The sequence below is a fragment of the Chelonoidis abingdonii genome, chromosome 24 (assembly GCF_003597395.2).
Source record: "Chelonoidis abingdonii isolate Lonesome George chromosome 24, CheloAbing_2.0, whole genome shotgun sequence".
NCBI classification, from domain to species: Eukaryota; Metazoa; Chordata; order Testudines; family Testudinidae; genus Chelonoidis; species Chelonoidis abingdonii.
Genome location: NC_133792.1, coordinates 11,316,600 through 11,460,778, shown reverse-complemented (window position 1 = coordinate 11,460,778; position 144,179 = coordinate 11,316,600). Strand labels below are relative to the sequence as shown.

Sequence of the window (144,179 nt, the reverse complement as noted above, 5' to 3'; positions counted from 1 at the left end):
CTGAGAAGAGAATAAAACCCACTAGAGGAAGATAGAGACTCATTAAAAAGAGTTATAACAAATCAGTTATCAGGCGTTTAAAGAATAAACCTGTTAGAATAAACCTGTTAAATAAATCTGCAGCAAAGCTAATTAGGTCAGTGTAATACCAGCACAATGGCTTCCCTTTCTTCAGTGAATACTTAATGATGGCATAAGCCTATTAAAAAATACACTGAGTATACAATAAGCCAGGTATTTAAAAGAGCATGTCGGTTAGTTCATTCTCCGAATTTGATCTAGCTTAAAATTGCTACAATTTAGTGAAGAATGTCCTCTTGATACAAAATATCTATGGAAAAAATCAAACTAATCTGTCATGCCATTTATGAAAAATGAAACCAAGGATGCACCTCCCAGCTATTATTTATGTAGGGCATATAAAGTGTGATATTTCCCCCCTGCTCCAGAACCAAACTCCAGATTAACCATCTAAATCTATACTCAGAACTTTAATGACTGATAATTCTTTTCTTTGCTTCTGCACCAATGGTCCAGCAATACTGACACACAGATGAACATGATTTGCTGAGGAAGAGTCAACCTGGATTTTATAAAGGGAAATTATGCCTCACCAAGCCATTAAAATTCTTTGAGGAGGTCAACATACATGTGGACATGGGTGGTCCAGTGGATATAGTGTATTTGGACTTTCAGAAAGCCTGTGACAAGGTCCCTCGCCAAAGGCTCTTAAGCAAAGTAAGCTGACATAGGATAAGAGGGAAGGTGCTCCCATGGATCAGTAAATGGTTAGGAGGCAGAAAACAAAGGAGTCAATTTTCAGAATGGAGAGGTAAATAGCGATGTCTCCCAGGGGTCTGTACTGGGATCTGTGCTGTTCAACATATTCAGAAGTGATCTGGAAAAAAGGGGTAAAACAATGAGGTGGGAAAATTTGCAGATGATAGAAAATTACTCAAGATAGTTAAGTCCAAAGCAAACTGTACAGAGTTACAAAGGGATCTCACAAAACTGGGGTAACTGGGTAACAAAATAGCAGATGAAATTCGATGTTGAGAAATGCAAAGTAATGCACATTGGAATACATAATCCCAACTATACATAAAACATGATGGAGGTTTAAACTAGCTGTTACCACTCAGGAAAGATCTTGGAATCATTGTGGGTAGTTCTCTGAAAACTTCTTCTCAATATACAGTGACAGTCAAAAAAGCTAACAAGGTTAGGAACCATTTGGAAAGTGATTGATAATAAAACAGAAAATATCACAATGTCACTATATAAATCCATGGTATGCCCACATCTTGAACACAGTGTGCAGTTATGGTCTCCCCATCTCAAAAAGGATATATTATAATTGGAAAAGGTATGGAGAAGGGCAACAAAAATGATTAAGGGTATGGAGCAGCTGCCGTATGAAGAGAGAATAAAAAAAAAAGACTGGGACTTTTCAGCTTGGAAAAGAGACGACTAAGGGGGGATATGACAGAGGTCTATAAAACCATGACTGATATGGAGAAAGTAAATAAGGAAGTCTTATTTACTCCTTTACATAACACAAGAACAATGGGTCACCCAATGAAACTAATAGACAGCAGGTTTAAAACAAACGAAAAGCAGTACTCCTTCATATAGTGCAAGTCAACCTGTGGAACTCATTGCCAGGGGATGTTGTGAAGGCCAAAAGTATAATGGTGTTCAAGAAAGAATTAGATAAGTTCATTGAGGATAGGTCCATCAATGGCTATTAGCCAAGATGATCAGCAGTGCAACCCAATGCTCTGAGAGTCTCTGTCTTCTGATTGCGAGAAGCTGAGTGTGTATGACAGGGGATGGATCACTCGATGACTGAATGTTCTGTTCATTCCCTTTGAAGCATTTGGCATTGGTCTGTCTCAGAATACAGGACATTGGGCTAGATGGACCATTGGTCTGACCCAGTATGGCTGTTCTTATGTTCTTAAGTTAGGAAATAATTATAATAATTGCTTTGCCCCAGTATAGTGTCTTTTGTTAGAGCATGTGTAAAGAAGGGCGGTTTTGAGATTATGACACTGCACTGAAACTGAGTTCTGTTCCTGGCTCTGACACAGACTTCCTGTGTGACCTTGGGCAAGTCATTTAATCTCTCTGTAACTTAGTTCTTCACCTGTAACATGAAGATAATAATACTCCTTTCTGCCTTTGTCTACTGAGATTTCAAGCTAGGACAGGCACTGTTTCTTACCACAGTATACAGAGCACCTAGAACAGCAGGGTCTTGGTCTCAACTGGGTGTTTAGTTGCTACTGTTATGTAAGTAACAATAATAGCAACAGTATCCCTGAGCAGCAGGTCAGTATTATTACTTTTATTAAAATGGAAACAGAGTGACCTGCCTGGGATCACATGGCAATCCAGAGCAAAGCCAAGACTAGAATTCAGATCTCCTGGCTCTCTGCTCTGTACTCTGGCTACTAGAGCACACTGCCGCCAGAGCTGTGCTGGCTTATTCTCCTCCAGAAATGCAGCAAAAGTTAAATGCTAGGCACCTGGGGAAAAGGATCTGAAATGGCAGGGAAGAGGAAGAAATGTTTCTTTTCCCATTTCCGGAGCAGATGTTGCCGGCCAAAGAAAAGGGGGAAAACAAGAATTGAAAACTACATAAAGAAGCATTTGACAGCAGCAACCTTTTAAAGTTGCCTCCAGTGTATGTGTACATAGCTACTGCCAAGCTCTGTCAGTTCCAAAGATTGAACGCAAGGTGTGAGTCTGGCACAGAAGCAAGAGAATATTGAAAATGACAGTGTTCTGTGAGATAGCTATGGCTTGGCTTGGAAGCCTCTACGGAGAACAGGCCCAAGCTGCCTTGGCAGCAAAGAGATGCAAGGATAGGAGGAGGGGGGATAGGAAATGAAGTCTGACAGAGCCCTGGAAATGAAAGTATTGTCCAGGGTCCCACCCACCTATCACAGAACTGAGCAGCTGAGCAAGGGAAAATGGCAGCCCTGGGTAGCAGGAGAGAAGGAAACAGGTAGGCAATGTTAAATCGCTATTATCGTCTGCATTACTACAACACCTGGGTGAGCCAGCTAAGCGCAAGGCCTCATTGCCATCGGAGCTGTGCAAGCACACTGTGTGAGACAGTTTGTGGCACTCTGGGGGTTCACCCGGACCAGTAAGGGGATCTGTCACTGCCTGCCCAGTAACCCTGGGTGTGTCTCTGCTGTGCAAATTTGGCTGAAAGCCCTGCCACCAGCAGCCTGCTCACAGCACAGTGGCCTCACCCTGGCTTCCACTTGCCTGGTTACTCCTTGCAGGGGGACACCTACAACCCTTCCAGTCCAGAATCTCCCCAAACCCGTCTCCCCTGCAGCGTTCAGTCCCCCTTGCTAGATACTGAGAAAAGTGATTCTATGTGCTGCTCCACAGAAAGAGAGTGCCACCCAGCCTGCTAGCTGTACCTGAGGACTTCCCCCTTCAGTTTAACACACAGCACTGAGGTGGCTTTGTAATTAATCAAGGATGAGATTATTAACAAAGCACAGAGGTGGAAGTGATAACGAGTGAGAAGGGAAGACACAGGCTTGGTATTAAGTGAAACAAAACAAAACAAGCTTCCCAGTGACTAAAACTGAACTTCAGCAAGTTACAATCTTTGTCTAAGCAGTTTTCTCACCTACAGTCAGTGACAGCTGCTCTTGGTTTTCAGGCCAAGAGGATCCACTTTTCATAAACCCAAAGGGCTCTGCTCCCCATTTGTCCCCTAAGTGCTGAATGCTGAAATAGCTTTCTGCTTCTACTTATATTTCCCAAAGTCTGTTGTCTCTGTTTCAAGACCCAAGAAGCCTTCCTGGGGATGAAGGCTCTGGTCCCCATGGTGATCATTAAACTGTCTTCCCCCTACTTCTTTAGCGTGATGGCTTTGTTTACCTTATATGCAGATGTACTTTTCATTGTCCTCTGAGGTATCACCTGTCTCATTTATGTTGGAGACACAGAAAAAACAGCAGGACAACATTCCTTTATTGGGGACAGACTTGGCTTAGACACTGCTTGCAATACCTCTTTTCAGACCATATATCCAGCACACATCCGTAATTCTTTATGCCCCACCCGTACATATATTATGCAATAATATTAATGACCAGCAAATTACTAGTTTCCATACGGTACCTTACATGACACCTTTTAGATATAGATTATGACAACAGAGGGTTGGGACACTGAGAATGTCAGGTATTATGTGTTATGGCTAATGTGAATCTCTGGGTCATACAGGTCCTTGACGCAATAGGTTTTCAATCAAAACAGATGAGACAGAATTACGACCCCTTTTGGGGGAACTAAGGCATAGAGCGATTAAGTGACTTTCCCAAGGTCACACAGGAATTCTGTGGAGGAGCTAGTTACTGACCCTAGATCTCCCGAGTGCCAGTCCACACCAGGTCACCTCTCCTCTCTAAGCATGAAGACATTTAAATCATAAGAGATAGTTGTAAAAATATTTGCTGATTATTATTTTTTCTGATTGAAGAAAAGGGACAGTTTTGAATGAAAAGTACCACCATTTTTTCCCTGTTTACCATCAGCTATAGAACTGGCCAGGAAAGTTTTCCAATGAAAAACACAATAGTTTTATCTAACAAATATTCTTTTTTTTTTTTAAATGGCCATCTCTAAATCATATCGAACTTGAAAATAACAATAAATAGCCCTCTTATAATACTTTCAATCCCAGGGTCTCAAAGTGCTTTGAAAACTTAAATCAAGGCTCACAGCAGCCTTGAAAGATAGATAAGTATTATAACCTCAATTTTTAGAAAGGGGCAAACTGAGGCATTGGGTCACCGTCAGCATTCCATCCATACTGAGCGAAAAACTTAAACTTGTGAGAGGCAGCATGACCAGTGGCTGGTACAATGGCTGGGGACTCAGAGGTCCTGCGTACTATTCCCAGTTTTGCCACTGACCTTGGGAAAGTCGTTTGATCTTCCCATGCCTCTGTTTCCCCTCCTACTCTTTACACTGTAAGATCTTTGGGACATATGTGGTCTATGTAGCTGTACAGCACCTAGCACAATGGAACCAGGGTCTCTAGAAACTACTGAAATAGAAATAATAATACTGTGCTTAGGTCCTGCTGACTTCAAGTGCTTTTCAGAATAGGGGCCAGGGAGACTAACTGAATGGTCCAAGGTGATATAGTGAATCAGTGGCAGAACCAGAACAGAGAAATTCTGACTCATCTTCTCCTGCTTTAGCCACTACTATCTAAAACAATATGTTTGTATATTCATAAATCTCTAGACAAAGACCTTTCAACACAATTCCTAAAAATTGATGGCATTTTTTTTTTAAAATATTAGATGAAAATCGCTATCGTATGAGTGGAGTCGAGGAGCCCAGGGCATGTGGCTACTGTTCACTAACAATAATCTGTCTTCTCAGGGTGCTGGTATACGTTAGATATTGACCTTGTGACTCACAAGATACCTGAGGCAAAGTGAGGCTATCTCAGAGGAACAGGAAGCTCTGAAATGTGTCATTCCTTAGTTGTATTCATTTCTCCCCCAGATAAATAGGGAAAGTGTTATTTTTCCGCCCCCATCTCTTTCTCTTTTCGACCCTTCCTCAGTGTATTGGTTTGTGGGAGGGTAACGGTGTTGGTTGGTTCTTGCCTGAGCTGTTGTCATTCAAAAATTGCACAGACCACAACTCTGGTTTTGTAAAATCTTCAGAGTTAATTGAGTCCCGGTGTGAGACACTAAACTGACATCCCTGGACACTTGGATCCTCTATCCCTATGAAATGAAATTCACCCCCGTGAAGTGGACCAGCAGAAGATCTAAGGACCACTTCAATGCTTGTGCTGCCCCTATGCACAGAGGTGAATTGCACCACTGAGTGCAGCGCAGGCATCAGGACCTCCCCAACACACACAAACGAATCCACCAATGTACGTTGACCTGGTGATTCCATCTTACTGGGACTGGGAATGAAAAACCCAGCAAGGATGTTTGGTTTTGGGACTTTGACACCCAGCCACTAGAATTCCAGCAACTGACTGACATAGGTCAAAAAGACAGCCACCAAAAGGCCCACTGCCGACCACAAGTCACCTGTGACCTGGCTCAGAATGAACCTAGAAATAAGACACCATGAGTCAATGATAATCCACTCTCCCTGCAAATGACTTAAGGGAGATCTAACTCTCACTGATTTCAGTGAGATATGGATCAGGCTCTTAATTGCTCTCTGCCTCAGTTCCCTTTGTGTAAGGTGGGGGAAATAATACTTCCTTTCTTCTACTCTTTGTCTTGTCTAGCTAACCTGAACACACTTTGGGTTAGGCACCGTTTCTTACTCTGTGTATGTACAGTGCCTTGCACAATGGGGGCCCAGTCATGGTTATATTCTCTATGTGCAACTGCAATAATGAATAACAAGATTAATCACAATTTAAAGGGGCCTTTTAACATCTCCTCAGCTCACAAAACAAAGGAGACACTGTGGGCCAGATCCTGAACTGATGTAAACCAATGTAACTCCTGTGATGTCAATTCAGCTACACCAATTTACACCCGTTGAGGATCCAGCCTAGCATAATTAGATTAGATGGCTCCCACTTTAAATTGTGTGAAGCTGCACGTTAAGTGGAATGAAAGTTCACTGAAATGCGTCAAAACAACAGGGTTTTCACTCCACTTTATTGTAAACGTGGTGTCACTACAACTGAGTTCGTAACTGGGTTTCCCAATATACCTACATGGTACAAGATGCACGAGTATCCAGCAAAGCCTTTCTGAGGGCCGTCAGATCAGTTTAAGTTTGAGACAGAAAAAGCAGTTCAGAAAAAAATGTTATGATCCTTCCTTCGATCCACCACCCAGAGTCCACCCATTCCTAGAACTGAACTGGCTCCAATCCCCATTTTTTTTAAGGCTCTGTGTTTTTCAGATGGCTTTATTTCTTTTTCACACACCTTTGAACTTCTGGTTTCCAGCCAGGATCAGCAGTAGAAATGCTAGAAATCTGATAAAAAAGCCTTTTCTCAAAAGGTTTATATCCCAGTTCTGCAAATCCAAGAGGGTCAAGTAGCTCAGCTGTAGCAGATAAAATGTGAGCGCCTACTCAAACTGAAGTTGAGTTTTGAATATCTGGAGCTTCACCCATCACTAGTGTGACTATTGTGACAAAGTTCCTCCTCTACCTTGGTGGGGCCTGCACTTATTGGCAGATTTGCTCGCCTCATAGATTCACCCTGTGGGTCGGGAAACAGTCCAGAGAGCTTCCCGTCTGGTAGAAGCCACAGTCCAAGTCAATTCCTCCTGTGTTTGTTCAGGAGTTGGGAGGTTTGGGGAGAACCCAGACCCACCCTCTACTCCGGATTCCAGCCCAGGGCCCTGTGGACTGCAGCTGTCTAGAGTGCCTCCTGGTACAGTTGTGTGACAGCTACAACTCCCTGGGCTACTTCCCCCTGGCCTACTTCCAACATCTTCTTTGTCCTCAGCACCGGACCTTCCTCCTGATGTCTGATAACACGTGTACTCCTCAGTCCTCCAGCAGTATGCCTACTCACTCTCAGCTTCTTGCACACCTCCTGCTCCCAATTCCTCATACACACTTCTTCTCCTCCAGCTCTCCCTTGGCCTGACTGGAGTGAGCCTTTTTATAGCAACAGAGGAGCCTTAATTAGAGTCAGGTGCTTAACAACCTCACCTGACTCTTAGCAGGTTAATTGGAGTCAGGTGTTCTCATTAACCTGGAGCAGTCCCTGCTCTGGTCACTCAGGAAACAGAAAACTGCTTATCCAGTGGCCAGTATATTTCCCTTCCACTACTCTGCTGTTCCCAGCTGGCCTGGGTCTATCATACTATCTAGAAAGGAATCCATTCTCAATATCATAAGGATATTAAATTTAGGAATAGTGCAAGGCTGAATGAAGCCCAGTGCAAGAGTTCAGCATCACCCATCTGGATTTGCAAATGGCAATGAACTCAAATGCATTTATAAGCAATGGTTTATGATCAACAAATAAATACGGCTAGTCCTAAAGAGACGGACATCCCTGCAATGAACACATCATGCCGTCTAACTAAGATCAACACTTAGTGCAGTACTGTTTGCAGAGGAGAAACAGGAAAAAAATATTTCACAAGAGACCGAGAGAGTACCAGAATATCAACACAGCACTCACAAAGCACATTTAATCCATTTTTAGTCTGTAATAAATAATGAGAGCTGCAAAACTTTGACAACAATACATTCTGCATCCTCAAAGAGGGAGACACAAGAGGATATATAGAAAAAAAACGATTTCATGATAGCAACTAGTAGAACTCAGGGATAGGTCTGATTTTATTCAATAACTCATGGGACTCTGAAGTGAGCTTTTGCTGTAGAATCTCAAATACAAATAAAGTATCTATAGTTTATTGTGGGCATATGTGGCTCCTTTCAAGTTTTAAAAGGGAACTTATAGTACACAATGGAATCCCATCTGCCAATCTTCCTTCGTCAGCTGTTTTGTGAACAATCTGGAGGCTTTTTCTGCTGCATGGATCATCGCTGTTTCATACTGTGTCCTTATAAACTTCTAATGCAAAGAACATGGTATATTTTATTCCACTATTTTTCTTTTGCTCGCTGCCTGTGAACAACAAAACTCTTACATTGTGTGTATTGTGCATTCATATGCCCATTGTGCTCCTGTCGATTAACTGGTTTCCATTTTCTCCATGGGGAGAGAGAGATGTGCCTTCAATAGGTTTTCTCTACCACAGAAGCAATAGATCTACTAGCTATTCACTTGCCCTCTGGTATGCCCTGTTGTGCATATTTTAATATTATTCCTAAAAGCAGGCTAGGAGCACATCCAAATACAACTCTGCATACACTGACACCAAAAGGGAAGATTGGACAGACAAACATTTCGGGACCTCAGAAATAAGGTCTGTGGTGGAAAATTCTGGGCCTAATGGAGCTAGGCTGCTTTACCCAGGATGGGAATCTGGCCCTCGTTCATTGCACAGAGAAGGCAAGAAGCTGAAATATCCAAGACTAAAGAGAAGAGACCGTTGAAAAGAAGTTGTTACTGGAGTAAAATAATTTTGCTTTTAAAAACCACATTCAGAAACCTTCTCTTTGACACATAAGAACAGACACATAGCTAAATATGTTGTAACCTGCTTATGTTTCCAAAGCAGCAGATTAAAGCAGTGGACTATGCACGGTGTGTCCATTCAGATGGGCAAAGCTCATTGCTCACAACACAGCTGCAAGAGAACATGTTGAATACCCAATGCACCAAGTAATCCTCTTGTGATTCAGACACATTGGAGGATTTTTTGCGGGGATGGGGTGGGGTTTGGTCAACATTTTGGGGAAGGCTGTTTGTGGCGGGGAAAGACTGGGCAAATCCTACTGCTTCTCTGTGTTTGCCTGTGCATGGCTCTTATGTTATCCTTAGAGTATCACAGGTAACTAGCATTTCATGCAGCATTGGCATTCTGAGTTAATTTATTCTGCCCCTTTGGAAGAGGGATGGTAACTTGTAGAGAATGCTGGTGTGATGCAAGGCCGCCCAGAGGATTCAGGGTAACTGAGGTCTTCTGCGGCCAGGGGACCCTGCCGCTGAATTGCCGCTGAAGACCCGGCACTTTGGGGGTGGGTCCCAGGGCAGAAGGATACCTTCCCGCTGCTGAATTGCCACTGAAGACCCGGAGGGGAAGAAGCTCCGGGGGCCATGGCCCCACGAGAGTTTTCCAGAACCCCCAGAGCGAGTGAAGGACCCTGCTCCAGGGATCCCGAAAAACCCTTGTGGGGGCCCCTGTGGGGCCCGGGGCAAATTGCCCCACTTGCCCCCCCAAGCTGGGCGGCCCTGGTGTGATGGGTGGAGGTGTAGACTCATCTGAGTTCTGTGAGACCTTTGAATGTTTGGGATTTGGATCCTGGAAGGCCATCCCAGCTCACTTCACTGTTTTCCATCAGCTTTTTCACCCTTTCAGGCCAACAGGGCCAGAGAATACTGAGTAGGAGTTTCCCAGCAGGTGCCTCCTAGGCCAAAGGCTATTACAGTCCACAGATGGGTAATACCCCCTTTCATACCTGCATTGTCTGAAACAGCAACTCCCAAATGATTATTGGTGGTGGGCAGATGCGCTTCATGCCCTCTCTTAATTTAAAACAACTGAGTATGAAACAGAAGGAGCCACCTTAGATTGCAAGTAGATCCCAACAGGAAAAATCAAAGAACATAGCATCATCAGGTGTTTTAACTTATTTTTTAAACAATTGCTTTGTAGACATGCAGCTTGTTTAGGGTCCTGGCCCTGAGGCTCTTAGTTTCTGTGAGTAGTCGCTCACCTCTACCAGTTGTCCCATTGAAACAAGTGGGGCTAATTTCATGAGTGGTGCCACTCCCTGTGGCAGAAGCAGGGGATGGCTAGAGAACATTTGTCTTGCAGTGAAACAATCATTGGGAAAAGTAAAACTCTGGTGCATGGGCACAGTGTAAATGTGATAAGCTAAGCCTCAAACCTACCAGGCCAGCCTGGAGTTTAACCAAACAGCTTTTAATTCTGCTGAGGGAAGATTTGCAGAAGATTTAGCTTAAGACAATGCATTGTAGCCTTGGGAGGTAGAGGGTGGGTGAGTGAAGGCTTATAGGACAGCCTGTCCTTGCAGGCTGTGGGAGGGCCCGGGGTGGATAACAGCACCACTGCTTTAGGGGAGGGATAGCTCAATGGTTTGGGCATTAGCCCCTGCTAAACCCAGGGTTGTGAGCTCAATCCTTGAGGGGTCCATTTAGGAAACTGGGGTAAAAAGATGTCTGGGGACTGGTCCTGCTTTGAGCAGGGGGTTGGACTAGATACCTCCTAAGGTCCCTTCCAACCCTGATATTCTATGATTCCCCATGTCCCTAGCAGAGGCATCTGATTGTTGCTCTAGCTGCCAGGGCAAGATGAGCTATTCACTGGGTCTGAACCTCGCCAGGGACAGGAATTATTAATGGCTATTTACAGCCTGGGCAGCCTTCGCTGCTCAGTCCATGTGTATGCGGTGCCCTCCCTTGGAACCAGAGCGCCCTGACCTCACGGCTGACCCCCTCTTTTCTTTTCTTTTTTTTTTTGCGGGATAGGGTGGGGAAGAAGGGGATAAATCGCACAACTGCAGCTGCCTCTTGCTGTCCAGAGACCCAGAAAGGGAGAGCTAGGAAGGTAGAGTTCTCCCTCCACTCTCAGCTCCAACTTTTGGACCTTAGCCCATATTGGGAGATGGGCCATGAAAGCAGACGAGCCTGAAGACATCAGGTTTGCAGCTCGGGCTGCCGGCTGCCTCCTGATGCTGCTGGGTGCTTCAGACCTTTTCCTAGCACAGCAAAGCTCCATCCTCAGCAGGCTGCTAGTGCCTCCCGCTGCCCGGGGAGGCAGGGCAGAGCTGGAGAAGCATCAGCCGCCGAGGCTGGCTGGGTCACCGAACGCAAGCGGGAGCTTTCAGGCCGGGGGAGCCGGGTTCAGACGGATGCTGGCGGCGGAGGAGGACCACCGGCTGCGGAACGGACCACGGTACCCAGCGGGGCCGATCAGCGGCCTCTCTCCAGCCGGGCTCTGGACGCCGGAGGCCTGAGCAAGGGGGACGTGCTCCCTGCGGAACTCTCCTGGGTGCTGAACGGGGTCCCCGGGTCTCCGCAGAGATGCAAAGTGCCCCGAGGAGCCAGGGGACGGGCCGGGGCTCCTCGCCTCCAGCAGGGGATATGGGACGTGCTAGCCACCCGGCCGAGTCACTGCTCCCAGCCCTGCCGATGTGGGATACAGCCCTGCCGCCCCCCCTGCCCTCTGCTGCCTTCCCGTCACCCAAAGGAGGAGAACGCAGTGAGCATCGAGCGGCCTGCAATCGCTGCAGGGATTCGAGATACACACACACACACACTTTTCGGGGGGCATTGCCCTGCATCCCCCCATACACACACATTCACACGCACCCCGCAGTGCTCTGGGGGCATTGCCCTGCACCCCCCCCCATACACACACACACACCCCACAGAGCTCTGGGGGCATTGCCTTGCACCCTCCGCATACACACACCCTCCCCCGCAGTGCTCTGGGGGCATTGCCCTGCACCCCCCCATACACACACACACATACACAGAACTCGCAGTGCTCTGGGGGCATTGCCCTGCAACCCCGCCCCCCCCCGGCCCATTCAGTCTGTGCTCAGGACCAGGCTGCACTCTCCCTGCCCCAAAGGAGTTTGCAAGGACTTTAAATGTGAATCGAATCAAATCAACAGCGCAGTGAGCGCCCGCAATCCCCAGCTCCTCTGCTCTGCGCGCCAGCTCCTTCCTGAAGCATAAGCTAGCAATAAAATAAAATAAAATAAAAAGCAATGACCAGGGAGGGGAACTTTCGTTAGAAATCCCCCCCCTTCCCTCCCTCGTGCCTCCCCACCCCAAATTCAACGCAAGCGAACCCGCCGGTCCCACCTACGGCTGGCCTGCGAGCGATCCCCTGCCCACCCAAACCACTGCCCCAGGCTCCAGTCTGATCGCCTTTTACAACGTCCCGGGCTCTGTCCTGCCCCTGCTCCTCCAGCCAGCCCTCCCCTCGCGCCCCTCTCCTCAGCCCCGCCCCCCATTAGTTACAAACGCTTTTTTTAGATAAAATTCCGGGTTTAGGCTCCTCCCTGTTTCTTTCCCCCATTCATTTTATCCAGGCAGCTCCAAGCCCCGCCCCTGCCGGAAGCCCCGCCTCCCGCTTCTCTACCTACAGCCCTTTCCCTGTTTCATTTCCAGGCCCCCTCTCCATTATCCCGCTTGCTTTCGGCTGCTCCTTCCCGATGGTACAGGACTGATCGGCAGAAGAGAGGGGAGGCGAAGGAGAAAAAAGGAGGAAGAACAGACAAAAAAAAAAGAAAAACAAAGGAAAGAGAGTAGAAGGAGAGAGAAGGATTTGCTCTGCCCCTTAATGCTGCGATCTGATCCAGGGCAAGGATTTTCTGTCTGAGATGAAAAGTACTGCTAGAGCCCAAGTATTCCCACGCCTTGATGCATCAGGCACAGCACCCAGTATGCCAGCTTGGCACAGAGCGAGCCCACGCACTTCCCGCGAGCCCCCAAATTAAACCCCAACCCGGGCGATTCACTCTCGCGCCAAAGAGGAACCAGTAACCTCAGGTAAGGGAGGGTTTCGTTTCCAATCGGCCATCGAATCCTCAGCATCTTGCCTGGTGCCCAGCTTTTGAACTGCGTTTCATGCCTTCGTCGTGATCCCTTCTTACTGTAATGTCATTTTCTAGGGGTGTTCCTATTGAATCCTCCCCCCACCCCCCCGGATCAATTCGTTGAAAACACACACACACACACACACACACACACTTTGCCTGGCAGTCTCTTTCCCCTTCTCCCTCCCCCTTGGGTTTGCATGAAGTTAATATGCTGTTTCAATGCAGAAGTCCTGTAACCTAATTAGCTTCTGGTGCGTGTGTGTGTGTATGTGTGTGTGTGTGTAAGTAACACGTTTGTGGCTGTCCGGACATTTTCACGCATAGGGGATGGGAGTTGCTTCATGCAATGGGATCACGTAGCTAGGACAAGGTACGTTTTTAAAATGTACGGGAGGAAGGATGCAGCCTTCTGCTAGAGCAGGAGGTGGGAGTGAAAATCTACCGCTCTGTCTGGATTGCAGAATATTGATACATCCCGGGAAAACGTCCCCAAAGAGATGGTGTCATCTCCACTTAATCCACTGCTCTATTTGTACAAGTGACATGCAAACCCCGTAGAAGGGAGACGTCTGCAGCTCTAAATCCCACACCAGGTTGATTGCTTCTACCCCGAATGGGAATTGGACGAAACTGAAATATAGCAAGGAAGGAAGGGGAGTTGGGTGGGGGTGGGACATCTTTATGTGCGCGGGGAGAGGACCATAGATCTGGGGGGCGGGAGGGTGTACCCCCCCTTCTCTCCCCAGGGCTGGGTTTTTTTTTATGTATTGATGAGCCGCTCAGTTGTGAAGGCTGCTTGCAATGCCGCCTGGTAAAGGAGCATAAGTTTGCTTTTCCCAGTCCATAGGGGATTTGGGGAGGTCAAGCGAGAGAGCACTTCCACACCATTGCATCATCATCGCCGACAGGTCCAGCACAGATTCCATTTTTTGGAGGAACCAGGAGAAGTCTGGGGGTGTGGGAGGTGTCCCTCGATAAAATACTGGGGAGGGGGGAAGAGGTGCAGGAGCCCTGGAGAGGGGAAAACAAACTGCAGACAAAATGCTCACTAGCTTCATGGATGAATGTAGACTTGGGATTAGCATCTGGAGTCGATGCTCTGGATAGGACAGTAAGATTGCTCGTGTTAGCCTGGCTTTCCGTCTGGGTTTATAATAATAATTCATTAATGGGAGTTAAGCTGCTTTCGGGAGAGTTGCAGAGAAGTGTATGTTGTGTGTATGTGTGTGGGGAGGGCTGGCAGGTGGAGAGAAGATAATCAAGGTTTTGGCACAGGAAAGGTGCAGTTGTTTTGGTTTAAATATGTATCCTAGTTTCTAGTGATTCTCTCTCTCTCACCCCCCACCACACCTCACGAAACTTGGTCTCTTTCCCTCCCCCCTTCTTGTACACAAGCCACACACCATCTTGGACGCACACAACTCCCCACCCCATGCACATGCACACAATCTTGGTCTCTCTCTCTCTCTCTCTCTCACACACACACAATTTTGGACTAACAATTTCCCACCCCCATTCTTGGTCTGCCGCACCCATCTACCCACACACCACTGTCACTGCATTGTCATTCTCACTGTTAGTGCAAATCAAATCTCCAGGCAGGTTTGGTTTCCCCGCCCACCCCTACTCCTCTTTGCACATCTTTAGGTAAGCAGCTCACTTGGAAAGCACAGTGTTCTGCTTTGGATTATCTTCCAGGCATTGATTTGGGGGTTGTCTGCTTCCACAGCCCATTGCCACTCAGCAGAAAATGCTTTGCACAATTTGTTGTGTTTTACTGCTCTTTGCAGCCCCAGGACTCAGTGATTACTTCACCCCAGCAAAGGCAGACAGGGTTCCCAGGAGAGGGAACTATCCTGCACCCTACAGACTTTGAGCTAGAGACTGTCGGGATCGCTTGCAGAAATCACACCTGCCCTGTTAGTTGTGTATATCGCTCTGTGGGGGACAGGGGGGACGGGGGGGAAGAGAGTATCTCTGTGTTTGTCCACAGGACACACATAGTTTTCCAAGGTCCCACTTTACTCTAGTTCTACCTATTGGGGTCAGAGCAAAACCCTCCTGTCCTTGCAGCACAATCCCTCACCAACAGTCCTTTGCTTTGCTGCCCCCACGGTTCAGGGATGAACACACTGGTATGGTGCTTGAGGGGAAGATGATGTCACTGGTTTAAGATGCACTAATCACCACCACCTCTCCTCCCTCCTCTCTCTTCGAAGGGCCTAGTTAGGAGATTGTGTAATCTCCCTAAGGGCAGGAATCTAATGAGGCCAGCTGACTGTCCTGGTAAAACTTCTGATTTCAGGGACACATTGAGAGGGTACTGCTACTTCTAAAAGCTGGTTCCAAGAGGGATTGTGGAAGGTTTATCCATGGTCTCCCCTCCTGCCTTCCTCCCCCACCATATTTAATACCTTGGAAGTGTGTATAGGGCTAAATAGAACAGAGATGGCATTCTGCTTCTGGTTAGTGTTAGGTGGAACTGAGCATGACCGTTGAGGGTTATTACTGAGATGGTCTTTATAACACAAATCTTGTTGTCCTCACTCAGTCGAAACTCCCATTTCCCTCCCCAAAAACATGGCTTGAGGAAGCTCTGAAGAATTTGGTTCAGAGAAAAAACTGTGCGTGTTGTTGTGTCTCTCTGCCATACTGAGACATCAGTTTGAATTTCCAGATATGACCCAGACATGTACACTCATATAGTCACACATGATTCAAAGGCATGAAAAAAATCAGATTTGGAGTTGCGAAAGTCAAAACTTTTAGATTTATGTCAAATATCAGCAAATAAATGTAAAAAGAAACCCAGAAGGGACAAAGGTAAATAAATAAATAACCCAACAAGTAAACAAATGTAAGTCCCTAGATGAGAAATTAGAGCAGCTGAACAATGTTCGGGGGTAGAGGGGAGGCATGCAGCTACATACGTGTGTAATATCTAATGTCCTTTGTGTGTGTTTGTGTGTAGGTGAGAAACAAATGCATATACAATTTAAAACCTTTCTGGTAACACTGACATTTGCTAGCTCAGAGTCCCTGCACTAGTATCTTCATTTACACAGGGAATCAGTGTCACAGGATCGAATTGTGACTCCCAGAAGGGGGCGCTCTGACTCCATTTCAGTTGTGGGAATGCTTTGCAAAGCAGGAGATCAGCTGGCTCCACAGCAGCTAGGTTCCCAGTCAGGTTGGACATACAGTGTTTGCCTAGAGTAGGTTTGGTGGGATGTATGCAGACCTGCATGCACTGCCCTTCTCGGTATTGTTTTCAGTCCTCACACAGTTGCAGCCAGTAGCTCATAATAATAGCAGGTAATAATAAATAATGACATATACACTGTCTTTAGTCTGCAAGGATCCCAGGTGCACAAACAGGCTGTGGGCCAAACCCTTTGTTGGTGTAAATCAGCAGCCCTCAGCTGAAATCAATGGGGTTATGAGGAGGATCCGGCCCTGTGCATAAAGGAATCCCTTACCCAGTGCTGAAATGCAGCCACTTCTGGGATGGAGGCCAACAGCTAATCTGGGCCAGAAACACTACAGCTTTTAAGAGGGAGAGTGAAAAAAAAATAGCTTCTCACATTGAAAGGGCAGAGATGAAGTTAGGGGCATGGAATATAATCACCCATAGTTGGGAATGGCCAGGCTTGCTTAACAGCTCTTCTCTTGCAAAATAGGGGTGGGATCTTAATTAGATTAAGCAGTAAGGACCTTGTGTCAGATCATCCCAGACCATGCAGAGGCTCCTGGGCATTCAGAAGTTGAGCTGGTTTTCTCTTTGGAGGGGGGAAGATCATGGTATGAAGGTCCTGTCTGGGAGTGGTTCATGGGGCATAATCTGGTCCATTGGTTTTGTTTATCATCTGAAAGATGGCTTCTCCCATGAGCACCATATCTATGCTCTGATTGGTTCAGAGTTGACTCAGAGAAAAGGGCCCTTCCTACTGAGTTACACTTGCCACTTCCTGCAGTATCCTGAGTTTTCTGTGGAGGTTTCCGATATGGCTATTTATGGGCCCAGCATTGCTTTGTTTATGAGATCTGAGAAGAATGCAGCTCTGTCTGGGACGCCTGCAGGTTGTAACTTTGGTGGTTGGGACCCTTGAGTTCCCCTGCTGAGACTGAATCTAGGTTATGTTTTGCCCTTGTGTGCGGGGTTAGAGTGAGTTAATCTGATTACTTCAGTTTGGCATATGAGAGAGAGAAATAGTCGTTGACATCATCTTTAGACATGACAATCTGGGCTCTTCCTTTTAATCCGGGAAGAGAGTCAATGTAATTAGAAAAAAGAATGAATGAAGGGCCTGATTCACTGCGCACTGAAGTCAGGGGAAGGACTCCCATTGACTTCAGCGGGCAGTGGATCAGAGCCTAAGAGAGGACGGAATCATCTGTGGCATGTTTCTGTGAACAGTGGCTGGGGCTACAGACTGAGGTCTCCTTGCAACTTGTGTGGAGGGGTTTTAATACAACCTATCTACCCTTTGCACCTTCCCTTTGCAACAAACAGCTTTTTGTGTGCTGATGACGCAAGCGATGGAGCAGAAATCTCCTGAAGCACAGCCAAAGGAGGGAAGGGTCCTTCTTTATTTGTTCAAATGGAGCACATACCGTAGGGAGAACTTAGTGTTGTCTATCAAGTATAGTGGGCAGGCGATGAGGCTTAGATGTGGAACAGTGTTATTGAGGGGTCTGAACAATGCTGAGTGATGATGCCAGATCAGTGTCCACAGCACAACCGTGCTGAATGGGTGATGTTGACTAGAGCATTGCTCCAGTCTGATAGCATGCAAAATGGAGCCCTGGCAGGTGTTGATTCTAAGGCCCCTGTTGACAGGGTTGGTTCCATTGACTTCAAAGAAACAACTCATTTAAGAGCTGCTGGATGTGACCCTGTGACAGTAATGGGAGCAGCAGTTGGTGCTGCCTTCAGGGCCCCGTCCAGAGCAGCTCTGACTGCTGGTCTCCAGACAGTGACTGGTTAGATGGGGTTCATGCTGTGTGCTCTTGTTCAGACGTGTGTCATTGTTGCACACTGTTTATACTGGTGAGATAAATACTTTACAGAGTATGGAAGCCCAGACATTAAGAGGACTTCCGACTGCTAGACAAACGCTAGGCACTGTTGTCTGGACAGGCTCCAGTGTTGGGCACTGGTTACTGAGGCACTAACGCTAATAGTGACCCTCATGTATTGATGCAGTACCTTTCATCTCAGAGGGTCGCAGAATGCTCTGCAAATCACATCACCCATCCCTGGATTATTGTGAAGCCAACCTGGGGTGAAACTTAGCGGCTGTTTAGAAGCTACCCAACAGTCCAAGGGCAGAAATAAAAGAGGCTTCTGTGCCTAAATGAAACTCTAGAAATACACGAGAGCAATTTCATCTAGCTCTTTTTGTTTAAAAGGGAAGCATAATATCGGAACAGAGAAAGAATTCATGACGTTGTTCTTACTCACATGCTGACCTGCACTCTCCAGCTGGGATGCTTAGTCTCTAGCAATCATGCTTTGCAGAGAGCCTGGCACGTCATGCAGCTCACATAAAAACAGCAGATCTTATCAGCACTCTGCCAACTCCGCTTTGAAATCAGGCGGAGTGAGAGCAGCACTGGCCATTCGGTAACAACATCTGATGCTGTTCCTGAGAGCTTGTGACATGTTTGGTGTGGCTCAGAGGATAGAGTGTCACCTTTTGCATGCTGTTTCACCTGAACTAGTACAAGCGGAAGCCTTGTAGGTCTGACAAGTATTAGTATTGGTTGCACTTTTATAACTCGGCCCAGTACCGCGAAGAGTTGTAGCATAGAGAATATACTGTAAGGGGCTAGAATCTCATCTCAGCTGGTGCCAATGGAACCACTGGACAGGGCCAGCCTTAAGAGCAGGCCATTAGGATGGCCACTCAGGAAATCCCTAGTTTTGTTTGGAGTGAGGGTTATGCCTGACAGGTCAGTTCTATTTATTTATTGCATCTTTTGGTTGGGTGGGGGTGGGGCACTGAAAACTCTTTTTGCTCCCTGGATGATAAAACCTCTAGTGCTGGCCCAGCCAGGGGAGCGCTGCCAGCTTACATCAGCTGACGATCTGTCCCTTAGGGTTCTCTTTGGACTGAATATCACTCTGCCCCCTCGTTCTGGAGTGTGCAATTCTGTAGGACCTTAATAATTCTGGCTGCAGTTAAGTGTAAGCCCAAGTGATGTCACTGAGATGTCTATGGACCCCCGCTGGGACCGGGGTGAGGTTGATAGACATATCACTGACAGCAGGTACTGACATCCGCAGCCATTTGTCCCTGCACATGGTGGGTGCTAACCATGGTGAGGAGGCTGGGTTTTAAAAGCCTTGCCCTTAAATGTGCTGTCATTACAAGTGCAGCCCGTGTGCTTCAATCACGCTTGCGGAGGGACAGAAGAACAAACCAAGGTAGCTCGTAGAATAGTTCAGAGTCAGGGCTAGAAAGGAGTAAGGAATGGAAACTAGTCAAAGAAGTAGGCAAAGAGATGAATTGCGATGCAGGTTGAGTCTTGAGACTGCAGGGCAGGTATGGACACTGGGAGAAGCAGGTGTGAAGGATGCCACCATCGGACAGTTGCGATTTGCAGTGGGAAGGCTGTGAATGCAGGAATTGCAACATCATTATCAACACATGACTTCTCTTTAGAGCATGTAACCACGGTGAGAAAGTAAGGGAAACATCAGAAGCAAGCGAGATCCTTATGTGGAATGTAGAAGGAGGTGCTGAAGTTGTGTAGAAATTCCATTGATTCTTTGCATCAGTCTGTACTGTGAAAGACTTGTAAATATCGAGAGGGGGCACTTTTTTGCTGGCAATTGTTTGGTAACACCAGCAGAAGCTGAAGTTTACATGAAGAACCCTGAGGCAATGAAGGGCAGTAGCTTGCAACAATTGCATAGTGGTCATGGTAAAATTGCAAAAAGAAATAAAATATGAAATCACGGCAATGCTGCCGAGTGTGTATAATGTATCCTTCAGAGCACAGCTGTTCCTGGAGCTGCTGGCATGGATTCATATCCTGCCTCAGATTTGCTTAAACAAATATATATATATCCTGTTGGCTTCACTGTTTCTGAGCACAGAAACCGTGATAACATGTGGCCCTGAGTGTGCATCTTGCTAAAGACAGCCTTGGAAATTACAGAGTGATGAGTTACACCCACGTTCCAGGCAAACCGACTGAGGATATTTTTAAAGGAGAAAATAACCCAGCACTTGGATAAGTCATAAGGGTTTGGGTCTAACTAGCACCTCTTGTTAGAGAGTAAATGAGGCCTTTCAACCCATTTAGAAAATTGTGACAATGTTCATAAAATAGTGGATAAAAAGGGACCTGGTGATTATAATTTATCTGATTTCCTCTCAGTCTCACATGTCTTTTGAAAAGGTCCCTCTTTAGAGAAGTTAATCCCTCCTGTGAATTAAAAGGTAGCCAAGTACTATGAATTAAGAAGTCATCATGAAGACCTACTGCTCAGAGGGATGGAAGTTAATAATAGGGAAACCCATTGGTCGATATTGGATCAGCATTGCTTACTACTTTTGTTTGTGGTTTGGAGGAGGATGTGAGTAGCAAGTGGGTGATCATGGAAAAGGCTCGTTAAAAGCAAGGACATTACGGGGCAATTTAAGAAGAATCTGATCAAACCAAAGGATTAATATGACATTTTACTTGGAGGAATATAAAGTTAATGGACTTTGGGGAAAATAACCTTAACTTGCAGGATCCTCTGAGGAAAAAATATTTATGTCCTAGCTTAAAGAGAGCCCCTTAAATTAAGGCACTGAAATTGCATAGACTCTGATTCGGCAAAGTACTTATGCATCTGCTTGAATCTGTTCCCGTGCATCAAAGCTCACCTTAGGGATTTATTTAAATCCCACTGGCTTGAATAGGTGCTTCAGTGCTTTCCTGAACGGGGACCCCAGGGCTCACTAAAGGTGCAGTCCTGCAGACAGATCCACGCAGGCAGACCCCTCACACCTATGCAGAGCCCAACAGACTTCACAAAGAGCTGACTACAGGGTCAAGGCCCAAAGACAGTCCCCATGCCCTAGCGTACTAGGTTCAGTGTGAACCCTGTGTAATGATAATAAATAATATATGGAGATATACCGATCTCATAGAACTGGAAGGGACTCCAAAAGGTCATGGAGTCTAGCCCCCTGCCTTCACTAGCAGGATCAAGTACTGATTTTGCCCCAGATCCCTAAGTGGCCCCCTCAAGGCTTGAACTCACAACCCCTGGGTTTAGCAGGCTAATGCTCAAACCACTGGAGTTTAGTATCTTTCGTTGTTCCAAAATCCAGGTCAAGAAGGGTGACAGGAAATTCCCCATGGCATTGTAAAGACCTACATATCCTCACTGGATAGAATCAATGGAGATGGATGGCAGCTTATAGAAGGATACTTGAGGCATTAAAAGGAAGGGTAGAAAATTACAGAAAATACATTATAGCTGAATGATACTAATGCATTTTCAAACTGCTTTACAAATATTAACCAATTTAAAAGGAGAGGGGCTGAAAAGAATGGGTTATTTAGTCTGGAAGAAGAATGGTATTGAGGTACATGATATACAGTTATTTGAAGGATACAGTAGAAAGCAATCAGAAATATTTGTACTCTGTGATGCGACAAGAATTAGGGGATATATATCAAAGAGCACAACATTTAAAACAAATGAGAAGGAAATATATTTTTTCAGTGAATAGTCAAGCTAAATATTGCTCTGCTGCAGGGGGTCATTGTGCGTGGCTGGATTTGAAATGTAAAGATTGGGTTGTGGCAATTTGCAACTCTGCTATCGAAGAGAATGAGAATCAAATCTCATGTTTCAGAGCATGAACTGATCATCTTCTGGGGTTAGGAAGGAATTTCTCTCTCTGCACAGAGCCCTCCACAGCTGGTAAGGGACTTGATATTGCACCCACTGAAGTCAAAGGGAGATTAGGAATTGACATCTCTGAGTAAAGGGTCATCCTCTGGGCATTATAGGAAGGTTTCAGTCACTGAAACAGGCAGGATACCAGGCCACATGGACCAGCAGTCTGATCTGATGTGACCACTCCCATGTTACTATGTGAGACTCGCTCATTGACTTCAGTAGAGATTGGAGCAGGTCCAAAAATGGGAGCTCCTAAGTAGCTGTAATGAGCCTGAGCTGCAAATCTCAAATCCACGGTATCATTATTATTATTATTTTTATCATGATAAGGGCCACAAGTGCGGGCACAGCACATACACATGCTGCTGGACACGGTACATACACATAGAAACATACAGCCCCTGCCATGATGAGGTTACAATCTAAGCAGACAAGACAGGCAATTAATGGGGGAAAGGATCTGCCACCACCCCTCTTTTACAAACGAGGGACGGAAATGAGAGAGAGCTCAAGGGCTCAGTCAAACTCCCTTTAAAGTTCACTAAAAATCTTTCCACTGACTTGAATGGGCGTTGGATCTGGCTGCATGGGACAGGTTTTCTAAAGAGTGTTCAGCACGTTGGGGTGTCAATGTCGGAATGACACAGTTCTTGAAAGTATGTCCCTGAGATCTCTAAAACAGTGAGCTCTGTGTGACTTGTCCAAGGTCACAGAGGCTGTCAGTGGCAGAGCCAGATCTCCAGACTCTCAGGGTAGAGTCTTAAAAAGACTCTCCTTCCTCTCCTCAGAGCTGAAATTCAGGGGATTCTTTGGATCTGGGATTTCGGATTGGGCCCACCACTACTTACAGATGCCTCTATATATAGCGATTCTGCCTTTGTCATCGCAACTCTTTTAAGGCAAGTGCGGATGATTACACTGCAAAGGTGGCACCACACATCAGGTGTATAAAAAAGATACATAGACATGCAATCAGCTGTAGAGACAGCAACAGCAGTGAGGGAGCCAGGGAAGAAGGCAGGGTAACTTTTCAGAGCAGGTGGAAAGGATGAAAGGGAAGCAGCTTCAAAGAATGCGTGGCTCTAGATGGAATAATCAGCCGACAGGAGACATGCGATCTGGGGGATCTGACAGGTAGAACACAGAGTTCATTGGCAAGCCAGGTGTAAATGCTGAGATAAGCTGCCCTTTAGGGGTGAATGACAACTCAGCTTATAGGATAGGAAATAAGGGGGAGATGCGATGGGCAGGTGCAAAATCCATGATAAGGTATTATGTAGGTTTGAATGATTAGTGTGTTTATAGAGACTTGCATGGAAAGGGGAGGGTAGAGGGGAGGTGCGAACAGGGAAAGCTTTCCTCATGCAAAATTAATAGGAGAGATTCAGGCAAGAAAGTAATCATTGGGTAGATTGGCCTCTACCTGCATTCCAGGAAGCTTGTTTGCAGATGATGGAGGCTGAGGGTGGAAGGAAGTGAGGATTTACAGACTGGGATGGCAAGAATGGGAATCTGTGCAATTCTGCATTGTTGTTTTTCTTGAAGGATTGGTACAAATGTAGTAACTGCAGACTGAGGGGCCGATCCAGATTTCAATCACATGGATGGTAAAGCGGGAATAACTCCATAGGCTTCAGTGACATTATTGGGGACTCACCCCCATACAAATGAAATCAGAAGTTTGCCCCTTGTCTCGTTGACTGAGATGTTTAAAGGCTGACGACGTCTTAGAGGAAAGCATAATTTCTTCGTCGGATACCACTCTAGTGAGCCTAACTGAAGTATAGGAAGGGGGCAAGGGAGGGATTCATTCCTCACCCTGGCTGCTGATCAGCTAAAGCCCTGAAGCATGAGGCTTGATGACCCTTAAACATGTAGGTGAGGGATCGTTGCTGTGAAATGACTCTCATCTTGGTCATGACTGGAGACCAAACCCTGGCACTCCAGAACTAAGAGCTCCTGCTGCTGCTAAAAGATTAAGGCCCAGGTCCTTAAATATATTTAGATGCCTAACTCTCCTCGCTGGGAATCATAGCAGGCTCATGCGCTTTGTGGATCATGCACAGTGGAGAAGGCTGAGCCCACTGAATCGTGGGTAACATCTGTAAATGCTCTTCTTACCCATATGCTAGTCTTATCCATAGGAGTCCAGCCCTTCGTTTGGAATACTGTTTAACCCAGCGATGTCTGATTGCTGAAAGCAGGAAGGCACTGACCCTCTTTGCTTCATATCAAACCCACTCAGCCATCCCAGGTTCCGGTTTTTTACTTGAATCCCAATATTCTTGGCCTCTTGTGCCATTGAGGAGAGGGCAGGACAAAAGAGGGGAAGAAAGAGACAGACTCCAATGGAAACATCCGGTGGAAAAGGACACAGAGACGGGAGCAGAACAGGAAAGGAATTTGGAAGGAAAAAGAAGGAGCAGAGATAGGAAACAAGGGGCAAATTCTAATGACAAACGCCTTCGAATTTGAATTCCAGCTCACTTTTATCATGGTTTTCCTATCCCTCAGAGAAGGCACTGGCACAGGTAGATTTTTTTTTTCAAATTGACTCACTCTTGTATAATAAATGTAGGTTTAAATTACAGGGGAGAATAGGTTCAGGAACTCAACAGCTCAACAGATTCACAGAGCTTCAGTCTCCCTGCAATTCCCCATGCCTGGCAATGAGTTTTTACAGGCTGTTATTAGTAATTATTATTATTATTATTATTTATTATCTGTTTTATCATAGTGCCTAGCAACCCCACCTAAGATGGGGGCACCAGAATGCTAGGACCTGTACAAACAGACAGTGAGAGACAGTCCCTGCCCAGAATTGCTTACACCCTAAATAGACAAGACAGACAACAGCTAGGAGAGGGAACAGAAACATGACAGAGAGGAAGTGATTTGACCAAGGTCACACAGCAGGTCAGTGGCAGAGTCAGGTAAAGCGTACTTGTTTTTTCTGATTCCCAGGCTAGTGCCCTCTCCACTGAACCACAGGTTAATTATATGCACTTTCTATCATCCTTCACTTCTCCCTTTCCTGCACTTTCTCTCCATTCATCCGTATCACTGTCTGTCCCCCTCCTCGCTCCTTTTCATCCTGTTTTCCACTCCCGCTTTCCTCTCGTCACTCTCTCCTCCTTTAGATGCTCATTAATGCTCTAGCATGTGTTAATAATGAGCCTTAGCCAGCACCATCTAAGATGCATCAAGGAACAGGCTGTGGTGGGTAGAGTGGGAGAGAGGGATGGGTTGGGGGAGGAAAAGGAAACTGATTTGTGGGTGGCTCTGAACTTATTTCAGTGTCTGGCCCTGGATTCCAGCTGAGGCTCTGTGGTAAGATACAGGACCCCGTCATATACGCAGAAGCTGCTACAGCACAGCACCCTGCATCACAATGGAAGCAGCTGAATCCAAATGGAATAAGAAAGGAGCAGATTTTGGACTTTGACTGTGGCTGGAAAACTGGGGGGATTTATCTCCTCGGGGCAGCCAGCTGACAAAGGGGAAGTAAAGGTTCAAATGAAGCATGAGGGAATGCAAGACATTTTTTTTTTTTATGAGATGGGAAAGCAGAGCCTATATTATCTATGCAGTGAAAAGATCTAGAATTTGGCTACAATGTGTGTCTGGGATTTTAGTCATCTGTGTGGGTTTCTGCATGGGGACTTCTTCCAATCCTAGAATAAAATCAGATGTGAGTGTGAATATTCAGTCAGACACAGGGGTTACGGTGCTCTCTGCTCACTGGGTTTTGCATGCTGGCAGGGATTAGACTACCATCTGGTTTGCACAATGTACATCAAAGGATTAGTACCTGAATCCAAGACACTGCTCTAATTCCTGCTGACTTTCTGAAGTTCTGCAAAATTACTCTTTTGTTATTATTTGGCTAATAGATTGATGTCGACAAAATGACATGAATGTTGGGATGAGGCACATCTATGGGACAGACAAGCAAAAGAGCTGGTGGATTAAGATATCTTCGTTGTTGTTAGCGACCTGTAGAAGTGAGCTGTAAAAATATCCGATGTGATGTAGGAAGTCTGGAGGCAAGCAGCTGCTTTAGTGCTTAGAGTGCTGGGAAAAAGGTGTTGCCTAGACTGTCATTTCAGTTGCCCTAATAAGGAAAGATGAAGCTGGTAGGTGTATGTCAGGAGGAGGCTGCACACCTACGTGATGAGCTGCCTGTGACAGAGCAGATACAATTTTTAGATAATGTTTTCATCTCTTAGCTCATAGAGTCACCTTTGGAATACTCTGTAAATGGCCTTGTAATGTGATAGACAAGTTTTGGCCTTGTCTATGGATATAACTGCTCCAAAGCACCCCTCTTTTCTTGGGGTAGCCTCACAAGACACCTTTATGTACAAATGAGAGAAGGTGATGGCAGAATACGGGTTCTGAATTTGATTCACCCCATCATGAGAGAATTTTCTTTTAATGTTATGCCAGAGCTGTAACTGGAAAGGAAGAAAGTTTTCTCCTCTCCTGCAGTCCCCATCATGTCTCCGCCAGCACGGCTGTCCTGGCTGGTAGACAGTCTAGCCAATGTGGAAATCTCTCCCTCTGTGGAGGAATTTTCTAGCTACTTTGACCACACTTGGACTTTGCCCATTGACTTCAGAGGAGCAGATTTTGGCTGGGGTCAGGCAGCTGAAGAAGCAAATGTGATGTCTTCTCTGGGTCAGTTTCAAGTTGACTCACTCAGTGAGACACCAGAAGTATCAGGGACGTGCCAAGGTGTGATTTCCACCTCTACCCAGTGGTGCTGGTAACATCTAGCAGAGGTCTATTTTGTGCATTATTGGTGGAGGATGTCAGCAGGACAAAGTGCCCGTTTAACCCACTGGTCAGTGTATTATGTGTTCTCTTTGGTGCCCAATCCACAGAGGATACGAGTCTGTTAGAACCCCCTTTGTTAGTTGTAGGGCTTATATGCTATTGAGATCCCTGGTTCAATGCCCTGGTGTGTCAACCAAAAGGTTGTCCCTCACGCCAGCATTTCGCAAGCCAATGCTCCAGGATCCATTTTTAGATTCTGATAGTTTAGCAAATTACTCTCGAATGTTCTGCGGAGGCAGTAGCCTTTGCATTATCAAGATTCCTAGGCCTTCCCTGACCTCCTTTTCGATCTGGGCATGGTACAGAGAATCCACCAGCCTTCTTGGTCAATGATAAAAGAATCAGCATAGATACTTGACCTTTCCCCATCGCCAGGAGGAAATCATTGGTAGTCTTTTTATATTCTCTGTGGATCGGGCACAGAAGGGAATACATGAAACACTGGGCTGGAAGGCAGCTTTTCATTCCTCTGTCAATGCATGAGATCAGCACCTCAGTAAATAATGAATGTTATCAGCTGAAGTCTATTTTCCCCAACAACTTGTTTTCATTCTTGAATAACTAAATATATATGTATAGTTAAATGGATTTTACTCAAATTTGCCCAGATTATTCCCCCTTAGGCCTGAGACTAAACATGCAAAACTCCAGCCGAAAAGGAGAATTTTTCAGAAAGTTACAAACATGGGGAAACGTCGGCCTACAATGGAAGTCTCAATATAACCTTAACAGTGGTAGGGTTTATTATCGGCAAAAGGCTGTAATCCATAATGCCAGGCCATCTGGAGCAGTGGAAGACCAAATGGGGAGGGATAAGGGAGAGAATCTGCATGCCAAGGTGGAGTTTAAGCATATGTGTGGGGTAATTTATTTTGGAAATAGATATGATTGGCCAGAAGGCCCTGCCTCTCTAAGAGCCAAACATACACAGAGGCTGCAACCCAAAAGTAACCAAAATGTTAAAGGGTGTATGTCATCCATTGTAAAGGGTAAGCAAGTGCCTCAGGTTTTCCCTGGTTTTCCCAGCCAATCCATCCTTCCTGGGTAGCAAAGCAAAGGTGCAGATGTCTGTTCTGGGTGCCATGGAAACCTAGGTTTGCCAGGTGTCCGAGTGAGTGACGGTGGGGAGAGCGAGAGACGAGGGGAGGAAGAGGGGAGGAGTGAGCACAAGTGGGGCCTCGGAGGAGGGGTGGGGCAAGGGTATTTGGTTTTGAGCTAGTAGAAAGTTGGCAACCCTATCTAAACACCTCCTTGCCAAAGACTAGGATGCTATGAGCCTCAAGGTAAGAGGCAGCCCTTACAACCTCTTTGGTCCTCCTGGTACTGTATGATGTGCCGTGGGGAGGAGGAGTGTGGCCATGGAAACCTCCTTTGCTCTGCATAGTCAAGCCCCTCCACGTCTCAAGACCAATGCCTCGCTTGCCTTTCCCACCCCAGAGATCTCTTTGCCTGATCACGGCTGTCTCCTGTGTGCTGTGGGAAGAAGGGATGCTCTGTGTCCTCTCTCCCCTCTAGTGTATCCACGCAGTGCCATGCACAATTTAGCCCTTCATGTTGCATTCGTGCCATTTCTTTGTATCCATTGTGCTATACACTTTCATTTAAAATGGAGTCCCTGTTCATACACAATTCAAGCCCTGCACACAGATGCTGGCAGCCCGATAGCACATAAATATCAGTCCCGAGACCCCGGTGCCCTCAATCTGTTATCGAATCACAGTGAACACACAGAAACTCTTGGAGATATTTTCCTCCATGAAGACAAAGAATCAATACAGTTTCCTTGTTACCACCTCTGCTCTCAGCTGTTGCTCTCTTTCACTTATGCCTCTCTGCTGCACTTGTTTTCAGCCCCATACTTCCCTCCACCCTACACAGACAGGGTGGTCTAAATTCACATGTATCTGCACTGCAGGCAAACAATTATGACACAGAGATTAAACAAAGCCATCATTTGTGATAAAGACACTGGGTAAAAGTTTTAAAAGAAACTAAGTCCTATTGAAAGTCAATGGGATTTAGGATCCTAAATCACATAGGTTTCTGACAATGTTACTCATACATTTTAACATGCCATGTGAAAATGAATATGAATACTGAATTTTCAAGCATACTTCGCGCTAGACAAAGGATACTGAGGATATGGTACCTGCCCAAGGAGCTTATGATTAGGATGGATTCGAAAATGGAATTTCCTTTCTGCAAGAAATTCTGCCATTTAACCAAAAAAGCATTCCAAGTTAGGACAATAGTTCTACATTTCCCACAGAACAAAAATTCTGAAAATGAAAATTCTTGATTTGGGACTACAGAAATGTTTCATTTAGATAATGTCAAAACACTATAATAGTATAAAATCATGTACAAATATAATGTAATATCAATATTTTAATATGATATGAAAGTCCAAATGAAATATTTTGACATTATCAAAACAAAAAGAAAGACTCAATATTTTTTTTGTTTGATATTTTTTCCTCAGAGAAAATTTCACTGAAATTGACACATTTCAATTTTGAGGACAATGCATTTTCAAACAGAAAAACTCTCACTAATTTTTTTTTACCAGCTTTATTTACAGTCTATCTAAATAGACAAGCAACACAGCACAGACAATAAAATCCCAGAGCAGAGCAGTTTCAAGGCCTGGTCCTTGTGCTGTGTCAGGGTTGGGTGCAGCCTCAGCGCTGAGTCCATATTTCAGGAGTCAGCTGCACAGTGATCTCCCACCTCTGGGCAGCCAATGGCCGGTGCTCCTCACTGCCGTGCTGGAGCCTCCACATTTATTTGACAAATAAAATTTGCAGAACTTTAAACTATTGTGCATAGATTTGGGGGCGGGGGGGGGTTTGCAGAATTTTAACTTTTTTTTGGTGCAGAATGCCCTCTGGAGTAGAAAAGTAGCAGATACATATTTTTCTAGTAATGAAATAATCCTCTGCTGGTCCTGGGTTAATTCAAACTTTTGATTTAATTTAGAATGAAGTTTAATACAATATTCCACTGTATTCTTGCAGTTAAATCTATACCAAGCCCACTGACTTTAATAACCTTAATGCCAGACTCTATAGCACTGGAAGCAGTAATTTAGGCAGTACAGACTTGTGGCTAGAGCAGGAACCCGGCATTCAAGATTCCTGGGCTTCTATTCCATAATCTGCCACTGGATTTGTGTTACTTTGGGCAAATGATTGCGGACAACTTTTTCAAACCTGCGTGCCTAAGGCAAGGCCCTTGTGTCAGTAGGTAGACACTAAATAAGTGGCCTGAATTTCAGAGGTTCTGAAAATTTGGAGCTCCCAGCGAAGCCAATGTTGTGGACCCTGATTCACCCTCATCAGCCTTTACTCCCTCCAGTGGGATTATTCCCATGAGTAAGGGTTCACCAATGAAAAAGGGCTCCACATTGCATCCCGCTGTGTTTCTGTTTCTTCATCTGTAAAATGGGAATAACTGATATATATACACACACATATTATACTTGTTTGGCTTCTATCGCTGTGCTATCTAGCACCTCACAATCTTTAATGCATTTATCCTCCCAGCAGTCTGGGAAGTAGATCAGACTGTTATCCCCATTTGACGCAAAGGGAATTGAGGCACAGAGAGGCTGTGTGACTTAGGCAAGGTCACACTGGAAATCTGTGGCAGAGCACGGAACTGAATCCAACTCTCCGGAGGCCTAGTATGGTTCCCTGTTTACTACATCACCCATCCTACACACCTACTTATCCACCTGTTGTGATGCTTGATGTACAAGACATCCTGACTCTTGCAAGCATCATATTCAACACTGATCAGTTACCAAGGGGAACATTAAACACGTGCCAATGACCCTCACTAGCCCAGTCTCCATGATCTGAAATACTTCTGTGTTCTTTCTGCAAAGGGCTCAGTCGAAGACCGGCTAAAGCTTCCTCAGCTTGTTTCCAGTACCCTGACAGGAATGTTGCATGCAGGGAAAATGCAGTGGCTGGCAGAGCCCATGAGTCTAAATTCATATGAAGACTTTATAGCCAGTGCAAATTATTCAGTCATTCCATATAATAGCACAGGCGGATCAGCCCTGGGCCAGAATTCACATCAGCCAACAGTCCAGACTCCTTTTCCCCACCCCTCCACATCTATCTCTGTGTTCATTTGCATTTTCCAGTGTGTATAGTGACAGAACCTGATGTCCTTAGGAAGTGCTGAGTTAAACGGGGCTTTTGATCCCAGCAGCCCAGCCTGTCATTATCCAAGCAGCAGGAGCTCTACCTGGAGAAGTGATGGGCTGTGGATTTCAACCCTTTGTGCTCCTTGACCCACAGCTGAGAAGAGAAGAAAGATCCTGGTGATTGCTTAGCTAGGTAGCCCACCTGGAAGGTGGAGTTGAGTGCTGGGAGATCAGGAAGCTCTTGTATTTAAAGGGATCATCGATTTATTCCAAATCCTTGGGACGCTAATATTAGTGGTGTCATGGTAGTGTCCCCAACCGCTCTGGAGCAGGGTCCATGTCTTTGAGTCCGTGCAGTAGTGAATACTAGGACAATAGAAATGTCACTATGAATATCAGGCTAAAGACAATGTTTGCAGTTTTCATATTGTTCATTTTGGAGCAGAGAGTCAATTCTCACTGTTGGGTGCAATGCCAGGTCTGTTTTCCCTCTTCCCACACCACTCCCCATCCACCTGAGTGGTTGCAATGGAATGGTGTGCAAAAAGACAGAGTATTTTTCTTCTGAGAATATCTGGATCAAGCATGATAGTGGGAGCCAAAACCTCTTGAGCTCTAATCTGGGGTGTAACATAGTTTCTGTGTGACCTTGGGCAAATCACTTAAACACACTCTGTGCCTCAGTTTCCCCAGTTGATAGTGAAATAATGATATAGTTTTAGCTAGCTCATGGTATATGGCTAATAGAGTTGGGCGGGAACCAGATTTTCCATGTGGTGGAAAATTCCAGAATTTTTTTTTTCCATTTGAAAATGGAACTAAAGAAAAAAATCCTAAAAAACAAAACAAACAAAAAAACCTGCTGAAATTTCCACCGAAAGAAAATTCTGTAAAAAAAAACACATTTTGAATTACTCATAACATTTTGTTTCAGTAAAACTGAAATGTTTCATTCTGATTTTGACTTTTGAAGATGTTTATATTACATAATATAAAATTTAAATCTTTGAAACCAAAAGTCATTTTGAAACAGCAAATTGAAACTGTTAGGTCTGGCATACAATACCCTAGGAGTGGAGATACTTGGGTTTATTCATGCAGATCTTGATTTGAACCAGAAGCATGGCCTTGCATTCGCAATTGCTATAAAAGCAATGAATGCCAAATGTACAGAAAAAGATACTGGCCAATTACCTTCTCTTGGGGCGTAGGCACGTCACAATGGATTTCTCCTATGAGGCTCCAGCTATGCTTTACACTCTAGCATATTTATACCTTTTTCACATTAGAGCAACCATCCAATCAATTATTAAGCATTGGGTCTTGCATAAGTTCAGTTTACATAACTTTTGCTGTCCAAGCTATTTTCATGTTAACTCACTTCGCACCAGGACCTTCCTTGCTTTCAATATGGTGACTTTTTGTCAGCACCTTTTGTGTATTTATTGTACCGATTAACTTTCTATTATCGATGCCATTTAACACAGCACAAATCATCACCTTCATCCCATATAACTGATTAATTTAGCAAGCAATGCTTATGCTAAGCAAAGAATAGGTTGAAAGCAGTTAGGTTAGCATAAATATTACCCTGGTCTGTCCAGACTCATTCACTATACATGACCTGCACTTCCGATGTTTCCAACAAAACATTCCTTTCTTTCTTTCTTTCTACTGGAATTTTGTCAAAATTTACACGTTTCTGTGAAACATTTTTGCTTTTGACAAATTGGCATTTTGTCATGAAAAAAAAAGTTTAATCAGAAAATGTCCACTCAGCAGCAGTAATGAGGCTAAGTGAATTTTGGAACAGCAGCATGAAGGAAAGATAATGTAATGGACAGAGCACTGGACTGGGACTCAAGTGACCTGGTTCAATTCCTGGCTCAGTCACTGGATCCCTGTGTGACCTTGGACAAGTTACTATGGGGATGTCTACACTAGATATGCCGCTGCAACTGCGCCACTGTACAATTGTAGTGTAGAAACTACAGTGATGGAAGGGGTTCTTCTGTCACTGCAGTAAATTCATCCCCTTGAGAGGCAGTAGCTAAACTGACTGAAAAATTCTTCCATCAACCTAGTGGTATCTATACTGGGGCTTAGATGTGTATCTCTTTGGGGTGTGAATTTGTCACCCTTGAGTGACATAGGTTGATCTAAGGGTATGTCTACACTACCCGCCGGATCGGTGGGCAGCAATCGATCCAGCAGGGACCGATTTATCACATCTAATCTAGACGCAATAAATCGACCCCCAAGTGCTTTCCCGTTGACTCCTGTCCTCCACCGCCGCGAGAGGCACAGGCAGAGTCGATGGGGGAGCAGCAGCAGTTGACTCCCCGAGGTGAAGACACCACAGTAAGTCGATCTAAGTAAGTCGACTTCAGCTACATTATTCATGTAGCTGAAGTTGTGTAACTTAGATTGATCCTCTCCCCTGCTGTGTTGACCAGGGCTAAGTTTTATGTATAGACCAAGCCTTGCTCTCTCTGTGTCTCAGTTCCCCATCTGTAAAATGGGTAGAGAACTACTTCTCTACCTCATAGGGATGTTGTGAGGATAAAATCCATTAATGTTTGTGAGACAGATACTCTGGTGATATGCGGGCACATAAGTGCCTAGATGGATGCTAAAAAATCCTATGTAAATACTAGCTCTTATTATTTTGGTGTAACCTAACTTATCATGAAACTATGGAGGACAGGACTAGATAATATTTGGATAATATTTTAGATAATAATTTCACATTATTAATAATAATTTCAGGTTCAGGACAATGTTTGACTGAAAACCACCTAGGCCATACTTTTGTGAGGCTCAGAAAAGTCTGGTTAACTTAGTGTTATTATTATCTATTTTCATTTTGTCCCTGCCACTTCACTCCTGGCTCTTTCTGGCACCAGAAACAGAAGAGCCAAAATACTGGATGCAAGGTTGTTGTCAGAGTGTTTCCAACCCAGATGGAAGCAGGAAGTACCGCCGGTCTTGCAGGAAGTCTACTCCCATGTGGTTGCCAGCGTTGCAGAGCTAACTGGCTAAGTAGTGCAACTGCTGGGACTTATCTGAATGGAACAGCTGAGACCTTTGAGGTTCACCTCTTGCTACCTGGAACAGATATGTGTGCTTGGTGTTAATCCCCATTTCCAGAATATAAGTAATTGGTGTCTCCTGGGCTATCACATTTGTAACTATGGTGCACATTCAGAAATTCATGGCAACAGCTGGGCTGCAGCTTCCATCCTTTTACTGAAGAACCTAAGTGTTATGAACACCTGGGGAATGGAGGTTGTTCGCAACTCTGAACAAAACGCTATGGTTGTTCTTTCCAAAGTTTACAACTGAACATGGACTTCATGGAGCTTCGAAACTTACTATGCAGAAGAAAAATGCTGCTTTCCCTGTTTTACGAGTTTACATTTAACACAGTGCTGTACTGTATTTGCTTTTTTTTTTGGTGTTTCTGGTGCTGCCTGTTGTGTACTTCTGGTTCCAAACGAGGTGTGTGGTTAACTTATCAGTTCATAACTCTGGAGTTCGTAACTCGGAGGTTCTACTGTACTCCAAATACACTGATCTCCTATCATTTGAGATATAGGGACATCGGACACTTACCTAGGCTGTAGGATAAAGAGTTGAGCAACTCCAGTTGCATCTATTTGAGGGCAGTGGCATATACCAACCATATACTGAGGGTGTGATCCTGCAAGGTGTGGCATAAAGTTAAGCATGGGCTTAACCTGTTTGCTGAATCGGGGTCAGAGTGTTTAACCCCTTTCAGGATGTAGTCCTAATGTCTCCCATGACTGTCTCCTTTGCTAATTTATCAGCATCTTGTGGCAAGTTGTGAAGTTGCTGCAGCACGGAAGTATTTCAGATACAAATAGCATTTGTTATTCCCTTCCCTCTGGTAAAGTGCAGCAGGCAAAACACCTCACTCAGCCTGTCAAGAACCAAATGTGGGACACAAGGAAAAATAATTGGTGCTTGAAGCTAAAAGAGATACAGGACTCATTTCTTTACTGCAAACAATGTGTGCTGTAATTTCTCTTTCTTGAGGCTGCATTTCTGATGGCAATAGTCTATAACAAGGAGCATGAGGGAACACTGGGTATGTGTGAAGGATCTCTCTAATTTATCAAATATAAGGGATAAATTGGAGGTGAAGAGGTTAGAACAAGGGCCTTGGTGGTATTCCAAAGAGGGTGTTTAGAGCTGGTAATTGGGAGTCAGGATCTCTGGATTCCTGTTTCCCCTCTTCAACTGTCATCTTTGGCAAGTCAGTATCCCTCTGCAAAATAGAGATAATAATAGTTTTGTTCTCTGTAAAATCAATCACCCGTATCTATCTCACATGGTATCTGAATACCTTACAACCATTATCTTCAGAGTGGTCAAGCACACACCTGTTTTTTCACTATTTTTATTTCTGAAACAAACGCGGATCATGGTGGTTAGGTACCTCACTGAGACATTGAGAGCTTCCATTTATGTTTGCAATGTAATTGCAACTCCTTGGATCAAAGGTGCTGTCTTATGGCAGCAGAAGTACAGAATATAATGAGCAAACATGCAGTTATCGGTCATGATGAAATTAAATGTAAATTCAAACATTAAATGGTAACTTCCATTTAACACAATGAATTGGCCTCTTTTTGCTACAAAACCTCAGAGTTCTAAAAGAAAGAGAATTACAAGGTGGGGACAAATTTTAAACATTCAGGCCTAAATTCTCATCTACACGAAGACCACTTTACGTCACTCTGGCAGTGCAAAGGGACCGTAATTTGGGTGTAAATTTACACCAACTTAAAGGCAAGTTTACATTAGCAAAATGGTGTGAGGGAACTTTACTGTAACTGAGAAGTGGGCCCTCAACATGCTGTCCATACCGTGTTGACAGTTCATCTTAACTCTGATCAGTATCTCACTCACCTTCCATTCAGATTCTTTAAGGAACATTATTGTGGCACACTGTGCATGTTCACATTGGTTATATGAATTTATAAGGGTCTGGTACCAGGCCGCTGTGCCAGGATGTTCTCGACTGAATACGTCTGCCATATGATAAACAGGGATCACCGGTTCTTTGTTTTAAGTATTATTGTGCCAGTTATTATTAAGTATTTCTATTACAGCAGTGCCTAGAGAGCCCGACTGACTGCAGGGCTGTATTTTGTTAAGTGAAGTAGAAACATACAGCAAGAGATAGGTTCTGCCCCAAAGAGATTACAGTCTAAAAAGGCCAGGCAGATAAACCACAAGGCCATCACCATCCTTCATTCTAAGGCATTATTATTGCGCCAGGTGTTATTTTTGGATAGATTTGGACCCAAGGGCTATAAATCTGGGGATGTCCTTCCCCTTTTCTGACCCCCACCCAATCTCTGCAAAGTTTCTGGGATGGTTCCAGGATTGGGGCAGCTCCAGAATGCCGTATTACACATTAATTTGAGACTTGAGGTTGTTAGCAGTTAGATTTAATAGACCTCGCAATATTGTCTTAAACACAAAATAATCCCACTTAGTAGATTTTTATGGCTTCCGCGGGGACCAGCCCTGTAGTGCGTATTAATGTTTAATGCCAAGCAACATCTTTTCAGCAGCTATGGGGAGAAAAGACACTAATAAAAAATTTAACTTGATTGTGATATAATTGTCTAGACTGGTGGTGAAAGTCATGTTATTTCTTCTTCCTTTACCCGACTTCTGCTCCTTGCTCTGAACACTTTTTCTTCCAGCGTACATCCAGAACCCAGCTTTGCCCACATCTTCCTACTGTCTGGGAGGGATCTGGTCCCCATGTTGATTAAGGTCTGGCAAGTAATGACTGTTTGGATGAAGATCTGTATGCAGGGTTAGGAATCACGTGAGCTCTTTTCATCATTACCCCAAGCCCAACTTCAACAAACATGGTGGAGGGCAGATAATCATTCTCTGTGTGTTCCTGTCTTTGGTCTCGGGTGAACAGAGACAATCAAAATACTGTGCAATGCCACATCGGAGAGAGTAGATGGCTGACGTGACTAAGGAATATTACAGTCATTCCACCTAGCATTCCACAATGGACATGGACACGGGATTGGAGGTCAAGTATCACTCCACACTTTAATACAAAAATCCCATCCTCCCAGCATGGTAGGAATTCAGTAGAAAGAAGAGGGCTTAAAGAACTGATCCAAGGAGGCTGACAAATGAGGTAGTTACTGGAGGATTCAATAACCAAACAACAGGCATAGTTAGGTCTGTGTGTGCAGTACAGCTGAACATTAGTGGAGATGGATTCTGATGCTTATCTAATGGAGAAGGAGGGTGAACTTATAACTTTTCATTGTGCGGTGGAAGCATATCATTTGTGCTCAGAATCTGAGAAACAGAGATGTGGCCTGAACAGATGACTAGAAGCTAAGCACTCCGTCCTGAGTTCTAATCCTGTCTCTGAATCCAGGATCAGAAGATACCCAAGAACATATGAGTTCTCCTCATCCACTCTCAGACATTAACTCCCGCTATGGCACCGGGCAAATCATTCATCCGTCTTTAGTCTTACTATTAATTACTATTGGGTGCAGAGCCCAAAGCAGCCCGTCAGGGTCAGGGCCCGTTGTGCCTGGTGCTGTAGAAACATCTCAGAAGCCATAAACCCTGCCTCAAAGCACTTACAAATAGTTAAGCGAAAGAAGGAGGCGATTATGTTTGAAAACAAAACAAAACAATATTTTGCCATTTTTATTGAAATTTTGAAAAAAAATTAATTTGAAATGGAAAAATTTGACATTGAAATTTTCAGCCAGCTCTGTTTACATTCTGGGAAGAGACAGGACAGGAAGAAGGAAGACAGGAGAGAGGAAGAAAGGGGAACCCAGGTTACAAGGATAACCTCCTGAGCTATGGTACCAAGCGGTACAGAGTACGTCCTGTTGGGGCTGTGTTATTATTTCCATCTTTATTTTAATCACTTCCTACATTCTGTTTATTAATTTGTCTCATTTTTGCCTATTTATTTTAACCTCTGCCTATTTCTGTTTTTTTTTTTCCTGTTACACATCTGCCTGTAGCGTTTCAGTGATATTTTATTGAAACCCCTTTTTTCATTTTTATATACGTTGGTATAGCTGCCTACCCAAAGACTGTACCCAACTGCTTTCGGTAGCTCTGTTTCTTCTCCCTACCCCCCCTCTGTTTCTCTGTCTGCCTTGATTTCCCCATGCTTCCCTACCTGACAGGAGCATCCTGAGCTGTCTGGAAAGTATTTGAAAGATTGCACATGTTGAGGACAGCCATGCTATTCGTAGAATCATAGACTATCAGGGCTGGAAGGGACCTCAGGAGGTATCTAGTCCAATCCCCTGCTCAAAGCAGGCCAACCTCAACTAAATCATCCCATGATATTGAGCAGCAGCATGGTCTAGTGGCCATGAGACTTGAGTTCTGGCCCTAGTGGTGCCATTGACTGTCTGTGTGACCACTAGTCACTTCACCTCTCGCTCTATGCCTATGTCTCCTCTTTCACCCTTTGATTGGCTCTTTGATGTAGTTTGCCAGCTCTGGCACATGGACTGTCTGTTGCTATTGGTTTGTGCAAAGTCTCACACTATCTATTTCGGGACAGCTATGGAGCACATCTCTGTAGTTTTGGAGCAAAGCATGCTCAACATCTTTGTGAGGCAGGGAAGATTTAGCCCCATTCTGCAGACGAGGAATTGGGGGCACAAAGTGGTTAAAGTGACTTGTCTAAGGTCACACAATGAGACAGGAGAGGCAGAGGCAGGAATTGATTGCAGTTCTCCAGCCTAGAGACTTAACCTTCCTCCTCACTAGGCCCTCTCGGCACTACCACAAGACAATTAATAGTAATATTCCCCCACAGTAACTGGAGGAGGTTCAAACCTGTCCAGTGGAGAAAGCTAACAGAGACTGTTCTAGGGTGACACTCATTGCCTCTCTTATGTTTAATGCTTTCATTTTTCATGTGGCGTAACTTTAGCTGGTGGGGAATTGTTCAACAGAACATTTTAAATAGGCTACATGGAGTGTTTAGCTTTCTACAGTGCCGCGGAGCTCGCTTGCAGCAGCACAAACATATGCTGTACACACGTGCAGACTCCCACATGCTCCCGTCACACACTCACGGCCACCAACGCCCAGTCACACGCTGGATTTTGCTGCACCCGCGCAAACACATACACATTCACAATCACATGCTGTAGCCTCATGCCACTCTCACACATGCCTTCCCGATAACATAAATCCATATTCACACAAACACTAGCACTTTAGATCTCTCTCTCTCTCTCTTTCTCACACACACACACACACACACACACACACTCTCTCTGGATCTCTCTCTCCCTCTCTCACATACACACACATGCACACAGGTACTTTGTATCTCTCTCTCACACACACACACAAACACCAGCAGTTTGGATCTCTCTCTCTCTCACACACATACACACACACACAGACAGAGGCACTTTGTATCTCTCTCTCTCTCTCTTTCACACACACACATACACACACACACACACAGGCACTTTGGATCTCTCTCTCCCTCTCTCACATACACACACACACACAGGTACTTTGTATCTCTCTCTCTCGCACACACACAAACACCAGCAGTTTGGATCTCTCTCTCTCTCTCTCTCTCTTACACACACACACACACTCTGGGAGTTGTACCTGTGCACAGCACACGTCACACTCATATACAGCGCCGCTCACACATATCCCTCTTCCAACAAAACCTTATTTAGAAAAGAAGACTTTGTCAGTGATGAATAGATAATTGATACAATCTGGGACCCTGTTGTGCCTTCCTGCCTTGTATCTTTGTCACGAAACAGAAGGATAAGGACCATTCCTGCTGTGTTCCTAAAAGCCCCATTCACTGTCCACTAACGTAAAGCCAAGCATCACCCAGTAGGGGGCATAGTGCCAACGTTGTGAGTGGGGAGGCAGCAAGAGCTAATGGTGAGAGCACTGGGATGGGAGTTGCAAGTTCCGCCGCTGACCTGCTGTGTCTTGCCTAGACTTCTTGCTCTTCAGGGCAGAGCTGTCCCTTACGACATGCACGTGCACTGCCTAGCGCAATGAGGCCTTCACCTTAGTTGAAGCCTCTGTGCGCTACTTTAATAGAAATAACAAAATAATAGTTAATTTGCCCCCACTCCTCAAAGGCCTAGTCTGTCAAGCCAGCTGCCTGGTGTGATCTTTATCTTTCAAAGTTCTGCAGGATTGTTTTTTGTTGTTGTCTCTGAAAACAGGATACTGATTTTATTTGATTTCTCTTTTTTTGGCATGACTTTAAAGTAAGAGCTCAGGTTGCATGGAGTATGGATTACAGATCATCGGAGATAGATGAAAGCAGAAGACACATTTATCTGGCACTGCATTAAAGGGATGATAAACATATAATTGAAGCCCGGGATGCAGCCACCTTGTGCATCTGGCCTCCTCTCCCCACTGCAGCATTGCAGAGAACTTCCCTGAGAGAAGTAACTGGGGGAACAGGGTGAGGTGCATTTGGATCCTGACCTAGCTGTTTCACAGGGCAATGCATGCTCTGAGAGAAGGGATAAACGCCCCACAGAAGTACCTATCAAACAGTGAAATACAGTTAGATACCCAGAACCTCAATACAAGAAGACCGAAGGCATTTAAAACCTGGTTTAAAGTTTGTTTTCATGTGCCACGTATCTGAAATAATTAACAGCAACAAAAACCATTTCTATGATTACATGTGTAACCATTTTTCTTTCTTCTCTCTCTTTTTTCTTCTATTTCTTTCCTTCCTTTCTCTCTTTCTTTCCTCTTCCCCTCCCTTCCTCTCTTCCTCCACAGGACTCCATAGAATGGAGCAAGAATGAGAGGAAAAAGGCAGACAGAAAAGCATGAACTGGAGGTTTGTTGAGTTCCTCTACTTCCTGTTTATATGGGACCATATAATAGTACAGCCCTCCCACCAGGAACCAGCTGTTACCAACCAACATGTCTCCAAGGAATTTGATTGGCTTATTTCAGACAGGGGGCCTTTCCACCACTCGCGGAGCTACTTATCCTTTGTGGAAAGACATCGTCAAGGATTTACAACCAGATATAAAATATACAGGTATGTCGGTTTCTTACAGAGCTCATAGCTTTGCAGGCAGTGGGAACTCTGAGGGGTCACTCTTTCAGTCACAGTAGATGCTGGTCATTGGTTGAGACCCGCCAATGCCCACATTCAGTCTGGGAGTGCTTCTGGACTATCTGCTGCCTTTCGTTAATAATGACATCTGCTTCAAAGACTCAGATACAGTAGATGTAAAGTTCTGAAGTAAGCAATGAAGGTGTGTGGATACCCAGGTGATTACCACAACATAAAAACAATATAGAGAGACAGACAGAAGCTCAGGGGAGAACCTGTTCAATGTGCATGTGAATGTGTCATATATGGGCAAAGATTAAATACATGGACGCGCAAACGAGCACATCAAAATGCATCCAGCACTGTGCACACAAACTTGAATGCAACTCTATATGCACACCCAGCCATCTGCTTACTATGCATGCATTCACAAGCTGACATATCAATCTATATAATCACAGAAATGTCGGGGCAGGAGGGATCACGCAAGGTCATCTAGTCCACCTCCCCATGCTAGGTTTAAGTATATCTCTTACAGACACATACCAACATTCCAGTTTTCACTTAACTGATATTTACCTCTAGAAATACTACCCACCCCAAGAACTCCAAAAAACAAGTGAGCCCCGCCCCCAAAATCATGAGATTGGCTTAAAAATCAGAAGACTTTTTTTTTTAACAAAAATAATAAGTGTTGGGTTCTTTGCATTTGTCTTCTGCTTTCTAAGCCTTTAGGCTTCATTCACTTCGTGTTTTCAGCCTTGTCTCTGCAAAAAACTTATTTGTATTAATGGAAGCTGAGATTCTCATGCAATCTCTTGTTTACAGAAGCTGAGGAAACAACCCCCTAAATATTATGATAATTGTGTGGGAGATGGTAGGGCTCCTATACACACGTGCATATCTACACATGTGAATGGGCCCTGGAATACAATTGCATAAGGCGCCAAAGAACACGCCGATATGAACAAATAGGTAGGAATGTAACACGGACGTAAAGATAGCTCATTGCACTCACACTCGGTAAAAACAAAAAAGATGGAGTGCGCACACACACTAGGAGGCACTATTCCAGAAGCATCTGCCGATGTAGAATAACCCCACAATATACTGGCTGAGACGCTGCACTGCGCCTCCAGCAGGTACAACCCAGACAAGCATAGCCCACCGACACTGTTCTACCTTCCCCATTCAGAACTTCTCGGGGGAAAGAAGCATTCTCCTGCTGCTCCAGTTTTTGCTGTCCCATTTCCCCTACGGGCTCCACATCTTGTTGTGGCAGAGAACACATGTCTGTTGTAGGGACTCCATTTCTGCTCTTGGGACAACTTCAGCACCCCCAAGTGTATCAGGGGCTTCAAGGAGAGTGGTACAGGGCTGCTTATGACTCTTGTATGCAGGGTCTGCTCCAGGAGAACTCTCCCTGGCCAGCTAAGGGGCTTTTATGGCCCCGGAGGCCACCCCACTGGTATAAAGGGGCCATGGTGGGAAGGAGAATGCCTCCCACTGTATGCCTAATACGTGCTCAAACACACCCAAGTCTGTCTATACATATGCACGAGCATAAATCAGTGAACGCTCACCGTAAAATACACATAGACAGGTACGGGTGAAATGCGCCATGCATTCCAACATTATTTTGTGGAGTTAAATAATGGCATTACATGGGGGTGTGGGGTTAACAGCGGAATGAGGGAGGTATTAAGAGGCACCCAAGGAAGTTTGTGTTTTCAAATTAGATAGGAAATGAGATGGAAATTCATTGAGGGGTCACGAGAGAGAAGCCCTTGGCAGATGGCAGAGATTGCAGAGGAGAAGGATCTCGTACCTAGCGCAGTGAGATAGTGTGTCTGGGTTGATGAGAAGTGGCAGGGTTGAGAGTAGCCAGAGAATCTCTGTGACAGACCTCAACAAATCCATAAAGAATCAAGGAAGCTGAGAGCAGTTTCAAACCAGACCCTAAAAGACATAGGGGAAACAGTAATGGACCTGTTTGTCTGTGATGTTTCTAAGGTATCTGCCACTGTAGTATCCCAAAGGATGAGAGGTGAGGAGTACATTCTGCAGCTGCTGGAATCGAGAGAGCTGGGATGATGTCATGATTCACAAGACATAGAAAACGTGAGGTGGGTCAGAGAGTTCACAGCTAGGGGATAATGCCATGGTTATGGGCAATGGAGGTAGTTGGATGGTGTGAGGCAAGAAAGGACGTGGCAGAGTTGGAGTCGTGGCTACGTCTTCTCCCCTTGCCCAACTATCAGACACAAATCACACCAAGGACAAGTTCTTCCGAACGAGCAATAAGAGTAAATCACTATAGAGCATGCAGGACGCTGAGCTGGTTTAGGTTAGGAGCCTATAAAGAAGCTGAGCTCTTTTGAAAATCCAGGCATCTGTGTCAAAACTGGAGTTGCTGGGAGCAGCTCCATTTTGAAAATCTGCTCCCCTCGGCCTTGATCCTGCTCCCACTCAAGTCACTGGGGAAAAAAACCCAAAACCAAAATCAATCTGCCATTGATTTGAATGGAGCAGAATCAAGCCTTTATTTAGATGTTCAACTAGGTACTGAGGACTTTTTAAAAATCTGGTTCCAATTGTGGGTGCCGAGCACTAGAAAATCGGGCCCATATTTCTAAATTCTCAGCAGGTGTAAATCAGTGTGATCCTTTTAAATTCAATGGCGCTCCAGCAGTTTATAGCAGCTGAAGATCTGGCTCATAGCCCTCAAACCATCCAGAACATAGTGTGTTGTTAGCATCGGGGTGGGGAAATCTCATTTTGTGGGCTCCATAATCTACTGCCCGGGTCTGCAAAGCAAGCTGGAGTTCGCCGAGTATCGGATTCTGGTTTAAAGACAAGTTTCCTCCTCAAGGGTGATTCTCAATAACTCTTTTTATTCACCTAGCTAAAGGGAAGCCAGTGCTCTGCATTAAGGATAGCGAAGCCGCCCTGAGAATCTGGGGTGGAACATGGGAGTGTCCTGTATGTGGAGTGTTTTCATTGGAATCTTCCCCCTCTGTGCTTTGTTTCACAGATTCTTTGTGTTTGTTGCTCAGGATCTCTGCACCTTTTATACCCTGGGTCTTGCCATATGCTTTGCCCTCTCTTCCCCTTTTCCCACTGCAGCTCCAAAGCCCGGTGTTGCTAGAATTCGAATCAGCCATTCCGATCCGCGAATTTCGAGTGGGTTCGAAATTAGGCAAAAAAGAGCTCACCCGTCCCTAATTGGAACACTGTCGCTTGTTTAGTGGTGATTTCCCCAGAGTGTCTTGCTGTGAGGAAACATGGACACAGCACATTAGAACCGTGTCATTTACATTGAAAACCCTCAGAGACAAAGCCACTGCCAATGTTACGCAGCAACGTCAAGCAAAACACAGGATTTTCTAGCATCTGCAGCCAGCCTTACAAAAACCAGCCCCTCGTTCGTCCCTGTCCTGCCACAGCTGAAGCTCAAACATTTACTAGTAGGCCAGTTGGCAAAGGCATCCAATGCAAAAGGACCTTTTCCCTTCTGCAGAGTTCCTACGGAATTGAACAGCCACTGATATTCTTTCCATTGAATGTTTAAAGCAGCCTCTAGAATTCTACCTTGGCAACATAATTCTCTGTTACATTCTGTAGGTAGATAGAGTGGATGTCTCTCTTTATTATACTCGACAGGATTTTAGGGTAATTTCCTTAGAACCCTGAAATGATTGTACCCCTCAGTTTAGATCTGTATCTCACATTTGCTCTTGAGAGGTAGAGAGAAGATATGGAGAGCTGTTTTGCATTAAGTGTTGGGTCATGGGCGGTATAGATAGAGCCAAGAGATGAAGAATGAGCATTATTCAGAATCAACCCCGCGATAATGAGGCGGGTTCACGGTGCGGTTGAGAATGGAAAATGTTGCACTGATGACTGTCCTATGAACTGTGATTATGTGTATGGGATGGTGGTGCTGGTTTGTGGGCTGTCTGCGTAGTCATATAGGTGGAAGGGCACACAGTACTGGAAGCACAGTTTAATAGCTAAAGCTCAGGAGTAACAAAAAATTTGAGTTCTGTTTGTGGTTCTGCCACAGATTCACTTTGTGACCTTGGGCAAGTCAGTTCACTGCTCTATGCCTCAGTTTCCACACCTGTAGAATGGAAATAACAATACTTGCCTACTTCCCAGAGACATTCCAAGGCTTAATTCATTAATGTCTGTAAAATGTTCTGAGATCTTTGGATGTCCAGTGCTATAGAAAAACAAAGAATAATTCTTTTACTGAGTGGCTAATAAACAATTGGCTTGATAAGGAGGGCGGAGTGGGGCATAATTGGGAGAGGAAAAGTAGAAATTCCAAATGCATTTATTTATTTCAGTTCCTAAAGAAAAAAGAAAAAAAAAAGTATCCATTCCAACCTCTAGACACTTTATCGTCTCTTAAAATCACACATATCACTGTACAATAAACACTGGCAAATTAAATGGATGACAATACAAAGCTATTTTGTTACATAAGCTAGTTACAAAGAGGGCATCAAGTACGTAGAAGAAGAAATGCAGGATTAGTTGTGGGTTACAGTGAACAGATTAATTGGAGATGGTCAGGAGGATGAAAGCCAAAAACAAAACAAATTCAAAAATAAATTTGAAAAAAGAATTCCTATTTTTTGCTGAAATTTCAAAATTCATTTTAAAAAATGTAAATATTTCAGCTGCCCTTTATATTCAAGATATGATTTGGAAATAGTTTATAAAGAGTTGAGAAATGATTCATAGATGCCACATGCATGTTGCAGACACTAATGCGTGTGATAGCGATGGTTATAAGCACATCAACAGACGGTGTTATATATGGCTATAAAGCAGGGTTATAAGCAATCTGTAGACTCTATAACAACCAACTAACCATTAAAATATCTATGAATAATACATTAACCCTTTATAGACTATTTATAAATAGTGTGAAATATGATCAACATTTCAACCAGCTCTATGTTATAATATTAATAAGACATATCAATGATATGTAGATAGTCAGCTTATGTGAGATCTTCCATAGCTCATCAAATAGATTCGTTATTAACCTGAGATGGGCCAGAAAATCATTCCAGTTCTCATAGGATGAGATCTGCATGTCCATTCTTGCCCTTTTGTTCTGGGTGAAAGGCCCAGAGTGGCATAAATGTGCCCTAAAAATGTCTGGGAGCATTGTGGGTGCTCAACAACTCTGAAATCCAATAGAAATTGATATATCTAATGTTAGGCACTCAACATGGTTCCATTTTGGCCAATGCATGCCCATGGCTAGAGGAAAAGGAGTCAGCAAACCAGAGTTTTGCTCAGTTTTGCCATTGTCATCTTCCTGGCCCATTCATTTGTTCACGTCACTCCTCTTTTTGAATCCCTTCGCTGTCTATTGCATCACATTTGAACTATTGGTCGCCTCCTTCAAGACTCTGTATAAATGTTATCCTCCTTTGGGTTGTGTTACATGTTGGTCTCCCTGCCACCTGCCCTGCTCATATTCGGAATCCCTATTCTAGCGTCTGCCACTCTCTCCATCAATCCCCTCCCTCCCTTTATCCACACAGCCCTGTGTGCATGGCGCGACATCCCTGGAGTCATCCCCAAAGCCATATCCCCTTTATTCCATGTTCTTCTTAAAACCCACTTCTGCTGTGCTGTCTATAGAGCATCTCACGAATTTGTATAGAAAATCCCTTCTATTGTTCCACATCCCTGACCTCTGTCTACTGTCTGTGCAGCCGTCTTCAGATAGTCAGTTCCTTGGGCTGTCTGCCTCTTCCTCTATGTCAGAAAAGTCTTTAGCTCATGATGAGTGCTGCCACAAACAAACAGAACACTCATCAACTCCCTGGGTCTCTTTGGGTGAGTCACCTCACCTCCCTCTGACTCAGTTTCCCCATCTGTATGTAATCCCAATGTAACTCTGGCCCTCTCTAGTTGTGGCTGTCCACAGAGAGAGAGCTTGGTGAGCCTGCTATAGCCTTGCCTAACAGAACAGGGTCTTTTAAAATGAGAGGTCCCACATTCAGTCCCCACAGCTGTTCACCTTCTACATGGTAAAGGGTTAACAAAACCCAACTCTGTAATGCAATGTGAGCTCTGTGGGTGACAGGTGCCATATGAGTGAGGTAGCATTAATTCTATCCTTCATTTTCAGCCTGCAGTGTGGGTTTATGTGCCTGGGCAGCAGTGACAGGGATGTGATAACTGAGCTATGTCCATTCATAGGGATAAGCACCATTTTCTAGCCAAACACTGAGAACTTGATGCACATTTACACTGACATCCCTTTAGGCCACTCTTGATATGTAAAGGGACTTTAAAGTGAGCATCAATGTAACCTAGTCCCACTTTTAGTCCCTTCTTGATGCCAGAGAGGTATAAAGAGGCCAGAGTGTAAATGGAGAGAGGACGAAAGCCAAAACTAAAATCTTCTCCATTCAGAGTGTGCCCATTCCCAGTGCCACTTCGCTAGGCTATTGTTAGGTTTCATTTTCACTCTCATTCACAACCCATCTGGATTTGCAGAAATCATTAAAATAAAGACTGCAGAACAGAGCGTCTGCATGCCGGGAGGAGATTCACACCCCAGGTCAGTCCGCAAAATAACACTTGTCAAATCAGACACCTTCCCCTCCTACCCTCGGCTTTTTTTTCCAGCAAGTTCCCTATCATGTGAGCAACGGTGGCATTTCTTCCCACGAAGAAAGCTGCAGAGAAGAAAGAGCTGTCGTTCTACACTGGGAGCATTTATCAGCATTAGCAGAGAGGTGCCTGCAATGGGCTACTCGCCCCAGCCCAGCCCAGGTCAAACTATCTGCTTCATACTGTGTCCTGTATCACTTACCCAACCTCAGAGACTCCTTGCCCAGTACAGTACCGCACAATGTGCAAGACTCTGGTGGGAATTCTCAGATGTTGAAAGGAAATTGACTTTACGCTGACCTTTTAGACCCCAAAACAAAATATGGACACTCCCCAACTGGATAGTTTAGAAAATAACCCACGACCTACCAATGAGCTGCCTTCCCAAATTACAGGTTAGGAGTTTGGTGTAGTCTCTTCATTGCCTCTGTGATGCAACCTGGAACTCATATCCCTAACTATGCCTTATCTTAAAGGCTCTCTGTCTCTCACTTATACCCCATGGTAGGCTTTCTGGCCAACTATAGCACCTTGGATGCCAATAACATCTGAAGGAATATTACCAAGACTCCTCTTCACTGCATTCAGGACACCTTTTCCTCTTGTATACGTAGACAGGTGCCAGGATATTTCTCATTCTCTGCTTTGGTTTGGTTTTTTAGTCACACTGCAATTCTGGCGACAGCAAGTGCATTTTCACATGAGGGTTTTAATCTCTCAGCGTAAAGGAGACATCATCTTTTATGTTTCTAAGCTGGAGGTGAGGTTTTTTTCAGCAGTAATGTAGCAGGTGAAAGACTGAAGGAGAAGAGATGAAAGGAAGTTCTTGTTGACTGTGTGGAATAAGCAATAGGATGCTACAGAGCACTGCACGTAAAAAATAATGAAATTTACATAGTTTACATTTTGCATGTAAACTAGTGATGTACATTGGTTTGTAATCAGTAAACACCTTGTAAATAAATGTGTGTAAACCAGGAATTTAAATCAATTTACATAATGTGTGTAAACAATGAAACCTTCCAGTGTTCTCCTCAATGTAAACGTTCAGCTGAAAATGACACTAACACAAGTTTAGGCAACTTTATGAGAGAGATGCAATTTACATTCCCATCTCATTGCTCTCACACTGCAGCTTGGCAAAGATGACACATTCAGGAGACTGGCGTATACCAGCCAATTACATCACGTAGTTACTCGTTTACCCACAACCTTCATTTTTCATGCAGTTCAGGGACCAGTGTTGTTACATTCCCTGCATAATGAATCCCCATGCATATGGATAACCCTTCATATATTTGCATAAAGGAGAACAAAGGCAGGGATGGAGGATGATGAGGCTTGCTGGGACCTGTATAATACTGTGCAAAATCCTGGTGGTTGCTGGGTCATACAGCCAAGGAGTTTGGCCTTCATCTGGGTTTGATGAACAGCTGTTCTGGCTGCATTTGGATTCAGATGGTCATGGTTTCAGAATATCACTGGCAGCTGTAATATCAGACATCCCTCCTCATCTTTAATAATCTTGAGGGGCTCTGACTGATGAAAGCATAAATTGCGCCAAAAATTAATAAGCTTAGAAATCATTCCAGGCTAACGTCTTAGAGCCAACCATCTCTCTAAACTTCGGGGAAGGTCAGCTCCTCCTTTGAATTTAGCAGTTCAAACCCATGTCTTCAGGAGGGTGGCACAAGGAGCATAGGACAGGAGACAGCACATGCTCTTGGGCCTAGAAGAGAATTCTCTCCCCTCTCATTTCTCACCTGCATGAGTTCCTTTCTTATGAAGTGATGAGGGATCCACTCTCCTCTACGTACACCAAGTTTTGGGATTATTCACAGTGCTCCACCCACCAGTCCCCTCCGCACTGCTCCAGAGTGGATCTCTCTCGCACCTGGCTGGGCTTTCCATGTTCAGTGCAGATGTCTGAAGGCAGGCAGACTGAGGCCTCCTGGCTTAAGAGCTGTTTCAAGGTTAACAAGCCAAGGAGAAGCCGTCACTCAACCTTGTGGGTAGGCTTTTAATTCCACTTGTAAAACAGGCAGATGCTTATTTCTGCAGAAGCAGTTATGTAAAAAAAGGAGTCGTCAGATGTTTGATGCAAGGAATAATTTTGTTCTGGCACCAGTAGCGCATAGGGGGATGCCATGACTGTACCTTTTATAGCTTTTTCTATTTCTGGATCTCCCTATAATTTTTTCCCCTGTGTTCCAAGTTTTACTTCTTCTTTTATTCTGTCTGACTACCGCCCACTGACCTCTGTAAGTGCAGCAAGATAAGCCCTACTGCAACAACAATTGGAGACATCCACGCTGATTTCTGATGCTTATCTTACAGACCCACTGTTGGACAATGCAAGTTCAGTCAGAAACCAAGGGCCGGTCTCCTGAAAAAGCAGGATTGCAGGAAGGTATGAGGAAATCGGCAGCCCCTAGATACAGAGCAGGAGGGAGAAGGATTTTGGTGAGCCTTAGGTGACAAGGATTCTTCTGCAAGCAATGAGAGATCCATTATATCTTCCTTCAGGGCAGGTCGTGCAATGTGCAGTGGCTTATGTGTGCACACAGGAGATGGCATGCAGCCGCCTGCACCTCTCTTAAGGAGTTGATTATACAGGTATATCAGGGCTTCTGCAGCAGGCAGTAGCAGAGGTGTCATCTCTGGATGGCGGTGCAGGTGATGCCAAGTATCTGATGCCAGGATCACGCTTCAGAGCCGTTGTTAGTTGGTGATCATGCTCTGTAACTGATCGCACACTGGCATCTCTCTCTCCCCAGTCCTCGGGGACTATTTTCCATACACCTTGCTTCACAGAGCTCTACCCGGACACAAGTCATTTACAATAAAATATTTACAGGAAGCTGCAATGAGGCTGACTTCACAGGGGAGTCATTTGTACTGGTTAAATTACTTCTCCCATCAGGTGAGACCTGGGGATGGGGGAGGAAAAGTCAGAGCTGACAGATCTCAGTGCATTTCCATTCTATGAGCCTGCCTGGTGTGGAATCAAACTGCAGTGCAGTGCAGACTGCAGGGGCGGTACTGGGTCCTTTCAGCTGAGGCTTCAACCACACTGTTCTGTTAAATGGAGAAGAGAAATCTTCATCTGGCCTGGGAAATCCTCCTCTTCCTTGACCTGCTCCAGGCTTGCTCTTGGTAGGCGTTCCTCGTGGTCTGGAATAAATGAAGGCAGCTGTGAATTGGGCCAGATTAAGGGGATGGAATCGTCAAAAGTGCCCGATGGATTTAGAAGCACACGTCCTGCTGAAAACATGCCACAATGCATGCAGGCCGATGGTCCCTGCTCCTCGAGTTCCAGGATGACATCAGAATCTCAGCTTCCATTAAATGAAGTGCTTGTAGTAGCAAAGGAAAACTTGTAAACATGACCCAGGCAGTGAAGTCTGCCTGAGTCTGCAACCTCTAGAACCAGCAGGGAAACTTCTGGCACCAAACCACCACCAGAGAAGACCAACCTCTAATTGCCCCGGATGCTCCCTCTTCTGCTGCTTGTGGTTGGAAATGAGGGGCCTGTGACCACTCCTGCTGTTGCTGGCATGAGCAGAACCCCCACCACTGGTCCACATTCTGCTGGACCTCCCATGCCTGACTGTGACTCCTCCAACTGGTGTGTAAGAAAAAAACCCAGCCTCCTTTTCTAACAGAGCCATAGGATTAGACAGGATGTCTAGTCTAACCCCCTGCCAAGATGCAGGATTTGTTGTGCCTAAACCATCCAAGATAGGTGGCTATCCAGCCTCTTTTTGAAACCGTTGCCTCTTGTCTTGCCCTCTGTGGCAAGAGAAAACAATTTTTCTCCATCTTTTTTATGACAGCCTTTCAGATGTTTGAAGACCGCTATCATGTCCCCCCCCACCTCAATCTCCTCTTTTCCAGACTAACCACACCTGTAATAGGGAGCCTTTTGGGTCCCTTTCCTCATTTAAAAGCAGTCTGGACAAAGCACTTGAGAATATACTTTACAGAACAATCCTGCCTTGGCCAGGAGTCGGGAGGGGAATGTACTCCATGTCCAATAGGCCTTTTCCATCTTTCACGTGGATTCACACACACACCTGATTCCTTATCTTCAAACTGATCCGCTCTGTCTGGAGGAGTGTGGTGTGACAGCTGCCAATCAGCTCTCCTTGAGCAACTCACCCAGTGAGGGCACAGTCAGCTCCCCAGCCTCGAAGCACAACCCCCACCCCACCTGTCACCAGTTCTCAGCCTGCTGTGCTGGGCCAAAGGGCCTTTGCTAATACAGCTTCTGCTAATGTTTTGCCCTTCTTTAGAGATTCCAGTCTCTGCCTGGACCCTAATCGATTCTTAAGGGCTAAATGGTGCCTGTTAGGCACAGTCCATTGTAAGGGGCAAAGTGGAGGTCCACGGCTCTATTCTGCCTCCTGGAACTCCCTAGCTACATCGTAAAGGGACTGCTATGCCCCTGGAAAGACTACAGCATATTTTCCTCACTGCCTGCTGATCAGGGGTCAGAGAAGTGACGGAGAGGTGGTCCCCCCAACTCTCAGCCATCCCAGTCAGGAAGGGTCAGGGAGGATCCTAGCTATTCTTCCCAAGGCAGAGCATCTAGGAACCAGCCCCTGGATTCCCTCAAACTCAAGGGACGCTATTCTGGGCAGGACTTCTGGGGAAACGAAAAGGTTCCTTTATGTCGCAGCTACCATCTTGGCCATCAAAGCAGGGATCTTCTGAGCTGAAAGCAGGAGCTGCTACAGCTTGAGCTAAAAAGCCAGACTCTGTAGCTGGCAGCTGTGACTGACTCGCAGAGGAAGACACACAACACACATGGACTAATAGATTACACTTACTCCTCCCCTGTCCCCCACCACTGCATGGAAGTGTAAGTAAAGACCAACCACAATTCAACCCTACATAGGGGTTAGAAGGTAAATTTGGACAGTTGTTTTTCAGTCATGCATCCAGCACAGCCTGTTCCCATTTTTTTTCTATCTTACTGTTTCCTTCCCGCTCAGCAAATGAGAGCCCCTCTGCTGAGTATTCAGCATTAAATATTTCAGTATTGGCTTGCAGCTCTTGAGCAACACCAGAAAGAACATTACTTTTTACTTCCCTCCAAATGTCTGGGTTCTCTTTGGGGAGTCCGCACTCCAAGTCTGATCAGCACTAATAAGAGAGCAGTGGGGAGAGAGGGAAATATAAGTTGCAGGGTTGATGGGGAGAGGAAGCGAAAGAGAAGGAGGTTTGTTAGGTTCATCCCTCGTTCAAGCTGAAAGAATAATCCCTAAACAAATATAATGTACTCCTTGCGTTTTGCATCTTGTTTTTCATTAGCAGAATGTGAAATTCTGAGATGTATTCACGAGGCAAAATGACACGCCAATTTCTTTGCAGTTATGTTTCTCTCTCGATGAAAGGCAAGCATTTGAGATTTGGTATAATGAACCAACACAGCACAGATTTCAGTGTTGCCAATTCTTAAAATTTTAATGAGAGTCTCATTGTGCCTGGTGTTTTTTTCTGGAAGCCCCAGCACCTGGAGTCCTGTGATTATGTGAGAATCATTTATTTTTGAAGTAGGGTTCTAGCCCTCATGGTTGCAGAGAAAAACTTGAAAATGTGGCCTCAAAATATTCAGAAAGCAGGAGGCAAGTAAACCTCCCAAATATATTATCTTTTACAAATGTCATGAATTTTACGTGACTCCCATGATTTTTTAACTCTTGATGCTGGCGATAGTGCTATAATGCTTATGATGCCATTTTTGTTACCTAATAAGATGTCTTACATAAACTAACAAAGCCAGCAAAGAGTCCAAATTTTGAATATCGCATGCGGACATACAATTCAATCGCAAGTGTAAACGTCTCAAAGCAGCACTGACTTGCTTTGTGTTGGCAGAGCACCTCACCCAGTTGAGCCTTCATCTTTATCAAGGATGCAATTGCAACATAAATATGACATAAAATTATATTCATACAAATAATATAAGTAACAAGATCAATAATATTGATCATAATAGTATTGGTAATAGTTTGAGTTTAAAAGTAGCCTATTTGTAAGCATTTGTACTAGTAAAGCTCAGTTGCTTAAATGTGCATGAAAAAGCAAACCGCAGAACAACATCTACATACAATTAAACATTCATTTATTCTAGCAACGTCCAACCTACCATCATATTTTGCACCAAACAGTCACATTGTCATGGAAACACATAAAAATACTCTAGCGCCATCTAGCTAACGCCCAGAGCAAGTCACAACCGTTCAATTTCAGATGAACCTGAGGGTGGTACATGATCTTGGGTGAACACCAAATTAGGCTAAGCTTTGTAAAGAGACGACGTAAACAGCTGCACGAAGGAAGCCATGTGCAGTCACAACTAGTTTTACGGGTCCTGCAAAATCCAGGGACTATGCTACACGTTTCTGAGCATCATCTACTGGCACCTTATCTCTTGTCTAATTATTTACATATATACAGACACAAGAGCACTCCGGTAACAAGCTTCATTTTGAGTTTTCGGATTTGTTCCTATGCCAAACTCAAAGCAATCATTGGAGTTGCGAATACAAGGGAAGAAAGGCAGTGTCATCACTGTAAAATTCTAGTTGGACTTGGTGAGGGAACATGATGTTCTAGGTGGCTGCAGAATTCTTACACTGTTGTCACAATTTCAGCTGGATGGAACATTTTCAGCTAAATCACATTCTGTCAAACCATGCTGTTTCGTGAGAACTAAAATGTTTTGCAGAGATGTACCAGTTCCAATGAAGTTGTCACTGGAAATGGTTTTGAAGACTTTCTGGTCACTTCTGACCAAAGGCAGAGAGGGAGTGAGCGTTGAAAACAGCTGTTTCAATGTTTCAAAAAATGTTTTTGTTCCAGTGCAGAATGAAAACAAATGACAAAACCTTGAAAGTTGCTGCGAACCAAAACTCTCATCCTTTGGACAGCACCAATCACAATCAATGCTTGCCAGACTCTCAAGCTTTGTCTAGCTATGATAATAGGCAATGAACCATCCAGTGTGCCTGTGTATGCTGCCCTCTACTGGGTGGAATTGGGACTGCTTAGCCCCATTAGGCCCTAAGCTGTTAACAGTACAAACTCCAGGGCTAGAAGACCTAAACAGATGGTGTTCTCTGCTCCCTCTGTTGGGGAGAAGGGGAAAAAGCCAGCTCTGGCCAGCTTCATTAACCTAAATTATACTATTGTTTACCCATAATTCCACTTTTTGTTGCTTTGATTGCAAGGTGTTTCTGTTTTGATGTGTAGGCATGAAAATAGATTATTATCATTACTACACTTGGGAAACGAACTCAAGCTTTGGCCACCAGAGAATCTGCATCTGTCCTTGATGTCACCCTGGACTACAGCACCGCCAACACATCGCTTCTCCGACACAGGTGCTAGCACATGGACAAGGAGGAATAGTCTATGCAGGGACCCCTAGGGCCTGTTCAGCACCCAGTATAGGCTAGGGCTACCCTAATTTGCACCTAGTTGCAATGATCCGCACAGGCCATTAGGGGAACATAGAATCATACAACGCCCTAGTGGCCTCAAGCCACCTCACTTGGCCCATCTCTCTGCATCCAGAACTGTTCTGGAGACAGCTCTCTGCTGTGGTATTCTCCAGGCTGGGACTCACACGTGCACTATGGTCCACTTCAGACAGCCAACCTAGCAGGTGCAAAGAGGCCATGGTGCCTTGGTGGAGATGCTCCGTGGTATGCAGCATTGGTATGAAGTCATAGGTAAGCCACAGATTTGTTATCCTAAAGTGTAGCGGGGTATGTGCACGAGGGGGCAGGAGTGTAAAGGATCAGCCGGCGCGTGCAGAAATTTTTAATGGCTCTATGATGCCTCCTCTTCTGTCTGTGCTAGTGAAACTCCTTCTCTTAGCATGATAGATTTTATTCAGTTGTTAAGAGCTCTTCATTTTTCATTTGGGAAGGAAAGTTGGAGCTGCTTCCAATCTGCAATCAATCAGCTGCCATAGCAGAAGAGATACAAGGAAGTGCTCTTGCTTTGTGGGTCCTTTATCTTCCTTGTGAGCTCACAGAAGTTAATATATTTCTGAATGGGGGAGAGAGAGACACACAGAATATGCAGCCAGCACACCACCTGCCTAAACCCTGCAAACTCCCTTGTTGTTAGTGCTAACCCTTCAAAAAGTCTTCAGAACAACACCACACGCTATGGGCTTATAGAGAAAGGAAGCAAATCACATGTAAATGTACATACGGCCAGATTTTTAACGGTATTTAAGAGCCTAAAGACGCAGAGGGATTTTTTTCATTGTCTCAGTGTTTCCATGTATTCCTCCGTCTGTTTGAATTCATCTGTTGTCTCTTGTTTTATATTTAGTCTGTCAGCTCTTTGGGTAGGGACCGTGTGTGTGTTCCATGCTTGGTCAGGACCAAGCACATCGGGGTCCTGGTCCGGGATTAGGACTCCTAGATGCGATGGTAATACAAATAATTAATAATAATAGTAATTTTCAGAAGTGCCTATGTGCCTACATCGTATATCTTTCAATGGGAGTTCCATGCTTAGCAGCACTTGACAATCTTACTACACATCTATCTGCATCTTTAGGTGCCTAAATATCTTTAAAATCTGGCCCTTAGGAAATTGATCTTCCACTTGTGTTTTTAAAAATGACAGCCATCACTTCATCAACATATGCAGGATGTGGTGCTGTCCTAGAAAAACACCCAAATAAGAGAAATATTAAGGGCCGGACTCCACTTCTGCAGAACTGTAAACCCCTCAGGCCATGAAGATGTCTCCTTTGTGTGTCTGATCACAATGAGTGTGTGTCTCATCACAATGAGTGTGTCTCATCACAATGAGACTCCACTCCCAAATAGAACTTTTGGGCACTACCATAATATACATATTTACTCCTAATATTATCAATAAATCACCAGTGACATCCTGATCCAGAAAGGAATAATAACAATTACTTCTATAACTAGGCTTGGAAGGATTAGATTTTTGTCAGCAAATGTTGGTAAATGTCAATTTCACCGTGCAGGCAGGAACTGACAAAATAGCTATATTTCCATTGATAACCATCAAAATTTGCAGAGAGAGGCCAAGTAAGAAAACACGCTCCTTGAGAATTTATTGCATTCTGATTTAAGGATCTTTACTTTGTATATTTTGACATGTGATGTTGACAATTGTCATTTTAACCGTTATAATGCTGTAACTTTTTGAATCTCGATGTCTATTGACATTGGATAATTATTGCTAGACCCCCTTCTCCCACATAAATGCCCACAACTGTGAAAATTTAAATAAATACAAATTGGAAAAAAAAATGCTTAAAATACCCATCTATTGAGCACAACTGTGAAAATTTAAATAAATACAAATTGGAAAAAAAAATGCTTAAAATACCCATCTATTGAGCACAACTGTGAAAATTTAAATAAATACAAATTGGAAAAAAAAATGCTTAAAATCCACAACTGAAAACTTAAATAAAAAACCCAAAGCTTTAAAATAAACTTTGATATTATCCACTGAAATTATTTAAAAAAAATAGAATTCAGACAAGCCTATCTATAGGATCTTTCATCTGAGGATCTCAAAGCACTTAACAAGTGTTAATTAAGCCTCCTAATGATAGCTGAGGGAAGGATTTTTAAATGAATAATTTACTAGTAAAATATAATGAAATTCATCATATTTATTATTCATGGATATATTCATCAAAACACAGCAGCTTGGTTGTATTGCTAGGTAAATCATTTATAATGTGCATATATTCCTCAAACAATTTATACAGAACTATTTTGAAATGTGTAGAATAAGCTATTCACTGATGATTATTAACCAGCTTAACTCACAACTCCCCTGTGAAGCAGGGAAGTATTAGGTTATAATCTCTTTGAGGCTGGCACTGTCTTTTTATTCTGTGTTTGAATAGTGTCTCGCATAATGAGGTTCTGTTCCATGAGCGGGTCTCCCTTTTGGTGCTACAACAATACAAATTAAAACAACAACAATAATAATTTATTTTACACAAGATTTGACTTAGATGGAGAGAGTTCAGATGACTTACCCATAGTCACACAGAAATTAAGTGGCAGAGCCAAAAGAGGACACAGGAATTGTTATTTCCATTTTCCTGCTCTAACTACTAGATGACACTCTCCATGCAGAGCCAAGAAAAGAACCAAGGTGTCCTGGCTCCTCATCACCTATTCAATCACGCTCATCTCCCAGGGCCAGAGAGAGAACCTAGGAATCCTGACTCCCAGTCTCCTGGTCTAATTGCTAGATTGCACTCTCTTTTCAGTGTTAGGAAGAGAACCCAGGAGTCCTGAAACCCAGTCCCTTTCAAGATCCCTTTCCTTCCGTCTCCTGTAACAGCAAACTCCTGTGAGCTGGTGTCATTTGAAAGCTACACCAGCAGAGAGAAAGCACAAGGCTCACACTCCTTCTGACTTCCACTGACATTTGTGCCCAGCAATCCCAGAAGGCCTTTCATGCCTTTACTGGTGTCAAATATCACAACCTCTCCCTCGGGTTTTATTAGGAAAGCTGATGCCGAATTACCCAGCCTCCTCCCACACAATAAAAAGTGTTTATAACCCTGTAAATTCCAACATATCAGCAGCTTGTTATGAAGAGAAAAGGTCATTTGGAGAAAAAAAATGTGTCATTCCCTCGGAAATTCTGGCTTAATATATACGAGGGAGTCAGCACTGGAAAAATATTGCTTGATATGATAAAGTCTCATAATAGAAAATCTTGCTGCAATACAGGGCTCGTTTCTTCAGATAAATATTTAATATAGATCACTAAAGATTAATTGAGTACAGAAAAGAGTCTGTCCTATGGCTGGTGTAAAGAAAACATCTTCTCGTTAATTTATTATGGAGCCTGAAATGAGAAAAAACTCATGGAGAGAAACGCAGGGTGCAGTTTCCATAGAGAAACAGAGCATCACATCAGAATTTATTTAGTGTGTAGGCAGAAGCCTTCCCATGACCAGATGCACCATGGAGTTTGCCTCATGGAAAATCCCAATAGGAAGAAGTACGCCTGTAAAAAAACGAGTCCACAGACTCAGAGAATCTTACTGGGAATAGTTTGACCGTTTCCTGATAATTCCTGGTTTTCCAGAACTGGGAAAGGACCAAGTGGAATCTCTTCAACATGGCCTAGACCAGTTCTCATTTAATGGACTTTCTAGTACATCTAAGTCCCCACAGAACTTTATACGATAAGGATGACTCTCAGCCCAGGTCCAGAAGGCTGGTGTATGGGAGATATCGTCAGCATGTCTCTCTATTGGTACTTTCACATAAATAAAAGCAATAGCTTCTAGGCTAGGAATGGCCAAAGTGGTGGACCATAGACAAAAGGCAACCATGGAACTCTACAATACGTCTTGCCCACTGGGTCCCAGCATTCATGCTCCATTTTGATCTAAGTGGCTCCACCACAACACATGCTGAGATATGTAGTTTATATGGGCCATGGTTCTGTATTAAAAATGAGAATATCTGCAATGTCTTCCATTTGACGGAAATTAGGGGCCACCGTTGGTTTCCTGGCAAGCTGCTAGCAAAATTCTCAACTGGGCACAGTTCGAGCACTTTGGTCTGTCTCCAAGGAAAGGGGGATTAATTCATGTTAGAGTAATGTAGCAGCAAAAGCCAGGTGCCAGGAAAGGGGGTCTTGGCTAGTTCTTAAAGGCTTGTTCTGCTGTTTGAATGAAGTATATAAAGGTTTTTCACTGGCCATTTCCTCAGGGAATTGCATACAATGTGTGAGGATCATTTAATTGGTGGCTGCACTCTCTGGAGTTCTCTTGGACTACCTAGGCAGTGAAGGAAGGATCTAGGGGCCTAGGAATGAGGGACAAGCCTTCTGTGTAACATGGAGTGCGGCTGAGTTTGGTTGGATTGACAGATACCATGCAATACTACTTTATTTCCTATAGCATCGTTCGTACAAACCGCATCTGCAGCACTAGCTGGGACACTTTCAGAGATAAATCATAAATAATAGCAGAGGGAACACCAGGAAGGGGGAAAAAAAGATATGATTCCGGCTGAGATTGAAATGAGATGGGGCATCAGTGAGACGCAGAGACATGTGAAGGGTGATTTCAAATGGCCGAATCTGCTGAGGTGAAGCATCTCGCTCTAACAACATGTGAAGGAGGAGGAAGGTGGTACTTAGATGAGAAGCAGGCATGGGGGAAAGGAGCAGGTATCTGAGCATGATTAGTGAGAGAGAAAGAAGAGGGGCATGACACTGGAGAACGCTTTTGGAATGCACATGGTCTGGGCATGAGAAGTAGCTTTGCTGTGGAGAGACTTTGACCTAGTGCCATCATGCCTGTTCGTCGGTCCGTGTCTGGTAGCTTACTAGGTGTTGCTTTCTCTGCCCTCTTGATTTGGCTTTTCCACTAGACAGAATGTTCTGGAAATGTGTGTGTCAAACATTCCACAGAAAACTATGCTGCACACACAGTTCTCCTCCAGGAGGGAGGAGGAGGAGAGATTGAACCAGATGGGAAGGATGTTAGTCATGTTGCCCAACGTGCTGCTGGAAGGGGATCAGATACTAGGGTGATGAGGGTGGCATGAAAAGAGAAGAGAAGAGAATAGCTTGTGTTGACATATACAATGTAACCAACACAAGAGGATCCCCCCACCCCAAAATCCCTACTATTCCTAGCTGTTCTCACGAGGCAACTGAAGTCTTGCCTGTTCTCTGTAGTTCCCCTCCCTTCCAGTTTCAGAAGGACCAGACTATGCACAGTATTAGTTGACACCACCTCTCACAGCTCATCACGTGAGGCTTAACTACCCACATTGGCTTTTCCTATAATCACCTCAGTGCCTTTTACCCCACTGTCCATCATGAATGGCACACTCTCCTTTTTCAGCCTCACCAGGTTACTGCCAGGGCTGGTTGGAATCTTTTCACATTTTTGGGGGAGGAAAGGAATGAAAAAGAAATCTGTGAATTCTCTCCCAGCTCCCTCTCCCCTTTTTAAAGACCAACTCTAATCACTACCCTTTCCTCCAAATCTCTCCTTAGGATCTAGTTCTGCCATGATGCCCAGAAGAAACTGGTCAGGGTGCAGTGAAGGGATGGCAGTCACATGGAGGTGTATTGATTGTAATAGATAACGGCACATTTGGGCTATATCCCTCTCCTCTGTCATGTGGGCTGCTAGGCTGATTGTTTTCTTAAGTCCTTAAACTGCAGATGACAAGAATTCAGGGGGACTGTATGGAGGCCTGTTGATTTCAGCACGGCCCTTGTGAGATTTGCAGTCCACCCATGTGACCTCACTTGCCAGATCGGGGACTTAGATCATAAGCTCTTGGAGGCAGGGAATGTGTCTTTCTCTGTGAAGACAGGACCCAGCCCATTATGGCTGCTACCAGAATACAAATAATGAACAAACAGATGATAACGATACACTCTATCTCAACCCCAAGGAGTTATGCTCAATGCAGGCATCACTGGGTGAAATTCTGTGGCTGAGGTTATACAGATCAGAGTAGGTCATCACAATGGTCCCCTCTGTCATTAAACTCTGTTAATCTAATAGTAAGAGGGGCGAGGAGGAGAAATTGATTACTGACATGAGGAAAGCCACCCCTGGGATGATATGGAGCTGATAAAGTGGTTCCTGTTCACCCCACACAGTATCTGCTCAGCTAGCCCCTGTTAGAGATGGTATCATACCACCTCGAAAAGTACCTTAGCACCTTGCATGCCCTATGCTGTGGTCTTGCCCTCCCTCTGGCGCTCCCACTGGAGTGAGTCACAGCTATAATCCATGGACATGAAAATGATTTTATAATAAGATTTAAATGCAGCCCAAATACAATGCCAAACAAAATTGGAAAACAATCAGTCAGAGAAACTCAGCTCCACCGATGAGTGTGCGACTCAGAATGGTTCAGTGCTCAGGAAGATTGAGGCTCTAAATAGAGCCACCACCTGCCCTTTAAAGTACGGGATCCCCAGGAAAGCAGACAGACAGATGGAAAGATGAGAAGGACAGAGCACCTGATACTGCTCCTATTGAAAGTCAATAGGCATTTTGGATTGGAGCCAGAAACACACTTTCAATCCTGGATACTGGGGTGGGGTGACCAGACAGCAAGTGTGAAAAATCAGGATGGGAGTGGGGGGTAATAGGAGTTTATAGAAGAAAAAGACCCCAAAATTGGGACTGACCCTATAAAATCAGGACATCTGGTCGCCCTAGTCTGGGGTGATTGCACCACAGAAGCAACTAGAGATGGGTAAATATCTCAAGAGCTGGATTTGGTTATGAGGAGGGAGGCAGAGACATCTATTTATTGTTATGAATCCTGTGAGAGTTGGTGTTGGTTTGTTTTTGTTTTTAAGCCCCAGCTCCTGGAGTCACATGATTGTTTCTCAGCTTTCATTATAATAATAATAATCCGTCTCTCATAGCTGCAGAGAAAAGCTTTAAAAGAGGATCCCTAAAAGGCTCAAAACCCAGAATGGAAATAAAAAGAACCCAAAATGTATTATATTTATATTAGATCTCATGATTTTTTGGGGCCTGACTCATGGTTTTTGAACACGTGGGGTTGGGAATACTGCTGGGCATACAGACAGCGCAGCAGCATATTTCTCTCTGGGTAGCCTGCCAAGCATGTGGGTGGGCATATGGGTAGCGGGAGGCAGAACCATAACTCTCTCTGTTGTGCCCTCTTTGGGTCACTAGTCACCCCTCGTGAGTAGTTAGTTATCAGTGGCTGTACTCTCCTTAGCACAGATGAGCAATGCTTTGGCCTTAGCCCTTAGGCAGTGTCTAGCCCAAAGCCTCATGCAAGCAAAGAAGGATCCTGTACAAGCACTGGCAGGGGGACATTATCCTGCCTTTTTAAACCCCAAACTCAGCACTGCAGGGCTTTCTTCAGCTAAGCAACAGCATGAGCCCAGCCCAGCCCAACCCAACCCAAAGGTCTGAAATATGGGTCATTTAGCAGAGGTAAAAATGCCCCCATACCCACCCTTTCTCAAGACCATTTCCTGCTAACAACAAACACAACCCCCAGCACCACCTTACTGCACATCCCTTTTATAGTGTACTGGGTGAGGCTGGATGTATAATTGATTAATTAATTGCTCCCAATTGCCACAACCCTGCTCACACATGCAAAACCCAGCAATCAGGGTAGGTAACTGTGCTCATTCCTCTAGCAGAAGCAGATAGTTCACTGCGCCATCTGCACAGGGCCTGTACTGCCTATCACTATGAGATAGCTTCACACACTGCCTGTGATCCTGCTGGCATTGTCAGAGTCTCTGCACACGAGTAGTGAAATCCTGGCTCCACTGAGACCAATGGGAATTTTGCCATTGAGTTCAATGGGGACTGGATTTCACTCCTGGATGTCAGTGCCTGTATGATTTTTTTTTTCTTTACAGCTGAAATGACTGAAGTGATTCATGTAAAGAGGTGCTTGTGGGGCTTTGTGTGCACAGTCTGTTAGCTTACATTTTGCATGCACTGCAATTCCCAGATCAAGGAGCACTGAAAACCTTGCCTTTATCCTCCTCGTGCCTCAGTTTCTCCACCTGCAAAATGGGTACTATAATATCTCTCTGCCATTACAAGGATACCATAAGACTCAACTGGTTAATAAAGTAATTTGTGATCTTCAGATGAAGGGCACTTGTGATGGCTAAAATATCATGAGGATAATAATGTATTCATAAAAATACACATATAACAATTAAGAGAAACAAATACAGGGGACTATAAATTCATATAGATTCAGCTGTAAGCAACTCTGCCCCACACTCTAACCTCACAAAATTCCCCCTTCACTCTGTGAACACAAGAACAGATTGGGGTCAATATAGTTTTCCCAAAGGAAGTGGTTTGCGTTTCATTAGACTGATTTTCCAGCTTCTGGGGTGTTTTTTGTTTTGGAATTTTTTTGTGGCAACTAAATGCTGGTGTGAATTTGCATCACCTCTTCCTTGCGTGGATACAAAAACAAATCCAGCACCTTTCCATTGGCAGAACTCCAGCAGATTCTGCTTCACGCTCTTCTGGAGCTTGCGCACTGCTGCCTAATCATCCCATGAGAACTGGGATTCTTGAGTTACAGCTGAATGCTGATCTTAAAGGGACCTCATTACAGTTGTCATCTGCCTCTGTCCACACTGGGCCGTATCATCATTTTCACTCAGATCAGTAGGCAAAACATAGGAAGCAGTGTGGCTTGATGACTAGCGCAATGAGCTGGCTATGAAGAGATGTAGATAGGTTCTATTCCTGTCTCCATGATGTCTGTGTTACCTAGGGCAAATGGTTTCATCTCTCTGTACCTCAGTTTCCCCCATCAAATAGACTTAATGAGTCTTTTTCTATTGATTTGAAGTGGCTTGATTTTTCAGAAAGTTCTGAGCACCTACACTTGGAAATCAAGCTCCTTTTAGGTATGCCACGCTACTAATCCAAAAATGGGGACAGCCACAAACATGCAACCTTTTGAAATGTCAGGGATCTGCAAGAAAAACTGATCTTTGCTGAGATATAGTTTTGGACTGATAAATTGGGAGAATGTCAAGTTTTCTTTGCTAAAGAGAGGAGGACTGTGTTGGGAGTGAAATTGGGCCAGCGCCGAATGGAGGAGGAAAATTCCATTTCCTGGTAATTTTTGCAAGGTTTCAAAATTTGGGTTTTGTTTCATATTGGAACAATCCCGGAAACCTTTCAAACATTTTCCTCCAAATAGAATTGTATCAAGATGCCCATTTTTGGATCAAAATCTGAGCTTTTCGACTCCCATAGGTGTGTGCCGCCTGGTGGCTAGGGGGCTGTCCTGGGATGTGGGAACCTCTGGCTCAAGTCAAACTTTTTTCCATTCCAGATCACTCCAGAATGATGCTGCAAACAGCTGAATGGCTGTTGGCAGTAATGGGAACTATTTGCAAAAATTACCCAGTTTGGACAAGGTTATGGTGAAGGTCGGAGTTAGAAAGGGTAAATCCAGTGCTGCTGGGGTTGAAGGGTGCACAAAGAATATCACATAAAAACACGAGGGGACAAGTTGACAAGTTTAAATAGCTCACAAAGTGATCTCGCTATGACCATATCTCTGTGGTCAGAGAGAATGGATTCCAGCAAAATTTGACAGATCCAGGTGGGGTAATTCAGTGTACTTTTGCTGACGTCAGAGGAGCTTTGACAGGTTTGCATCACCTGAGGATCTGGCATCCCCAAAAGCTAAACGAAATGTGTTCCAGCAGATTGATCCATTTTCTGCCATGCAACCTAGCACCTTCTGCTTCTCCTGTTTCCTTGCTCAAACAAAAATGAGGATTCAGCCAAGTGGCAACACATTTTAACTAACTTTTAAAGCTGTGTGGCCGAATTTCCAAAAGTGGCTCCTAATTCTCACTGTCTCACAATGTTGGGGTGCCCAGTTTAGGACACTGCATGACCTCTGGCTTTCAGAGGTGCTGAGCACCCCCCATTGACATCAGTTGGAGCTATGGTACTCAGCACTTTTTGTGGTCAGGCCTATTGAAGGTGGCTCAAACTGGGAACCCCCCAAAATGGAGACACACAAAATCAGTGGCTGCTTTGAAAACATGTGGCCCTCTGTCCTGGGAGTTTTGCCATTGTCTTCAGTTGAAGGAAGATTCAACATCCTTGAAGAAGACTTGAGCATCTGGAACCCACATATCTTATTATGTAGACAGTCCTTGTTTTTGAGAGCCTCGCAGTCATCAGTGGATTTTACCCCTGTGAAATAGGGGAAAATGATCCCCATTTTACTGACAAGCAACTGAACCACAGAGTAGATTACATGACTTAGTCAAGGTCACTCTAGAAATCTGAGCCGGGAACCAAACCCTTGTCTTCTGCCTCTCATCCTAACGCCCTATCCACTAAATATTTTCCTACCCTCCCTAGGCTTTGGCTCAATAATAAAAAATGTATTCCACTTTCTTTTTTTTTTTTAATTGATCTTTCCAGCACCCAATAATTAGGTCTCACTCATAAACAGAGCAAGGCTCACTCGCTGTCCAAACACACAGAACTAGACTTGGAGTCATGCTTGTTTGATTGCATTGTAATTTAGTGCTGGAACAATCCACTTACCGAGGTACTCTCAAGGTCACACAAAATCCACCCAACTTTGAAGTCATTTATTTCTCATCACTGTTTGCAAAATCCATGTTGTTCTTGGCATCCCCTCCCCCTCGCATCAAAACAAATGCTGTTTTTCTGCAAAATATCAGGGAAAGAGAAACAAAACAACAACAAAAATGCTTCCTAACAGTGACATCCAAGAGATGGTGGAAGAATTGCCCAGGGAAATAGGAGGACTTGCTGCTTGAAACGCTTAAAACTAGACTAGACGTAGGGCTAGAGAACACACCACTGACGAGGGGAAATCCTCTCTTGGCCAGGGTTAACGGGAGGTAGACTAGATAATTTAATGTGTGAGGAGGAGGAAGGAAAAGGGGTTAATTCAAAGGCTTAGAATTCTGTGGCAGCAGCCAGCCCTCACATGCAGCCTTGCCCTGCAGAACACCCCAGCAGTAACGGCCTGCTGTTTACTGTCCTGATCAGTAGCTCTAACATCGGTCTAGCCAGTTAGCTGTCATGTATCTGTTTGTATCTCTAGCTAGCAAGTGAACTCCATCTATCATGTTGGATCACTTTTGGCTTGCACTATTTTTCTCTTTAAATGTTGCTCTGGAATTAGATTTGTTTCTTGGTATGCTAATCTGAGCTGTATTGTGTACCTAATACAGAGGCTATAGGCTGAATGTTCAAAGAAGACAAGGGGTATCTCTGCACTGCAGTTATAGATCCATGGCCAGCCCATGCCAGCTGACTCGGGATCGCAGCACTTGGGCTGCGGGGCTGTTTCACAGCTGTATAGATGTCTGGGCTCGGGCTGGAGGCTGGGCGGTCGGACCCAGCGAGGTTCTAGAGTAACTCCCCTGGGAACTCAATTCCCTCATGCCCCTTTGAAAATCTCAGTCTTGAATGGCCTAATGCTGTCATGGACGGAGGAGAGGCCATGCTGCAGAGAAAATCCCTAGACAAACTGCTCAGCCTGGATTTGTCCTGGGCATTTCAGGAAGGAGCAAGCTGGAAAAGCACCACTACCACCCTTTGAAAGGGGGCAGGGAGACCTCTCACTCTGTGTTAGGCCAATTCAGTGGGTGGGTGCCATGGTCCTGCTGTGATCCTGCCGCTCACCAGGACCTTTGGGGGTATCTGGTGCCTGCAGCAATCTCAAGGAGTCTTGCACTGAGGAGCCAGGAGAACTATGCGTGTATCCAGCCCCGGATCAGGGGTGGGAGGCTGAGGAGAGAAAGCGTGATCTTGCGTAAAGACACTAGACTGGGACACAAGAGACCTCGGAGTGTATTCCTGGCTGTGCCACAGACTCTGTGAGTGACCTCAGGCAAATCAATGAGACTCTCTGTGCCCCATCTGTCCTATGGGACTCATAATACTTCCTGTACCTCAGGGCTGCCATGAGGATGCAGGCAGGAATGCTTGTGAGGTGCTTGGATACTGTGGAGACGGGGGGCAGATAAGCACCTCCATAGCGGTCTCTCGCCTACGCACACAGAACTATACAATCTGGCTCATAGAAAGTAAGACCTTTGGAGCAGGGTATTTGGCTCATTCCCTTGATCGCACTAATGTCACCCAGTAAATAAGAACAGCAATACTGAGGTGCTGGGGGGCACAGGAGACTGGCTGGTAATTGGAAGTCCTGGGGTTTGGAGTTGTGTGGGAGGGGCACGGGCTGACAGCTCATCGGCTGTGGGCAGCATGCAGCAGCTGGTGGCTTTTAAGCCGTGTTTTAAAAGGAGAGGGGGAGTGAGCAAGCTGGAAGGGAGGTGGGAAGTTCAACTTGGCTACTGTAACAGCTCCAAAAGGAGTGACTCTGCCCTTAGTCCACATGGCTGGGCCTCATTGCTGGAGCGTATGTTGTGTATGGGATCCTCTTGCTGTCCTGCAGGGCCCACAGACAGCCAGACCCTCTGGGAGGAGGAGAGTGAGGTGGGGAAGTGACCTAGTTAGCATGGTACTTCTGGGGTTCATTCAGAACCTTTCTGCTCTGTTTCTTTAACATATTCAGTCCTGCTCCTTGGTTGCTGCCGTTCTCTTTGGTTTCAAACCACGGCCCCCAGGGTCTGCACTGAACTTGTTTCTCCACTTATGTCCTTTGGTTGCCTTGGTGGTTTGAAGATGGAGACATTAATTTGCTCCTACGGCTTCTCCTTTTCAGACGCCTCGCCCCAGATAGAGATGTACGTGACCTTGGATTCTCCTATCTGTAGAGGCTCAGTGGGAGCTCTGGGTGATGTCCCCAGTCTGTGCTTTCAACTCTGTCTCCCTCCTCAGCATTTTCCCCTTTTGTTTTTCCCCTGGAGGGAATATACCACTAACGAGTGTCGAGACTGTCCCCTGCGACTCCCTCCATCTCTCAGACACACAGTGTGGACTGCTCACTCATTAGTGCTAGCTCAGAAGGGGTGAATCAATCAATCTAATCTATCTATCTAATCGTTACTGGGGCAGGGATGGATAGACAGAGTGAGAGTCCTTTCACTGAAAATATTCTGCCACCAGTCTTGGTCCCTCCTTAATGGCTCTCCACTCCCTTTCCCCCATCAGGTATTAGCGTCTCTTTAACATGGACTCACAACACTGTTCCATGGCCTTGCTAGTTCTGTCTGCCTCACTGAGTTATACTTAGGCTACCCTTGAAAAGAACTCAGCTAGTGCAATCTCATGTCGGGAGTGACATTAGCTGCACGAGACATCTTGTATTTCCATCACAGGCTCCAGGGGCCTGATCCACAGCTCGCTGATGTCAGTGGGGTCAGACCAGGCGCCACATTCACAGCACATCACATCAACATGCCACTGTGAGCGTCATGAACACCTGAGGCCTGTACTCTATGCAGCACGAGCATGTGACAGCCAGACTTTGTGCTCCATGCAATGAACACTGGTGCATTTCTGGGGCCCATTCAAGGTACTCGTTATTTGGAAATAGTTTTGGAACCAAGAAACTGACTCCCAATGTGTCCCATCATAGGCATCCATTGGGTTGGTCTCATTACTGGTTGCTGGGAGGAAACATTCCAAGACTGGCGGCAGAATATTTTCAGTGAAAAGACCGTGTTTCTGGGATCTGCTCTCTCCATAGCCTGAGTGTAGTGAGTTTTAGGGTACACTGTCAATGGAATTTTTGGTTAGGTTTTTGAAATTCTGAGGATTAACAAGTGGGAATTAGCTCTGGAGTTTGTATTTTAAGTTAAAAGGATGGTATGTTGCTGATATTATTGCTGTAAGTCACCCTGGTGAGTGATGATGGGACCCAGTCAAAGTAAACACATGTGTAATTACATTCATTAAAATAATCTAAAAGGCAGCAAGGCCCTGTGGCTAGAGAACCAGATTGGGAGCCAAGAGTCCCAGGTTCTGCTCATGGCTTTGCTGCTGAGTGCATGAAATCATCTCCCGGCACGTCAGTTTCTCCACCTGTACAGGGGGATGCCAATACTTAGTGAGATAGAAAGTCCCACCTATTGTTATTCCTATTATTTAAACTAATGTTTTATCTGATTTACTGGAATAAATGAATGAAAAGGAACAGCAGCCTGTGACTCAATTGGACATGGCAACATATTGCTTAAGATAGTGCTGTGGGTATTGCAGGAGCGTTGTAAATACTGGTTTTCTTCTTAGGCCTTCTCCAAGATTTTGCAAAAGAGGCTAGTAATGTTAGATGCCTCGGTTTTTGGCTGCCCAACCTGACATACCTTAAAGGGGCCTGAATTTCAGAGGGCAGGTGCTGAGCAGGTTCTGTCCGTGTTGTTGTTCAAGGATCACATTCCCCTGCACTCCAGGGGCTGGAAAATCAGGACATCATGAGCAAGCTTGTGCTCTCCAACTTTTTAGCTGGGTTTTGCACAGTCAGAGAGTTTAGATAGGATGGAAACACATGGACATGAGAATTGCCGGATTGGATCAGAACCAAGAGCTGTCTGCTCCAGTATCCTGTCTCTAAGAGTGGCCCAAGCCAGCTGCTTTAGGGGAAGGTGTAGGAGTCCTGTGGTAGGCAGAGGTGGGATACTCTGCCCCCTACATAGAGGCAGCCATACTTCTGGAAGCTCATCTGAAATTTACCTCTGAATTTGTTGAGGTTCCCCCAGCACCAGCTCAGACCCTGCTCCTTAAGGCGTGTTGGCAGTGTACAGTAACTTCTTGCTTCTCCTCTTCTTCCTCCCCCTCCTAGGTCTAGCCTCAGAGCCTCACCTGTGTATCGATGCGGGGCTGTCCTCCAGTATTTTCCCCTTTGGCCTCATCTGCCCCCTTCCCTGGTGGTTCTCCCCTCCTGTCCAGACTCAGAGCCTCACCTGTGTTGTGTTCCTCTGTTGTCGCACAGGGAGTTTGCCCGTTGGAAGGTGAGGAACACAGCCATCGAACGGAGGGACCTGGTCCGCAATCCAGTGCCCCTGATGCCTGAATTCCAGAGGAGCATCCGCTTGCTGGGCAGGAGACCCACCACGCAACAGTTCATTGATACCATCATCAAAAAGTACGGCACCCACATCCTCATCTCTGCCACCCTGGGAGGTAGGTGGTAACCAGGGTATTTTCTTACCCAGTCACTGTGACGGTAGGGAGAGGGGATGAAGCATGCTCCTCCAGCTCTGTGTCATTTTGAATGTAGGAGAGACATGTTGGGTGAGGTAAATAGCTTTTATTGGACCAACTTCTGTTGGTGGAAGGTGCAAGTGTTTGAGCTACACAGAGTGCTTCTTCAGGCCCGAGGAAGGATGTAGGTCGGTTGGTATGGTCATGAGTCAGGGTTGTCACATTTCCGCTCCCTGAAGCCCCATACTCTCCTCCAGATATGCTCAAAAGCCCCGGCTAACTCTGAATGGCCTCCTTGGCTTATGAAGCAGAGTGTGTGGGGGTGGGTATTGGTAACTGTGATATGTGCACCTGGTGTGACAATGGAATGTGTATTGGTGTGTGTGACATGAGCGCAGGTGTGCTTTGTTTGACAATAGCAAGCATGGAGTGTTTCTGTGATCTGCGTTTACACACACTCGATATGAGAACGGTGAGTGTTTACATGATGTGTGTGCACATGTCTGTGCCAGGTTTCGAGTGCACACAGTATGTGTGTAGGGTGGACAGTCATGCCTAGTAGTCAGAGCAGAGGGGCTCAGGCCAGGAGTAGCGCCCAAGCTCAGAGCTGGAGTCAGGGACCAAGATTCAGAGCCCAGGGTCAGGAACCAAGCAGGGAAGCAGGGCTGCAGTGGACTGGGCAGGAGAGGAGCAACGCTAGGAACAAGTAGGATCAGGGCTGGTGCAGCGCTAGGACCAGGGCAGTGATTACATTAGCGAGTGTGTGAGTTGAGCAGCCAGAGATCCGATGTGGCTGTTGGATCTAGGAGCTTGTTGACTTCCTCGGCCAATGGGTGGGGTGTCAATCATGCAGCTCTGTTGTGCTCATAGGCTGCCCAGAGACTGGGCAGGCACAACTGCAAGTCCTCACCCCTGACAATATATATGTGTCCACACTCCTGCTCAGGGCTCAGATGGAAGGCCTTGGACATATTTTGCAGCCTTAGTGATGCCTGAAGTTAAACTGAGTAGTGGAAGTGCTCTCGGCTGAGGCAAACCCTCTGTCATAGCTCCCCCTCATGCCAGGACAAGGCATTGCAAGGGGTTCTTCCACTCCAGCATCTCCTTATCCATCATTCTGGTTCTGCAACCATCTGCAGCTTCTGTGGCCCGGCCCTCCAGCCTGGTCACCTTTCAGCTCAGCCCCCTTCCGGGGATAACAGAAAAGTCCAAACAGAAAACTCAGAGTTTAATGGCCTTTATGCAAGGCCTTTGGCCCCCATCTGGATGAATGGAATATAAAGTAGATAGAAAGCTCGCTAGATTATCAGGCTCAATGGGTAGTGATCAACCGCTCCATGTCTAGTTGGCAACCAGTATCAAGCGGAGTGCCCCAGGGGTCTGTCCTGGTAACAGTTTTGTTCAACATCTTCATTAATGATCTGGATGATGGGATGGATTGCACCCTCAGCAAGTTCATGGATGACACTAAGCTTGGTGGAGGGGAGATGGATGCACTAGAGGGTAGGGAGAAGGTCCAGAGCGACCTAGACGAATTAGAGGATTTGGCCAAAAGAAATCTGATTAGGTTCAACAAGGACATGTGCAGAGTCCTGCACTTAGGAAGGAAGAATCTCATGTACTGCTACAGATTGGGGACCGACTGGCTAAGCAGCAGTTCTGCAGAAAAGGACCTGGGGATTACAGTGGACAAGAAGTTGGATATAAGTCTACAGTGTGCTCTTGTTGCCAAGAAGGCTAACGGCATATTGGGCTGCATTAGTAGGAGCATTGTTAGCAGATCAAGGGAAGTTATTATTCCCCTCTATTCGGCATTGGTGAGGCCACATCTGGAGTATTATGTCCAGTTTTGCTCCCCCTCCCCCAAAAGGTTATGGACAAATTGGAGAGAGTCCAGCGGAGGGCAACGGAAATGACTAGGGGCTGGGGCACATGACTTACAAGGAGAGGCTGAGGGAACTGGGCTTATTTAGTCTGCAGAAGAGAAGAGTCGAGGGGGGCGGATTTGATAGCAGCCTTCAATTACCCGAAGGGGGGGTTCCAGAGAGGATGGAGTTCGCCTGTTCTCTGTGGTGGCAGATGACAGAACAAGGAGCAATGGGGGAGGTCTAGGTTGGATATTAGGAAACACTTTTTCACTAAGAGGGTGGTGAAGCACTGGAATGGGTTACCTAGGGAGGTGGTGGAATATCCTTCCTTAGAGGTTTTTAAGGTCAGGCATGACAAAGCCCTGGCTAGGATGATTTAGTTGGGGTTGGTCCTGCTTTGAGCAGGGAGTTGGACTAGATACCTCCTGAGGTCTCTTCCAACCCCGATCTTCTATGATTCTATGATCTGTAACTTACCTGTCTTTGTTCTTTCAGTCCTGAAACTTGTAGGAGGACTGACCTCTCCTCTTGGTTTTCCAGCCCAGAGACACCATGTTAGGCAGCTAAGGATTGATCCTTCTAATCCCTCACTGCTTCCTTGGGATGCTCCTATTTTGTCTTTAGCTCTTTCAGGGCTAAGGTCTCCACTACTCTCACTCTATCTCCTCCTGCAGCTTCCTCCGAGCCTGCCACTGAGGAGTGACTTCCAGGCCACTGCCAGTCTCTCTGACAGCAGATGGATTGTAATTCAGAAAATCCCCTCTATCTCTCTTTAAGGCCAGACTCCCCCAGCAATCCTCCGTGGAGCTAGAGTGGTAACTTAGGCTGGTTGTGGAGCTTTAGCAAGCTTCTCCTTCAGCTGGCCGCTTCCTCCAATTAGTCCTCAGGCTCAGCAGCCCACCCTTCTCCTGCTGCTGTCTGCCATGCTATGAAGGAGAAGGCAGCATATATGCTGATCCCCTTCCTAAAGCTCATCCCAATTGGCTGGGAGCAAGGGGAGCCTGGCTCCACCCACCCTGCAAGGCTTCTGATCACAAGCCCTTAAAGAAACAATAACAGGATTTCCTCTGAAAATACTATTTACTTCCTTTCTACCAGTATCTCCTGTTTCCTAAGCCCTCTCATATGTCAGATCTTAAAAGGCAATGCCACATGATGGGGGTGAACTGAGCCGTATGTCCTACTAATTTTAATAGAACAGAGTACTCCGTGTGGCCTTAGGTACTGCTATGTGTGAGAGAATCACAGTATGGCCCTGAATATGCAAATACCAATATCTGAGTATGTGAGTTTTAAGACAATGTGGATATGCTGCAGTTTTGAGAGGGTGGATATGGGCCTGTGTGTGTGATGCCTGTGTGATGATAATCGTTCCAGATTAAATATGTTAACGCCAAACTCCAAATAAGTGCAGAGGCAGCATTTGAAAGAACCATGTGAACTGGATATTCTGCCTGGGTGATTTTCTCTCTTGGAATAGACAAATAGCAGCCTGGCTGGTATAGTGTCTATAATAGCATTCCCGCCTAACCTTCACACCCTGCCTTGTTTCTTGAAACCAGATGCTCTCTCTCTCAAACAAACTGAATACAGAAGGAAAACAATCTTCTCCCACGGGGGAAACTCACTGAACTTGGAAAAATCTTAGAGTGCTCTATGAAGTAGCACACCAAGGCATTAAGCAGGGATGGAGACACTGATGGGGGACAGAGAGAGGCCTGAACTGGCTACAATAGTTAAAGGAAAAAATATGGGCCACATTTAAAAAAAAAAAGAATATTAATTAAATTTAATGCAAAATATATACCAGGGACTGCAGACCCATCCCGGTATGGGCAGCATACGCCAGTAGATCAATAAGATGGAGAACTGCGGGTGCAGTAACCAATTCGCATGCCCGGTTACTGGAGCTGGGTAGAAAATTTCAAATATTTTGAAAATGAAAAATGGAAGTAAATTTCTCATGGACATTTTTTTGCTTCTGTTTGTCTTTTTACCGCCTGTAGCTATTATGCGTTTTGTACATAGGGTTAAATAGCAGGTATGGCATGTAGCAGTAGCTGCACTGAGAATACTGCAGTGACAAAGAAGGCATCTTATCTTAAAATTCTGTGCTTCTGCGCATCATATTATCTGAGCGCTGTCCACATAAAATAGATTGGCAATAGTGAAATTCCTAGTGAAATTCCTCGGATTTCTGGCTCTTGTTCCTCTGGGGGCTATGGAAAGCTCTTTAAACATACTGTAAATGATCAGCTGTGTAGACGAGATTAGATTGATTTGCATCCCTGCCTGCATGACTTAGGTGCCAGATTCTCAGATGGGGTAAACTGGTATAGGTCCATTGAAGTCATGTGGTCCTAGCCATTATTGAATGCAGCCCTAGAAGAATCCTTAGTCCAAAACTGCTGGTTCAATGCATCCAATCAAATTCCACCACCCCAACCACATGAAATGTTCCAATACAGCAAAGCACGTGCTTAAGTGATTTGCTGGATAGAGATGATGTGTTGAATCAGGCCCTAAAAGAACTCTGTACAGAGAGAACTCATTTCGGTTGAGGAAATGTCTCCTTGGAATCATATTTTACACAGCGCTAGACAGTGAAGGAAGAAACCACGGAGGCGAATGGAGTTTTATTTGTGGTTTTATTTTTCTTCCCATTGGCAGCCTTTTTCTCTTCCACGTCCCTGGAAATTCCAAATAACAGAGACCTTCGACGGTGAAATATATTTTTAATTTCACTGGGTGAGGTTGTGAATTATTCACTGTGGCTTGTTCTATCTCCTGTTTTTACAACACAACATTTTTAAATATGCAGAGATTTGTAATGAGAGCTGGTGTTGGACAGAAGTGCGAAGTGTTCAATCAGCCCAGAGCAGTGGGGTGGGGGCAGGCAGGGCAAGAGGAATGAAGGATTCATCTTGGCAATGACGGTGATGAAGATGAAGCAGCTTTACACTGACCACACAGTGTGCATTGTGCACGGAGGGGGACATGTTCCGCTCAGAGTTTGCAGGCTAAGCCAGATCCCTCTGACATCAAGTCGATCGTCGCTTAGGAGCCGCTTTAAGACCTTAGACCACATGAAAAAAACAGCTACCCAGAGAATTGTGCTTTTTATTCATTCAAATCTCAGCCTGACATTTAACCAGCTAAAGAACAAGAGACAAATGTGCAAGACTCCTTGTTTGCATAGCAGCTGTTGGGAGGGGCTCAAGAAGATCTGAGAGATGGAGCAGGCCATCCTGCATCCAGCATGGTTGCTGCCTAGACACCTTCCACAAGAAGAGGATTTCTGATGCCTTTCTGTTGCCGAGCAGCTTGTTTCCCCCAGAGCCTGATAGAGAGCCAGCTCTGCTCCAGTTTAGTTCTGACAAAGGGATTGGTGCAGGGTCATTTCTAGGGCACCCACACTCAGGGATGGAGTACACAGAGCTGAGAGCTAATTTGCAGGGAAAGCCCTGAAGGGAAGACAACTTTGAACATAGCATCCGCTTAATAAACGAGAAATTAAGACTTAATAATGCAGCAAAAGTCTATTAACCTCTCTTGATCTATGGGCTGCTTTCGCTGGCTCTCTTTCCATGGGGATGTTGGACTTTTCCCAGTCTTAGGCACATGCACACAGCATGGGTTTCAAGCAGCGGTCTCTCCCTGCCCTCTCCTGCCATTGTATCTTGCATCTCAGGAACGGGACTTGTCTCCCAGGAGGTGCACTGAATGAAGCACAGAGAGTTTTCTCATTTTTCCCCCTCATCCTCTCTGTGGTGAGACTGAAACACTTTGGAGGGGCAAACAACAGCTTCTTTGGGAACAGAACACAGATCTCCAGGTGCCATAAAAGCTTTGGGTTCTCCAACTACTGTCTAGGTCAGGGGTAGGCAACCTATGGTACGGGTGCCGAAAGCAGCACGTGAGCTGATTTTCAGTGGCACTCACACTGCCCGGGTTCTGGCCACTGGTCCAGGGGGGCTCTGCATTTTAATTTAGTTTTAAATGAAGCTTCTTAAACATTTTAAAAACCTTATTTACTTTACATACAATAATAGTTTAGTTATATATTATAGACTTATAGAAAGAGACCTTCTAAAAATGTTAAAATGTATGACTGGCACATGAAACCTTAAATTAGAGTCAATAAATGAAGACTCAGCACACCACTTCCGAAAGGTTGCCGACCCCTGGTCTAAGTGCTAGCTTCATATAGCCTACTTATATGCTGGTCTGGGACCCTTGCTCCTACCCCTCAGCTCTGTCAATGTAGAGTCCATTTTTGAATCAGTATTTAACATCTTAGCATGCTAGCAGTTTTGGTTACTGCCCAGTGGCTTTACCAGGTGGGGATTTAACCAGGACAGTTTGCTTTCTGCCAGATCTCCATGGCTGTGTCTACATGATGAGGTAGAGGTGTGGGTCCCCAACTCGTGTGCACATATTTGGGTTATCTCCTGAGAGTTAGCATGAATACAAATAGCAGGGTAGCCGTGGTAGTATCGGAAGCGGCAGCAGAGGCATGGCTGAGCTGTGTTGAGTACAAAACTGCCTGAAATCAGTGGCTATATACTCAGCATGGCTTGGTCGTTCCTCCACTGCCACTCCTCATGCTTCTGGAGCTACGCTGGATGTCAGAGTGTCAGAGGGGTCACCGTGTTAGTCTGGATCTGTAAAAAGTGACAAGAGTCCTGTGGCACCTTATAGACTAACAGACATATTGGAGCATAAGTTTTCGTGGAAAAATACCCACTTTATCAGATGCATGTGACGAGAAAGCTTTTCCCGGCCACATAGTTAATCTACCTCCATGAGAGGCGGTAGCTGTGTCGCAGGGAGAAGCCCTCCCACCAACATAGCCCTGTCTGCACCGGGGTTAGCCAAAAGAACTACATCGCTCGGGGTAGGGGTGGGGGATTTTTCACACTCCTGATCAGTATATTTATACCAGTGCAAGTTCGTAGTGTACACAAGCACACCCAGTTCAAAGCTCTGTCCCAGCTAAGCGTTCCACCAGTGATTGTTGAGTCAGGGACTGACAAAGGCCTTGATCTTTCTGCATGGGAAGCAAAACCAAGGTGTGGGCTTTGCTAAAGAACACAAGGGAGCTCCCACATCCCACTAGAACGCCACAGGAGCTCTGTGTCTAACGGCCATCCGGAAGATACCCATCCAGGTATAGTACTCTAGTCCAAAATAGACACAGACAACCACATTGATCTCTGGTGCAACTCCACTGAGTTCAGTAGAGTTATATCAAGGATACGTTTGGCCCACGCTACAGCTTTTAATCGCATTTTCCCACAAGCACTTTTGCATTTTCTCCCAAGCTTTCCCCCTCATACAGAGGAACTCCTTGTACAAATCCACAAAGTCACTACTTTATCTTCCTTCAAAGCTCTCCTGGAAACTCACATGCATTGTGACGCTGGCAAAAAACTTGACAGCAGCTAAGCAGCTGGTGTGCTGTGACCGCTGCTTATCATGTTAATCACATTCGTCTCATTACCTGATGCTTCCACCATCTGTTTGTTGTATCCACCTGTTGTCTCCCATCATATGCTTAGATTGTAAACCCTTTAGGGCAGGAAACATCTTCTCTGTTATGTGTGTGCACAAGGCCTAACATGGTAACACCTTGATCCCCAGCTTGGGCCTCTAGGCATCGCTGTCAACAGATTAATTCTTGATTATTATTAATTATTATTGTTGTTATTATTTAGAGCTGGGGGGAGGGGGGTTCCCATGGAAAATTTTGAGGAAAACAAAGTTTTTGGTCGGAATTTTCCATAGAAAATTTTGACATCCTGGCAAAAAATCAAAATATTTTGATTTGAAAATGCCACAGCTTGGCTCAGGGGAGTTGTAGTTGGGTGGTGGAAGCTCTCATTCTCTGGGGCTTAAATTGGGTTCCTTGGTCAGATGTTTGCCATGATGCACCACAGTCTTCCTTCTTGGTGAGGGGACAGGGGTGTGTCATGGGAGACCTTGGCCATGGTGCATCATGGGATATGTGGGCCCATACTGGAGAATAAGGCCGTGAGGAAACTGAACTACAATTCCCATTAGCCACAGTAGTATTGCCAACTTAAAATATTCTGGGGGTTGGTTTTCAAATAAAAAAATCGGAGACATATTTCATATACATTTTTGATTTTTTCAAATCAAAGTTTGTCACAGAAAGTGTCTGCTTTCCACAGAAAAAATCAGTTTTCTCCTCTAAAAAATCAAATGTCCCTAAAGTAAAATATTTATCCATCAAAACAGTAGCGATGCAAGTTTTTTCATGCAACCCTAGTATTATAATGATCATCATCAGCATAAATATCAATTCATCTGTTGGATACACAGGTTGAATTACAGCAGGTGCTACTTATTTCCACCCCAATTAAACTTTGATTCTTCTCTTAAAGCTAACTAGATAAAAATGGCACCTTCTGCTCTGTGTGTACATTCAAAATCAGATTTCCTGACCTCAGTGAGGAAAATATGTTGGTTTTGTCTGTCACTCCTTTCAATCTTGCAGAGCTAACAGAGTTCAGAGAAAGTCAGCTGGATTGTATTCTGGCTCAGACATCATGAATAAATGTTTTTAACAATAAACTGCGATTATAAACTTTGTTCTGTCTTCTTTTCATCTTTCTTTTCTTTTCATTCAGAATGTTGCTATTGTTCATTAACGTTTGTTGCCTCTTGGGACTCTAATGTCTGTACTTAATAATAAAATGATAAAATAAAATATTAATAATAATAATACTTCCTGATTCTCTGTCATTTCTAGAGCAGCAATGCTTTTGTTAATACCAGGCCTGATTTCCCTGCACTCCTTTGTCCTGTTCAACACCTTATCCCTTGCTCTTGTACCCACACAACACGCAACACCTGTCCTCTCCAGGCCTGTAGGAAGAGCAAGTGGTTGTTTATGCTACTTCTCTTTGCTTTTTTTCTGCTTGTCATCTCATTCCTCCTACTCCCCATTCTTCTCAACCACTCATCTTGCATAGCCACTTGTTGCCAGATGACACTCATTTACCCTTTAAACACAGATCCATTCATTTGTGAGCTAAATGTAACTTAAACCATCATTTATGCCATTGAATTAAGATAAGAGACTTCCATGAGAGTTGCATCTTCTTCCACCAAGTCTTAATATTGGCCCCATCACTCCAAATGTACCCCCAAAATGACAGGCCTTGTTGCTATTGTTCCATATAATAGGCTAGTTTCCCAGTTGATGTAAATCAGCATTGTCTTTAGTGAAGTTATTCCAGTTTACGGAAGCTGGGGATCTGCACCATTGGCTGCAATGGAACTATGCTCAGATTTTGAATCTGGTCCATTGTCCAGAAGAATGGGACTGGATTTGTTGCACAGGGCATCTCCAGGGGTGCATTGTTTGGATTGCACAGGTTCAGCGTGTGATACCGTCGGTACCTGTGCACACAGCCCTGGGGGGTTAGCAGCAAACCTTCCAATGTAGCAATCTGTTTCCTTTCACTGCAGGGGAGGAGGCCTTGACCATGTACATGGACAAAAGCCGGCTTGACAGGAAGTCTGGAAACGCTACCCAAAGCGTTGAGGCCCTGCACCAGCTTGCTTCCTCCTACTTCGTAGACCGTGATGGCACCATGAGGAGACTCCATGAGATCCAGATCTCTACCGGAGCAATCAAGGTATTGCATCTGCTGCTGTGGAGATTCCAGGGAGAGAAACGGACTGGGGAATGACAGCCATTCCGATGCAATAGTGATGCCAGTCAGGGCTTGGCTTTTAATATGGTATTGCTGCTGGGTAGGCACCAGCCATTCCAATGTGGCATTCCCCCCAGGAAAAGGCAAGTTATTGCCCTGTGCTACTGATGTTAGATGGGAAAAGTTATTCTCTTGTGTCCCTCATTTTGGGTAGGCACAGATCATTCCAGTGTGAAAGTGATTTTGCGAAGGAGACAGCCAGTGTGGCATTGATATTAAAGAGATCATCGTCCTTGCCGTGTTACAATGATATTGGCCGGGGGCGGGGGCCTGGCTGTGTCAGGTCAGCAGCGACAATGGAAATGGGCAAGCAGTTCTGCAGTGGCAGCCACCTTTGTGTGTCTTCCTGCAGCAGGTATTAGTAGAGTTTCTACTGAACAGCCCTCAGGTGAATTGATTACAAGAGAATGAGAAAAGCCCACAATGAGGCTTTACAAAGGCTTCCAGAATGAAACGGATAGAGATAGAGCGCTGGAGGGGGAGCGGGGGAAGCTACTGGGAGGAGGATACAAAGGAAAGGAAAATGGATCCACAAACAACAGCCTTCTCCTTTGAAAGCACTCAGTCTCCACTGGGGAGAGATTCCATTGTCAGGGAACATGCTGCAGGGAAGGCAGTCGGGATGGAGACATCACTCTTAGCCATCACACTGAAAGGCTCTGGCTTGTGTTATTTTTCTGTGGTGTCTCCTGGCCCAGCCTATTCCCTCAAGGATGGGAAACTGGATTGAGATACTGAAGCCCTGGCAGCAGATAACCACTCTTTGTGAACTCAGAAAGGGCAGGTCTCCTCCGCAGCTAGATACCAACAATAACAACAACTATGCTACAAGCAGCGGGAGGATTTTCTGTGTCTCCATCTATCCTGTAGTATGGGCTTGTGTGGTGGGGGGCAGGACGTCACTCACCATATCTGGTTCTCAATCCATGTGCTCTAGATTGCCATGGAGAGAAAATGGGATAATTCCTCTCCTGGCTTCTGGTCTAAGCCAACAGAGATCCCCTGTGGATCAGCCTGCAGGCCTCCCCTCACCAGGTTCAGATGCAATAACATAAAACAAGGGACAGTTTGCAGCTGGACAGAGTCTGGGAGGTGACTCTTCTTTCACGTTTTCATTTCTAACCTGGCCATTGGGGATATTTGGCTCTTACCCATGTCACGTAGGTTGTATTTTCATGAGGATGGGGTGGGTGTAGGTGTCCGTCAGCCAGTGGAGATGTCAGGGGCTGGACTGTCCTGGAAATGCTGCAAACAAATGGCATGTTTCCTTTTTTTTGCACCTTGCTCTAGGTAACAGAAACTCGGACTGGCCCCCTGGGCTGTAACAGCTACGACAATCTGGACTCTGTGAGTTCTGTCCTTCTGCAAAGCACTGAGAGCAAACTCCACCTGCAAGGTAGGAATCAGAAGAAAGGAATGAGTGAATGTCAGGGGGGAGGGGAGGGGAAGGAGGAATGACAAGAGGAAATTAAAGCTCATACCCTCCTCCTCCTTTTTCCTCTTCTAGTGCTTGTTACACTCACTTGCCTTGTCTTCAGTTACATTGTAAGCTCCTTTGAGCAGGGATAGTGTCTTCTTATGTATATGTACAGCACCTAGCACAATGGGCCCAGAACTGCAAAGGCATTCCGGTGCCTAAAGATGTAACTAGGAACAGAGTGGAATTTCCAAAAGTGCCTACATAATGTGGGTGCCTGAATCCCATTGGCTTTCAATGGGAGTTAGGCACCTAACCTGCTCAGGTACCTAGGTACGAGGGTACCTAGATGCAGCTTTACAGGCCCAAAGGCCTTTGCCATTTTGGCCCTGAGTCCTCTGCATGCTACTGCAGTTAAATAGTATTAAACAGTAATAATGGTTGAAACAGGGAGAAGGAGAAAGAGAGAAGGACTGTGAGAGAGAGAGAGAGAGAGATTTATGGCAGGGCTATGGACCTGACCCAAAGTCCACTGAGGTCAATGGGAGATTTTCCACCGATTTCACGGGCCTTCGGATTGGTCCCTATATCCTTATGCCAGTGTTCTATGATTTGTATTGGCTGCCTATTGGTTTCAGGCAGAGTTTATGGTTTTAAGCTATATAAACTTGACCTTGCCACTCTCTCCACTTGTCTGAAGTAGTCTGAGTCTGTTGGCATTCAGGACAAGCTGTGAGGTTCAACTGCTTTTTTTTGGCGGAGGGGAAGAGGGGCTTGGGAAATGAGAGAGAACTGAATGAGGGTGGAATATTATGCCTTCTGAGATTCATTTTTTGGTTAGTATCTTGACTACAAGGGTGAATCTATGCTGCTGGGTTTGTTATTCATATGGACTGTGTTCTAAAACAAAGCCAAAGGCAACAGAGACTAAATGGGCATGATGCTGTATATACACCAATGTAAAGAAATACCAACATATCCAATGATATTTAAGTAACATACTGGCCAAATGTCCCTCTCTGGTGGCTGAGTCAGCCACAACTACTACCTGGTGTACCTAATCCTTTAGTTCAAGTCAGAAACACCTGTGTTTTCACAGAATCATAGATCATTAGGGTCGGATGGGACCTCAAGAGATCATCTAGTCCAACCTACTGCTCAAAGCAGGCCCAATCCCCAACTCCTAAATGGCCCCCTCAAGGATTGAACTCACAACCCTGGGTTTAGCAGGCTAATGCTCAAACCACTGAGCTATCCCTCCCCCTTAGAGGTCATGGGCCAAGTACATTAATTAACATCATGACCAGCCCTGGTTCCACTGACGTCAATGGAGCAGGAAATTTATTGTGCATGAACTTTGTTGTGATTATACTCAATGTTCAACAAAATAGGAAATATGAATTTTAACAGTTCACTTTGTCCAATGTTTATATAGATTTAAATTTTGCAGACGAACAGGCTATATTATGTTTTTTGGTTTTCAGTGTAAATTGGCAAGCGTTTTAATTTTAGTGAAACGTAGGATGTTTCACAGAAATTGGGTTTCATTTATTAAGTCATATTGTGGATTTAAAAAAAAATGTTTTCTTTAAAAATAATAGTCTTGTTGCTTTAAATGTATTGGTGGTCACTGAAATGTACCTTCCCATAATTTATATATAGTCATATGGTATAGTAAGTATACTATAGTAAGATAATAATATATAATCTAGTAGGGCTTCTTATATATACTATAAGGATGATCACTAATCAAAACCCTTTAGACAGATAGATAGACCAACCGACTGACCTAAGGACCTGCTCCAAAGACTGGATGAATGGAAAGGCTCCCATTGACTTCAAAGGACTCGGGATCAGGCCTCAATGAACAATAATGCTTAAAGTCATCCACGCTTAATAATAATTAAGAATGGGATTTTCAAAGACATTGGCTGAAAACCAGTGGGTGCATAGTGTCCTGTGGCCCTTTTGAAAATACCAGGGAAGGGGTTATCCTAGATTTTTGTAAGTAATTTCCTCTAGATTTACAGTAAGGTCTTAGGTTTGGCCTGTTACTCCAATTTCACAATAATGTGGCCAATCTTCAGATATGTAACCTGCAGCAGATACCTCTGCTGTATAATAAGTTATGGTTGATTAGGATATGTTTGCCCAACCAAGGGAAGGGAAAGAAGGAAGCCTTGCATTGCTATTAGAGCTGGCCAAGAATTTATCATCAAAGGGTTCTGTTGTTGTTGTTGGGTTTTTTTGTTTGTTTGTTTGTTTTTTTATGGAAACTGAGGTTTCCACAACATCTTGTTGACATTTTTTTGATACAAATGAAATATCTCATTTTGACATTTCCAATTCATAGTTATTGGGAACTTTATATTTGATAAAAAAAATAATATTTCAAATGTTTATCCTTATATGGGCCGAAGGAAAAGGAATATCATAATTTCCAGTATGGCGGAAATTCTGATTTTTGCCTTTCACTTGTTCAGAGTTAGGGTTAGCTATGATGGGAGCAGAGCTTCCAAGTGGGCTTTGAAGGGACAATGCAACCAGGGGAAATAAAGGCAGAAACAGAGCATTTGGAAATAGGAACTTCATTGTGGCTTTCATGGAGCTGCCTCAATGGAAGTGGGGAGAGAGTGAATGAAAAGAGAGAGAGAGAAAATAAAGAGCAAAGGGAAAGAGAGAAGGAGGACACAGTGTGTGAGAGGGAAGGGGGAAGGGATAGATAGAAAATTTTCCCTTGCCACTCCTTCAGCTAGTCCCCATGATTATCAGGATCTGAATCAGTCTCTGGAGGAAAAGAATGGGGATGGTGGGAGTTTGTCCGTCTGAGAAATTCAGAAGACTGCACCCTTTCTGACCATCCCGGTAGTCACTGCTATTCAGAAAGCCAAGGTTGAGCAGCACCATGGAGCTGAAAAGAGGAAGCCAAAGAGCAAGAGAAACAATGGAAGTGGGGGGCATCTGGAAAGATGCGAGTTATGTCGTATCTTGTTGCCCTGAACAGTCTCTGCACAATTTCAGTACAAAGGCATTTAAAAATATTTATATATGTATATATTAGGAACAAAATGAATCCTAACAATGCTGTTGGTTCATTACTAGATGTAGATGGTAGAATTATCAGTAATAATGCAGAAAAATCAGAAATGTTCAATAAATATTTCTATTCTGTATTTGGGGAAAACATCTGATGTAGTTTCATTGTATGGGGATGACAACATGCTTTCCATTCCATTAGTAGCTCTGGAGGATGTTAAGCAGAAGCTACTAAAGTTAGACATTTTTAATCAGCAGGTCCAGAGAACTTGGATCCAAGAGTTTTAAAAGAGCTGGCTGAGGAACTCACTGGACTGATAATGTTGATTTTTAATACATCTTGGAGCACTGGGGAAGTTCCAGAAGACTGGAAGAAAGCTATGTTGTGCCAGTTTTTAAAAAGGGTAAACAGGATGACCCAGGTAATTATAGGCCTGTCAGCCTGACATTGATCTCTGGCAAGATAATGGAGTGGCTGATATGAGACTCAATTAGTAAAGAACTAAAAGGAGGGCAATGTAATTAATGCAAATGAACATGGGCTAATGGAAAATAGAACCTGTCAAATTAACTTGATATATTTGTTTGATGAGTTTACACATTTGGTTGATAAAGGTAATAGTGTTGATGTAATATACTTAGGCTTTTGTAAGGTGTTTGACTTGGTACTGCATGATGTTGGTTAAAGAATTAGATAAATATAAAATGAACGTGGCACACATTAAACACATCAAAAACTGGCTAACTGATAGGTCTCAAAATGTAACTGTAAACAGGCAATCATAACTGAGTGGGTCTGCTTCCAGTGAGATTCCGCAGGGATTGGTTCTTGGCCAGGCGCTGTTTAACATGTTTTACCAGTGACCTGGAAGAGACCATAAAATCATCACTCATAAAGCTTTCTGAGGACACAAAACTTGGGGGAATGGTAAATAATGACGCGGACAAGTCACTGACACAGAGAGACCTGGATCACTTGGTAAACTGGATGCAAGCAATGTGCATTTTTATATGGCTAAATGTAAATGTATACATCTAGGAACGAAGAATATAGGCCATGCTTACAAAATGGGGGACTCTATCTTGGGAAGCAGTGACTCTGAAAAAAAGATTTGGGGGTCGAGGTGGATAATCAGCTGAACATGAGCTCTCAGTGTGACGCTGTGGCCAACAGAGCTAATGCAATCCTGGGATGCATAAACAGGGGAATCTTGCATAGGAGTAGAGAAGTTATTTTACCTCTGCATTCTGCATTCGTGTGACCACTGCTGTAATACTGTGTCCAGATCTGGTGCCACAATTCGAGAAGGGTGTTGATAAATTGGAGAGGGTTGAAAAGCCGCAAGAATTATTAAAGGATTAGAAAATGGGCCTTATAATGATAGACTCAAGGAGCTCAACCTATTTAGCTTAACAAAGAGAGTGCTTAGGCATGACTTGATTACAATCTATAACTACCTACATGGGAAAAATATTTAGTAATGGGCTCTTCAATCTAGCAGAGAAAGGTACAGCGTGATCCAATGGCTGGAAGTGGAAGCTAGACAAATTATGACTGGGAATAAAACGTACATTTTTAATGGTGAAAGTAATTAACCATTGAAACAATTTACCAAGGGCCATGGTGGAATCTCCATCACTTAGAATTTTTAAATCCAGATTGGATATTTTTTCTAACAGATCTGCCTAGGAATTATTTGGGGGAAGTTCTCTGGCCTGTGTTATGCAGGAAGTCACACTAGACCAGCGGTTCTCAAACTAGGGCCTCCACTTGTTCAGGGAAAGCCTCTGGCGGGCCAGGCCAGTTTGTTTACCTGCCTTGTCTGCAGGTTTGGCTGATCGCGGCTCTCACTGGCCGTGTTTTGCTGTTCCAGGCCAATGAGAGCTGTGGGAACAGCACAGGCCAAGGGACATGCTGGCTGCCCTTCCTGCAGCCCCCATTGGCCTGGAGCGGCAAACTACGGCCAGTGGAGCTGCGGTCAGCCAAACCTACGGACATGGCAGGTAAGCAAACTGGCCCAGACTGCCAGGGGCTTTCCCTGAACAAGTGGCAGCCCTAGTTTGAGAACCACTGCACTAGACGATCATGGTGATGCCTTCTGGCCTTAGAATCTATGAATACTGAACACAGTCTCACTCAGAAACTCCCATAATCCCTAGAGAGAGAGAGATGGTGGAGGGGAGGAAAAGGGGGAGATGGTTGGGGGAGATTATGATGGTCCAAATGGAAAGGGAGGAAGAGAGGGAGGGGGAACAAAGGATGGAAGGGGGTAGTGGTTGGGATGGAGCAGACGGGAGAAGGCTGACAGAAAAAGAAGAGGAAAGGGAAAGAGGAAGGAGCTGGTTGCGATGGGACTTCAGACAAGTGCTCGCTGCTGGGATGCATCTCAGCTGTGTGAACTGGTTCAGTGAATACTCATGGTGAGAGCCTGTGGAATAACAAGATAACCAGCACACACGGTTTACATGCTACAGCACAAGGCAGACCCAACACTGGCCAATCCAGAGCTAAGTGAAAGGCACAGGGTCAGGGAGGAATCGTCTCCTTTTAATAAAGCACAGTGACCTTTAAAGCTACACCTTAATGTTATCCACCCAATCTGGAGGGTGGTTCACTGAATAATTATTTAGGCTCCTTTCTCTCCTCTCCAGCTGCTTTGTGAGAGCTCATTAAGAATTAGTCACAGGGCTACAGGTAATGAATCGTGACTTAGTCTACTTTGATCTGATTAGCAGCCAAGCATGAGCTGCTGACAGAAATCCGTGTTCCTGCCTTCATGTCACTCTGCTCGGAGGCCAGTTCAATAAAAGAACAGCGTCTCCATGACAGGGAAGATTTCTGTTTCCCAAACAGCTGGCCAGAGTCAGGCCTTGACTGAAGCCTACGTGTGAGAGCTTCTCATTCTCAAGGACGTGCCCAAGCCCCTGGCAGTCATAGACCCAAGATGTAATGTTCAGCTCCAGAACCAAAATGCCTGAAAGGTCATATGAAGGCTTTGGTTAGGCCCTTTACAAGATGTAAGGGTCTTCTGCAAGATTTAGAACTGGGTCTAAATGTCCTAAAACATCAGAGTACTTGGACTGAGTAGAAACATTCACTGATAAAAAAGCATGTGTGTTTGCATGGCTGGGCGTCAGCATGTGTACATTCATGTGTGTCCGTGTTCTTCTTATCTCGTTGGCCTGCTCAGGGCCTGCTTGCCCACCCTCGTTGCAGGCTGTAAGGAGTTGAGCACTGACCGATTCTGTTGCTGATTGGAAAGGAACTGGCTGTTGGAGGTGTTTGGCTCTGTGCTGAAGATTGCAAGCAGCAAGCAGAGCTGGCCAGAAAATGGAATTTCCATTCTGCGGGAAATTCTGACATTTCAAAATTGGTTTTCATTCCAAAACGGAACCAGAATTTCTAAATCTCCAGCAAAACAAAAACTTCCCCAAACCATTCCATTTGGAAATGTCAAAATGCTTTTGTTTGACAGCATCAAATCTTTTCGCTCCAATATGGGAAACATGTTTCCTTTCGATAAGATCAGCACAGTAACCTGAAACTCTGTTATATTGTATTTCTATATTATATCTATTCAAATAGTTAGTATGAGGGAAAAGTCGAAACGAAAGGAATTGAAATGAGAAAGTTGAAATGGAACATTTCAGCATCACCTTAATGAAATGAGAAAGCCTAAACAATGCATTTACATTTTCTCCTCATCCGCACATTTCCCAAAAACATTTGGATTGCAACAAAACTGCATTTTTCAAGGGAAAACTGTTCCGTCAACATTTTTGTCACTCGGCTCTAACTGCGGGACTGTGGGAAGGCGTGCAATATGCTTTTTAGATATCTCCAGGCCAAGGTCAAAATACCTCTCCAGGAACCCTTCCTAAGTGAATTCACATCCCTTCCCATACCAGCTCCCATATCTTCTCTCTGCTCCTACCTCAGTTTGACCAAACTTCTGCTCCCTCCAGACTTTAAAGAGGGCCTTTGCACTTCCTTGTGTCAGACATTCGTCCTGACCAATAGCTTACCATTTAAGGTGTGCAGTCTTCCAGAAGCAGGGTGGGTGAGAAAGCACAGGCATGCATGCCTGTCTCTGGTCTGAGTGTGTATGTGTACACTCTGCGTGAGTGTAGGTGTGTGTGATTATATTCCTACAACTTTAACATTCAACTTCCTCTCTCGGGGATCTCCTAGCCTGGAGGGTAATCTTTGTGCATAGCAGGGAGTCCCTGTAGAAAAGCATACATCTTCTGCAGGGTGGCTGGATTTTTAAGCTGCAGAGCTATATTTCTTGCATCCAAGTCCATGTTTTGGAAATGCACAAGTATGAGTGTATGAGTCCCTGAGCCAGCCAAGCATTTAAACATGTGCTCATCTTTAAGCCACATGAGTAGCTGCACTGAAATCAATAGGAAATCAATCATGTGTTTAAACACAAATACATACTTAAGTGCCTAGATAGATTGAGTCTTAGTCTAACTGATAATCAGGCCCGCAGTAACTCACTAAGCTCCCTTTACACCACACTGACATTGTGAAGGGACCTGTAGAAGGATAAATTGACTGCTGGTGAACCCCTCATTGCTGGGTGTATGACTTTCCTCATCCAGCAAACACTCACATATGGGTGTGGGGCCCCCCCTCATCTAAAACTCCCTGCCGATGGTTGCTCTGGCCCTGCAGTGGTTTCTCTTCTTGTCACTCAGCCCTCTAGCCAGGGTCTGCCACAGGAGCTTGCTTCATTCCTGTGTCCTCCAGAGACCTTCCCTCCCCCACTCAGATTTCCTTCTTGCCATGCATGGCCTCCCTGTTTCCACAGGTCTCTCCGCTACCAAAAAAGTGACGGCAGAATTCTTCACACTCTGCTTTCTGCTCCACCCTGCTTCTCTTTGCACCGCTACCCAGCTCCTCTTCAGCTAGGCTTCATCATTAATTAAGTCTGGCCTAACCTCTAGGAACCCACATGAAGCCTTTCACCACCTGCGTGGATAGGCACCCCAGCACCTGGCCTTAAACTGAGTAAAGCAGTCTTAGTGTAAATGAGTGTTAGGACCTGCTTGCACGCATCTGTGAGGGTGCACATATTTCTATGGGTATGTGTCACTGTAGGAGTGTGCATGTATTGTATATGAGGGTGTGTTTATTTGAAAAGGGTTTCTGCAGCTTTGGCCATGCACTATACATGCAGTATACGTAGTGTACATGCATGGGAGTGTGTAGGAGTGTGCATTTGTGGTCTCTGTGTGAGGGGGAGATGAGTGTCAATCAGAAGTGTGCACCGTGTGTCTAGCTATGTATGCAAATGTACAGGGTGGTTCCCCACAAGTTAGCTGGGCTGTTATGCATCAGAAAGCAATCCCCATTAGCTGGGACTGGGAAGCATGTTGGTGCTGCTGTCCAACCAAGGTTAAAAAAGAAAGTTTGGTGAACTGAAAAGCATAACAATAGTTTAGGCTTTGCATACAATCTCAGAGGCCAGGACAGGCCATTCCTGTAGAGTGTAGACAAAGGACTGAGTCAAGTCCATGGAACCTAGACCATTCCTTTAGGGTCCATGAAAGGTGGTGAGTCCAACTCATGGCTGGCTATTGCCCCAGACCCTCTGAATCTAGGAGTCCTCAGGGTGTCAAAGATCTTTCTCCAGGTGCTTTGAAAGTCTCAAAATCCTTAGCTGCTGTGTGCCTTAGTTTCCCATCTGCAAAATGGGCATAATAACACAGTTCTGTACTCACTTTCCATTGCCAAGGCAAGTGGAGTAAAGTCTTGGAGCCTCGCAACTGGAGATCTTCACCTACCTCCAGTATTGAGGTTTGCCAAGGAAACTCCCTTCTACAGACAGATAAGATGATAATGCATGGCAAAATCCAGCAAGGTGCTAAGCACCTGCCAGCCCTTTTGGAGTCAAAAGGAAGAGTTCTGAGGTTCTTCTTGAGACCCATCTCAGGAGAGATCAGTAGGACATACAGGGGTTCACCCTCTTTTTGTATTTGCCCCATTGTCTGATGGCGCTCCCCCTGCCACCCACCACACACACCCCAACCCTGACTCTCACAGAGTATGCATGACGGACATGGTTTTCATCCGTGTGGAGAACCCATAACTTCCAGGGTAGTCGATGGTGTCTACAAATGCTCAGTGCCTCTGAGGACCAGGCCCCAAACCTTTTCCTCATGCATGTGTCCCAAATATTACCTCTGGCTGAAGACAGCACTGTATTTATTCTGCCTGGCAGCTGCCACTGCTCTGCACTTGATTGGGAATTAGGTCAGACAATTGGACAGCTCACTGCCAGTGGACATGGCATTCTGCGTAAGCTATGTCTTGTGCACAAGGGGGTAAGAAAAGGAGGTCTGGGATGTCTACTTTGCCTTGGTTATTCTCCAGTACCTGAGCTACTGCGTCCTGCACCAGAGAAGGGAAGGGTGTCCATTAAAACCAGTACTGAGGTGGGTTCTCAGGCGCTCCCAACCACCTTTCTATCGCCTAGAGTGCAAATGACTCATCACGAAGATGGGGGCTGAACTCCTGAATGAGATCACAGCCCTCCTGCCCTTTCTCCACAGTTTCACCCTGTGAATTATTGTCTTATTTTCATTCCACTCCAATGAGCTGTCAGCGACGGATACTGTAATTCAGAGCAATAGAAACACAAACAGATGGGTAATTGACCTGCGTGCCTTCATTACACTGGAGGTCAGCGCTGCTGTTCAAGCCATAAACTCCTTTATCTGCCAGTCTGAAATCCCTGGGCCTGTTATGAGGAAAGGCGATCAGGCCAGGCTTCTTCGCTCAGTTATTGTTCTCCCCTGCCTCATGCACTTCAGAAACTGACAGAGTCTGACAAGCAGAACTTATCAGGTACAAGAAAACAGCTGTGAATCCTATAGGGCCCCGGGCCGTCTGTAGGAAGCCCACAGACTTGGGCTTTAACAGGAGAGCACAGAAAAATAGCTATAGTGTGTATGCGCGTGTGGGTGGGGGGGGAGAGGGGATATGTATGTAGGGCTAGATTCTCAACATGTGTAAAGTATCAAAGCTACATTGAGGTCAGTGGAACCACGCCAGTCTCCATTAGTAAGAATGTGGCACATACTTTTTTTGTTGGGATTTTCAAATGAGATGAAGGGAGTGAGACACCCAGCTCTCACTGAAATTCTGTGGGACGTGGGCTCCAAAATCCCTAATTACCAGTACAAATTTCCCCCTATATTCTTTTTCTTTCTTGCGTATGGTATTTCTTTCTGTCTAGCAATCTCTAGCCTTTCCTTCTTTCTGTCTTTCTTTCTGTCTTTCTTGCGTAGGTCCGATGTTTCCACACCATGAGAGATATTTAGTCTCCAACAAAATAGGTCAGAATGGCATAATGTTCATTATAGCTGAACTAGCGCTTGGTGGATGAGGCTGAAAAAGTCCATCCGAGGAAAAGGTATAAAGGCCAGCACTGTGTACCAGGGTTTCACACACTGTAGTGGAGTCTGGGGCTGAGCTGAATAGAGACAATGTCCTCCCAGTGTGGGATAGAGCGGACTCTGGGGTTGGGGTAAAGAGGCAGCCCCTTGCACACAGCTCTGTGGTGCTACAGGTTTTAGCAGGCTCTTTCTAGCACCTAATAGTATGACAATGTCAATTTCACCTAAAAGACCCCCTCCTTATATCTCTTCTTCCAGAACATACTGTGGTGTATTTTCCAAGGCTTGTGAGCTGATACCCCACGCCATGACCTCCTTAAGTCCAGCAGATGCAATCTGATCTCAGCTGAACGGTTGCAATGCGCTCGAGACATAAATCTTGTACCCCAAATTCCTCGCTCACAACAACTAGGGAAGAAATCTTATAGCAACTTTTAATTCCTCTGTGTCACCTTCCCAAGCTGTTAATGAAACAGGTTTAAAAAAAGGAACAGCAATCCGCAATATTTGTTTTCACATCCCCTGCTCTTGTCTCCGCGCCAGGTCTCCAGATCATCTTCCCTCAGTATTTACAAGAGAAATTTGTCCAGTCTGCGCTGAGTTACATCATGTGCAATGGAGAGGGGGAGTATGTGTGTCAGAACAGCCAGTGCAGCTGCCAGTGTGCTGAAGAATTCCCGCAATGCAACTGTCCCATCACTGACATTCAGATCATGGAGTACACGCTGGCAAACATGGGCAAGTCCTGGACGGAAGCTTATAAAGATCTGGAGAATTCAGGTAACTGTGGTTTTGATGTTGTTGTTTTAATAATAAGAGCAAGGGTTGTTAGGAAAATGGGTTTCTCTTCCAGAAAACATTTCGACTTTTCATTAAACACTTCCCTCCCACACTGAAAAAAACTAAATATTTTTGGTCTACTATCCAGATGCTTTTGTGTTTCAGATGTTCATTTTTTGGGACAAAAATTTGAAAATTTTCATGTGAAGCAGACACTTTTCATGATGAATGTTGTTTCATAGAAAACCCAATGTTATATCCAAAATCAGTTTTGATGGAAAATCCTCTATCAGCCCTGCTAGCATTCCAAACAATCTATTTCATCATTAAACAGGAGCGATATTTAGCTTTGTTATCGATTAGCAGAATGTAAATGGTGCAGAACGTACCTTTAGCTCTCTCAGAATTACACACTCCTTAGCAGTGTACTGGCAGCTCATGTGCAAATATCACAGGGCAGATTAAGCCCCTTTGTGACAGAGATGTGCTGTGGGGAGATGGGGGGGTGTGGGAAGCTCTATCTGAGTGCTGGTGTCTGGTGGCCTGAAGTTCCTGATTTTCATGTGGTTTAGTCTGCTGGCTTTATTGGCATTTTGTCTGCGTGATGCTAGCGTAACATAGATCTGAATCGGAACCATTAATAAGCATAATGCTTTCAGGGGCTCTAGGTGAGATGCAGGAGGATTCGCCCTTGTTACACCTGTGGGGAAGGTACAATAAATACTCCGCCCAGCAGTCACCTGAGCCCTAGAGGGGTGGAGTTATGGCTCCTGCCTGGACACACCCCTTTTGAAGTGGGAATTAATCCATGAAGTGCTAGCTAGTCCCCTCATCCCCACACTACATGCTCTTGTTATTGCTTGCAGCCAAATTATACCTGCCTCCGGTGTGGGAATGCAAGTTGTCAGGAAGGGGCTGCCCTCCCAAGGACTTTCCTTTTGGAGTCGTGTGACACGACATGCACCCAAAGCAAATTCAGAGCCCATTTGGCTTTTGGCCAGCTGTGCGGTGGGTTTGAAATTAATGGTGTTTCGTGCAATTTTGTGTTTAAATTGTAACTGCTCTGTTCAGGCTTTGAATTGACAAATGTTCCTTTGTCCAATGAGGAAATGGTGCGAGGCCTTGGATAAAATGCTTTTAATGAAAACCTCCCTGGGGAGCCTTCATAGCATCACAGCCACTCTTCTCACCCGGTCCTTTGTTACTCCTTGTTTTGTAGGCTTCTGACCCTTTGATGGTCTAACTTGGGTGCCCTACAGAGGACCTCAAATGATCTGCCAAAGTCTCGTCATATTTCAGTGCCTGGAAACTGCATTCACTGTTCCTCTAAGTGGTTTTGTTCCCACACTGATTTTACACCCCAGGAACCATTGAGCCAGATCCTCAGCTGGTGCAAATCAGCATGGTCAATGGAGCGATGCCAATTTACGTTTCCTGAGGTGCTGACCTAGTGACTTAAATGGAGCTGCTCCTGATTTAAATTGTTAAGAGGAGAATCAAAATCCCACATCCTAAACATTGAAGCCATTAAAGACCCCAGGCTTATTTTGCAAGTGTAGAGGTGTTAAAACTGGCCAGCATCATCAGAGTTAACTATATTCTGCCTCTCTAAATTCCTCTTGCGGTCTCATTTGTCTAGGGGGTTTCTCACTTCATGTTGTGTTGCAGTGCATACTTAAACTGCTGCCATGTTCCTTCCCAGAGGTGGATGCTTTTCAATGATGGCTGAAGTGACACCTATTTGTACTTGGTACATCAAATTGGTACATTTCAGTCATCAATTTGTTACATTCCATATAAAGTATTCCTTGAAGTGAAAAGTGCCATTAAATCTAAGGTTTAATTAGCATTTTGCTTCACTGCGTTAATAAAACTTCCTTATTTAGTTAGTCTTCATCCATGGAAAAACATTTAGATGAAAATCTCCAATATTATCCCTTAGGCCTTCTTAACCAAAATGGGAACAGGGGTGTAACTGTGAATTTAAGATGCACATCAGCTAATGGCAGTGGAGTGCAACTCAAAAAATCTAACATCAGTTCTTGCTTCTTCCACAGACTCTCTGTGTGAGCTCACAAAGTCATATGAGGGCAGATCCTCAGCTGGTGAAAACTGGTGTGGTTTCTTTAAAGCCAATGAAACCATACTGATTTATACCAGTTGAGAGTATGCCTCATAACTGCTGTGTGCCTTAGTTTCCTATCTGCAAAATGGGCATAATAACACAGCCTATTTCTGTCTTATCTAATTAATAAAGCTGGACAATTTCCCTTCAAATCTGTTTTGGAAGAAAAATTGAGTTTTGAGTAAATGTGGGGAGGGAGCGGTGGCATTTAACGGTGTCTGCTGTCCCTGGAAAATTCCAACTTTTCATTGAAAGACTGAACACCTGAAAACCTCAAAAATTTTGGCTGAAGTCGAAATAAAATTATTTGGAAATATTACCATGGTGCCTCCTGGGAGTTGTAGTTCAGGTACCTTATGTCTCCATTCTCCTCTGTAGGCTGGGCTCCCCAGACAGATATCATCTCCCAGGATGAACCAGAGTTGCGGAATTCCCATGATACACTGGGTGACTCAAAAGGGAAGACTGTGGTACATTGTGGAAAATTTTCTGCGGGGGGAGAGAGGAATAAAATTTCAACCAGCTCTGCTACTTTGAGTGCAAACTGTTTGGAGCAGGGTCTTCCTATCATGTGTGTTCAGAGCCTGGCACAATGGGGTACTGGCCCCAGCTGGAGTTTCTAGGTGCCATTTTAATATATACAAATATTAACTAAGAAACTGGTTTTCTTAAAGTCAACCTTAGCTTTTTGAACCAACACCCTGCAGCTTTTATTTTGCTGGCTTTGTTTTTCTCCAGACTTGTTCTGCTGGTATCAAAATACACACAATGAACTCAAATTTCAACCCCTAGTCTCTACAAAATCATGGCACGTCCATCATCAGAGAGAAAAGAGCTCAGCCTTTCACACAAACAGGCTTTGGAGGAAATTGCTTTGTAAGGGGCGGGAAGCAAATGCAGAGCTTTTATTGCTAAAAGGTACTAGGTATAATCAGTGTGGTCCACAGAAGCAATTATACATGATGATAGTTTCAGAGGACAGGGGAATGGGAGGGAGTCATTTTGGGGGGAGGACGAGAAAGGGACTGAATGCAACATTATAAGTCGAGTGGATTGCAGATGACTAAAAAAAGAAAATGTCCCAGCTGCCTTTGGGAAGGAATGTAGGAAACCAGATGTCCTATGGTCTTTATAGTGTGGTGATAGTGATTATTTTTTTTTATTAGGTGCTCAGATTGTATGGTGATAAATATCTATCTACATCCCTAACTACCTATTTGGCTAATACATAGACTTTCTCTATTAGGCTGCTAGATTTTAGTTAGAGGATGAACAATAGGAAATGTGTAGTTAAAAGAAAATTGATCATTTATAAGGAATTTTCATACCACCGGTCCGAAAGGGAACAATTTTTCAGTTATTTGAAAAATTTCAGGAAAATCTCTATAGAAACGTTTTGGTTTAGAAAATGTTTGCTTCTCGGATTTTTCACTTTCTACTTTTTTTCTCCCTCTCCCTCCCCCCCACCCTTTTAAAATTTATTTTGCCACCAAAAGAGAGAAAGGAAAGAGGGAGGACATGAAAACAATAAACTGAAAGCCAGAAAAAAGTGACGATGTTTTTAATCTTCTGGTGTGGTGAGGCAAAAAACGGAAAATTTCAAACAAACCAAATTTGTTCATGAAAATTTCCGAATTTGAAAGAAAGGCCATTTTTAAATGGAACATTTTTCACTGGAATAAATTTTTAAACAACTCTAAGCTCTACATTTTTCCTAGTGGAATCCCAGATCCCATATAACTAGGGCCTTGCTGGGACACCCTTCCCATCTACCAACCCCTCAAAGCCTTTGGTGACCTGCCCAGGTTAAGATGCCGTGCCCTGGAGTATTAATTCTCCATCTATGTCCTGCTGCTGCAAGTATAAATGGAAAATATCTCACCCATAACATGCATTGGCTATAAATCCGCCCTTACTATAGCAATGACACCCACAGAATTAGGGTGCTTCCTGGAGAATAATGACCAACCTGGGGATTAATGCTCATCAGCTTCTTTCAGCTGGTCATTAAGGCCCTACTGCACCTTGACTGTTATTGCTACAATAGCTAGTATTAGGCCAGTAATGCATGAGTCACTCAAAGCCTGTCACTTTGGTTGTATGTTCCTAGATGAGTTTAAATCCTTCATGAAAAGGCTACCTAACAACCACTTCCTGACCATCGGGAGCATCCACCAGCACTGGGGCAATGACTGGGACCTTCAGACCCGATACAAACTCCTGCAGAGCTCCATGGAAGCCCAACGGCAGAAGATCCAGCGCACTGCCCGCAAACTCTTTGGCCTCAGTGTCCGGTGCCGGCACAACCCTAACCACCAGCTGCCTAGAGAAAGGTACTTACACTCCCACCTCCTGCATCCATGGCAGGTCTGTGGTGATGGTCTCAGTGAGGGCGCGAGGGTTGTTTTGCTTTATTTGTTTGAAAAACTTGATGCCTCTTTCTTCTTTTACAAAGCTCAGAGCAGTGCAGAGAAAACTGTGGACCTGGAGTGATTCAGGCCCCGATGACATAGCTACAACTGAGAGCATGAAAGAAGGAGAGAGGCATGTTCAGAGTTATTGAGGAAATGAGTGTCCTGTCACAGCTGTAGCAGCTGTAGATATTATATAGTAATCGCTGACTCCTCACAGCCTTTCTGGGTGGCAGGATTCAGAGCTGTCTCCCACCATTTTTGGAGTTCTGTCTCCATGGTTTTAATGAACATTTCTCACCCTATTGTAGCTCTTGTCTGGAACTGAGGAGTGTCGTTTGAAACCCTGGAAATAATGAGCTCTGATATCTGCTCTTCCAAGCCTCTCTGAGAGCAGATGGGCCAAGTTAGCATTTGTAGATGAACTGCTTTTTTTCACCAGCTTGATCAGCTGTCTGTTCTATTTTGAGAGATAATTAATTGGCTAACTAGAGGCTCTTGTATCCATTTTATCCATAGGACAATGAGCATTCTGAGCTTTCACTTAGCCATATACAGTCAATGTCATGTTTCCAGGTTCCTAAGGCCTCTTTAATCACAGAGGACTTTTGTGCAGGTGGACAATATCCCAATGAGGAGTCCAGTGATAGTTCAAGGTTAAAGGATTTTTTTTTTCTTCTGGAGACCATTTTCAAACTGATCCATCTAGACGGTTGGCTAAGTTGTTACAAATGAACCTGGCTTATGCAGAAGTAACATAGACATTCGTATATTATCTTTGAATCATGCATCATCACCACCACCAAAAGCAGAAAACAGCACTTAGCCAATATGCAGCCAACCGCGTTGGTACAAAGCTTTATATAAATATGTCGTTAGCATTTTGCTTCTATTTGAAAAAGCCAGCCAGGCAGAAAGGGAGCCTCCAACAAGCACTATGAAAGCTGGGTAAGGGAGGATGAAATAGATGCTGCCAGCTGAGTTTTTAACTGACTGATGTGTTTGATTTGTTTAAGTCAACACCACCAGGCATATTATCATTTCTAGTCTTATGTGTCATTCCACATTTGTAGTAAGTTGGGGGACTGGCTAGGCAGACAGATATGGAGATAGTGGTATGTATTTCAGTGTTTTTTTTAGTGGGGCTAGGAAACAGTCTCATCTTCTAATTGCATATATTATATAGAGACAGATGCTTATCATTCATGCCACTGGCTTTGAAAGGATGGAGGGGTTATATTAATAGCACGTCTCTCTCTCTTTCTCTCTCTCGTGCACAAAAGCATAATAGAAAAGTACATTATATATTCAATAGCAACCTAAAGGAGAGAGAAATAGAATTGCCATTCACTGCCCTCCAGGAAAAAGAAGAGGAAGTGTTTCCATGAAAAAGAGAGGGTATAGATTTTTGTAATTGGAATGATACTACTATGACCTTTGTCAGTAGTGGAGAAAGAAAAAAGAAAGAAAGAAAGAAAGAAAGAAAGAAAGAAAAATTTGCATTGGTTTGCTTTTTCTTAAAAGCACATTGTCCATATCAAGTTCATAGGTTTTAAAAAAGAAATGACTCCTTAATTCTTGTAGCCTATATTAAAGCATGTAGTCATTTATTTAAATTTGAAACCTGAATGGGCACACATAAGTTTATTTTAAAACTTTAAAGTTAATAAAGAATATGCACAGAGGACCATCTCGCCTGGCCTCTAGCCTTATTGTCATTAGCTCCAAATACATTTCACAGTCTTTAAGAAAGAAAATAGTAGCACACACTTTCACTTCATGGCTTGATGAGAAATAGGGAGTTGATTCACAAAAATATTAAAATCCCCTGTCCCCTTTATTTTTCAATGAACTGTTGACACAAATGTGTAATTAAATGTTTCATTTCACATTTTAACTACCACACATAGCTACCATCCAGATGAACATCTCATTTCCCTTCACATTTCCCCCAAGCCTGCCCTTCAGCCTTGCCCAACGAAATGAACTTTGGAGTGAGTTCAGAAGATCAACAAATCTGAACTCTTTTAAACCAGAGGGAGGGGAGAGAATCATTCCAAAGTCAAAGGTCCCTCAAAGAGACCACTCTGCCTGCAGCTCCCTTTTTCTCTGGTGATGGGTCATCCACTGGTCTCAGCTGCAGCCTGGTGACACAAATAGAGAGAACTGACCGAAATGTAAAGAGCTAATGGAATCTTCATCATGCATGTTGTGTGTGGTTTGCATTTTACAGGGCTTGAAGAGCAAACACTAGACTGGACAGTTTATTGTCCATCTCATTTTCGGGTTCTAATGTGCCAGCACAATGTGCTTAGTGTTCACAGTGTTACAGAGCGATTGTTTGAATCTGACAACAGAAAAACATGGAAATTTAACCCCCACTTATAACCTTTTTGGGGGGAGGAGGGAGCAAGAGACACCCATCCAAAACATACTGGTATACTCTGACATTTGTTTTCAGATGATGTCGGTCTTTCTTGATTGTTTCTACATCTATCCAATCTCTCTCTCATTGCACCTCTTTCTTTCATTCCTATAGCTTGCTTCTTATTTTATTTATTTGTCTATTTAGTGCAGCCATCAGCAGATGGTATTTTTTTCCCCTGTCCTGCTTGCATCTCCGTAGCTCTGAGACACAGAAAACACTGTACCATCCTCTGCTACCTTCCCATCACCGCTTCACAATGCTGATTTGGGGAAGAGGAAAATTGCTAGTTTCCAGATCTTGGCTGAGCCACCTTTCCTGTTCTTCATGGCCTCCTCTTGAATGGGATGCTCAGCAAACGAGTGGGTGGGAAGAAGAGCAGTCTGCATTTGTACAATCCAACCAGCATTGAGGCTGGACTAGGACATAATGATCTGATTCTGTAATTGCCATTGTGTGGAGAACAGGCCTGTCATATTTCTCTAATTCCCATCAGGTCAACTCTTACTATTCTGGCTTATTTCTGTTTATCTGGTGTGTGGGGGTGTGTGAGCTATAAATTTGTCTTTTCATTGCACTGAGCCATTTGTAGGCCAGACGAATATCCGTGTAGATCATCTTCTGAAATGTGCCTGGTCACACACAACCAACCTCCTGCCCCTCTTAGTCTCTTGCACTCACTAGAGTGGTTTCACAGTAATCTAATTCCACTGACTTCAGTGGGGGGAAGGATAGCTCAGTGGTTTGAACATAGGCCTGCTAAACCCAGGGTTGTGAGTACAATCCTTGAGGGGGCCAGATAGGGATCTAGGGCAAAAATCAGTACTTGGTCCTGCTAGTGAAGGCAGGGGGCTGGACTCCATGACCTTTCAGATAGGTCTAGCTCCATATATTATATTAACATCTGGAGTTACTCCTGATTTACACGAGCATAAGTGAGCACAAAATTAGATACAAAGGGCCTGATCGCACACTCTCTTCCACCAGCTTTACATCAGTGTAACGCTCATTAAGTCAGTGGAGTTACCTCCATATAAACCCAGTGTAAAGGAGCAGAGAATCAGGCCATATATTTATGTGCACAGGAAATCTCTGAGTGCATGATTCACATGGAAGGCCAAATTCAGCCCTGGCATAAGGAAATCAGTAGAGCTGTGCTTACACCAGAGCTAAAACTGGCCCCTGGTGTTAAGGTATAGGCATATGTAGCTGTTAAATCATGTGTAATATATGTATTTTTCTCTATTATTCATATGAGAGTGTGCATGTTGGTTATTTGTCTATGTACAGTGTGTGTGTTTATGTATATAGAAAACCCAGAGATATAGTATGAAATGTATGTTGGCACATACACGTGTGCGCACACACTCACTCTACAAACACCCATAACTACCTAATCAACTTGCAATGAACCCCACCTATACACGTATACCCACTACATAAACGATATTCTCACCCGTCACCCTGGCATTGTTCGTATGTCAATGCAGCCCTTTGGCCTCTCATGTGTTCATAGCTCGTGCTGCATGGTGGGTATGACAGGAGCTGGGGAGTCATTTATACTTAGCTTCAGCAGAAGCCCCTTGCCTCTGTCTCCATGTTAATGCTCTTCTCTTCATTGCCAGCTCAGATTCACTCAGCCAGTTACTCTTTACCAACCTGCCAAGAGGCTAGTTTCAGCTTCTTCTCCAGGGGGCAAATTTCTTCCTGCTCTAGGGGGCTGAGTGGCTGGCACTGGCAGTGCCATTTCACTGCAGGATGTGTCCCCAGATCCTACCACACCGATGAGTCTCCATAGCAAGATATATACTGAGGCCAGTGCAAGGTCAGAGAGGAGGTGGCTTACAGAATTGCTGGGCAGAAGAACACTTTAGCTGTACCCCCATCCTGCAATGCTCCCTACACCAGGCAGCACAGAGCTGGTGAAGCCAGCTGTGCACTGGGGTCAGTGTAAAACCTGGACAGGATTTGCTTTTCTTTGCCTATTCCCAAAGGGGTCACTCCCTGGGGCCTTGCTGCAGCTCTAGCACCGAGCAGGGACACAGTTCAGTGCCAGGACCAAATCACATCTGCTTTCCATCTGTATGGCCCCGGTCCCTTGCGAAGAGTAAGAAATGTGTTCTCCCAGGGAACCTAGGAGGAGGAATATCCCCATTGTGCAGACAGGGAACTGAGATGCAAAGAGATGATATGACAGAGCCAAAACTTTAACCTCTGTCTTTCAAGCCCCAGCCCTGTAACTCATTCCTGAGTTCATTTTGCTGCCAGAGGGCTCTTCTGCTGTAACTGTTGTGGTGGAAATTGCAGTGTAGGTGGGAGCTTGGAATGTATCTTTAAGACACAATAGCTGCTGTGAGCCTGGCAACCTGTGATTTCCCTTTGTTGCCATTGAGCAGGGCGCTCCATCACAGGAGCCTCGTGCTTCATCAATGAGCCTTTCACCCATGCCGACAAAAAATAAAAAAAAAGTTGGCAGATGGGCGGGTTGTTTTATTTCCCATGCACCTGCTCTAATGCTGCAGTTTTATATTTAGATTGCCATGTACAGCAGAAGCAATGAATTGTGCTTCTCTTGAGGGGAAGGTGATCTGTCCATATTGTAGTCCAGGAGGTCTAGTGGTTAGAGCACTTCAGGACAAGGGGGACATGGATGCTGACTCCTTCCCTGACTCAAGTATAGTGTCTTACTTTCCAGTCCGGACAAGAAAGTGACATTTATAAATATCAGTGTCTTGTTTCCAAGTTCCCTAGCCTCTCTCTGCCTTTTCCCACACGCCGGACAGTTCTGGTGAGCTGTTATGGGGGAGAGAGACCTGGCAGCTTCATGCCAAGTGAGGCACGTGCTAATGGTCCCTTCACACTTCTCAGCCTTCAGCATTTTCCTGTTAATTCATTTCTCTCCTGTGTACCTCTCAGTTTGAGCCTTTCACTCCATTTCTTTCTATTTTCCCTCCCTTTGCACAGTTCTCCTTTCTTACCCCCACCACTTCTTTTTCTCCTTTTGTCAGTTTCTCTCTTTCCATGTGCTTTTTACTCTCTTCTGTTTTATTTCACACTCCCCCTTAACCTCTCCCTTTTTCCATCTCTGCTTCCAATTCTTTTCCACATCTCTTCCCTCTTCCTCATTTGTTTTCTCCCTTCCATGTCTCTGTCTCCTCCACCCTTCTCTCTCACCCCTCCCTTCCCTTCTCTTCTCTTCTCTTCTCTTCCCTTCCTTGAGTCCTCCTGCTGTTCTTTGCTGCTGTATCATTTAATGCCTTCTTTGATACAGCTCACAGCTTAATGATTCTTCGCCAGTCAGGCTATGCAGGTGCCATGAATTTCACTAATCCTGCTCTGAGAGCCTCTGTCCATAATCACTCCTCCTGTTCTACAGGGACTGAATCCTAATTTGTCATTAGCCAGTCCTCTCACTACAGCGCTACCCAGAACTTTTTTGCCCAGAGGAGACACTGAAGTATTCATTAGCGAGGGGGGAGGGGCAGCTGCGCAGGGCGTTCTGGGGAGGGCTGGTTAGAAAGGAAATACTGCATGGAGGTGCTAAGTGGTGGCCAGTCAGAAAGGCAACATTACAGGGGTGTTGGAGAAGCCATACACGGGGTTACAACAATATAGAGTAATAGGGGCAGGCACTGAGATAGTGGGATGCTTTAAGGATGAGGGTATTACAGCAGAACTATTACCACCACCCCCAAGCCTCTGGCTTCCTTTCTGTCTTCACTGACCTGTGCACCATCAGCTGATCAAGGTTCCAAAGGGGTTTGGCTCATTACATCCTGAGCTTTTTTTTTTTTTTTTTTTTTTTTTTTTAAAGAAGAGAGGGCTAGCAAGGGCTGGCTAGGAAGACGCCCTGAGTCACTGCCCAGTCTCAGCCTAGAGAAGCTGGTATAACCTGCAGCAGTTGGTAATGCTCCCCAAGGAACCAGCTGGGGATAGTCAAAGGGGCCTTTCCCTGCAACCCCTTCCTAGGTTTGTCAGTTCCACTCCCACTAGCGACTCATCAGCACTGATGAATCCCCAGGAAGAAATTGATGCCAGCTGGTTTTAATTTTGCATGGTCTGTGCAGCGCAAAGGGAGTGATGCAGGATAGGGAATCTGCCCCACAGCTATTTCTTACATGGCATTTATCCTCCAGTGGAGGAGAAGGACCTGGAAGGAGATTGGGACAGGATGTATCAAATGCCAGACACCAGAACATGCAGCTTCTGAAACCCTGCCTCACATACATACCTTACCTTTAATAGGGGCCCAGCTTCAATCATAAGAGCCCATCTGTACCCCTGAGGCTAAAGTTCTTGTTTTCCTGTTTGCAGGACAATACAACAGTGGCTTACCCGGGTTCAATCCCTGCTTTACTGCAACGAGAATGGGTTCTGGGGGACCTTTCTGGAGAGCCAACGGAGCTGCGTGTGCCATGGCAGCACCAGCCTGTGCCAGCGCCCCATCCCGTGCATTATTGGGGGCAACAACAGCTGCGCCATGTGTAGTCTGGCCAATATCTCCCTCTGCGGCTCGTGCAACAAGGGCTACAAGCTGTACCGGGGCCGCTGCGAGCCGCAGAACGTGGACTCGGAGCGCAGCGAGCAGTTCATCAGCTTTGAGACAGACTTGGATTTCCAGGATCTGGAGCTAAAGTATTTGCTGCAGAAAATGGACTCGCGCCTCTACGTGCACACCACCTTCATCAGCAACGAGATCCGCCTGGACACCTTCTTCGACCCCAGGTGGCGCAAGCGCATGTCCCTCACCCTGAAGAGCAACAAGAACCGGATGGACTTTATCCACATGGTGATTGGCATCTCCATGCGCATATGTCAGATGCGCAATAGCAGCCTGGACCCTATGTTCTTTGTCTACGTCAACCCCTTCAGCGGGAGCCACTCTGAGGGCTGGAACATGCCCTTTGGGGAGTTCGGCTACCCGCGCTGGGAGAAAATCCGCCTCCAGAACAGCCAGTGCTACAACTGGACCTTGCTGCTGGGCAACCGTTGGAAAACCTTTTTTGAGACTGTCCACATCTACCTACGCAGCCGGACTCGGCTGCCCTCCCTGCTGCGCAATGAGACTGGCCAAGGGCCCGTGGACCTTTCTGACCCCAGCAAGCGTCAGTTCTACATCAAGATCTCTGACGTGCAGGTGTACGGCTACAGCCTGCGTTTTAACGCCGACCTGCTGCGCAGTGCTGTGCAGCAGGTCAACCAGTCATATACCCAAGGTGGGCAGTTCTATTCCTCGTCCTCCGTCATGCTCTTGCTGCTAGACATTCGGGACCGAATCAACAGACTGGCACCCCCTGTGGCACCGGGTAAGCCGCAGCTGGATCTGTTCTCTTGTATGCTCAAGCACCGCCTGAAACTGACCAACAGCGAGATCATCCGCGTGAACCATGCACTAGACCTGTACAACACCGAGATCCTCAAACAGTCGGACCAGATGACAGCCAAACTCTGCTAACCCAGACTCTTCTGTGGACACATCAGTAACTGATCCTTTCGTTGTATAAAAAAATGAAAAGAAAAAGGAAACAAGGAAAGGGGAAAGAAAAGAAAAGAAAATTTTTAAAATGTAATTAATATACAAAAAAAATGGGGGGGGGGGGAAAGAAAATTCTTCATTTGTTGGAAACTAAACCCGTTCTAGCAGCTGTATAAAACTGTCAGGCATGTTTGTTATTTCTATAATCCATCATAAATGGGTCACATCTTACTCTCTCTCGACCTTGAGGGTGTTGCTTGTTAGGACTCAGGTGCTGCAAAAATAAATCAGAGGGAGGATCAGAGCTAGGGGGAGGGACATTTCCGTAATGAATTGTAAAGATTTCTGCTATGCAGGTGCCAAGACAAACAAACAAACCAACAAAGAATTATATATCAATGTAAAAGAACTGCCATTATTCCTAGTGGGAGTAAATGGTCAAAAGATAAAAGATATTTCTTCTGTTGAGATTTATACCAGCCTGATGTTTAATTATTCACCCCTCCTGTGATGAACTTTGTCTCTGGAAGGGAGGTGATGGCAGTCCTTTGAGATAATATCCATGGCTTGCACACACAAGGAGAAGTGAAGGATTACATTTTCCAAAGAGACTAGGAAGTTAGAGTGGCCTCCATCTTTCAGTGCCCAACTGGAAACATCTTCCCAGTGAGCCGACGGTCAGCACTTTCTGAAAATCAGCCCCTTTGAAGGACCAGGACCTCTACTGAGGCAGATCCCCAGCTGGTCCAAATGGTCATAGCTCCATTGACACCATTGGTCCATAGCATTGGAGTCAATGGAGCTATGAAAATTTACCCCAGCTTCACAACTGCAGCTACACAAATGTAAGGTGTCTCAAGTCAAGCACCAAAGAACAGAGGCACTCCAAATCATTAGTCACTTTGGAAAATATACAAGTTGAGGTTTTTTTCACATATACTATACACACACACACAAACATACATACACAATCCTGTTTTTGTTCCCCCTTCTTTCTACAGACAAAATCCAGGTTTTATCTGCAGACAGATTGTTGCAAAAGTTCATCAGATTGACCACAACATTTGCAAAAAAACAAAACAAAAACCAGAACACACCAATCTCCCAAAATCACAACAGCAAAACAGAAGTAAAATAGGTTAAATTATCAAAATGTCACTAAGCTGAGTAAAGTTTCGCCCTGGGAATATATATTTCTATTATTTTTCTAAAATCCCATGGAGCATATAATTGAAGATTTAAGGTGCAATCCACAACCTTCTGAAGACAGGGTGAGGGGGACACTTTTGATTGATTTCAACAGGTTTTGGTAAGGAATCACTGAAAAAGAAGGAGGTGTAATAGGAGAAATACAGCTACTTGGCCTGTCAGTTTAGGCAATAAAGCAGTATCTTCGTACAAGCTGGAATTGAGACCTTGAGAAAGACCTGAACCTAAACCATGGGTCCTGATCTGGTCTGTGGCTTAATATTTCAGCTCAAAAAAGTTCAGATTTGGACCCCAAACCCAGAAATTCGGACGTGTTTGGATCTACGGTTTTGGACAGGTCCATAGCAAAGATATGGGGTTTCATTTTGTAACGTAGATGTTTTTGAAAATGTTGTCCATGGACCAGGTATCAAGTTGGACAATTAAATCTGGATTCAGACTCAGAGTTCAGTTTGAAAGGTTTTGGTTGAGGCTCATCTCTACTGTGCACCAAAGTGGAGGGAAGAGGCTTAGCTAACCTTGAAAGAACCATACACTCATCTAGAGAAACCCACAAACAAACTAGCTAGCGAGAGGCTATACCCAAACTACTCTGAACTGCTACCAAGAGAAGAAAGAGTAAAATCCTGCAGTCAGCCCAAGCTGTGTGTATGATGGGGAGTCAGTTACATTTGTGACACCTCTTGCGTTTGCTTTCTCATGTGAGCATGTTCCCTGGCAGGAATATGCGTGGAAACAGTCACTTTTAAGCAAATACTGGACAGTATTCATGAGAAGCAAATTTCACATTTGTAATTATGAGTATTTGCAGTAGAAACTGTGTTTCTAGGAATTACATCTATCCAGTCAAGGACCAGGGACATATCATGTAATCTACCGAACCTACCAAAGTAGCTGAAAGTTAAGGAATAATAGTAATACATTTAAAATACCAAATATTATTCTTGAACAACCTACAGACCAAGAAGGATTCACTGATACGATTTGGTGAATAATGTGGAAGAGTGAAATTTGCTAGCAGAAAAAGAAATGAAGTTCATCAGAAAGTTATTCCTTACTAATTATTCACCCAGGTCTAGTCAACAATAGCAAGAGGAGTTGCCACTCAACCAGAAATCCGTAGGGTCATCAGCAGACTCATTTTCCAAAGCCTGTCCTATGTTTGCAGAACAGTTAGGGCATGCATACATCTCCTATTGATTTCATGGGGTGCTCGATCCCTATAGTTTTATTTCCATTAGGCAGAAACTGGTGGTGCCAAAGTGGGAAATTTAGCTTCGACATGGCACTGGTAGCCACCAGAGTTTTCAATCACTGTTGTCTAGACCTGCTCTAAGCAAGTTTAGAGAACACAGGGGTTAAAATGTCAGTCACCGATGACCCCAGCACGTCAGGAATTGCTACCACTGTTGAAGTTAAAACCTGGGTAGCAAAAGAGGGAAGTTTTATTTGGAAAAGGCTAATATAGACGCCCCATTGGTTTCCAAAACTTTTTTAATGAGTCATGATGTTATTACATGGCATCATTATGCAATGTCAGATCAATACGATGTAGAATCTTTGGCATCAACACAAAATGATGTCACAACATGGCAGAGTGTCATTGCATCGTGAAATGAAGCCAAACATTGTGGATCAATTATTTTGTCCTTCGGGATACAAAAAATTACAACTCTGGCAGCTCAGCCAGCATATTGGGCTTAAACCGACTCTCAGACTCACAAGAAAAAGAAATAAACAAGGTTGGGTTCATTAGACAAGCCTCGATAGAGGTGGCACTTGCACCATGTTTTGCTCTCCTAGGGCAACTGGGAAAGAAACAACCAGGTCCAGTTTATGCAGCGAGGAAGATTTCATGCTCTGGTTTACTAATGGTAAATGCGCCTGGTTTTGTAAGGTGTTTTGTGCTCTCTGGTTCCTCTACTCAGCTCCATATGCTCCGTGAAGAAGCACATAAGACAATCTCATCCAACATACAGGAAAAGCTGGTTGTAATGGCTTGTGTCTCCATCCTTTGCTCTGCAAGCTGTGAAAGGTGTAGGGACATGTCACATCTTCTAGGTGGTGGCAGAGGGAGAAAGTGCCCTGTATCCCTCTAGAGGGGCCCGCATCAGTACTTGCCTTTGGAGAGAACCATGTCCTACCTCCAGTCCTTTGCCAGATGTAGGCTCACCATAACTCAAGGTCTAGGAGGGAAGGGTCACTAATGGGGAAGAAATAGGAGTACTCCAGAAGGTCCCTCCACCCAGACAACTAGACGCACCCAACGTCTGATCGCACAAGTGTGACATTGTTATAGCCGTATCCTCAGCTACCTCTCCCTTCACTGTAGGGAATTAGGGACAAGTTTTAAGTCTACAGCTAGTCTAACCTCACCAGTGACTGCAGTGCAGGATTGCCCCTTACAACATAGTCCCTAGTGCTTAATCTTCCCTTGTATTTACATTAAGGATCCAAAGTAAAAACAAAAGCAAAACCTCCTCTTCTCAGAGGCAAAGCAGGGAAAGGACTGAGCTTGACTGATCTTCGTTACACTTCTTCCAGCAAGGGGCAGGGGTGGGGCGTAGGAAGTGGAGAGAGCACTGCTGAGACCCATTGCTCACAGACAGAGGGGAGGAGCAGCCACGAGCTTGCTGGGAAACTTTGTAAACTCAATTTCAGCCTTGCCAGCCTGATGTGGTGGCAAGCGGATAATGTCAGCAGGTCTTATTAATATGCTGATGCTAAAGCACTGGGAGAGTACAGAGTGCCCGTTTGGATTAGGGCTCGGAGAAACACATGGGGTTGCCATGGAAACGAGGGGAGGCCATTAATTAGCTATCCAATGAAATCACTCAGAAGAGTCTGGACCTTCACATCTCTGCCCTCATGAGAGGCAAAGGACATGACCCTACTCGCCCTGCCAGCCAGTCTCCCTTCAGTAAGTTCAATGGCAACCGGAGCAAGGCATAAGACCTGGCGCAAAACAACTTTTTGCACATGTGGGGTAAGAATGGGTGGATGAGGGAGAATGGGAGCAGGGAACACAGGGTGGAAACCTTCCGTGCCAGGGTCCAATTTTATTCCTGAAAACAGGAGCGGCTCCAGGCCCCAGCAAGCCAAGCACACCAAGCTGGTCCCGCAGCTTCGGTGGACCTCCCGCAGGCGTGCCTGTGGAGGGTCTGCTGGTCCCGCGGCTTCGGTGGACCTCCCGCAGGCGTGCCTGTGGAGGGTTTGCTGGTCCTGCGGCTTCGGTGGACCTCCCGTAGGCACCGAAGCCACAGGACCAGCGGACCCTCCACATGTACGCTGCCGAAGGCAGTCTGCCTGTCGTGTTTGGGGCGGCAAAATCCCTAGAGCCACCCCTACCTGTAAAATAGGTACAAGGGTCCTGCTGCTGTTTCAGTCAACAGGCGTTTTGCCATTGACTTCAGTGGGGTCAGGAGCAGACAAAGCATGAGAGTGGGGCTCTTAGCAGCTGGATGCATAATGCTGGTTCTTGTGAGGCTGAGCTGATACCAGTGCTCTGATGCCAATATCCCTTTGTGCTCTCGTTCCCAACCCCAGTGACTGGTCTTCCTCCTGGAAGCCAATGATGGAATCTTCTCTCCCTCAAAGGGTCCAGGAAATATGAGAAAGGAATAAGAGTTTACTGTTCAATTACCGCCCTTCATTCCTACCTACTGAGCCATCATCCACCTTCAGGCCAATTTGTGTGTGCATGTCCTTGTGACAGCTGCGCTGGTCTTAAGTGCTGTGTTTTGCTGCCGTCACAAACAAGCCGTTCCTTTCACCCACTTGCCGAAAAGCACTTATGAGAGCATTCTGCAGATGGTGTCTGGTGCGCAGGGGACCATCAGCTCCGATTCTCCACTCCTGCTACTTAGAAAGAGACGCGGCAGCGGTGACGCGAGCTGTTTACTCCTGTCTCACACTAATGCATTTTTCTTGATGAATCCACCCCTTGGTGGTTGATGAAAAGGAAAAAAAAATGGCACAGGCATTAGACACTGCTGCTTGGTGCCTGAAAGCTGAGAAGCTCAAGGGTTGATCTGGAATGTGTCCAGCTGGAGGGTGGAGGATTAGGAAATAAATTGAAATTTAATGAAATTACTTTCCAGAGTTGTGTCCACTCTGGAAAATATTGTTTTTCCTAATATTTTCTGCCATAATTTTTGCCAATAATCTTTTTCATTTCTTTTCCTTTATCAAAAACTGTCATTTTGTACCAAAACCCAGATTTTAAAAAAAGGGGGAAATGATTTAAATGGAAAAGTGAGTGAAAAAAAATATAATGGGAAATTTCACAACCCCCATCCCAGAGCGTTTTGATAATGCTGAGATGTTTTCATGAAAAGGTTTGTGTTTCAGAAAAGGCCATTTTTAAAATGTAAGCTCCCTTCCCTTCCCGTTTCTGTGTGAAAAACATCAACCAGCTCTCTCAAGAAAACAAACCAACGTGTGCCCCTTGAATATCTGGGACAGCATTCAGAAATAGAGGAGCTAGATCAGGAACAGAAAATGTAATCAGCAAGGCCACTGTCTCCTGATTTATTTTCTGAGTGAGCTTTGTGCTAGGATAGTGTTATACTGAATGCCCAAGACCTCTTGTTTATGCATAGAAGATAAGATTCTGTCTGGGCAGCAACAATACAAACTTCCCCACGCTCCAGCCTGCCAATGTGCCTGAATCCAGACCTGTCAGGGTGAGACAGATGGTCAGTCTTCATGCTCAATTCCATCACTGGCCTCTCAGCTGAGTGTCAACAAGGATTCCAGTTAATGCCCAGTGGGTTTTATGATGTGGACTCCTGTCTGCTGTGGGCTGGATTTAGAGCGCCAGTGGATTACGGCAGGGTGTTGAACCCTCAGTCTTTTTCAGCCTGGGCTGGACTGGTACTTGGGAAGAAATGGAGATTCATGGGGATACACACACAACCAGAGACACTCATGAACACTCCAGGAGTAGATTTCAGAGAAGCAGCCATGTTAGTCTGTATCCACAAAAAGATCAGGAGTACTTGTGGCACCTTAGAGACTAACCAATTTATTTGAGCATAAGCTTTCACTGGCTACAGCCCACTTCATTGATGCATGCAGTGGAAAATAGAGTAGAAAGATTTTATATATATACACACATATAGAGAACATGAAACAAAGAGAACTCCAGTAGTAGTGACTTCCTCAAAAACCTTCCAGCCAATAGTCCCCCATGGACAGAGAAGCAACACAATAACTGGAGTCCAGATCCTACTCCCATTGACTTCAACCAGACCAGGATTTGATCCAGGCCATTTGATGTCAGGGACCAAAACCCAGCACCTTCCATTGACAAAGAAGTCATGGAAACACTGAGTGTTTGAGGCATGGTATCTAATTCCACCCATCCAAGGAGTTGTTCAGGGACCAGGAGCTTCTTCTCATCACCTCCTCATCTGGGAGCTCACTCATTGTTCTGGATTATAAAGTTCTTGCCATGTTAAATTGTCTCAGTGCATAGATCAGAGGTCAGGCCACATGGTCCCTTGGCACTAGGCTTATCCCATTTCCTTCTTTTCTCCCTGGAGTCTTCCTCTTTACCCATCTCTCCCTCTCTTCCTGTCGCTCTTACTTCTTTCACCTCTGTCTCACTCCCTCCTCCCTTTCTCACGCATAACCACAAACAGCAGTTTGAGAGATGGGGAATTCAAGGTGAAGGTGGCTCGAAGAGTGAGAACATCAAGGATGAGGGAGGTCTGGCCACTTGTGTATAATCCTCAGGTATGGACTGGTCAGAAGCGGAACCTCTTGCTGTAAGAGGCTTTCAGATGTAGGGGACTGGTACCAGGCTTGCCCAGGGCAATGGAAGGAGTGAGAAGAAAGAGAAGAAGTAACAGTGAGATTCAGGTCAGAGGTGAGTCTACCCATCTCTCATATGCAAGGGTCAGGTTCTCAGTTACACTAAGGAAAAACAGGAGGTATTTTTCAATCATGTTATCTCCCTTGAGTTAGCTTAATGCAACTGAGAAACACTGGCAAGACGCAAGCCAACTCATCTGAACACTTGTTAGCTGGATGGGCTTTAGACTTGGGGGGTAATACAGTCTTTGTGCCCAGTGTAAAAGAGCGGGCTCAAAGTCAGTGTAAATATAATTTAACCAGATCTGGTCAAAAATGAGATAGAGATTTCACAGAAAGGTTTGAAATTTCAAAATTGTTTCCACTTTCCAGTGTCCAAATTGGCCCCCTTTCTCCTTTTTTTGAAATTTTTTAAGAATTTTTTTTTACTGAAATTTTTATTGCAGTCGTGTTTAAAAATTTCCATTTGCCAGAATTAAAGTTTTCAGCAAGAAAATGGAGTTGCCAGTAACAATAAATAAAACAAATAAATAAATAAAATGGAAATCTATTATAATAAAAATATTGGTTAAAAAGAAACACAGAACATTTTACAAGAGATGGGAAAAATTCAATTTCAACAATTTTTTGGACAAAAAATGTTCTGTTTTTATTAAAAGACCATTTTTTGGCAGAAAATCTTTTCATGTGAATATTTTAGCCAGCCTACAATTTACACTAGAGCACAAAGAGGTCTTAGTGCAAATAAGAAACAGGGCCAGAAACGTAACCGAGAGTAGAAATCTGTCTGGTCCCACCTGGTACCTGAATGTTCCATATGGGAAAGATGGCTGCTGGGTGTGTCATGGAATAACAGAAATAAAATAATTATTCATTAATAATTGGTCATTCACTGTAACATTCACTAAGAAGAGAAAAGAAGCTGTGGGGTCTTTTAACAGCATGTGAGAACAAATCAGAGGTACAGTTGGATGAAAATAGAATTTCTGTTCCATGTGAAATTCTGACATTTCAAAGTTTCTTTTAGTTTCATCCAAAGATTTTCAACCAGCTCTAATGAAGTGGTTTCATTATAAGAGTTTCAGAGCAAATGTGTTATATGCACACTCCTCTTTGGTACTTCCGCTACATACATTCTGAATACGCTCCACCAACACCGTTTACAGGGTTGGTTTTTGGAAGTGGAAAAAAAGCCCAGTCAGGGCTCAAGAGCACAAACATGTTTCAGTGACTAAGTTCCGCTAATGGAAGAGCGGTTTGTACTGAGGGGAACTGAAGGCCAACAAACTGAGGGGTACTGGCATGAGAGGAAGTGCTGCCAAAGGACCCTGGGGCTGGTAAATTCAAGAGGCAGAGATGCAGTGTGGCCAGAAAGACAGAAATGATTCTTATTTATTATATTACAGTAGCACCTAGAGGCCACAATGGAGTTCAGGGCTATACATTTTCATAATTAATAAAAGCTTACAGTTTAGATAGACACGACCAACCAAAGATTATCACGCCCATTTTGCAGGTGGGGAATACGGACACAAGGTCAATTAAGTGACTTCCCCATCACATACAGGGAGTTTACACAAAGTCAGGAATGGAACCTTCACGTCTTCAGACCACATCCAGAGCTTCAATCCTCAAGACCAAACTCACACAGGACAGCAAGAAAAAGGACAAGCTTTCATCTACCTTCTCTGATAAACCTGGGTGTCAGGATTGGTCCCACTTCCCGGCAAGTTGCTTAGCAACATATGGAAAGCAGTAAAGAGCTTTCCCATGACATTAATTGCTGCTGTTGCAGTCCTGTGACAAATCAAACTTTCATTTACAATCTTGACTCCCTCCCAAGGGACCGAAGAGCTGGGGATAGTGGGGAAAGTCTTTGCTGGTTTTGGTGGAGGGAGCAAATGCAACAGAAATTTGCAACAATTAAAGAAAGACTTATTCCAGTTTTGTATTTGGTAATAGGGGATCACACCTTGATCTCAGTGACCACCTGGTTACTGGAGCACAACTCCAGTTACTGTAGTGCATGGAGGTTTAACAAAAGCTGGGACTTGGCTCTGTGTTTTTGATCTTATGATACCGTGAAATTCAGACCAGGATTTGAAACCTTTCCTTTAAAGCATTAGGCTCCAGGGTTTTGTTTTGATTCATTAACCAAGCTGGGGCCAAACACCCGAATCTGAGTTTCAATTTGGATTCTGACCCTCCCACAAAAGCTGAGATGGCGTTTGAACCCAGGATTTTGATCCAGGTCTAATTTCTGTTCATTATGGCTCGAATTTGGATCTTGCACTAGTGAAAAGTCTACTAATTTCATCTGAGTTAAATCCTAATTTTCACTAGTGCATTTGAGAGCAGGATCAAGTCTTTTGTCTGAGGAAGAACTGTTCCATACTATTGACCTAATTAATTAGTTAATTTGTTCATCAAGCATATTTACAAACACAGGTAAAGCCATCGCAAACTGAGAGTAACTACACTAGTAGTAAAAAAAAAAAAAGAAGGACTCTATACAAATAGGAATGTAAGAACTGCCATGTCAGCTCAAACCAGAGGTCTTCTAGTATCATGTTTCTGACAGTCTACCGTGACAGATGACTCAGAGGAAGGTACAGGAAACTCTGCACAGGACAATTTTGGAATTACTTGCCCATAGTGTATTTCTTCCTAACCCCTGTCATTTAGGGGCTGGCTTATCTCCTCAAGCTTGTGGGGTTTACATCTCTTCTTAAATATAATGTCCAGCCTAATGTAGCTGGGAACACTCTCACTGTCCATAAACATGCCTAGATCAGATACTGAAGTCCAAAACATAAAAAAAAAAATAACCTTTCATAGAGACCCAAGGCCAACATTGTCAAGGTTGGGCCTTGACCAGGCCAAGTTAGGACTGAAAGAGACACACTTCCCTGTCCTTGCTTCAGTCAGAACTGGCCTTTAATAGGAGCAGCCAGCCATTTTTTATCTAGCTTACTGGCCCCGGATTGGCTTCTATCTGAACCCAACCCTTCTAGGCACTGGAGGACCCATGCTCTTTGGTTCTGCCAGCATCTGATCATCGGAAGCCTCTCAAGGCAAACCCTGGAGGTCCAAACTTGCTGTTTTTCCCTTACAGCAGGTTACCTTCTGAGAGTAGGGTGTGCCAGGGCATCTGGGCCACAGGCAGGGGACAACAAACACCTGGCACACCTCATCACAGCCTTGTTTAAATCTTGCTAACTTCTTATTCTCAATGCTGTCTTGTGGCAGGGAGTTCCACAGTTTAATTATGTACTGTTTAAAAAAGAAATTTTGCTTCCATCAATTTTACATGTGTTGTCTTTCATTTTAATGAACGATTCCCTTTTCCCTGTAATAACAAGAAAGAGTAGATAGGGGCACCTGATTTGCCTTCTCTATGTCATTCATTGATTTGTATACCTGTTTCATATGCCCTTCTTCATTTCTTCTCTATATACTAACCCGTCCCAGTGTGCCCTTCATACCTGTTTCATATGCCCTTCTTCATTTCTTCTCTGTATACTAACCCGTCTCTTCATATGGAAACCTAATTGTTTTCATTGTCCACCCTGCAGTGGTTTCACATTCATCTTCATTGCTGAGGTGAAGACTGATGCAAAAAGCTCAGAGTAAACTGGCAGCTCACTCAGGAAATTGCCTATGTAGATAAGAAAGTCCTGCAGTTTGCTCTGAAAGTCAAGATAATTGGGCTTAGGTGGATCAGTTCAGGGCTCAGGCCTGCAAGATGCCGAGCACTCTGACCCCAATCCAGCAAAGCATTAAGCACATGCTTAACTTTAAGCACAGGGAAAGCAGTAAGTTCTGCCTATGCTTAAGTGCTTTTCCAGATCAGGGCCAGAATGCTCAGCTTCTTGTAGGTCTGAGCCCTATATGAATTCCTGCGCTTAGGAGCCTATGCCTCGAGAGCCCAGAGTTTAAAATTAGGCCCATTAGCATGAATTTCCCTGTTAATCTCAACTGCATAATGAGATGAGACCCCAAGGCAGTGAGGACCCAAAGCATATAGGGCTTTATAGATCAAGACAGACACTGTGCATTGCCCCCAGAAACAAACTGGTGGCCAGTGAAGTTTACAGAGCATGTGCATGGTATTAATAACGATTTCATTGTGGTTATTTGTATTGCAGTGGTACCAAGGGAGCTCAGTCATAGGCCAGGACCCCGTTGTGCTAGGTGCTGTATGGACACAAAAGAAAACAAAGTCTCTGCCTCGAGTCGCTGCTTAGAACAGCATTAATAAAGGGGCAGCTGCCTTTTGCACTATCTGAGTGGTTTTCCAGGGCAGTGTCATATCAATATCTTGCAGCCGCCCCAGTAAAATGGGAAAAATAAGGGGGTCAGTCAATGACATTAAAAGTCATTGAGTTTGGGGGGAGCCACCTTTGGGACTCATTGTGATAGACATGCAACATACACATAGTGAGAGACAATCCCTGCTCCAAGGAATATACACTCTAGACATGTAATGTTATGAGAAACTTGCTTAACGTCACCTAGGAGATCAGTGGTAGAACTGTGAGTGGGGGAAAAAAAAGAGGGCTCCTTTTTTAAGTCCCTGTCCAATGGATCACCCTCCCTTTCTGCATTTTCAGCTACAGGAGCTAAGGTCATATAGTGAAATCAAGTCTCATGTCTCAGGTGCAAGCTGATTGTGTGGAGGAGCGGGGCTAAGTAAGGCATTTCTCTACACGGTGCACAGTTGTCTCAATGGAGTACTTTGATTACAGAATTTCTTTCCTATTTCACTGAAACATGAGGTGTTGGCCACTGCCAGTGGCAGGATATCGGGCCTGGCACCCTGAAGTTCTGGTGTTCTTCTGTAAAACAGAAATGCCATCTTCCCCAATCATTATGCGTCACACATCAATCGGCTGTTCATTAACATCCCTGACCTGAATCTGTCACTTTACAATGAACTCCTTTAGGATTCAGGGTATACTGCCAGATAAATGTTTTATTATACATGGAAGCCTATAATAAGCTGATTAATCCCCCCTCCTTTCTGTGAAGACTTAATATGTACTTTTCTGACATCAGATAAGTACAGAATAAAACTGAAACATCATCCAAAATCCCAGATGCTGAGAATCCTGTCACTATAAAAAGCACCTAACACACTAGCCACTCTTGTGCACTGACTTGGCTGTGTATAAGGGAATCCATCCTGGCTTTTTTTGATGCTTTAAAAGCATTGGGCCATTTTCTGACCTGCTCTGCATTGTTGGTGCAATGGGCACCCAACATCCACAAATAGAGCTGGTAGGAAAACAAAATGTCTGTTCTGCAGGAAATTCCAATGTTTTGACATTGCCTTTTGACTGAAAGAGGAATGCAAAGTTAAAATTTGAAATATACCACAAAACAAAAATTTCAAAATATACACAAAACAAAAATTCCAAAAGATTTTGTTTCAGAACCATTGAAACCGTCTTATCAAGATTTCAAATGTTGATAGGGTCAAAACATTTAGATTTTTATGTTTATTAGGTTATCTACTATTATATTAAAGTGCAAATGATAAAGTCAAAACAAAATGTTTCAATCATTTCCCATTGCAAATTTCAACGAAATTGCTAAGTTTGCAGGAAATGTTTAATCAAATCAGCATTTGTCAATGGAAAAAAATGTTCCGTCCAAAATTTTTTGACCAGCTTTGCTCATAAAACTGGCCATGGGTGGGACTTATCCCAACATACAGTGATCCTCCAGTAACGTACAGCTCATTTAGCAGCACATACCTACTTCCCAATGGCTTAGGGAATGCATGGGGCTGGGGAGGAAGAAATTATCATTGAGGCTTCCTTGCACTGCATTGATCCCCAGTTGGGGTTACTAGCAAGCTAGATACTCCCAATTACTCCGGGGGCCAGCCCAGTGCACACACTCCTTTGCACTCCCACTCTGTTCAATCTTTGGCTGCAGCTGGGAATTTGCCCTTGGTTTCCATTGTAAAATAGCCAATGCCACCCAGTGGCTGGAGGTAAACACCGTGGGTGAAATCCTGACCCCATTGACTTCAGAGGGGCCAGGTCTTCACCTTATGTGTATCCTGACTATGAAATAAGACCTAGGTAGTGATTGATTGTGTAAGTTTCATGTGGTTTAGGATGGACTGTGTGCTGGTGTATATGATCAGTGCCCAGCACAATAGGGCCCTGTCATAAACATACAGCTAAGAGTAGCATAAAATCTCTCTATTCCTCTTTTACCTGTAAAGGGTTAAGAAGCTCAGATGACGTGGTTGGTACCTGACCAAAATGACCAATAATGGGAGAAGATACTTTCAAATCTGTGGGGGAAGGTTTTTGTTTGTGTCTTTGTTTTGTTCCCTTTGAGTCAGCAAGGAACCAGGGCAGGAAAATTACATCTCCTTTAGCATATCTGGACTAAGCATCTAGTATTGCAGAAACAGTAAGTAACAGCAAAGAAATGTGTTAGATTATCTTTTGTTTTAGCTTGTGAATTTTCCCTGTGCTAAGAGGGAGGTTTATCCTTGCTTTTGTAACTTTAAAGTTTTGCCTAGAGGGGAAATCCTCTGTGTTTTTGAATCTTTTGTTATTCTGTAAAGTACTTACCATTCTGATTTTACAGAGGTGATTCTTGCTTTTTCTTTATTTACAACATATATAAATATATTTTGTAAAGAATCTGACTGGGTTTTAGTGTCCTAAAAGCCAGGGTCTGGTCTGTGCTCAACTTGTTACCTATTTGGTTGGTAGAGTATTCTCAAGCCTCCCCAGGAAAGGAGGTGAAGGGTTTGGGGGATATTTTGGGGGAAACAGGAACTCCAAGTGGTCCTTTTCCTGAATCTTTGTCTAACTCACCTGGTGATGGCAGAATACTGTTCAAAGACAAGGTGGAATTTGTGCCTTGGGAAAGTTTTTAATCTAAGCTGGTAAAAATAAGCTTAGGGGATCTTTCATGTGGGTCCCCACATCTGTACCCTAGAGTTTAGAGGGGGGCTGTGTACTGGTGTGTATGATCAGTGCCCAGCACAATAGGGCCCCAATCTCAGTTGAGACCAAAACACACTTAATTAATGTATTAAGGAGATGGACTCAGATAGCCAAGAGTAAAATGGTACTAAATGAAGCTCTCTAGGACCACAAAAATGATGATGATCCCACGGAATATTTTAAATTAGGGCTTTAGAAACTATAACAACTTTAAAAGAGCAGCTATTTTTAAAGGCCTGTGCCTGAGTTGTTGACTATAACAGAGCTTTATAAGGTATCTGATGCCATCGGCAAACAAAAGGATCAGGCTGTTCCTCTTAATCAAAGCTCACTCTATAAATCAGCTACTGGATCTTTCCCAGAACAGGTGGAATTACGAGCCATGTTTCTCTCTCCAGTGGTACGGTTTGCTCTATCCTAATTAGTGCAGACCAGCGGAGTTAAGGCGATCAAGGGACACTTTAGATGCAATTTTATCATCAAAGTTTGAAAGGCAATGAAGCCCTAACTTTTTTTCTCTGTGTGCGTATGTCTTCCTTTTGTACGATGATCAATAGCACTTTCCCTAGAGGAGGTGGGTGAAGCACCTTTTACAGTTGATAATTGTGCAGGAGCTAAATCCTTTCTAATAAAATATTTTAAAAACTTTATCAAATTTCCACTGTAAAACCAACTTTCCTGGGAGGCCTATAATTATTGAGAGACAGAGACGAGATGAGTGTTATCAGCCTCTTTCACATAAACAGGAATAATTTAAACCAGGGACCTGAAGGACAGGAATATGGAAAATGAAACCAGAGCTAAAAAAGTGAAGGAGGATCAATTTCTTTAAGGAAAAGAAAATTACATTTTATATTATCCAAACCATAAAGCAAACACACATTCTGTGATTTCCCAGAGGTCTTCATGTTGATTCTATTTGTAAAATCCACATCTCTATACACTGTATCCCCAACCCCTCTCTTTGCAATAGACATTGTATAGTCAGATGGCAGGATATCCCAAGAGATTTGTTCCTCCTGCTGCTGCTCCTCCTTCTCTTTCTCATATCTGAAAGTCCAATATTTATTATTTGGCATCTTCTTTATTTTTCTTTGATCCTCTAAAGAAAAATCAATTCCCACCTCCCCCACCTATGCGTGGTTCCAAGAGCAAAGGCTCCTTGGTCGTGAAACAAGCGCCAAAGGAAGTGGGAGGCAACACACAGCACTGGCAGCATGACAAGGATAGTGCACTAGAGACGGCTACCTGTGTAAAGAACATGAATGAGACATGAAAGGGTTAACCGCTTTCCGAAGCTGCTAGATAACATTGCACCGACTTTTAGGTGCTTTCAGCCAATGAGCTGTTGCTGTGGGTGTTATAATGCTCCTTCATATTTCACTGATTGAGTGTCTTGTCACTTGACATCCTCTGGGGGAGCTCAGTGACAGGAATCTTATCTCGAAGTAGAATTAGTTCCAGGCTGCTCATGTAGTTGAATTTAGCCCTTTAAAAATTGCTTTTAAAAATATTTGTGTCAGATCCTCAGCTGGCATAATTTGGCAGAGCTTGGCAGAGTTATGCCAAATGACACCAGCTGAGGATCTGGCCCATTACAGATACACTAAGACTGGAAAAAGCATGCTATATGTTGTGCCATCTATGAGACATACTGTCATGTTATTGGCATTTTTGTTATGCTAATTGTCACCAGGTGGCCAGTGCGAGAATAGCTATGTGCCGTTAGAAGCCGCAAGACTCTGGGAGGGTTGGCGGTGCAATGAAGTTTTCCCAAGATGGAGGCTGATTAGTTTTTTATGTGAACTAGTAATAGAATAAAATATCTTTTTTTTTTTCAGTTCTAATCTGTTTTGTGTCTCCATAGTCTACAAGTACATATGGAGATTTCATCTGTGAATTTGATATTGAGGTTTTTTCTCATTAATGGAATGGCACACAGTTATGCGGAGGTGGTAAACCTGTGTAAGCCACCTTTTAGATTCATCACCAGCTGAGGGAGTTCTTCTTTAGCCCAGTCTATCAGGGCTAGTATTTTGGGAGCTGAAAATGAAGTTTCTAGTTCTGGCTCCTCACTAAGGTGGGCTTGAAGTAGTGGCCCAGAGGTCAGGGCCTTGAGCTTGGGAGACTCAGGTTCAATTCTCTTCTCTGTCGCAGCCTTCTTGGGTGACCTTGGGCAAGTCACTTAACCTCTACCTGCCTCTATTTCCCCATCTGCAAAAAAACAGGGATAATAGTTCCCTACCTCACAGGGATGTTGTGAGGATAAATACATTAGAAAGATAATGACGAGCTTAGAAGTCTACTGATAAAAATGCACTATTAGAAACAGGGGGCATAATAATCCGAGCAGCTTGTTATATCGTGGTGGGGGAGGAGGGAAATGCTACTATTTCTCCCCACTTTTCAGCTCTAATAATAACTGTCTTCTGCCTCCAGCATGGGGATTTGTTGCAGGTAAACCAGGGATGAATGAGGTTAATTTTAAAATCTGCAGGTCTCCTAGAAGCCTGAGATCACTCCTGTTCTATTCCTGTGACCTTTCAGCCCCATCCCATCTGCAGGTCCCACTTGTAGCAGGTGTTTGACCCATAGGAGATAAGGGGTTGATTTCATTTTTTGCTATTAAAATTATGAATTACTGTTCTAATTGTGTTAATTATTGTTTTCTACTGTAGTTGGGGAGAGGGAATGAGCCATAGGGGCTGGTGGTGGCTGCTTCCCCAGTGTCTGATCCAGATGGGATGGGCAGGAGGGAGGGTGCGCAGGGTCATGTCCCCCCTAAGAGTTGTTGCTCAGCTTGTACTGAGCATGCTCACATGGCCTGAGAGTGCTCAGTAACATCTGCTGAAGCCACTACCCTCAATCTGTGCCCCCCCCCACTATCTGCAGTTACCGGTCATCTCTGGTCTGATCCTAAAAAGTGCTGAGTACCTCCTGAAAGGTGCAGAGCTTCAATTGCTATTGACTTTGGTGTCTTTCAGGAAGGTGCAAGACCCCTCCCAGAATTGGTTCTGCACTGGGTGAAGCCCTTGGGACTTGACTGGCTTGTATTAACTGAGAGGCAGCGAAAGCAACTACTCCCTGTATGAACACATAGGCCACGTCTAGACTACGCGCCGGATCGGCGCATTAAAATCGATTGCTCGGGGATCGAAATATCGCGTCTGGTCTGGAAGCGATATCTCGATCCCAGAGCGTGCTTAGATCGATTCCGGAACTCCAGCTAGACGACCGGACTTCCGGATTCGACACAGCGAGCCGCGCGGATCGATCCCGCGCGGTGAAGACGGGTGAGTAAATTGATTTTAGATATTCGATTTCAGCTATGCTATTCTCGTAGCTGAAATTGCGTATCTAAAATCGATTTAATCTCGTAGTGTAGACCTGGCCATAGACTCAGCCACAACCTGAGGTGCTTCAGCGAAAGTCGCTTCCCCCCTGCAGTATTCCTGTCACCCGCTCACAGTTCCCCTTCCCTCCCCACCTGAGAAAAACTTCAGATGGCCATGAAATCCCCTCAGCAGAAGAAGCAGCCATTAGCCTGCAGATTTGCCAGCCCCTTGGAACTTAACCTCTGGCCTCTTTTCACACATGCCTGCCCATGGAGACTCAACTCTCTCATTCTCTCAGCACTGAGGTGAGAGGAGAGAAGCAAAATGTGAAATCTCTTTCACAGCTCCATGCTAGAGCTTAGCCAGTTGAAGTCCCCTCAGTGAAAGAGGTATGGGTGAAAGTTGGGGAGAGGGAGGAATCACTCCAGTGAGAGCTGACTTGAAAGCAGCAAGGGGACACAGGCCTGGGACCGCTCACAACTCCTGTTACAGCTGCTACAGTCAGTACTCAGAGCAGTGCTTATCATCCCTCAGAGCGCAAGGAGGTTTCAGAAAAGTGCTCAAAGAGTATGTCTACACTACCCGCCGGATCAGTAGGTAGTGATGGAGCTATTGGGGATTGATGTATTGCATCTCGTCTAGATGTGATACATTGATTCCTGAACGTGCTCCCTATTGACTCCGGAACTCCACCAGGGTGAGAGGCGGAAGTGGAGTCGACACGGGAGAGCGGCGGCCGTCGATCCTGCACTGCGAGGATGCAAAGTAAGTCAATCTAAGTCGATCTAAAGATACATTGACTTCAGCTACATTATTTTGTAGACCAGGCCTAAGAATAGCTCAATAGCAAAAGTTTAAAATAAGTAATATCCATTTATTTGTCCATCCCATATCTGATCTATATCTTATCTCCTGTTTCTGGGCACCTCCTAAGGACTTAAAAACAGATAATCTCTTTCTTATTCTTCCGTCTCAGCCTGTAGGAGAAATAGCTTGAATAGTTTACAGGGCTTTTTAGTTTGTGTGTGGAGAACTATGATGAAGCACAGAGCTTTTCATGTAGTTCTGAGAGCAGGTAGATGGTCCCAGGTAGATCATTCTTATTTCTTGCTGGAGGGAGTTACATAGTTGATGTATAGCTATTGAGTATGTTCTGGCTAATGCAGAACCATTCCCTCTTGGTCAATAGTTTTATTGGTTTTGTGGAATATGATTGTCATGAGACGCTGTGGTCGTAGAGAAGGAGACCCTCACTCATGTAGCCTGGGCTTTGACTATGGGAAATTAGCCTTGAACTGGAATGCGCAGAGTGGAGCGTTGGGGTGATGTGTCTGCTGCTACCTGTGTTGCTGAGCTGACTGATAAATTTTACACTGATTAGAGATTTTTCAAGATGTAGCTTCTTTCCTAAATTTTATACAACATCCAAGCCTAGAGGTCACAAGTGGATGGGTCACCACGGCTAGGTCAGTGACTGAAAAGAAGGGTTCAGCTTTCTGGCCTGACAGAGGATTAAGGAGGATGGGAGAAGGATTATATTTTTTAACATCCAGTCAAAGAGACCCCCAAAGTTATGGACCAATTAAACTATGTGAGGACATATTCCCTGGGTAGTGGGGGATTTTGTATAGGAGGTGACGTCTCTGAAGCAGTTCTGTCTTCTTAACAGTATCACCTGCATCTTACTGTGCTTCAGCTGGTCTTCATCCAGGTGCTGATTTCAGCCACGCATTGTGAAAGCTGGAAAATGGCATGGCTCCCATGTGATAATGAGGAGGAGGTGTCACCTGCCGTCTCATCAGCTCTCACAATGGCTTCAACTAGGTGTCAATAACATCAGGGAGAGGAAGGAACCTTATGGGACTCCACACGTGAGGACTTTGGAGGAGGAACTACCCATGCAGACTCCCTGGGTCTGGTTTGAATGGAAGGATCTGAGCTGCTTTACTGGGGTGCTGTTCACCCTCTACTGGAGGTAGGTCAGTACGTTGCAATGCTGCAGTAAGGATGAGCACAGATACATGTCATTTCATGTAATAATTTTGGTCTCCCCGCTTTCGCAGTCAGGGACGCAGACACAGCAGCAGCTCCGAGCTGCAAGTGCTGCTTTCTGAAAGGGCTTAGCAGTGCGTTCTTCCCTACTAACAGTTTTCTGTATTCTATTCCCAAGCTTAATTATTAATCTTATCCCCAAAAGTGCAGCCATGATGAAGCTGAAGCGCACGTAGGCATTTTTAAATGTAAGTAATATTGCAACATATATTGCTTCTGTTTCTTCTGGCTAGATCTCTCCATCTCTTTCCCACTTTTCCCTCACTCTTCCTGGCTCAGTCACTTCTGCATAGTTCTCTCTCTGTTACTACCTTTCACCTGTTGATTTCTCTCTGCATCTCAGTTTCCTCTTCGTTGCTCTCTTTGGGCCTTATCCAAAACCCACTGAAAACAACAAGAGCCTTCCTGTTGACTTGAATGGGATCAGTCCCCCGGTCTATGACATGCACCTTCCCAGTGCAAAAAAATTGTCAAAATCATGCCTTCAAAACCTTGAAAATCCCACCTCACCATCCCTTCTAGGGACAAAGGTGCACAGGTCTCTGTAGGAGGCGGCTAAGTAACCACATGGATAGCTTGAAATGTGCAGGGAAATCCCATGAATCTTGGAGCATCTATATAGCAATTAACCCTGCCACACTATTCCCTGGGCCCCTGGTGTGTTAAGATCAAAGCCTATCATTCAGACCAATACCCTCTCATGGTTTCCTGTACTCTCTTGCCAGTCTGTCTGTATCCATCCATTCTTCCGGCACCATGGCTCACTCAGGAGTAGAGCTGATCCAACTGGTTGTAGCAAGTACTTTACAGCATGTGACAAATATACCACACATTGTCCATGCTGCTTCTCCAGAACCATGACCAGCAGCCTTTGTGCAGACGCTGCCCAAGGGCTGTTCAGCACCTGGGGCCCATACATCAATAAGGAGTGAGGGTGGCATTCAAGCTGCTGAACTGTCAGCTTTTAGAACACGAACCAATTCCCTTGTGCACCGAGGAACACTACGATGATCCTTGCACTGGAAAAGAAGGCCACCTACTGGAAACCTAGGAACTGACTGGCTGAAATAGAAGGGATCAGTCCAGGCTTAGCTTTGAGCCTTGTACAAGATAGTGAGCGATAGGATTGTTGTTATGGTTGAGTTACAGTAGGACCTAGTGACACTAGCAGCAAAGTGCATTTTGTGAATAACACCTCCTGAAGATGGCACTAGTGTTACCAATGGATTTTTGCATTGTGGGATATCAGTGCATCACTGCCAAGCTTCCTCCCTCCCCTCAATGCTGTTAGATGCTGCTCCAGGGGGATCCCACCTTGTTCTAACCACAGACATGCAAATAAATGCTCCAAAGCAAATGGCAACTCTAGGCTCACAGTGGCTTGCTGGACTGCAGGGAATTTCTTGAGAGACACCAGGACTCTTCTAACTAGGGTCATATTAAGCACAGGTCCCATTGAACTTCAGATCTGAGTCTTGCACGACCATGATTTCAGGGCCCAAGGGGATTTAGTTCCATTAGGTTGGGAGGCACTACTGGAGATAATGGGATCCAGGTGGGGGCAATTTTGGTGGAGGCCCCAGCTGCCCTCTGTTGCCTCTTGTGAATTTAGCACACTATCCTGATATACTGAGACACTCAACCTCCCCCAGGAGGAGGGCAGGCCAAACAATGAGGCAGTAGGTGCCATAGCAGGATGTGGCAGCAGTGGTTCTTTCACCCCCTTATAGGAAGGGAGAAAGGACAATCCCGATACCCACTCCACACTTGAATGGTGGTGGGCAGACAAAGCATGAGCTACCTCTGTCCAGACCCTCCTCCAAGTCCTCTCTTCTGGAGATCCTTTGTCTCCCTCATCCGACTCTGGGTAACCACATGCCCTACAATGCTTCCTCCCACTGAGCAGCTGTCGCCTATCCCTATCACCCAGGGGCAGTGTTTCCTAAAGCCTTGCCTTGCTGTCACTGTCAGTCCCTTCACATCCACAATCCTTTGGGCTTTTCCCATGCTGCCACTCGTGCCTGGGAGAAGCCTCCCAGGAACACCTGCAAAACTAACCTACTATCCTCTTTCAAAACCTTTCTTTGCCGAGAGGCCTATAAAAAAAAATCTTGATGAGGCTAGGCTGCTGGTGTGCTAAGATCAATGCCTGTCATTCTGACCACTGTTCTCTCATTGTTTCCTCATGACAATCAGATTCCACAAAACCAATGAAACTATTGATCAAGAGGGAATGGTTCTGCTAGTCTGTCTGTATCCATCCATTGTCCTCAGATTGTAAATTATTTGGGGTAAGGACTGTCTTTTTGTTCTGTGTCCATACAGAGCCCAGTGTAATGGGGTCCTGGACCATGACTGGGTTTCCTAGGTGTTACCAGTTTGAGTCCTCTGCCCATACTTGATGCATCAGTGTCTGCATGTGAGAACACCCATCCCAGTGCTTAGCAAGAACATGGGGGCAAAATCAGTGCTCTGGTGGCTGAAGTCTAGGGCTGCTTGCAGGCTTTTCATTTCTAGAATGCCACACAGCAGGGAGGATGATGGACCTCTCTCTGTACTGCACCAGCACATTCATTTACAAAACTGACCTGAAGACAAATGGACACAAGCTTTTCTTGACTTCCCCCTGGTATCTTGGAGGCAGGACTCCAGATTTTAACCATATGACATGGTATGATAAGCCTTACAGTAAAAGTCAAACAATGCAATTGCATCCCCGGGGCTTAAAACCTTGATCTTTGTTCAAAGTTTTCCCAGGTGGTTGTCAGACGGACCTGTAAGCAAGACTGAATGAGGAATTTCAACTTCCTTGGAGCAAAGTCAAAGGCACGATGGGCTTTTAAACCATTTGTCTTCTGCTCCTGGGGTGAAAGGAGTTCTAATCTGGATGTAACTGCATGTGAGCTGAGCTTGGTGGTCTCAACTGGACATCCGTCCACATCACCAAATCACCAGTTTGGCATGATGCAGCATGATCAGAGATGGGCAGAGATTTGGAAATGCAAGAAGGAAAGACTGGGGTATGTCAAGGATTGTGTATGGAAATTTACACATCTCCTGTCTGTACTATCTCTGAGTCCCACATCAACACTATCGACTTTTCACTTACCGGTACGTGAACATTGCAAATTCATCAGCTATCCCCTAAAATTAATAAAACAAATACAAAGATATAGTTGAAGCTGTCAGAAAATTCACTCAGGATAAACTAGATTTTCCCTGCTAAGGTAATACAATATGTTGCTAAATTCTTTCACTCAGGAGGGAATAAGGGATATTTGAGCATAAATATATTATCCACAATAGCACAGCCTGTTCCCCTGTGGATAATACTACTAGTCATACATTTCAAATTAAAAAGCATGTGCTTTTTGTCTTTCAAATAAAAGAAAGGGCTGCCCACTGCCTTCACTCGACTAAAAACAAAAGCTTTTAAAATGATAAAACAGTATCCATTTGATAAAAACAACCATCTGCCCCTGATTTAGCTAAGTGTTAGGACTTCAGAACAAATCACTGGTTTGGGAAAAAATTAAATACAGGCAGAGAAGTTTGTTAAATAGGACCACAAATGGTTTTGCATAACCATTCATACTACTCCTAATCCTGACCCTTAATCCCAGCTCTGAATGAGGAGGATTCATTTAAACAACATCAGATCTTATGAGTTAACAAAGCCGGGATTTCGGAGATGGGGAGGGAGGAAGTAATTTCTTTTTTTTTTAAAGTGGGTAGCTATCAGTTATTTGTACACTTTCAAAATGTTATGAAAATACATCCAGGTCTTCAAGTACTGGATTTCCATAACTCAGCGTGATATTAACAAACATCAGACTCCATCAATGATTTGTTCAGCATGCATCCTTAAAGCATGTAATTAAGATAACACGAGATAACATCGGCCACAAAAAAAGAAAGAAAAAATGCCACTGTAGTTTTCTGAGTACGCTGCATTGAGATCGACTCTCTGAGGTCAGGTCATGGCAGTGTCGTGGGAACAGAGAAAATGCTATGCTGATAATGCTATAAAATGAGATGAACAATCTGCTGCACAATCATGCTCAAAACTAGTACAACCAGAAGAGCAGAAAGATAGGGCAGGTAGGAAAATGCTCCTACAGAAATAGCTAGACAGATCCTTCCGAGAAAGTCCTCGAGAATTATAACCTTTCCTTTAATCAGGGATATGATTCTCAATTAAATTCCACAGGATATTAACCTTATTGGTTTAATTCCTGTTCAATTCTGTAAGACTCTTCCATAAAGAATGTGTGTGTATAAAGTGCTGGTAGGGGTAGGATGGCATGTAAGACTCAATCAGCAATCACTATTTTAGTATGCACTTTTAAATATCAATCTGACTCCCTTTTAAGTCTATAGGAACCTCTCCATTTACTTTAATGGGAGCAAGGTTGGGCCTATATATGGCACTTTGTAGCCAAAGATCTCAAAGTACTTTAGTAAACATTTATGGCTGTGCATGCCTCTTTGGCGATCTCTCTTCATCTTTTCCTGGCAATATGTTTTTGTACTTGTGAGAGCATGGCTGTGAATGTGTTTGCTCTACATGTTTTTGGTGTTACTGCAGCTGTTTTTTTTTTCTTCGTGTTGGATAAGTGTGTTTGCAATATTGGATATGCTGCGGTACATGGATGGGGTTAGCTGTGTCTGTAGAAGAGAATTTTTAGCACTGCTGGATGAAGAGAATTTCTTTTCCACTGGAATTTGCTATCCTTTTGAGGAAACTTGCCACACTCCCTCTCTGTTCTAGAGAGACAGAAATAATATTTTCAAATAACATCAGAGAAGAGGGCTTAACCCTCCCCCCCCCCCCAAATCCTAGACTACAGGATGCAATGGCAGGAGGTTCTCTGAGCTAATAATCCCCCTTCCCCAACCTCATCCCCATCCCTACTGTTTGGCATAAAAAATTAACCAATTTGTCATTGCCTCTGTGTAATGCCAGGATAAAAGTGTGTGCTGTTCCCATTTCATTGCCAGAGGTCACTGGATACAGTGTCTCAAAGATTGTATGGAGGAAAACAAATGAGTGCTAACATAATAAATGGCAAGAGAGATGCTCTGTCATGACTCGTAAGGACAGGGGCGGGGGGATGATGGCTTTCAGAAAAAGGCTGTGTACAGTTCATCCAGCATGAGACTGCTTTAATCAGTTTGCAGGGAGCTCACTAGCTTCAAGGACAGATGGATAATACATTGTTTCGCTAGGACTGATAGTGAGATAGAGAGTATGTTTGAATGTACTGAAACGGCAATTAAGCAAACTAGTGTCCTTGGGCAGCTGCTGAGGGTTAGGCAACTCAGAGTTTGACAGCGCTTCAATCTTTTCCACCTGGCTTGAAGGACACACAGAAAACAGCCCATTGTAGGCGCTGATAAGACCTGGGCACACGTCTGGGGACATTGTTCTTCCCACAGACTCAGTAGGTCTCAGCTTCAAAACCCAGGTGCTGACCTTGACATGTTCTATCTGCTAACCCCTCATCACAGCAGCAGATGGAACTGTGCTACTGCAAGTTCTGCCTTTGGGAACCTTGGCTTGCTCCATGTATCAACGCCCCAGCCTGTTTTCGCAGGATTGCTGTGCTGCTAAAAGGATAAGTTTAGCTTCTTGGGATGCAAAAGTGGGGTCCTGCTTTTGATCCTCTAAGCAGCATGGGGGGATGTTTTCTTCGAGCACAGTGCTGCCTTTGCTTGCATGCGGTCTGTTCCATGAATTACCATGCACTCAAGCTGTTGGGTGACTAGCAGTCTTCAAAGAGCACTAGAGAAATGATAATGTGATGTCTGCCATCACCACAGATTGAACCAGGGACCTCCAGTGCTATGAGAATGAGAATCTCTACATTTTGACCTAAAGAGCCAGGCTCTATATCTTTGTAACAGATGCGTAACCTTAATGGATCAGACACAGATGGGATCTGTAACGCAGGCAGACCAGACCAGAGGGTTACAATAGTTTCCTTTATGAATTAAAAACCTGTGTGGTAAGTCCAAAATTTCCACATGGAACCAACATTCATAGAATATCAGGGTTGGAAGAGCCCTCAGGAGGTCATCTAGTCCAACCCGTTGCTCAAAGCAGAACCAACCCCAACTAAATAATCCTAGCCAAGGCTTTGTCAAGCCGGGCCTTAAAAACCAATAAGGAAGGAGATTTCATCACCTTCCTAGGTAACCCATTCCAGTGCTTCACCACCATCCTAGTGAAAGAGTGTTTCCTAATATCCAACCTAGACCTCCCCTACTGCAACTTGAGACCATTGCTTCTTGTTCTGTCATCTACCACCACTGAGAACAGCCAAGCTCCATCCTCTTTGGAACCCCCCTTCAGGTAGTTAAAGATTGTTATCAAATCCCCCCTCACTCTTCTCTTCTTCAGACTAATTAACCCCAGTTACCTCAGCCTCTCATCGTAAATCATGTGCCCCAGCCCCCTAATCATTTTTGTTGCCCTCTGCTGGACTCTCTCCAATTTGTCCACATCCCTTCTGTAGTGGGGGGCCCAAAACTGGACTCAATGCTCCAGATGTGGACTCATCAGTGCCGAACAGTGGGGAATAATCACTTCCCTTAATCTTTTGGCAATGCTCTTACTAATACAGCCCAATATGCTTGAGCTCATCCACTGGACAGCAGAATGGTACCTATGTGATGAAACTGAATTGCTATTTCAGGGCAAATGGTTTCTGTCTCTTTCTTTTTGCAAATTGTCCATCAATAACTGAAAGTATTTGTTATTTGAAATTGTTTGTCAGCTATTTTCCAGAAATGATTTTTGTTCCACAGCTTATTTGGGTTGTATGCTTTTGGGGGCAGGAACTACTTTTTTTTCTGTGTTGGGACAGCACCTAGCAAGACTGTCCTGGACTATAACTTGGACTCCTAGTTTCTGCTGCAATGCAAGTAATAAAGAAGCAGCTCCCCTGTGGGCTGCTTGTGAATATTCAGTATCCTAAATTCAAGTTGTGTTCATTAGTAGCAATATAACATGTAGATTATGTTGTATGTGTCTTTTCCCCCTGATTGGATGAGCATTACTCCTTTGAAGTAGGTTTTCAGTGCAAATATCCCTATTTATAAACAAAACTCATTTCCTGCCAATATTTTCTAGTAGTCACTTAAAAATTGCTGTTTCAGTCATTGTTACTGCCAGCAAACTCCCTCGTAGAAATATTGGTAGAAAGAGGACACAAAAGGAGTGCGGACAGATTCAGTGTGAATTGTGCCAGTATTTCTTGAAGATGTTTTGAAGTATTCTCTCATCTTTCCTTTGTTCCTTCTGCTGAACGCAGTGGCTCATTGACCCAGCCTAACAATCTCACAGCCATCCCGACTCTTTAGCAGACCTCCAAACTGACACTTGCAGAGTCAAGATGACATTTTATCACTCAGACAAAAAAGACCTTTACCTTTTGGGGAAGAAATAAATATTTGAACACCATTATTCTGTAGGCCATTGTTAACACTGCTGCACTAGGAGAAGCCATTGTAAAGCAGAGAGGTCATTTGTGCAAAAATGTTATTGTACAGTATAAGGAGCAAAGGCCACAAGATTTTATTTCGGCCACATTGGGTTAAATGGAATCCATTCTGATTTGCACTAGTGAGAGCTGAATTTCAGCCAAAGATAGGTCTTTCATATCTCCTTGTGCCAAGTTGGTGAGATCCTAGGAAATCAGATCCAGGAGGGAAAGGGTGGAGTCCTCCCATTCTACACATATCCTCCATTATGTCCATAAAGACAATGAATAGGATTTGCACTGATGTCATTACAACCACTCAGGTATCTACCTGTTCACACCAGTCACCTCTTTAAGGCTCATCCAGTCTCATGGCAGGGAAAAATCTTATCAAAGTGAAATTCACTTCCAGACAGTTAATGGACACAAGAAAACATCTTATATGCAGAGCAGTGTGTTTAACAGCTCAGATGAACCAGATGTGACTCAGGGCTGGTCTACACTGGCTGGGAGCGGTGGGGAATCAATCTAAGATACGAAACTTCAGCTAAGCTATTCGTGTAGCTAAAGTTGAAGTATCTTAGTTCGACTTACCTGACCGTCCTCACAGCAGCAACTTGACCAACGCGGCTCCCTTGTTGACTCTGCTTACTCCTCCTGCCAAGGTGGAGCACAGGCGTCGGTTAGTGAATCGATTACTACCCACCAATTGGGCGGTTAGTGTAGACATGGCCTCAGAGTGAAATTCACTCAAAAAGGGTGAGTTTCATCTTCATGAATCCATTAGCCCAGGTTTAGTTTACCACAACTCCTATGCCCCTGTGACTGCACAATGAACTGAATTATGGGTTATTCAGGTATTATGGACCCTTAAGATCTAGGGCCAATTCCTCAGATGCTGTAAATCAGTAAATCTCTATTAAAGTCAATGGAACACTGGAACTAAACTCAGTTGTCTCTGGGCCATAAGCATGTTTCAGACCAGTTGGTTCCAGTATCCATTGCAGGCTTCCAGTTCTTACAGAAGGGAAATCCTTCAGGGATGGTCTAGGTAATACTCAGTCCTACTTCAGTGCAGAGGATTGGACTAGAGGACTGATTGGGGTCCCTTCTAGTCCTGCATTTCAATGATTCTGTGATTCCCTCTCCCTTTGATGTAGTTACTATGCCTGCAGCATTTTCAATTTTACCTCTCTCTCCCTCCTTTGTTTTCCTACTGATATTGTAAGTGAGAAAGGGAACAAAAAAGAGTGAGTGAGGGAGAGAAAATCCCATTACTTTATTTTTATTTTATTTTATTTTTTTCAAATTAAATCAGGGGCATCAGTTCCGTAGGAAGCATGGCCTATTTGGCATGGGCTTTTACTTTCAAGTTTAAAATAATAAGAGGCAAGAGGGGGAAAACCATAGGAAATTAAACCTTTGCAATCAAAAATGAAAGTAAGTGATAACTATGCCAAATATCATTACATTAAACGCAACAGTCAAGCTCTGATACATCCAAGCAATGCTCTGGGCCGATTAAATCCAGTAGTTAGTGGGTTTCATTCTGCACCTTATTTGTCCAAGCAGCTTGTTCCAGTTAATAGGGTCTAGAAATCAGGAGCCTATCAGGGTTGGCTCTCTGGCTATGCCACTAATACGCTGGGTGACTTTTGACATATCATTTGCTTTCTTGGGCCTCCGTTTCTTCATCTGTAAAATGGGATAATTCTATTGACCCTCCTTTGTAAAGTGCATTGAGAGCCATAGATTAATAGTGCAACATAAGCATTAAGTGTGACTTAGAAGCCATTGTGAAGTTCCACTGGTGAAAGACGACTCCCTCAGGGAACAGATGGGAAGGATCCCCTGGGAGAATAACATGAGGGGGAAAGGAGTCCAGGAGAGCTGGCTGTATTTTAAAGAATCCTTATTGAAGTTGCAGGAACAAACCAGCCTGATGTGTAGGAAGAATAGTAAATGTGGCAGGTGACCAGCTTGGCTTAACAGTGAAATCCTTGCTGATCTTAAACACAAAAAAGAAGCTTAGAAGAAGTGGAAGATTGGATAAATGACCAGGAAGGAGTAAAAAATATTGCTCATGCTTGCAGGAGTGAAATCAGGAAGGCCAAATCACACTTGGAGTTGCGGCTAGCAAGGGATGTTAATAGTAACAAGAAGGGCTTCTACAGATATGTTAGCAACAAGAAGAAGGTCAGGGAAAGTGTGGGCCCCTTACTGAATGGGGGAGGCAACCTAGTGACAGAAGATGTGGAAAAAGATAATATTCTCAATGTTTTTCTTTTGCCTCTGTCTTCATGAACAAAGTCAGCTCTCAGACTGCTGCACTGGGCAGCACAGCATGGGGAGGAGGTGACCAGCCCTCTGTTGAGAAACAAGTGGTTCAGGACTATTTAGAAAAGCCAGCCAAGCACAAGTCCATGGGGCCGGATGCGCTGCATCCAAGTGCGCTAATGGAGTTGGTAGATGTGATTGCAGAGCCATTGGCCATTATCTTTGAAAACTCATGATGATTGGAAGAGGTCCCAGATGACTGAAAAAAGGCTAATGCAGTGCCCATCTTTAGAAAAGGGAAAAAGGAAGCTCTGGGAAACTACAGGCTAGTCAGCCTCACCTCAGTCCCTGGAAAAATCTTGGAACAGGTCCTCAAGGAAACACTTTTGAAGCACTTAGAGGAGAGGAAAGTGATCAGGAACAGTCAGCATGGATTCACCAAGGTCAAGTCATGCCTGACTAACCTAATTGCCTTCTATGTTGAGATAACTGGCTCTGTGGATAAGGAGAAAGCAGTGGACTTGTTATTCCTTGACTTTAGCATATCTTTTGATACCATCTCCCTCAGTATTTTTGCCAGCAAGTTAAAGAAGTATGGGCTGGATGAATGGACTATAAGGTGGATAGAAAACTGGCTAAATCATCAGACTCAACAGGTAGTGATCAATGGCTCCATGTCTAGTTGGCAGCCAGTATCAAGAGGAGTGTCCCAAGGGTTCATTATGGGCCGGTTTTGTTCAATATCTTCATTAATGATCTGGAGGATGGCGTGGATTGCACTCTCAGCAAGTTTGCAGATGACACTAAACTGGGAGGAGTAGTAGATACGCTGGAGGGTAGGGATAGGATTCCGAGGGACCTAGACAAATTAGAGGATTGGGCCAAAAGAAATCTGATGAGGTTCAACAAGGACGAGGAGTGCAGAATCCTACACTTAGGAAGGAAGTATCCCATGTACTGCTACAGACTAGGCACAGAGGCTAGGCAGCAGTTCTGCAGAAAAGGATCTAGGGATTACAGTGGATGAGAAGCTGAATATGAGTCAGCAGTGTGCCCCTGTTGCCAAGAAGACTAATGGCATTTTGGGCTGTATAAGTAGGAGCATTGCCAGCAGATCGAGGGATGTGATCATTCCCCTCTATTCGGCATTGGTGAGGCCTAGATCGGGAGTACTGGTCCAGTTTGGACCCCGACACTACAAAGAAGGCTATGGAAACATTGGAAAAAAGCCAGAGGAGACAACAAAATGATTAGGGCTGGACATGTGACTTATGAGGAGAGGCTGAGGGAACTGGGATTATTTAGTCTGCAGAAGAGAAGAATGAGGGGGGATTTGATAGCTGCTTTCAATTACCTGAAAGGGGTTTCCAAAGAGGATGGATCTAGCCTGTTCTCAGTGGTAGCAGATGACAGAACAAGGACTAATGGTCTCAAGTTGCAGTGGGGGAGGTTTAGGTTGGATAATAGGAAAAACTTTTTCACTAGGAGGGTGCTGAAGCACTGGAATGAGTTACCTAGGGAGGTGGTGGAATCTCCTTCTTTAGATGTTGTTAAAGTCAGGCTTGACAAAAGCCTGACTGGCATGATTTAGTTGGGGATTGGTCCTGCTTTGAGCAGGGGGTTGGACTAGATGACCTCCTGAGGTCCCTTTCAATCCTGATATTCTATGATTCTATAAAAGAGAATAGCGAACGACCCCCAAAGTTTTGCAAAATCTGATAGGTCAAACACAGAAGTCCTTCCTGAGACAAAATCACCATTGACTCAAAGACAGCTTTGCCTAAATAAGGGCTGAGGAATGACTTGGTAAGAACTTCAAGATTTGACCTGATATTAACAATTTTAAAAATAATTTTTAGTCCTTCCCGCTGTTCCCAGAAGTGAGTTTGTTTGTTTTGTGTCTACATTCCTCGTCAGAGTCTGTACCACAAACACCACTGCTCTGGGTAAATACATGAAAACCCCTTGCCCACTGCTACTTTAGGAGTTGATCCTGTAAGGTGCTGAACACTCTGGCCCCAATTCGGCAAGACACTTAAGCACGTGTTTAAAGCTGAGTACATCCATAAGAACTATGCAGGAGTGGGGTCAGGTTGCTCAGCAATTTGCAGGACTGAGCCCTTAATGAGATAAGCCAGATGCCTATTGCTGGTGGGAGTCAGAGTTGGAAGTGGACCAACTGTGCCGGAGGAAGGAGTTCTAGCATTAAAAGACAGAGCTTTCCACTCCTGCTTAAAGCAGTTTCTCAGTCTGCTCAGGAGGAAGTGCTCACTCCTGTGAGGAGGACATCTTGCCCCTAGAGGACAAGGCAGGAGAGGCCATTCTGATAATTAGTGTCATCATTCAGGCCACCATCAAAACTCAGAGCTTAGAAGGCTCTTGCTGGTGAATAGATATTGCTCAGCTTCCAGGGAAGATGCGCCAAACCTGAAGGTATGGCCAGGCTGCTGGATGTAAATCCAGATTGAACACATGAGCTCCTGGAGGCATAAAGTCCAGCTCTTTGCCATGTTTCCAGCCTTAGCTCTCTCTTTGTTATTCATGGATTCATTTTTCATTGTGGTTTTCTTCCCAAGTCTTTCCACTTGATATTTCCTTCCCCTCTGTCCCTCTTTCATCCCCCACCCCCAACCTCACTGGCTTTGTCTGTCCTCTTCTTCCCCTGATTTGTACCCTACTCCCTCTTTTCTCCTCCTCCTCTCTTTTCTCTCCCATTCTGCCTTTGGGACAAACCATGTTGCTTTACCACACTTAATCATTCTCTCATCTTCTTTTGTTCTCATTCTCCTCTCCCTTTTCTCTCCTATCTCAGTCTCTGTCCCTCCTCCACCCTCCGACACACTATTGGATACATGACACCCCTCAGATTCACTCTTTGTTCTAGTCAGACCAGTTCTCTTAGTGTCTGCTTAGGGAACCCACAGCTTGGATTCTGAGTAGCAGGAGAACAGGAGTTTAAGAGTGTGAAGGCTGCAGCATGACAGATGCACCTGCCTCAGTTTCCCATCAGTCCAGCTATAAAAAGAACACGGTGCCCATCAAAACCCCACCTTTGGGCATAAATTATTCAGATACACCTACAATAATCCATAGAGCCAGCACAGTAAAAAGGATTCCCGCAGTAAGACTTCAAAATGTACACTGATTTTCCATGCCCGTCACCCATGAGTCCACCAGCACTCCATTCCCAGTTCTTTTCAGCCCTTGTTCCAGAGCTTCATCCTCCAGGCCAGCCCCCTGAGAGAGACCAGTCCCACAGCTCTTCTACCTAAAACAAGGTCCATCAACTCAGTCCTTTTCGGCCTCTTGGCAAGGACGCATCAGATCAAGATGGTTCGCAGGTGGGCCCCTTCTGCTGGCTTCCAGCTCTCGGTCCTTTTCAACCTCCCTGCACTGCTCAGCACTAACTCAGGACAGACAGACAGCTAACCCCTCAGTGGGCCTCCAAACCAATATCCTCCTTCTTCCAAAGCAGGGCCTGCAGAGCTTTCCACTCTGCAGAATATGTCTTTCCCAGGCAGCTCTCATCTGCCTCTGTCTTTGCTACTTCACTCCTTGCTCCCAGGCAGTCCTGGCTCACTGGATCTGTCTTTCACAGGCTCTCTCCCTGTAGGGCCCAGGAACCCCTTTTTGAAGCCCAATTTGGAACTACTCCCTCTTCAAGGGACTCTGTGACAAGCAGCCCGGCTGATGAGAGTGAATATTGAACATTAGGTGCTGAAGTACGATTGTGCTCTTCAGAGGCTTCCTTAGTGTGGCTATTTAACGAGGACCAGGGACTGCCCTTGCCCCTAACGGGCCTTGAAAATTGACTTCAGTGGCAGGAAATAGATCAGTAAAAACAAGGAATGAAATTGAGGTCAGAGAGACCTCAATATAGATGGTAATAAATAACATCACAGGCCCTGGTGTCCTAGGGCCTTCATGCACCCAGGCACTTTACAGTGGATACATGCTGCAGCGTATGGAAATAATGGCCCAACGTCAGAGCTGGGGTAAACGAGTGCAGCTCCACTGAAGACGATGAAGTACTAGCTGCTTACATCAGGTTTCAATCTTGCCCAATATGTTCATCATTAAAATAGGAAAAGATGCCATCATACAGCTGTATTTAATATACATAATATTAAGGAAGAAAAGCCCAAACTGGCATTTTCCCTTCCACCCCCCAGGCTTATTTTGTCAAACATTTCTCCACATTTTAAAATTCTTTAGCTCAAAATTAGGCTCCTTTTCCAGTGGTAAAAAGTGCATTTTGAAGAAGGGGGAGGTGGAAACCCATAGTCTCATTTCCAAAGAAAGGAGGTTTCAGAACACAAGAGCTTGAGAATCAGAACAAAGAATAAAGCGGATCCCTTTACATGCTGTTCTTCACCATGTGAGAATCTGGGGCAGGACAATCAGATATAGGAGACCTGGGTCCTAGCTCTAAGTCTGCTACGGATTTGCTGTGCGACTTTGGTCAAGTCGTGCATTTTCTCTGCACCTCCCTTCTGTGTCACATGGGAGAGGCTAAATTCATTAACCTGAATGAAGCACTTCAGGATCCTCAGCAGGAATGTGTTGAAGAAGTACAGACGGTTGTTTTTAAGTTAATTAAAAAAAAAAAAAAAAACCCTGCAAGAACAGCTCATTTAAATGGCTCACAAAAGAGGGTATTAGTTGCTTTGAGTTACAAAGAGCAGCTGGGGGAAAACACAAATCTGTAGCTATTTTGGATCTGATCCAAAGTCCATTGGAGTCAATGGGTGTCCCTCAGTTGACTTTTACAGGGCTTGGATCAGGTCCTTATAATCCCAAATTCCTCCTACGTTGTCCCAGTGCTGCTTGTTGGGGAAAGAAGCCTGTTTAAGCATGGGAACTGTTTCTAGCTGCTTTCAACTCTGGTCAAAGAGGCCTGAGTGCACTGAAAGATGCCTGAGGCTCTGAGACAGTCTTCTGTTGCTCTGCATGCAGCTGTTGGAAATAAGCCAACGCAGGCCTGCTCCTGTTGCACTGAATCAATGGGAGTTTTGCCATTGACTTCAGCAGCTGCAGCAGAATCCAATCCCATGCTGTAAAGGTTTTTATACAATACTCATCCCCATAGTATCAAAGCACCTTCCAGTAGTGAATTAAGCAATGTGACTACACATCTGTCCTGTGTTGTTTGTCCATCCATCCTCTTCCCAGCAGAAGTTTATGCAATGGAGTCTCTGATTTTGGTAGGGTGTGGTTTGTTGGATTTTGTTTGTTGTTTGCTTGTGTGGGTTCATGATTGCTGGGTTTTTTGGAGGGTATTTTAAATGTATCTGTGCTTTTGTGTTTATATGAGAGAAGGACAGGTCAAGCAATGCGCCTTGCACTTGGAAGGGAAAGTGGTGAGGTTTGTGATGGTCCTTTGTTCCTGGGGGAGTTCATTCCACAGTCTGGGACCACTCCTTGTCTGCCCCACTGGCGATCTTTACCCTTAGTGTTGAGAGATCTACTGGGCCCAGAGGATCCAAGCTGCCAACAACAGTCCTACCCCAAAGCAGCAGACTATCTTTTAGGTATCCTGGGCCCAGTCCAAGAAGTGCTTTGCGGGTAAGGATCAAAACCTTGAACTTGCTTCGATATTCTATGGGAAGCCAGTGTAGGGACGGGAGGACAGGTGTGACGTGCTCATAGTAGCCTGTGATGCCAAGGAGATGTGCTGCGGCATTCACTACTAGTTGAAGTCTTCTGAACGCTCCAGGTGTTGTGCTCAGGTGGGTCACATTGCTGTAGTGTAGCCAAGAGGTGACAAAGGCATAACTGAGGCCAGGTCTTTGTCAAACAGGATGGGATGGAGCCAAGCAAAGGTGATGGAAAGCATTACTCCTGGCCAAGGTGAGTGTGGATGTGAAGGAGGAACTGTGATAATCAGCATCGCAAAAGGACAATTGTCTCTTCCCTGTGGGGCTCAGGTGACCTCTTATGATACCTGCTGAACCATGATAGATGTGGAACACAGCCTTGATTGGCACACTGCCCTGTCCAATACCATCCCTTCTCTGGACAGCAACAACCGATAGCATTTGCTGACATTGCTACAGTGGGCCATCCCTTGCCACTAGACCACAGTATTTGACTTGGCTTCCAGTGGCTGACCAATCACAAGAAGGCTTGTTTTTATTTTCCCTCAAGACTAGGCTCTTGTTATTTGTGCATCAGCAGTGAAGGAGTACAACAGATCAGTGCCAGTGGGTATAGAGTGACCAGATGTCCCAATTTTATAGGGACAGTCCCACTTTGGGGATCTTTTTCTTATATTGGCTCATATTACCCCCCATCCTCTGTCTCGATTTTTCACATTTGCTGTCTGGTCACCCTAAGTGGGTAGCAGTACTAACCATGCTGTAGAGATGCAGGATGCTGAACCCCCAAATTAGGAACTTCCTCTGGAAAGTTGAGATAGTGGCACATTGTCTGTCTGAAAGCCTGTTCTGCTCCCATCAAAGTCAATGAGAACTTGGCTAGTGACCTCAGAGGGAATAAGATCTCACTCTGGTTATCTCACCTTTGATCAGTGGGCCCACTGGTTCATCTCTCCATCTTTGTCACTAATAAAGATTACCTGTCTTGTCTGGTTCCAGCTAGAAAAACGCAGTGGGCACAGCAAGGTGATCCTAAACAAAAATGATTTAGGGGTATGGAACGGCTTCCATATGAGGAGAGATTAATAGGACTGGGACTTGTCAGCTTGGAAAAGAGACAACTGACGGGGGGATATGATAGAGGTCTATAAAATCATGACTGGTGTAGAGAAAGTAAATAAGGAAGTGTTATTTACTCCTTCTCATAACACAAGACGTAGGGGTCACCTAATGAAATTAATCCATAGCAGGTTTAAAACAAACAGAAGGAAGCATTTCTTCACACAACACACAGTCAATCTGTGGAACTCCTTGCCAGAGAATGTTGTGAAGGCCAGGACCATAACAGGGTTCAAAAAAAGAACTAGATAAATTCATGGAGGATAGGTCCATCAGTGACTATTAGCCAGGATGGGCAGGGATGGTGTCCCTAGCCTCTGTTGCCAGAAGCTGGGAATGAGCGACAGGGAATGGATCACTTGATGATTACCTGTTCTGTTCATTCCCCTGGGGCACCTGGAATGGGCCACTGTTGGAAGACAGGATACTGGGCTAGATAGACTTTGGTCTGACCCAGTAGGGCTGTTCTTATGTTCTAACTCCTTGATTTTAATTTGGATGGGGAGTGAAAGAGTTGGCAAAAGGATCCCCAAAGGCATAGGGACAGATGTTTGGGTGAATGCAGCACTGAGGAAGGGGAAAGTACAGTAACATAAGTCTAGCTGTGTCTTTTCCTGCCACTTCCATCATCCATCCTAAGCAGCTTTGGCATCTACCCCAAGCATGGAGGGTACGTCTACACTGCAAAGAATAACCTGCAGCACCAAGTCTAAGAGCCTGAATCAATTGACTCAGGGCTTGGTCTGCAGAGCTAGAAATACCAGTGTAGATGTTCAGTCTCAGGCTGTAGCTTGGCATCTGAGAATCTGTCCCCTCGCTTGGTTTCAGAGCCTGGGCTCCAGCCCTAACCCGAACATCCACACTGCTATTTTTAATCCCACTGCTCCAGCCCTGCACGCCTGAATCAGTTGTCCAGGTTCTGAGAGTCAGTGCTGTGGTTTGTCTTTGCACTGTAAACACACCCGCTGGGTTGAAAACATAGTGATTGAGAAATGAGGAAGCTCAATACTAGTCTAAGCCATCTGTAGCTGGGAACAGTTAGATCTAAAACCATCTGGATCTAGAAAACTCCTGCTCTTCAAGACTCCTGGACCTGCAAAATGTCTTGGCTCAGGAAATAATCTCTGAACATTCCTGGGGGCGGTGTGCCTTCCTGGTGGCAAATGGGATGAAAATCATTTCATTAGCTAAACCTAAAATTGATAGATCACACTGTCAGAATCAGAACTGGTGCCAGCACACCCAAAAACACTCAGTAAGGAAAAGGCCAGATGGCACACATCTCATCTAGCCTCTCTTGGACCTCATGACCCTGTACTGGTTCATACTTGCATACCAGAACCAGTTCCAGCGCGCGCGCGCACACACACACACACACACACACACACACACACACACACACACACACACACACACACACACACACACCATGAGAAGTCACAAGGAAAGAATCAGTAAATAAGTGTCTATACTGCCCTTCTAGCTCAATGAGAGGAACCTAATACTGGGAAGATGCAATATTCAGTCACACACCAGGACCAACATATGCAGACAAAGGAGAGGGGGGGGACGGAGGGACTCAGCCAGCTGGAGTTTAGTGCAATTCACAACATCAATGGGAAGGAACTGACGGGCGCCGTAAATGACACAAACTCAACATGACAGTCGCAGCTGGATTGTCTTCCTCGCTGAGCCTCCTTTCCTCCTTGCGGAGTGCTGACACAAGCGTCTCCTGCCTCTCTGGATGCCAGACTCCTCCCTGAAGTACCCCTCCCCCAATGCAATAACCCAGCTCCAAATGAGGCTGTTTTTTATGCTAACTGGCCCTTGTCAGAGCAGACGTCTGTGCCCATTTGACAGTGACTTTTGCCAAACCACCCTGGCACTAGCAACCAAAGGCCTCTGCTGACCTTGGGCGACTCCTTCTCCTTTCCAATCCTGTTATCGCACTCTGCTGGATTGCCTGCTGCAGCAAAACTCCCTTAATGTCAAGCAGAAAAAATGGATAGCACAGAAATGCAGGGAAATGAATTCCCAAGCTATTATAATGGAATTGTTTAACTTCAGTCAACTTTAGCATTAAATCCTTAATAGGTGGCTGTGGTATATGCGGGATGCTTCCTCACCATTTCTGCTTCTGGAGCACTGCAAGCTATTAACTCTTCACCCTCCAAGACACATTCAACCTCCCAGTTTACTCTGTGTGTTTGTGTGTTGGAGGCAGTGCTGCTCTGCACGGCTCTCCTGAATCACTGCAGAATATTATTAATGCTCTTTGGTGTCAGCCATATTCCCCTCCCCTTCTCATTTTACCCTGGGTGGAGAAAGAAGGTATCCTAATAGCTTATGCTGTATAAATATGATGCTGCATCCCTGCTGTCTCCTCCTGCAGCTGTGCATGGCATTAACTCTTCATGCTCTGTGACTCATTTTCATTCCCTTCTTCAGACGTGCGCTGCTCTGCACAACCAACATGTGTTTGGAGTGTGTTACTTCATGTATTGAATGGAGATTAGTGAATCCAAGCAAATAGTTAATAATGTGTGTGTGTGTGTGTGTGAAGTTTCATTTATTCTTCAAGACTTTGATATTCGCAAAAGCGTGGGATGTATTTCTATGTAGCCCTGAACCCTGTGCGGTTGTTTATACCAGTCCAAGCAGATTGCAAAGGTTGCCAGATCAGGGCTGTAGCAGTTTCCAGTGATGTCACTCCCACTTTGCATCAGTGTTCACAACTATACAAAGTGCAGGGCAGTGGAGATTTTGGCCTGTGGTGTCCAAAGGATTCATAAACCTGACAAGCCGCTTTTTCAGCTGTGTCCCCTGTCGCCTGCACCTAAATGCGCTAGTTAAATTTGTAAGCACCTCTCACTGAAAATGCACATGCTCTTATTTGCATGCACAGCTGGCCATTTTACCTGTGCCAACAGATGCTAGGTGCACATATACAGCCTGACCCAAAGCCCACTGAAATAAAGGAAAAGACTCCCATCGACATCAATGGATGAGGAAAGGACTAATGCAAATTTGGCCCTCTGTTTTTATTTAAATAGTT

General features: G+C 44.7%; 1 protein-coding gene across 1 annotated transcript; it reads left to right on the top strand.

Moving 5' to 3' along the window:
* Positions 1-40,958: 40,958 nt before the first annotated feature.
* Positions 40,959-105,961, top strand: BRINP1 (BMP/retinoic acid inducible neural specific 1). The gene is made up of 7 exons (XM_032797890.2): positions 40,959-41,226; positions 70,356-70,546; positions 79,933-80,102; positions 81,471-81,576; positions 92,584-92,820; positions 97,056-97,278; positions 104,096-105,961. Exons 1-7 carry the CDS (start codon positions 41,009-41,011, stop codon positions 105,234-105,236), a joined length of 2,286 nt encoding a protein of 761 aa, XP_032653781.1. The 5' UTR covers positions 40,959-41,008; the 3' UTR covers positions 105,237-105,961.
* Positions 105,962-144,179: the final 38,218 nt, after the last annotated feature.

Bases quoted from the DNA above. Each gene is read 5' to 3' on its own strand.
- BRINP1 (XM_032797890.2), top strand. From the start codon at position 41,009: ATGAACTGGAGGTTTGTTGAGTTCCTCTACTTCCTGTTTATATGGGAC. The intron at 92,821-97,055 runs GTAACTGTGGTT...GTATGTTCCTAG, and splicing joins TAAAGATCTGGAGAATTCAG to ATGAGTTTAAATCCTTCATG. The intron at 97,279-104,095 runs GTACTTACACTC...TCCTGTTTGCAG, and splicing joins CACCAGCTGCCTAGAGAAAG to GACAATACAACAGTGGCTTA.